Below are 128,422 nucleotides of genomic sequence, written 5' to 3'. Positions count from 1 at the left end.
ACCGGGTACCGGGCCCAGCCAGGATGCCCGGGTTCTATCCCTGGTTCTCAAAGGGGGAATGGGTCTAGTGGGCTAGAGAGCAGGGGAGCTGGGTGCTATCCCTGGCTCAGGTGGGGAAAGGCAGGGGGTGAATGAGGTGATGTTCACAGCTCTTTCCCTGGGCAGGTACAACCTGTGCCATCGCTACGCCCAGTTGGGGAGCCAGAGACTTGGGTACGGGACCTACAAGGAGCCGGTCATCTATGTGTATCAGTAAATTCCCCCCAAAGCACCCCTCAGTGTCAGGTCCCCATGTCCCTTTCCCCACCCCCTTGAGCCAGCCAGTCCCCCTGCTTGGAGTCTGGATTGGATCTGGCATCCCCCTACAAAGGAAAGGCCCCGTGTCCTATTTCCCCCCACACACACACACACACACACACTCCCGAGCCAACCAGTCTGCCTCCCTGCCCTGGGGCCGGATCGGAGCTAGCACCCGTGGAAACATCATGCTCTGGGCTGGCTGTGACCCTGCTCTCCTGGAAGGTCAGACATGATGTCAGTCACCAATTGGTGCCAGTTTGGGTATGAGGAGGCTGGAGAAACTGGGGATTTTGCCAGGGGGCTCTTTGGGGGTGGGGGGTGCAGCAAGGGAAACAGATCCAGCCACCCAGCTGTCCAAGGCAGCTCTCCTGGGAGAGGGACAACAGTGCTGCCAGCCCGATGGGGAGGGAATGTAACCTAGACATCCAGGACAGCTCCACAGGGGCTCTGTAGCTCTTGGGGAAGGGGGGAGGGAATGGGACCCAGACATCTGGGATGACTCCTTTAGGGGCTCTGCAGCTCCCAGCCCCTGGGAGTAGGGGTGGTAGGGAATGGGACCCATGTGTCCAGGCTCCTGTCTCTCTCTGTGTCCCCACAGAACATGATGGTGCTGAGGGACTCGAATGGGGGTGGGGCCTGCATCCCAACGGATGTGCAGAGATCCTGGTTTCCCCTGGCTGATCAGGGATGGTGCTGACACCATGATAAGAGTCCTGACCCACTGCAGCTATAACAGGTAGCTGGGGGCCAGCACGGGGACGGGGCGCAGTCCCAGGGGAGGACTGGAGGAGTGAGCACAGGGCGGGGAGGAGTGGGGGGTCTCAGCCTGGGAGGTGGAGAGAGCTGGTTCCCAGCCCTGGGTGGGGGAGGGCAGAGAAGTGGATCAGAGCACATCAATGTGGGGAGAACTGACTCCAAGCCGGAGGAGGGGCTCCCCAGGGTGGGTGGGGATCCCAGCATGAAGGGTGGAAGAGGAGTGCAGTGGTCTCAGGCCCCCGCAGTTTATAGGTTAATCCATCTGGGCAGGTATTGCAGGGAGTTGTGGGGTCTCTACCCCCAAAGCAAATGACAGGAGCAGATCTCCAGCCCAGCAGATCCCCCCGCCCAGCCAGTCTGCTCCCCCGGTGTACACAGATGGGTACGGAAGACTAGGAGTTTGGGTTCAAGAAGGCAGGAGAGGCTTGTCAGATTAATCTAAATTGACTCTCTAATCATGATATCCACTCAGTCCACACCTAATCTTCTGTCTTTCTCTCTTGCGCTCTTTCTAGCAACTCTAAAGACAAAATGGACAAGACCACAGAAGCACCAAAGAAATGGCAGGAAAAGAGAAGGGAAGAAAAAGCCCCGGAGAAAGGATGGAGACACACTGCGTGCATGCCCCTGCTCCCCTGTAATGAGGGCTCGGGTCTTAAACACTTGTTTCAGTGGGTTTAAGCTCCCTAGAAGTGCCATGTAGAAGGACCTCCCTGTAATAGTGATCAAGGTCCTTCGCCTCCAAACAAATGATTTGGGTATCCATTACATATCTGTAGCTCAAGGGCCACACTTAAATATGGGCTCAGGTCTCTGTCTGTTTCACACCTTTGGGACCTAGTCTTTTAAATGCCCTGTGTGATTGATCTCTCCATGCAACAAGGGTTCAGTCCGTTCCCCCCCCCCCCCCCCCCCCCTGAGATGGAGTAGCATCCCACTGAGCTGGAGAGGGAGGGACCACTCTCTGATCCCTGGTGGGCGGAGCCAGGCTGGCTCACCCCTCCTGCAGGAAGCTAAGGCACGGGACAGGAAGTATAAAAGGCGGAGCCAGGGAAGGTAGTAGATGTCTTCAGAGTGCTCTTGAGTCTGAAGCGGCACTGTACCCTGTCTGAGGATGAGACTGACCCAGGAGAAGAGTTGCTGCTTGCTGTATATCTTGAGAAGCTAGAGGCTGATCCTGAACTGCAGGTACCTTATAGTAGGAGAGTAGGAAGTAGTCCAGGGATAGCTGACTATAGTTCAGTTCTGTGACTACCTGAATGCTGGTCAGTGTGATTTGGTTGACTCCCTGCTGAGCCAGCTGTAGAACCCATGGTTGGGGTCCTGGGCTGGGACCTGGTGGAGTAGGGTGGGCCTGGGTCCCTCTATGCTCTGCTGCTAACTCCACCTTGGGGTGGCAGCCCTTAGACTCAGAAGCCTGAGTCTTCTGCTGGAGTCAGTGTGGTAAATATTAGACTGCTTGTTTGTTTGCTCTACCCTGCTTAAGGGTCTGGGCTCCTTGAGACTGTTGGGTGACCAGACAGCAAGTGTGAAAAATCAGGATGGTGTGAGGGGTAGTAGTCCTGATTTTTGGGTCTCTTGCTTACATAGGCTCCTGTCTCTCTAAAATGGGGACATCTGGTCACCCTACTGGTGATTAATATTTAGAAATGTCTATCTCAGGCTTTCATACAGGACCTCACTCGATGCACTTTTGTAGTACATAAGGCTGTACTTGAATTGCAGGCTAACTGTCAAAAAATTCTCTGAATTGTAGAGAAGTCACGAGAAATTATGGAAAAGTAATATTGCACCATGTCTTGGGTAACAAAGTCCATTATTGCTTTGCCACAATTGAGTAGCCACCCAGGGCTCCCACTCAAAATTGTGCTGGATGCAATACTGTGGATTCAACAATGTTAGGCAAGTTAAGGTCTTAATAGTATAGTAATACTGTCTTCTCCCCACTCTCCAGGTCAGTGGCTCTCAACCTTTCTAGACTACTGGACCCCTTTCAGGAGTCTGACTTGTCTTGCATAACCCCAAGTTTCACCTCACTTGCTTACAAAATCAGTGTGTGATTCATTCTGGTCCTTGGCTGGAATCTGCTCCTCCAGCTCATGTGGTACAAGTGACCGTTCCTGTCCTTCCAGGAGAAGCTGGAGAGGACAGTTACTCCAACCACACATTGACTGGCACCTGGCTGTGATCAGTGGGTCAGGTGACTGCTCTCGGAGCAGGATCCATTGTCACCTGTGAAGAGAAGGGCAGAAAGCCATTCTAATATGGTCAGTGCAACACACTACTACTACTGGTGAAAATGGGGGCATAGGGAGCTTTACAGATTGGGTAAGGGTCAGGCAGAAAGGGGTTCAGTATGTAGTGGGAATGGGGGTGGAAGACTACTAGTACCAGATCTCATGTTTGTCCCTTACACCCATTCATCCTGCCAATTGACACTGGTATGGAAGAAGGAGCTAAAGACCAGCATTTGAGTTTATAGAGTAAGACAAAACAGGTGGCCTACACTCCACTTTTCTGCTCCTACCCCTGCTCTTCTCAGATGCAACAAGCATAAACCTTTCTCAGCTGAGGATCTGGCACTTTGCCTTTTGATGTAACTAGGTAAGATTTTTACTGAGTAACTTTATTTGTAAAAGCCATTTTCATGAGTGGTGTGGCTCAATGCTGTTGGCTGTAAAAGCTGGGAACTCAACTTTGGGTGAATTAATTTTCACCTTATTTTATAGAATTTCAGACAGAACTAGTGTCACTGATAACATCTGGACACAAATGTCTTCCAGCCATTAACAGACAAGATGGAACTGGTAAATGGACCCAAGTTACCATGTTAGTCGTGACCTCATCTGATCCCTTAATCTGGTGCTCTAGTCCTGTCCTTTAGTTTCAAGTCCAGTGTCTTCTCCAGTTTGGGTCCATGTTCACTTAGGTCTTGTATAATTTAATGCACAAAGGTAATCTTTATCCAATTGTCTTTAATACATCAACCCTTTGGGTTTTAGGTAACTTGTACATTATAAACAATATTTCTCAAACTAGGGAAATGGAACCTAGATGGAGCTACCATAAGATGGGTGCATAACAGGTTGGAAAATTGATACCTACTCTCCAGAAACAGTGGTTCAGTCAGGCTGGAAGGGCATAACAAGTGGGGCCCTGCAGGGATCGGTTCTGTTCAATATCTTCATCAATGATTTAGATAATAAAGTTCCTAGATGATACCAAGCTGGGAGGGGTTGCAAGTGCTTTGGAGGATAGGATTAAAATTCAAAATGTGTCCAAACTGGAGAAATGGGATGAGATTCAATAAGGACAAATGCAAAGTACTCCAATTAGGAAGGAACAATCAGTTGCACACATTCAAAATGGGAAATGACTGCCTAGGAAGGAGTACTGCGGAAAGGGAGCTGGGGGTCACAGTGGCTCACAAGCTAAATGAGTCAACAGTGTAACTCTGTTGCAAAAAAGCAAACCTCATTCTGGGATGTATTAGCAGGAGTGCAAGCAAGACATAAGATGTAAGTCTTCCACTCTACTCTGCACTGATTAGGCCTCAGCTGGAATATTATGTCCTGTTCTGGATTCCACATTTCAGGAACAATGTGGACAAATTGGAGGAAGTCCCGAAAAGAGAAACAAATGATGAAAGGTCTAGAAAACATGACATATGAGGGAAGATCAGGAAAAAAATGGGTTTCTTTAGTCTGGAAAAGAAACTACTAAGAGGGGACATAACTTTTCAAAAGCTATGCATCTGACGAAGTGGGCATTCACCCACGAAAGCTTATGCTCCAATACATCTGTTAGTCTTAAAGGTGCCACAGGACTCTCTATTGCTTTTTACAGATCCAGACTAACATGGCTACCCCTCTGATACATACTTTTTCAAGTACATAAAAGGTTGCTATGAGGAGAGAGGGAAAAATTGTGTTTACCTCTGCAGATGGGGGGGAGGCATAGCTCAGTGGTTTGAGCATTGGCCTGCTAAACCCAGGCGTGTGAGTTCAATCCTTGAGGGGGCCATTTAGGGATCGGGGCAAAAATCTGCTTGGGGCTTGGTCCTGCTTTGAACAGGGGGTTGGACTAGATGACCTCCTGAGGTCCCTTTTTTTTAAACAAAGTAGCTGATGGCACAGATTTGTGTTATTGTATTACTGTTGGTCTGTCAATGTGCTGTAAGTTCTGAGGTAAAGAACACAAACACCAAAAAGTCCTTTTTCTTGGGAAGATTGAGAGCAAGGAGGCATAAAATGACATGACAAACTGAAAAACCAGCAGGGGAAGGGGGGGAAAGCGCACAGTTTGGGTAACTGAAGCATGCACATGCATAATCATAGAATCTATGATTCTATAGACATGGTAGATAAGAATTTTAATTTCATTAAAACAAAATAGGTTTTTCCTCAGAGCATTTTAGAAGAAAATTTTATCTAAAGATACATTATAGTTCAAATCTCCTCATGGAATAGAGATTATAGTCTCGTACTATAGAATTTATATATGCATGTAACATTTAAGAAACATTTTGTAAATGAGTTCCAATAGTTCATGGATTAGGGACTCAATTTATGGGGTTCCACAGTCTTCTGTATAGACTATTTAGGTTAATTTTTCTATCTACCCAATGGGGCTCAGTCTAGAAGATGCCATCAGAGATGCTTTAGTCTTGCAGTTCTCAAACTGGATTTGTCTCCAGAGGTAACATGCTTAACAGCAAAAATCTTTTTAAATAAAAAATAGAGGTGAGAAATAACAGACCTCAACTCTGTCCCTCTGCAAATTTGTGTACACTGAGTCAATCCCTTAACTCTCTAAAAGTGCAAAGTTTCAAAAAGTTCAACGAATAGAAGATTGTTGGGGGCAGCATAGATCTGGACAAGGAGAAGAAGTCTGGAGATAAATGAGAAGCAAGGGACATGATTTTTTTTTTGTTTAAAATTTGTTTTAACTAAAACAATGTAAATGTCTGTCTGGTGGTCTCCTAATACAGCATGGCAAGAAATTCCTCCAAATATTGATAGTTCATCTCCCAATGACTTCAATTTCCTTTGGTAAATGAAATAACCAACCAATCACTCACTTTCTGATACAGCTGTAAAACTAATCTGAAAAGTTTTCAAAATCACTCTTTTAAAAAATGTATAGTGTTCATCTTTTAAAAATGAAACCTACATCTAGCTGAGTTGTGAAGAATATGTATTAAGGTTATAACCAGCAAGAATGCACTTCTACGTAGAAAACCATGATTAAATAGTCTTCCTGACTTGTGATTTAAATCACATCCACCCTGATAGGACAAGAAGCAATGGGCTTAAATTGCAGCAAGGGTGGCTTAGGTTATACATAAGGAAAAACTTCCTAACTGTCAGGGTGGCTAAGCACTGGAATAAATAACCTAGGGAGGTTGTGGAATCTCCATCATTGGGGATTTTTAAGAGCAGGTTGGACAAACACCTGTCAGGGATGGTCTAGATAATATTTAGTCCTGCCTTGTGTGCAGGGGACTGATCTAGATGACCTCTCAAGGTCTTTTCCAGTTCTGATTCTATGATTATGCATGTGCATGCTTCAATTAACCAAATTGTGGTCTTTTTTTTTCCCCTTTCCCTGCTGGTTTTTCAGTTTGTCGTGTCATTTTGTCTCCTTGCCCTCAATCTTCCCAGGAAAAAGGACTTCTTGGTGTTTGTGTTCTTTACCTCAGAACTTACAGCACATTGACAGACCAACAGTAACACAAATATGAGCCATCAGCTACTTGGTTTAAAAAAAAAAAACTGGTAAAACTACACTTACACAAGCAAGGCATTGGCTCATGTGTTCTATACTGATTCACTGTCTAATTACAAATCTTTAAAATATAGCTGACAATGCTTTTAATTTTACTATTTAGCAATCCTTCATTTTTAGCTAAGTACACGTTATCATTTGTCTACTTGGGCAGAAGAGTTTGGCGATCACACTAGCTTTCTTTAATGTCAACATTTATCTTTAAACATGGGGCTTTTCATTCAAAGTCCAGTTTCTTTGTGAATCATTACCAAGAAACTTCATTATAAATTTTCCTGTGGATACATTTTTGTGGGGTGTCAATTTTAGGGCCTTGATACTGAGTTGCTTTTAATGGTACCCCAACAATAGTGCCAATAGGGTTTTTTGTTTGAATGGTCTCTTTAGGTATTTATAGCTCACTCATCACCATCCGTGGTAGCTGTTCACCTCAACAGCCATGTGTTACAAATCATTAAGGGATTTAACCAGCTGGAGTTCTTGAGCTGTGCCAGAAACATTAATGGGACTCTTGTGCCTGTCTTGTGGCCTAAACTCCACAACAAACCATGCAGATAAAGGTTTTAGTGCCTGGAAAAAATACATGATGCATGACTTTAAAATGGGCAAAGTAGGATTCTAGTTGCTTCCAACATTAACAGACCCTGCCTAATGACTTTCCTTGTGGCTTATGATGGGTGGGGAACCTTTTTCTATCAGGGGGCCATTGACCCACATTAAAAATCAGACATGGGCTGCCCATAACTGGGGTAGCAGGTGGGCAGAGGCTCAGGGCTTCCCCTAAGCTCTGGGGTGGGGCCTGTGACATTCTATACCTTGGAATACTCTGTAACCCCCATATTTTTCTTGTAATTGTGATATTGTATTTAATGCAGGCCATGTGAGGTATCAGGGGAAGGCTATGATCTGCTGAAAGTACACTTTTTCTATCTAAATGTGTATATCATTAATGCATATGAAGTTGAGAATGTGTTGTATGGTTGTCACTAAAATATGCTGTGGGTTTGGGAAGCACAGATGCTAGCTCCCCAGGGACAATGAAGGTAACCAGCATCTGGGTGGCTGCTGAACAGAATCACCAGCCATTGTCCAGCAAGGAAACTACAATTCAGTGACTCACCTGAATAAGGCCACACGAGGGGGATTGCTCACCTTTGCCTGGGGACTCAGCAATGCCCACCAGACATGCCTGGACTTGTGTTCTCCAAGCACATGACCTAAGGGTATAAAACAGAACATGGGGGGGGGAGGAGGGAGGGGGCATGCTTGACCTTTTTCCTGCTCCCACCTATGCTGCAAGCAACAAAGACACCCAGAAGACTCCAACAGAGAAGACTAGCCCAGGTTTAAGGGACAAACCTGTGTATTCAGGATTGTGATATCCGGTGGGTTGAGAAACTGCTTAATCTAGATGTTGCCCAGCCTAATAGGGTTGAGTTTGGACTGCATGCTTAGAATGGCTGCCAAAATAAATTGACTTTTTGCCTCTCTCTAAAAAAGAGATTTTAATAGTCAAACTTCTGTATGTATATCTTTACCAGTGAGTCTGCTTGAAGTGTAGAGTAAATCTGCTCAGGCTTGCAAAGGCTGGTGTCACCACTTTCCATTGGTGTGGTGAACCAATTAATTTGCACTATTCACACTTTTGCAGCCCTGAAGATGTAGTCCTGAGGTTCAAGGCTGGGATCTGGGGGGATTTGGCTAGTGCTTCACTCTGATTCATGAGGGGCTTTAGGAGCATTCATACAACTGAGCTGGGTATGGGGCTCCATGTACAGTTGTGCTGAGGGATAACAACAGCACCTGCAGGGGTTTGCTTCTTGACATTCGCAAAGCACTGAGACGGCCCAGGCACAGCAGTCCTAGGCTGCACCCAGGGAATCCTATCGCAGGGGTGTAGAATGAAGTGAGGATCTGGCTGGGGGTGCAGGCTCTGGGGGTGGGGATGAGGGGTTTGAGGTCCAGTAGGAAGTTGGGGTGCAGAGGGTATGGGAGGGAGTTCTGACCTGGGGCAGAATTCAGGGTGCAGTCTCTGGCCACACAGAACTTACCTCAGGCAGCTCCTGGTTGGCAGGGCTGAGGCAGACAGGCTCCCTGGCTGTGCACGGCTCCCAGAAGCACCTGGCATGTCCCTCTCCTAGGCAGAGGCACCAGGTGGCTCTGCATGGTGCACGCTGCCTGTGCCTGCAGGCACTGCCCCACAGCTCCCATTGGCCATGGTTTCTGGCCAATGGGAGCTGCAGAGCCAGTGCTGGGGGTGGGGGCAGCATGCAGAGCTTCCCTGATTGCCCCTGCTCCTTCGGGCTGCAGGGACATCTGGTAGCTGCATGGAGCTGACTAGACTTTTAATGGCCTGGCAACCCTAGTTTCTCTCACCCTGCCCCCACAGCAGGGCAAGTTGGTGCTCATGGCTCCAGCCATGGGGGGGGCGATAGAGGCTGCTGGCCTGCAGTGCAGGAGCTTGCCTTGGGCTGGATGAAATGAAGCAGCGGGCCAGATCTGGCCCACAGGTTGTATGTTCCCCCAGCCCTGGTTTATGAAACTGACACAAGCATAGGCTATTTCAAATAATACTCTAAGCCAATGAGACTTTTTGTTTTGAGGACCTGAGGTGTGCTATAGTAGAGGGAGAATAAACCACACTTAGCATGGTAAATATCTCAAATGTACAGAAGGTCTTAAATAAAATACAGTTGTTGAACCAGGTTAAAATGTGCTACCACTCAACTTGATAGCAATTATGTAAGTTCTGTGGAACTTGTCTGCACAAGGAGGTTTTTGCTCCACCTAAATGCCCAGAGGGCTGTCCTTCCTCACTCAAAATTTCATTGAACAATGTTTGAATGACCCCATCTATGGTTGGCCTATCATCTGATATGTGCTGAGCACATCCAGGGAATATCTCGTTTGTATCAGTACCTGTTTCTTGCCAAAGTCACTCTCCAGTGGAAAGAAGCATTCTCTGCACAGCTGGGACCGCTTTCCAACAGAGGCTGAGACATGGAAACTTCTGGAAAAGCAAGCAGGGCACACTTATAAATACTGTATAGAGTTTCAATCAAATTTCTAAAAAATAGTAAGTATTCTCTCTTTGCTCAAAGATCAAAGAGCTGGCTTTTTGTTATAACATTCCATTTTCTAGGCAGGTTGTCTCTGTCCTTTACTTATAAGCTACACCCCTAGCTAGAAAAATCCCATTCTTCAAATATTTTTAACCTGCACATGGCTATAGGTAAATAGGAGGCCTAGCTATTGCATTGCATTTTTTTTTTTTTTCCCCCATCTCTTCCTCAGCCTAGAGTAGGGTTGACTGAGGCATGAAGGGCTCAGTTCAGTTAGGAGTGTGAACTTATTTGGGATTTCTAGGGTCTTGTATAATATTTTAAATTACAATAAATAGGTATCTGTAGCCAAGAGTACATGAATTCTGGATATCCAGAGGGGTAGTAGGGAGGAGTGGGCTATAGCACGGGGTGGCTGCCATTGGAGTCTGGGACAAGCTAGTGGGTGGGAGCTGAACAGTGGGGAGGTTCTGGGGTTTTGAAACTGGTTGTAGGGAGAGAAACTCATAGGTGGGTGAGGAAAGAGCTCTCGGGCTTACTTGTGTAGAGGAAAATGGGGGGCAGGTCCCTGGGTCAGTGCTATAGCATGAACAAAAGCTTTCTAGTTCCAGTTGAACAGAGCCCTTATATTGTTTTTGAAAATATTTCTTTTATCCAGTGCAATTACACTTGACTGCATACCTGAAATAAATTATTTGAAAGCTGTGGCTACTGTATAATAGCTTTCACATAATCTGCAACCTGGAGCAAAAGACAGTGATGTATCATACAACTGAGAGCAGATAAAATGCAGTGTTCTTGTCAATCATTTCTTTGTAAATAGTACAAATCTCATTGAGCTGGATGTCTTGTGATCCTGGGCCAGCTGTTTTTAGCATTGCAAAACTATTTCAAATCCATGAGTCTCTTGCCCATATAGGACTGAAAAGTTCAATACAATTTTCCATATCTCTTCCATGCCCAATGCCAAAATTGATTCACTTTTAAAAACTAGAACGGCTTTGGTAGCAGTTTTCCTCACCATTTCTCTCAATTGGTCTCTTACTCTACCTGCTCTACTTTTACTATTTGCCCCTTGGATGCTTTATCTCTTAATCCCTTTTTATTTCTAGTCTCTAGCAATGCAATAAGGTTCAAGTTGAAAAATTGCACTAAATTTCTGAGGGTATTCTCAATCAGACCAACCATTCTTGCCCATACCCTATTTCTGTCTGTGTAGATTTTTTTTTTTTTTTTTTTTTTTTTTTTTTTAGCTGCAGTAACAGAAGCTAGACTTTGGTCTTCAAATATGGGTTTGAAGCAGTAGCTACAATTTCTTTTTAAATCCTTGAAGCAAGTAGATTCCAAGCCTCCTCCTACTTTCAGTGCAAATGGAATCATTCAAAACCCATTTCCAGGAATACAAACATTAAAACTGACCAATTCTCAGAAGCATTCTGTGGTTTGGCTTGGAGGACTATTAGCTGTAATGTTGACTCTTGAGGGCATGGGTTTAAAACTCTATCAGTATTTTTCAGTTTTATCGCTTATTTCTCACCAGTCTCCAGAAGGCAGGCAGTCTGCTCTGCTACCACTGTAGCTGGTATCTTTGAATCTTCATACTAGGCAGGAAGAAGACCATGTCTTCCATGGCAATGCCCTGTGAAGCAAAATGAGTGGAAGTAGCATAATACATAGGGCTACCATATGTCTGGATTTCCCCGGACATGTCCGGCTTTTCAGTCTATGAATAGCCAACCGGGGAGGGACTTCTAAAAATGTCCAGGATTTCCCCCCGGTCAGCTATTTATAGACAGAAAAGCAGCGGCCAAGCGCCACTCAGCATACAAAACCCCTTCCCTGCTCTCCCCTAGCCCCTGCAGCCTTACCATGCCATCCGGCCCCGCAGTTGTCTTCCTCCTCCTTCCCTCCCCCAAACTCTCTGCCCCTCCCCCTCCCCTGCTTTCCGTGAATCAGATCTTCGCAGGAAGTCTGAAAAGAAGCAGGGGCAGGTGGGCAGCAGCAGCAGGTAAGCTGGGGGGGTGGGGGAGGAGAGCTCCGGGGAGGTGTGGCTCAGCCCGGGCAGCTTCTGGCCGGGCAGCACCCACCCCAGTTCCAGCCAAGCACCTCCAGCCCCAGCCGCTCCAGCCTGGCCCAGCTTGGGCCCCACGGCGCTGGCCCCGGTTCCAGCCAAGTGGCACCGGCCGAGCACCCCCAGCCCTAGCTGCTCCGGCTTGGGCCCCAGGGCAGCAACCCCAATTCCGGCTGAGTGCGTTGGCCCAACCCCGGCCGAGCACCTCCAGCCCGGCCCCAAGCCCCGCGACCCCGGCCAGAGCGCAGCCCGATTCCTGGGCTCTTTAAAGCCAGCCCTAGTCAGGGGATGGGGGTGTGGGGGCGGGTGGAGGTTCTGAGGGGGCAGTCAGGGGGTGGGAAGTGGGAGGGAGTGGATGGGAACAGGGCAGGGCAGGGGTGGGGCTAGAGGTCTTCTTTTTTTGTTTTTGTTTTTAAGATTCCTGGTTGCCTAAATGTTTAAAAAAATCCCTATCCCTTCACCAGCCTCTGACCAGAGGCTATCACTGATGGATATTTGAGCAGTTGCTGGATGCTTTGTTTATGCACTCTCTAGGAACTTTACCAAAACACACACATCCCTATCCTTATTTTACAGATCGGGGAAACTGAGGATAGGGTGGTGAGTGACTTAACATGAACATGATTTTTCTTACCCATTCTGAGAAGGTAGATCATGCATGTCATATTCTACTGATAAGCTACTGGGTGGTTTGTTTTTGGTTTTTATTTTTATTTTTGTTTTCTTTCTTTTTAAAGGGTGGAAGTTGAAGGACTCTCTCCCTAAACTGGTGTCGGATTACATGAACAAGAAGTGTAACCGAGATGCATTAATAACCCACGCTTTGCCTTTTGATAAAATCAATGAAGGGTTCGAACTGCTGTGGGCAGGGAAAGGTGAGATTTTATTTATTCATCTAAATGATCATTTCCTGAGTCAGTCTGATGTAGGAATTTCCAGAGATTCTGCCACTTCTTGACCAGTTTTTGTAGAACATTAAAGGCCATACTGGCTCAGACCAAAGGTCCATCTAGCCCAGTATCCAGTCTTCTGACAGTGGTCATTGCCAGGTGCCCCAGAGGGAATGAACAGAACAGGTAATCAAGTGATCCATCCCATTCCCAGGTTCTGGCCTGTCATAGATAAGAGATGGATTCAAAATGGAAACTGATCCAGACCCCTTTTTTCCCCACATTCTCAAAATGTTTGTATCTGTAGCTTGTCTATCTGTATAAGGATTTTAAACAAGAATCCTGAAACTTGAAGAAACCCAAGATTAAGATCTGAACCTCATGACTGAGGTTCAATCTGTCATATAAAAGGTGTAAATAGAAAGACAGTGGCCTGTCACTGAGAATTCTGAGTGCTTGGAAACTGAATCAGGAGCCTAAATACTTAATTTAGGTCAAGGTTCTCAAACTGGGGGTCAGGACCCCTCAGGGGGTTGTGAGGTTATGGGGGGGGGGGGTCACGAGCTGTCAGCTTCCACTCCAAATGCCACTTTTGCCTCAAGCATTTATAGCTATGTTAAATACATAGTGTTTTTAATTCATAAGGGGGGTCACACTCTCAGGCTTGCTATGTGAAAGGGGTCACCACTACAAAAGTTTGAGAACCACTGATTTAGGTGCCTAACTTTAGGCACTTAAGTCTGAAATGTTGGCAATAACGTACACACAAAGATTTAGGAGACATTATCCTTATTCTCTGGACAAGGGTTACGTCTGTCTCTGCGGTCAGTTTACATGTTGCATAGCCAATAGAATGGAATTGTGAAAATAACTGAAGGAGAATGGGCTTGTTGTTGTAATAAACATCCAATGTCTACATATGGACCATTGTTCTTTCTGGATATAGAGCATTATTTATGTGTACCAAAGTCCATCTTGATGTGCATGGAGCATTGCTTGGCAAACATGTTAATTCTTCCTTTTTTTGTTTTTGTTTCAGTATTCTCAGCATTCTGTTTTAAGCCGCTGAGCGATGAGAAGTGGGGTCTGAGCAGCACAGCACTGCTCCTCCAGAATCACCTGTCTGACTCCTTCCCCTTACTCAAAATTTTTATTAGGGTGTTGGTTTTACAGTCTTTGCTTCTAGAGCTGTATAAATTGGGTCTATCTGAACCTGGAAATACCTGAATAGATTTAGGAATTCTTTCTGTTTCGGACTAAGAATTCAAACCTCTGCCCATAGCTTTGAGGTGTGTGAAAGAGCAGAGCATGTAGGAGGGAAGGTATCCTAGAGAGGTCTGCTTCCACATTATTCAGAATTAAACTAAATTAACCATTCCCATCAATTACACTAGCTCTCTCAGCTAATCTAGTCTAGCCTCTGCCTCAAGACGGGGCCTGTAACCTACCCTGTCAACCTCCTTTCTTCTTTCGGCTTAGAAGGTGTTGTCCGCCAGCAGGCTTAGCAACTCCAGGGATCCTTTCCCTGACTCAGCCTCCTAAGAAGTGAGCTATCATGGGGTTGAAAGCAGCTTGGGTCCGGCCCACGGATGCTGGCTGAGGGCCTGGGGAATTAGCTCCAGGACTGAGCACTCACTTTCATGTGAGTGGCCGCATGAGCGAGGCCTACATTCTCCAGCCTGCTCTGTAGCAGCAGGGGCAACCAGCCCTCTTTTGTTGCTCTGGTCTGCTTTGCTCAAGACCCCAGAGCCCTCTCTGTGCCATCCTGGCACAGGGCAGGTCACACAAAAGCAGGGGGGGAGAGAATTAGCTCAGGCAGTAAAGAGCTTGCTTTACATGTGAGAAGTAGGTGGATTGATGCCTGTACTCTCCACAGGGTGGGATGAGGACTTCCTCTACTCCCTGCAAAGCAGCTAGCCTACTTGCTTCCCTCTTTTTTGCCCCCTCTCCCCAGAGCAGTCAGCAAAAACCAAAAAGCCACCCTTCTGAGGCCTGCAGTCACCAAGTGACCACCATGGGGAATCAAACCTACAACATTGGCATTATTGGTACCAAACTCTAGCCAGCACACAGGAAACATGCTTCCCCCTGGATGTTTTGGAAAGAAGCAACAGTCTGCTAAGAGAACTTTGTGGCCAATCTCATGATATGGGTGGGGTGGGGCTAGTCTCCAGTCAGGGGTCTGAAGTCACTACAGGATAAATGTAGAGGCAGTCTGGTAACATAGGGTCACTGAGAGCAGGACTTGTGGTCATGCAGAGGTCAAACAGGAACAGTGTAGAGGCAGAGAAGTCACAAGTTGACAGAGAAAAGGGCTGATGGTAGTGGGAGATCATGCACAGGTCCCTGAGGACCAGAGCAGAGGCAATAGAGTCACAGAGAGCAGCACTGGTCCTACTGGGGGTCATGTAGAGGTCAATTAGAATCAATTTGGAACCAGAGGGATCAAAGACACAGAGCTGAGGACTGGGTAGTGGGGGCTAATACACAGATCAATGAAAATCAACTTGGAGGCAGTGGGGTCACCCAAGGTCACAGAACAGGGATGGTTGTACTTGAGGTCATGCAGACGTTAATGAGGATCAATTTTGGAGGAAGATGGGTCACAAGGTCAGAGGACTGGTGGTACTGATTGATCAGGCACAGGTCAATTAGCATCAGTTTGGAGGTTGAGGGGGTCACATGGAGTCAGAGACTAGCCTTGGTGGTACTGAAGGTTCATGCACAGGTCAATTAGGATCAATATCAAGGCACAGAGGAAACAGGGTCACAGAGAGAAGGGGTGGTGGTAGTGAGGGGACGTGCACAGGTGAATTAGGATCACTTTGGAGGCAGAGGCATCACACAAGGTCACAGAAAGCAGGACTGCAGGTAGTAGCAATTCCTGGATCAGATTTGGAGGTCATGGGGTCACATGTGGTCCTAGAGAACAGGGATGCTAGCAGTAGATGGTCATGAAGAGGTCGATGAGGACCAATTTGTAGGCAGAGGGGTCACAGAGACCAGGGCCTGTGATACTGGTGGGGTCCCTTTCATCAACAGAAGTCGGTCCAATAAAATATTTCTCTCACCACTGTTGTCATCTTTTGTCCAAGTTCAGGCATGCTCAGAGCATTGCTATCAGATTGGGCCCTAACAGGTAGATAAATAGGGGAATGACTAGTTTGCAAACCCCACTAGGGCTTAGGCATGAATTAGGCACTGAGCTGCCAGGCAATGTCAGAATTTAGGCAGCTGTGTGTGCCTAGCTGCCAAAATTTAGGTGCCTCAGATTAACAGTGGAAACTTAGATGCCTACAAGGTTAGACAGCAGCTCAACAAGGGTTTTGTGAAAGCCAGTGGCATCTAAATATTGCATTTAGGAACCTAACTGCCACTTTGGGTGCCTATATCCCCCTTTTCAATCCCACCCTGAGTGGGCAAGGAGGGACATGGGGTAGTGCAGGAGACAGGATACTGATAAGGGGGAGGAGAATGGAAAGGGATTGAATTCCCACTCCTGGGCATTAGGAAATAGATAATCGATACCATTTTGTGTACCTAGCAACTATTTAAGGTTGAATTTTTGATCCTAAACTGTTCACTTACAAATGAGGGGCACATAACTTTACTCTGAAGTCTCAGAAATCATAAGGCAAATGAGAAACGGTGTGATTTATTTCTGTGGTATCATGATTTTTAAGCCAATCACATTTTTAGTCTCATGATTTTTGGCAGATTGGGGTTGGCAATATTGGGCAGCTGATGAGTCATAAATTAACTATCTTGACCCTAATAAATCAGTTTGGATGTTGATGAGATTTCAGTCTCTCTCCTGAAGGTTATGGGGAGGGTGCCTTGATTTGTCTTCATTGCATTCTGTGATGGAAATCTTTTATTCACTTATTTTGTTCAAGGGCCGTTCTCTTCCAATACTTAAATTGCTGAAACTCATCACTACAAGCCTGTAACAGCCAGCAATATTGCAGGGGGAAAAACTTCTAATAAAAACCCCTGTTAGATGGGAGCAGAAGCAGCTAAAGCAGGGACCTTTGGAAACCTTTCTACAGTTTTGACTGGACTTTCTATACCCTGTGCTGACTGGCTGTTTGCTTCATTCCTCCATCTCCCTCAGAGGCTGTTCACCTCAGCGTCACTCCTCTTACCTCTCTCCCTTCACTGTAGAATATTCCCCCACTGCCTAAACCCACCCCACACACCAAAAAATGGTGGAACCATCACATTGTTCACTCTGCTTGTGTGTTGTATCCCTTCCTCCACCACAGACTGTGAGCTCTTTGGGACAGAGACTGTTTTTGTTATGTTTGTACAGCACCCAGCACAATAGGGTCCTGGCCCCTGACGAGGGGTCCTACATACCACAGTTATACAAACAATACTAATAGCGTATCTCTCTGTGGAAGCCTTCTTTAGGTGGAGAAATAGTTGCCAGTTGGGTCCAAATAATGAGTAAGAAATGGGAGGCTTTTGTGTGGGGTGGTACTTTTGGAGGAGTTGGGTTCTTTACTTTTGCAAAATCCTGTTTCAAACAGGGTGTTCATGTGAAGAGTTTTTGGAGAGTACAATCTCAGAGGCAGCATTGTTATCTATTGGCTTATCTTGTAACTCCTACCAGATATTATGCTTCTTCCTAAACTCCTTGGGACTAGTCAGGGTGGTAAGCATTATGCACTGTAGTGATTGTAAAATCAGTCCCTATGTGTCTTAAACTTTGTGTACAAAATAATTATTTTCAGGTGAGAGAACAGCTCACAACACATTCACAATACCTAGTATGAAAATGCAGCAGCTAGCTGGCTATTAGTTTACTATAATTACAGCCCCAACCAATGAAACTGTTTTTCTTGCTCCAAGTAAAATGAAGGGGGTTGGGGGGGAGAAAAAGGTTACCAGAGAGATAAATATGCTCTTGATTACCCAGCCTCTTTTATCATGTTGCACTACTAATAAAATATCTGAAGTACTTTAAGCAAATAAAATACAAATGATTGTAACATTTGGTGTGTATTAATTGCTATTTATGTAATACCTGTAATTGGAAGGCTAGGCATGTGGCATAGAATTGGTCAACTTGCACATGGTTAAGGACAGCATGCTATGCCACCTTTGTCTGTCTCGTTCCCCTAGGCTGTGTCAAGCCCCAGCCCAACTTAGAGCATGCTCAGGATGGGGGCTGTTACATCAGCCAGTGATCCTAGACACACTTTGGCCACTCCCCGTAAACCCTGCCCATGATCAGTTTACCACACTCTCTCACCTCTGCAATCTTTGGGTGATGTAGTGGAGGGCCATTCTCAACCAGGCTAAGTTATAGCAGCCCTGAGGCTGCTAGAAGGCGTGCTAGCAGCTGAATCAGCCCCAAGCAGCCCTAGGGATGGGGAAAGCACCGAAGTGATAGTTTTCCTGTCCAGAAGGTATTGATGTGCTGATATGCTCATAATCCATGGGAGTACAGCTTCCTGCACAAAGTTTTAAACAAGAACTATAAACAGCTATTACAAAAATCACCAGAATTAAGATTGCAGTGTGAGAACAATGGGATGTACGCGTTCCATGGAAGGATGATTTGCAATCCATTAGAATATCATCCTGCTGGGCAAGAATATTTGTAAAGCTGACTTCAAGTGAGGTCTGAGACGATGCAGCGTAAGGATGTTCTCTGTGCCATGAGGTTCAAAAGCCTGAGCACAGGATCCAGAATAAGGCCCATGGGTGCCTCCCAACGGTGTGATATACATAACCTTGATGAGAAAATATATTTACGGAGCCCTGATCAGAGCATTGCTGTATCTTTACAAAATAGACAACTGTTACTGTCTATCAGCGCCACTTCAGCACTTTCCAAAAATAAATCCAAAGAGTGAACGTGCAATGTTACTGCCACAGATGTAGCCATTGCAAAACTATTCATGGTAAAGAGGAGTGGGTAAAGTGTGAAGGAAATGGGACTATGTGAGTGAAGCCTGGTCTATAACCTTCAATGTTGCTGCTCTGAAAACTCTTAATGTTTCTCTACCTTAAGTACAGTTTATATTAATAGAATGTAAGATAGCTTTGATAATCAGAGGTAAAGTAAAATGATTGTTAATGCCCTAATCCTTTGCCAGTAAAAAACCCAGAATATTTTAAGAAATGCTGAGAGAATGAAATATGGAGAAGTGAAAATGTGAGAAGAAAAAGATTTCAATAGTTCATATTAGGTCATTGATCACATCCAGAACATATAGGGGACTTGAGGAACTTAGCTCATTTGCACCCTTTAACCAGTACCCCAAAGGAGGTGGGGCTGAAATGACATCTGTGGAGTCATCTGTTAAATGCTATGTTTTCTGTATTTTTAAAGCAGATCTGGTGACATATATTATTACAGAATGATCAGTAAGAGAGGGGATTTTCCAAAATGGCCAAAGGTCACACTCACCCACCTCAATCCAGATTGGAGTGGGGTATGAGACTTATGATCCCCTTATTTAATCAGAATATCTCCAGGGAGGTATCACAGGGAACAAGCTAGAATCACAATATGGACTTGCATGGCCCAGCGGAAGAGGGGGAATAGTACCTATAAAAATGTGCTTGTGGGGGGGGGAAAGGAGCTAATTAATTTTTGGGGGGGGGTGTCAGTGCTTGGGAGGGGTGTGGGCTTGACTGCCATGCAATGTACTTATGAATGACAGGATGAACAATGAATTGGGTGGTGAGAATTACAGTATGGGTTCATATAAGGAAGTTATTGAATTAACTGTACCTAACTGAACAGAAGAATAGTGTTTGCTTAGTAATGTATAATTGCTGCTGATCATGTTTTTAGCTTTATCTCAAATCATGATTGTATGATGTGATGCAGTGATACCAATAAACTTTCTTAATGACATAAAAGGGTTTTTGTAAATGTGCTAAAACGATCCAATAGTCACCCGTTGCTAGGCAGGCCAGGTGCCATTACAACACCCCCAAACAAGTAACAGAAGAAAATTTCCAAAACAAAAGTGGGGGAAATAGTGCAACCCCCCTACCGCTGCATGTCGCCTGGCCCCACGTTCTCCCTTCCCTGTTTTCTGCACATTTGGTTCTTGGGAAGGAGGATGGAGGATAAAAGTGGCAGAGTTTTTAATTAACAAACTGAACATTTTAGATTCTGCATATTGGGCCAAATCCCGAGGCCAGGTTATTTAGTTTTGAGGGGCACAGCAGCAGTCTGAGTAAGTTCTCTGCACTTTGGGAATGATGAATAAAGTTGGTGGAGGGGTAATACACCCACTCTCTGGGCTGGAATCTCTCTGCTAAAGTGACTAAGGTGAGCCAATTGTGGTGATGGATTTTGTACCATGGAGACTTATCCTCCAGGACTCACACTAAGAACAACAGCTCATTTCACATAGACCAGTAGCTGTCCATTTACATAAGTTGCTCACACCCCAGCTGGGATAGATTCAGATCAGTGGAAATGAGGTATTGACTCTCTGATTCTCTGAGCCACCTAATCTCTTTGGATAAAGTAGTTTATAATAAAGCATTTCGTTAAAGCACTTTTTTCTCTCAGTACCTATTCCATTTCATTTCATCTCCATATTTTCTCATGAATACATACATGCTTTAATTATTAAACATCTCACTCTGGTACTATTCCACAGGGACAAGCTGCAGCCATCAGTCGCTAATGCCAAGATTTGCCTCTCTTGTGCTTACCCTGCCTCACTCCCAGTGTTGAAGCCTATTCTGTGCTGTACTGATCAGGCCCGAAGACAGGATCTTTAACTTGGATTGTGGAATTTATTCATGGCCTTCTCTTACTGTATGTCAATACACTTTTTTTTTTTTAAAAGCAATGAGATCTGCTTCCTTAAGATAGATATACAGCTAGAGGAAATTGTTAAATATAATATATGTGTAAATACAGTACTTTCCCCCAAAAAATGAATACTTAAAGAAAACTAAAATATGCTACAGCAAAAAGCCCGGCTGTTGATACAATGTTTTTGCTTGGCCACGTTTTGATGATCAGATTGACTGTGTCCATATATCTTTTAAGCCAATGTCGACATGTCAGTTGCACAACAGTACTGTCTAGTTTTATTTCTTTTTTTTAATGGTCAACAGCCAATTTTATGCTTCAACAGAGCCTCACTATGCATGGAGCTGCCCTGTGCTCTAATGAACTATCTACAGTCACTTCTACAGAGCAATGTCTGGAGAAGAACACATAGTTAAACATGCAGGGGATCACACTTATCCCAGGTCTCCTCAGACGCATTCATTTGTTGCCTATATCTGGCCCACCTTTTACCCTTCAGTTAGAGGAGTAGGAATGTGGGTGGTGCTTCTCAGTGCAGTAACTCTGACTTTTGTCTACCTTCACTCACCCTGATGCTGAGGCTCAATGACTATCATATGTATTGCGTAAGGACTAACAAGACCAAGAGCAGCATGTGTTTTTAAGTATCTATTTCACTTATATTTTTATATAGCACCAATCACCATGGTATCTAAGACTTGAAATGAATTCAGGCAGAATCAGAGATTCACATCAGAAACTCTTGAGCTCAGAAATATCAGAGTATTTTCCTGGTGCACTATGATCCACTGAATGGTCAACACTATTTTATTAATGTATCATTTTCTTATACAACGCCTGATTCTGGTTTCAGTTATACTGATGTAAAATGGGAATAATTTCACTGAAGTTAATGGCGTTACACTATAGTCAAAATGGTGAGAGATCAGAATCAGGCCCATAATACTTAATCCCACGTTCCCCCTTTTCTGTAATTTTTTAAACAATATATGGAAGAGCGCATTAAAAAGGCAATTGCTTATTGTTAATGTGATGATAATGCAGAAGGCATATTGTTCAGCTAGGATACCTATTCTGGGAAACATTACCTGTAACTATGAGAAGAATGACAAAGAACATTTTCTAAAATGTATTTCCTGCATAGATATTTAGCTTCTACTTCAGATAAAGCAAGTCACAGTTATTACGATGGACAGTGCATAAGGACATGTTGAAATAAGACTGTATTTGAAAGTCATAAGGAAATTCATGGAAAGTACAAAGCTATACTGCATGTGGGACCAGCTGTGTAAGAGAGACAGTAAGGATTAAAAGGGTGGGGATTCTGCAAGGCACTGTGCTTCCCTCAGTACCGCCGCCTAAACAGGCCCACTTGGGGAACCAAATGCAGAGACAGAGCAACCCACCCACAACGAAACTAACGAACATGCATCTCCTAAAAAGCAAGAGTGCCATTTAAGGCATTACAGAACACTGCTCTACAGCCAAAATGCTTCTGAAATAAATGTAGTCAAATTTTACTAATTCTGGGTCACTGAGAACAAAAATGATGCTTAAAATTGTTGATTGGCTCTAGTTTTCAAGATATGCTATTGGGTCAGTATATACAACCCTTGACTTGGGAATGGCGGAGGATAAGTGAGTTATAAAGGGAAGGGATCTCAATTTAAACCAGAAATGACTAAAATACATCTTTGACTGGATCTAGGAATAAATCTATGACTGGGTTTGGACAGTACTTGCTTTTTAGGCAAAACAATGAATGATGCAATCTGAAGCTGGTATTGCGTCATACATGATATGAATTGCATCATGTTATTCCTAGAAGTCATGGATGATGCAATCATAACGAAGCTTACATCACTCTGCTGAACAAATTGCCCTATATCAGCTCTAGAAATCATACAGTGTCGTGCTCTCTTATTTGTCAGTGTTTGATTTTGCAAAGGGACATATTTCTGTTTAGCCAAAGTGAGCAGAGATGCCTCGTACTTGTGTGAACAGTGCAGATAACTTCTGCTATGTTTGTGGTGAAGTGACTTTTGCATCACAAAAGCGCCTTATAACTACTATGGTTAAGAAAGCCTATCACCTTTATTTTGGCTGCAAAATTGGAGATCAGGACAAGAGGTGGGCCCCACACATATGCTGCAACTCTTGTGCAACAAATCTTCGCCAGTGGTTGAACAGGAAAAGGAAATCTATGCCTTTTGCAGTGCCAATGATTTGGAGAGAGCCAACAGATTATACCAGCAATTGTTACTTCTGCATGGTGCCTCCACTTGGGAAAGGTGTGTCAAAGAAGAAAAAGTGGACTGTGCATTATCCAAACATTCCATCAGTTATATGCCCAGTATCCCATGGAGAAGGACTGCCGGTTCCTGATGCACCAGAATCATTCTCACTTGAGTCAGACGAGGAAGAGGAAGAGGATGAAACTTCTGGTCCTGAACCATCAATGTCACAGGACCCACATTTTCTCCCATCCTCCTCCTCTGAACCACACTTCATAACACAAGGTGAACTGAATGACCTAGTCAGGGATTTGGAACTACCCAAGAGTAAGGCAGAGCTGTTGGGCTCCAGACTACAGCAGTGGAATCTCCTGGTAGGTGATGTTAGGGTTTCCATGTTCCGTGACCGTCAAAAGGATCTTGTCCCTTTCTTCTTCATGGAAGGTGATCTTGTAGCCTGCAACAACATCGATGGTGTGATGGCAGCCCTCAACATCATTCACGATCCAGATGAATGGAGACTGTTCATTGATTCATCGAAGATGAGTCTTAAAGCTGTTTTACTGCATAATGGCAATGTTTTGCCATCAATTCCAGTTGGTCATGCAGTCCATATGAAGGAAACCTATGACAACATGAAACAACTTTTGAGGTACATAAACTATGACCAACATCAGTGGCAGCTTTGTGGCGATTTGAAGGTTGTTGCTCTCTTGCTTGGTCTGCAGACTGGATACACAAAGTACTGCTGTTTTCTCTGCGAATGGGATAGTCGTGCAAGAGATTCCCACTATATCAAGAAAGATTGGCCACTCCGACAGTCATTGAAGCCTGGGAGGAAAAGTGTTCAGCATCCACCACTTGTTGAATCAAGGAAGATTTTGTTACCACCCTTACACATCAAGCTGGGTCTGATGAAGAACTTTGTCAAGGCCATTGACAAAACACAAGCAGCTTTCAAGTACCTCCGTGGAAAATTTCCAAGGTTAAGTGAAGCTAAGTTAAAGGAAGGTGTCTTTATTAGTCCTCAGATTCGTGAACTTCTTCGAGATGATGCATTTGACCGTGCACTGCGTGGCAAGGAAAAGACGGCATGGAAAGCCTTCCAGTTAGTGGCAATACATTTTCTCGGAAACAACAAGGCAGACAACTACAGGTTGTTGGTGGAAAACCTCCTCAAGGCATACAAAAGCCTTGGTTGCAACATGTCACTAAAGATAAATTTTTTGCACTCTCATCTAGATTTTTTTCCACCGAACTGCGGAGCAGTGAGCGACGAGCACGGCGAGCGATTTCACCAGGACATTGAAACAATGGAGAAACGCTATCAGGGCAAATGGAGCCCATCAATGCTTGCAGACTATTGCTGGACAGTGACAAGAGATGCTCCATTTAATGAATACAAGAGACAAGCCAAGAAGCGCCGAGTAGACACTGAATAGGACTAAATTATGTATATAATAGTTTTTTGCCTTTTGTTTCATAATACATTTTATTTATATAACCCTTTTGCTGATTTTTAAAGTGTTCCATAAACAGGACAGGTGAAATATTATCATGTAAAGCAACCATAAACACATGAAAAGACCTAGGTTTACAATTTATGATTAAAACTCTACTATCTACACAATATACATAGACATAAAATGTAAACACTTAAATATCTTAGAAACAGTAGCCAATCAATTGTTTTAATTGTCATATTTGAATTCAGCACATCAAAATACATAATAAATAGCACATTTTATCTCTGAAGCAGACGACTTCTCAAAAATTGTAGGCCAGTGTAATCAATTTTTCCCTGCAGTGACCTAAAACACTTAACAACAAACTCATCCATATCCAAAAAAAGGGTGGCATTTTGCACATGTAACTCAGACAGAATTCTTCTAGAATTAGAGACAGTAACTCTGATTAAGTTCACTATTCCACTGCCCTAAAAAGACCCATGCAGGAGGACACCTGTGCACAATGGGGTTCTGTACAGACAGAGGGCTCCTGCCCCAGGGTTTTCTTTACTGGACTGGGACCCATAATTTTATTTTTGCTTTGCCTTTACTTCTGAGTATAAAAGGTGGACTTCCCAGTGACATGCTTTTTTTCTCCTTATTTCCTTTCCCCTCCATTAAGTTTTACAACTGTGAGATTAACATTTTACAATGGTAAAGAGAAAGAGAAGCCTAGCAACCAGCAAGTAAGTCAGCAGAGATGCATTGTAGGTAGTTTTTCTGTGAGCAATCATAGCAGTTTTCTTTTTATGAATAATCCCATTGCACCTACAAGTTTACTGCAAATGTGTTTCTTTAAGGTAATATTGTTTAAAGATGAATAAAGCCACAATGAAAAGGGAAAATCCTGAGAAAACAGTAAAAAAAGCTATTTGGGTTTTATGTCAGGCAATCAACACCAAAATTAACTTCTGAAGGACAGGGGCAACAACTATTATAAGGGTTGCTGAGCGGCAGGTAGTTTACAGAATTGAACCTGTGCCCATGCTGTCTTACAGTTTGTTTCCTGGTGACCTAGGGTAAGAGCAGTTTGTGACCAGCTGTGGTCTAATAGTTCTTTCGTGGATCTGGGACAGAGATTCCTCTAACTTGTAGAAAAATCAGGGTGGTAGCTTAACTTGCTATATTGTAGTGCACCCAGGAGGATTTTTATTTTAAAAAATACAAGGAATATAATATTGCATTAGAGATAAACCCAAGCCATTGTTCTGGATCTGGATTCTAGTTTACAGCTAAAAAACTTCTCTCGTTAATGGTCTGAAACCTATCAACCTGAATATTGCCCGTTTGAATTTGGATCTGGATTTCATATCCCAGAGTTCTGGAGTGTTCAGCTCTGGATGCTTGATACTGCCTGTTTTGGAGATAGGAAGTCACAGACTCTGCACTTGGGCTGGATTACACAGTGCGGGTGACAGGATATCATACTGTATTTTAAACTTCTGGTTAGGGACTCTACATTACCTTTCAGGGTAGGTGTAGGATTTTTGTTGTTGTTATGGAACTATTTAAAGGTGCTCTCTGTACTTGGCTTGAATTTTCATTCGTTTCCTTTTAATTCTACTGTGGGATAGTTTTCTCCCAGAAAACAGAGCAACAAATATTATTAATTAGTATAATTTATTTCTTTTATAATACACTTAGAGGTTCCAACTAAGATCAGGCTCCCATTTGTGTTAGGTGCTTTACATGAATCTAATAAGCACACCCACTATTGCAGTAACTTTGAAATACAAGATGAGAAATGTATACTGAAACCATGGTACACGGTGAATTTGTTAAACCTTGCAGTGTATGGTTGCTATGTAGTTAGGAGAGTTTACTCTATTATGTATGTTGCAGACTTCACAGATGTCATTTCCAACCTATTCTTATATTTCCTGCTAAATATTATATCAGAGATGTATTTGAAATCATTTTTCCATGATACAATGGTATCAGTTTTCTCATTATTTGCCACTTTCGGCAAGGTTTATTGTCTCTATTAGTTCTAGATATGAAGGGACAAATGTGAAGTCACACTAGTTAATGACAGATAAGCAGATCATCTTAAAAACAGTCCTTACTATAAAAGATTGACTGCAGTTTGATTGTAAGCAATTGTTTTCAATTTACTGTATGAAATAAACCTAGCAACATATTCTGCATGAATGCAAAAGCAAGAGATAAAGAAAGAAAGAAGAAAAAAGACAGAACCAGAAGCAATGAGCTGAGAATAGGTGCCCTCCTATTAAGCCAGAATAAACTTTATTCTGATTATAAATCTGGCCCCAACCCTCCTCTCATTGAAGTTAATAGCAAAATGGAGCCCTTAATTAATAAAGTAAAACTTACCCATCCTCCCATCCAGGAACTTGGAGTACTGTACAACATTATTAAAATATTTGTCTCCAGGTGTATCTGGGTAATAAATAATCCTTTGCTCTTTTAGAGCATCTTCCATCTAAGAATCTCAAAATGCTTTACAAAAACTAATTAAATAAGTCCCACAAGGCATCTCTTTGAGGTTGATCTGTAGGTAGGTAAATATTATTAGCTCCTCTAATTGAACAGTTGAGAACCTGAAATTCAGAGTTATTTATGCTTGACCAAAGTCACACAGGAAGTGTGCAGCTGAGCCTGGAATAGCATCCAGCTCTTCTGGCGCCCAGTCTTCTGTCTTAACAGCAGACCATCCTGCCTCCCCAAGAACTCACTTAGGGTTGAATCCTACAGCTACTGAGCAGTACTGTGGTCCTGATCCAGTAAGACTTACTTAACTTCAGTAAGACTCCTCATGTACTTAAAGTTAAAGTTAAGCACACGAGTAAGCGTTTTGCTGTATCAAGACCAGACGCCCAGCCTCTTGTGGGATCAAGCCTCTATTGGTTTAGTTGTTAGGAAATAGTGACTATGTAAGAACATGGAAAAATGGTGTCCATGCTGCTGACAGAGATTGCCTATCAGAACTACTTAACACCCATTCTTACAGAGTAATTCTCACAACTTGCTGGAAGAAATCATTTTTACAATATACAATATCATCTGATGATATGAAGGGACCACAGGGCAGACACCAGCATATGGCATGGAAAAGAATCAGTTACTGACTGCTCATAACAGTTGTTCTCCAGTTGTGTTGCATATGTCCATTACACTAGGTGAGCTGTACCCTAGAGGCATCCCTCGTGCTCCAAGCTGAGAATATGAAGGGTGGAGACATCCCACCCATCCTTCAGTTCCTTCATACCCGAATCTTAGATGACAGACTCCCATGTGCTGGGGACGAAAGACAGGTCATGTAATGCAGCGGTTCTCAACCAAGGGTACGTGTTCGCTTGGGGATACGCAGAGGTCTTCCAGGGGATACATCAACTCATCTAGATATTTGCCTAGTTTTACAACAGGCTACATAAAAAGCACTAGCAAAGTCAGTACAAACTAAAATTTCATACAATGTCTTGTTTATACTGCTCTGTAGACTATACAGTGAAATATAAGTACAATGTTTATATTCCAATTGGATTATTTTATAATTATATGGTAAAAACGAGAAGGTAAGCAATTTTTCAGTAATAGTGTGCTGTGACACTTTTGTAGTTTATATCTGATTTTGTAAACAAGTAGTTTTTTATGTGAGGTGAAACTTGGGGCACACAAGGCAAATCAGATTCCTGAAAGGGGCACAGTAAAATGGAAAGGTTGGGAGCCATTGGTGTAATGGACTTACGCAACACATTTTGAAGAACAGCTGTTACAAGAAATGAGTAATCGTTTTTTCTTCTTCTTCGAGGGACTGCATATGTCCATTATATTAGGTGACTCCTTAGCTGCTTTCAATGGAGGTGGAGCTAGGAGCCTCATCAGAGAGTAGGGTTGCCAACTTTCTACTCGCACAAAACTGAACACCCTTGCCCCACCCCTCCTCCGAGGCCATGCCCCTGCCCTTCCCCTTCTCTGAGGCTCCGCCCCTTCTCTGAGGCCCCGGCCCCTGCTCACTCCATCCCCTTTCCTCTGTTGCTTGCTCTCCGCACCCTCACTCACTCGCTCATTTTCACTGGACAGGGGCAGGGGGTTGGGGTGCAGCAAGGAGTGAGGGCTCCAGCTGGGGATGTGGGCTCTGGGGTGGGGCCAGAAATGAGGAGTTCAGGGTTTGGGAGGGGGCTCCGGGCTGAGGCAGTGGGTTGGGATGCAGGAGGGGATGAGGACTCCAGCCGGGGATGCGGGCTCTGGGATGGGGCCAGGGATGAAGGATTTGCAGTGCAGGAGGGGGCTCCGGGCTGGAGCCGAACGGTTCAAAGTATGGGAGGGAGCTCTGGGCTCAGGCAGGGGGTTGGGGTGCTGGGTGGGTGAGTTGGGTGAGGCTGGGGTTGCGGGCTCTGGTGTGGGACCGGGGATGAGGGATTTGAGGTGCAGGAGGGTGCTCCGGGATGGGACTGAGGGGTTCGAAGGGCGGGCGGTGGATCAGGGCAGGGGTTGGGGCGCGGGAGGGGGTCAAGGGTGCAGGCTTACTTCAGGCAGCTCCCGGAAGCAGCGGTATGTCCCTTCTCCAGTTCCTACACGGAGGCATGGCCAAGCGGCTCTGCACGCTGCCCTGTCCACAGGCATCCCTGCATCTCCCACTGGCTTCGGGTCCTAGCCAATGGGAGCTGCAGAGCCGGCGCTTGGGGCTGGGGCAGCATGCGGAGCCCCCTGGCTGCCCCTACTCGTAGGAGCCGGAGGGGGGACATGCCGCTGCTTCCGGGAGCCGTGCAGCGCCACGGCAGGCAGGGAGCCTGCCTTAGCCCCGCTGCGCCACCGACCGGACTTTTAAAGGCCTGGTTAGCGATGATGACCGGAGCCACCAGGATCCCTTTTTGACCGGGTGTTCTGATTGAAAACTGGACACCTGGCAACCCTATCAGAGAGGGACTGCAGGTCTGCTTTCCCCATACTCACATCTTCCCTTGATGCAGTAGTAACTGAAAGAAAAGAGGCCTAAGGGACTCAAATAAGTACCACTAACCAGAGCTAGGCTTACAACTAGCTAGAAAGGCAAGTTCACAGAAGGAACGAGCTGAAGCACAGTATGTGCTCACCACCAACCATGGACAGTAGGAAGGAACTGAAGAATGGGCAGGGGCAGCTCTGCCCTTTATAGCCTTGCTTGGGAGCATGAGGGACATCAGGGCATGGCATGGCTGCCCCTACATGTACTGCTGGGGAGAACTCACTGATGCACAAGGTGTGGATGCACCTAGTGTAATGGACAGATGCAACTGCTCAGAGAAGAAGAGACACATACATCAGTAGGGCCACTTTCACCTTACCCGTTTTCAGACCCTTATTTCATCTTGCAGAAGCCATTGTGATCTGTCTTTCTGCTGTCTAATATCACTTAAGTTTTGTTTTTGCTCGATAAGGATTCTATTCCTGCTTTCCTTGTGCACCCCAAACTTTCACTGAGGGCCATTAGAATCTGAGGTGTGCAATAAAAAGCAGGATTGGGACCCTTGTTTGGGAAAAAGAAAGCCTAAGTGGTATTAAGTACAGTATCTCCTCACTTAAAGTCGTCCCGCTTAACATTGTTTCGTTGTTACGTTGTTGATCAATTAGGGAACATACTCATTTAAAGTTGTGCAATGCTCCACTCTTACGTTGTTTGGCTGTCTGCTTTCTCCACAGCTAGCAGGCTCCCTACGCCCTGCTCCCCCAGCGCCTCCCGGCTGCCAGCAGACCCCCCGGATCAGTGCCTTCCCCCTCCTCCCCTCGCCTCCTGCCCACGGCAATCAGCTCCACCTCCCTCCCCTGCCTCCCGAATGCCGCAAGCCAGCTGATTGCCCTGGGCAGGAGGCAGGGAGGGAGGAAGGGGGAGCCTGCGCCGAGTCCTCACTCCTCCCGCCTCCCTCCTGCCTCCTAAACGCCACAAGCCAGCTGATTGCCCTGGGCAGGAGGGAGGGGGGAGGAGCGAAGACTCGCGCACATCCCTCCTCCCTTCCCTGCCTCCTGCCGGTGGCAATCAGCTGGCTTGCGGTGTTTTGGAGGCAGGAGGGTGGGGGGAGGAGTGAGGACTCAGCGCGCAGGCTCCCCCCTCCCTCCTCTGCCTCCCGAATGCCACAAGCCAGCTGATTGCATGGGCAGGAGGGGGCGGGAGGAGCGAGAACTCAATGCGCCTCCCCCCTCCCTCCCCTGCCTCCCGAACGTGGCAATCAGCTGGCTTGCGGCGTTTAGAAGGGAGGGGAGGGATGGGGGAGGAGCCAGGATGCAGCATGCAAAGTAAATGGGGAGGAGGTGGGGGGGAGAAGAGGCGGGTCAAGGGTGGGGGCTTGGGGGAAGGGGTGGAGTAGGCAGGCTGAGGGTTAAGCCCCCCGCCCCTGGTGCTTGCAGAGTAGGGGAAGCTGCCCTGGAACCTACCCCCCCCCCCTTTACATTCTTTCTTATGGGGAAATTGGATTTGCTTAACATCGTTTCACTTAAAGTCACATTTTTCAGGAACATAATACAACGTTAAGTGAGGAGTTACTGTAACATTTAAGTCAATATGAGTTTTGAGCATGCCAAAAAAAAAAAAAACAACCCACAGGTTAGTGGACAAAGGAAGCAGTTGGTATAAACTGCTTCCTTATGCGCTAGAATGAGGCCCTGATTTGGCTGAAACCTCTCGAGCATACTGCATTATTGGTAAATAAATAATTATTAATAATACAGAACAGAGGGGACTATGCTTTCTACCTAGAAACTGCTTGGAACATTTCCCATTATTAATAGTTTTCTCAACACAGGTTTCTCCTGAGAAACACAAACTGTGTAGAATTATATAAAATCATGACAGGTGTGGAAAAAGTAAATACGTGTTATTTGCTCCTTCTCATAACACAAGAACTAGGGGTCACCAAATGAAATTAATAGGCAGCAGGTTTAAACCAAACAAAAAGAAGTATTTCTTCACACAACGCACAGTCAACCTGTGGAACTCTTTGCCAGAGGATGTTGTGAAGGCCAAGACTATAATAGGATTCAAAAAAAGAATTAGATAAGTTCATGGAGGATAGGTCCAACAATGGCTATTAGCCAGAATGGGCAGGGATAGTGTCCCTAGCCTCTGTTTGCCAAAAGCTGGGAATGGGTGACAGGGAATGGATCACTTGATGATTACCTGTTCTGTTCATTCCCTCTGTGCCACCTGGCATTGGCCACTGTCAAAAGACAGGATACTGGGCTAGATGGACCTTTGGTCTGACCAATATGGCCGTTCTTATGTTATGTTCTGTGATGTTGTGACCCAGCTCCAATTACTAACCAACTCTTTGAACATTATAGGGATTTTTAAAAAGTCAAACATTTCTTTGACATTAATCTGCAATGTCCAACATACTGTGAGAAGCCTTCAAGGCAATGATTAATGTACCACATACCACTTTTTGCTTCTGATTCACTATAGTAAGACAAACATAACATAATCATAATATTAAAAAAACAAGTTTCACAATAGAAAAGCCAAGGTATGATCTGCTTATCGCCAATTGTACACAAGACAGAACAAAAAAATAAGCTTCAGTGGAGAGATTCTGAAGGCTGTTGCTCAAAGCAAAACAAAGGAGCTATGGATGGAGAGATAAGAATAGCCAATTACATGCCTGATTATGACAAGAGAAACAGCACATGCTACTTCAGTAATAAAAACAAAAAGGTGATATAATGCAGATATGCCATTAAATAAATAAATAAATCCCTTTACACCTGAAGACCTAGTCCATTCACACTTTTCCAATACTATCCTCAAAATATAAATCTTTCTCATGTAGTCTTAGCACACACTGCCAAGAGATGCACAAAAACATCAAATCTTTTTGAAAATTAAAAATTTCCCCAGAAATCTTACTGAAAATGAAATTTTGCAAGTCAACAAGCCTTCCAGCCTAGCAAAATCACTAGAGCAGACAGTTTATCAGCAGGTTTGTTACAACCTATGTGCACAATAGATAAACCAGCCTTTACTGCAAATGCTTAATTATGTTCAAAGCAAATTAGCACTCTCTTTGTTCCAGAACCTGACTTCTATTTCTGTACTAACAAACCCAAATAAGGACCTCACAAATTAACTCATTTAGGTTCATAATATTACCACAGAACAGACAAAAACATTTTAATAAGACTATTCAAGGCACACACAAAAGGGCATGCACATCTTTATAAATCTGGCCCCTAAGGCTAAAGGAGGCAATGTATTTGCAGGGCTAGAGCAAGGGATGAAGCCAAGACTCCCAAATTCTTTCACTGGCTCTAATACAAGCTTTCTATATGACCTTGGCAAAGTCACTTAACATTCTTGTTTCCCCCTCCACCACTATCTGGAAAATGGGTATAATACTACTAAAAGACTGTAGCCTAACCCCAAGCTGTATTTAAACCCAATTATCACTGTCTACATAATAGAGGGACAAGGTGGGTGAGGTAATACATTTTACTGGACCAACTTCTGTTGGCGAAAGAGACAAGACTTTGAACTACACAGAGCTCTTCTTCACCAACTCTCTAATATTGTGTAACCAACACATCTACAACAATACATTCTACATATGAGCAAAGGTGAAAGTAAGCCAGTACACCCCGGTACGCAAGAGCCTGTATGCCGTACCAGACCAGCTTCCCCAGGAGGCAATTTAAAAGGCCCCAGGCCCTTTAAATTGCTGCCAGAGCCCCGCTGCAGGAGCCTCCGGGTAGTGGACGGAACCCCCCAGGGCTCCAGCGACGATTTAAAGGGCCCGGGGCTTTGGATGCTGCTACCGCCCCAGGCCCTTTAAATCTCTGTGAGCTCCGGCAGTGGGGCTCAGACGGTGATTTAAAGGGCCCGGGGCAACAGTGGCGGCTGGAGACCCGGGCCCTTTAAATGGCCCCCGAACCCCGGGGCCCCCAGCCGCCTCTGCAGCTGGTAGCACCAGCAGTGATTTAAAGGGTCCGGGCTCTAAAGGACCTGCCCCTTCTGGTTGAGGCCCCACCCCTTCCGGTTGAGGCCCCACCCCCTGCTCAGGACTCCAGAGTACGGGTAAGTCCTTTAAGTTACTTTCACCCCTGCATATGAGACTGTGACAAACTAACTAGCATCCCTTTATTAATTATAATATTACTGTATATATTATTTGTATTATAGATCAGGATGCCATTGTGTTAGGTGCTGCACATACATAGAATAAAAGTAAAAGTCCCACAGAAAGAGACAGACCTGCCTGAAGAGCTTACTTTGCATTGTTACTTCCTGAATTTGAAAGACCTTTACAAATGCTAAAAAGAGTGTTTTGTAAAGAGCTTTGAGATTCTCTGCTGAAAGGAGCTAAACAAATGCAGAGTATTATCATCAATAATAAAAGGTTACCACTAAATTTGTCGAAGTCCAAAATGTAGGTTTTGGCCGTTAGAACTTCTTGGTGTATAAATTTCAAGGCTACAGGATTCAGCCCTGCTCACATAAACTTCAAAGAGAATAGGATTGAGCCCAGACTCTCTTTCAATAAAGTCTGTACTGGGTAAATAAATCTGACTCTCTAAGTGTAACATTAATCAAATCAATCCAGGTGAAAAGTTAAAATCTGTGTGGAAATTTCAGTAAAATTTGTATTGCTGGCGCTATATACAGTACAGATGATAGAGACTAAAAGAAACAATTCAAATTATTGAATTTAAGGTTAGGTGTATAACTTCACTTTACTAGTACAGCTCCCACTGGTATTACATATTCAAGAAATTCAATGAATTGTGAATAAGGGATTCTTTTAACACTGGACATCTGCATAATGACTACTTTTTGGAACGTTAATAAGAGATCAGTTCAGAATTATTTATAAGAGTGGATCTACTGTATTAAAACGCAGTCTCCCAGAGCTTCACGTTACTTTTAACTTATTTTTAGCACAGTTTTGCTTTCACCAGCTGCAAAGTAAAGCACCAGTATATTTCTCTCTTCGATCTTGTTGCCAAGCACTCTTCCCTTTCACCAACTGCACATATATACCAAGAGGAGGCTTTCCCTTACGGATTGATCCTGCTCCCTTCAAAGTCAACATATAATACCAAATATATCTGTCCTGCCATCACCAGGCAAGTCAACAGAGTCCAAGCCAAGTGAAGATGTATCTCTGTTCCTGTTGCTTAGTATTTGATATGCAGCATGAACAGCACCTTTATTATTTTGCTAGGCCATAGAAACATGTATGGGATTAATAGAAGTTCATTGGTAGTTTACCATGGAGTTAGAAACAGTTGCTTTTGTGAACTAGAATATTTAATATTTCTCATCTCCGGCAAACAAAAGGTTGAATAAATCATGGGAAGTACAGGGAAGGAAGTACAGAAAGGGGAGGAGACGAGTATTGAAAGGGGAGGAGTGCTGAGGTAGGAGGGGACAGGAGAGTGGAATGAGGGAAATGCTAGCTACTATTTAAGGCAGTGTAGGCTGCTCCCTGGACAGACAGACTTTTGTGGGCTGTACCTGTGGAGCTGGTAGCACTGCTGATCTGAGCACGACTCTTTGAGCCCAGACTCCTTCCTGAGAGAGACTCCAGAGGGGAGGAAGATGAGCACTGTGGGCAAAGTAAGACAATGGTATACACTTGTTTGGTGCTGATTTCCAATCCTCCTATTTGATTGCATAGCATGGGTACATCTGCTCAGAGTGCTGTGCAGGTACCACATGGTGCACTCTTCCTTTGCAGCAGTGACAAGGGTGGCTCATGTCTCCTGCTCGGGGCACTGTAGAGCACAGTAAGTGGAGAGTAAAGTAAGGGATGCTGCAGTCCTGGTGTTCCCTTGATTTCACTGGGGATTTGAGGGGAAGACAGATCACACAATTGGGATGGAGAGTAGCAGGGTCAGGCTGAGAGCAATACTCCTGGGCTGCAACGTAGGGAATGTGCACCACTGTGCAGAGAAGCTGTTTCTGAAATTAAGATGCACAGAAAAGGGTTTTTATTAAATCTAACCTTAAAAAATTGGACTAGGACAAAATGTGGCAAATCAGAGAATGGAGCACATTCCTGGTACATGTGCTGCCCCGACATATGCCATGGTTTGACTTTTATTCCCTGTTATTTTGTTGTACTGCGTACTTGGTCAGAAGTATAACTGTTTCCCTGGAATGTTAGTATGGCTTATAGTATATGAATGTTACAGATCTAGGGCTAAGTGCAGCATGGGGCCCAGTCCTTCAGTCTTTATTTTAGTATTATTTATTATTACTTGGTTAGCGTTAACAATATACTCTGCAAAACAGAGTGGTGTACAGCCTCAAGTTTGTTAGAAATCTGTTTGTTGCTCCTAAGGAAGGAGTGGGGCAAACATGGCTTGGAACAGCTCTTAGGGGCCATTACATCAGTGGAATTGCTGAAATGCAAAGCACTGCAGAAGATAGGGGCCAGTGCATGCATAAGAGAAAACTTCCTTTGATTTAAATGCAAGCAGGGTTAGGTCCTGACAGTTACACCTAATAAATTATTTTGCAAGGCACTCTCTTTCCATTAACTCTGTCCAAGTTCATATTTCTCCAATAAACTTTACATTTCAGTAAAAATATAATACTAATAGGGAGAGTTATGATGAAATACTGGATGATGGCAACAAGAAAAAAATAACAGGACAACAATGGTTGCTAATTGATTGCAAGATTCCATTCCTGACAGTTATAAATATCTAGTTACATTGGAAGCCAAGAGGAATTCATTTCAACAAACTGTGCTTGAGGCTGTTCCACAGTAAACCAGAACCCTAACTTAAACAGTTGTTAGAAGTAAAATTGAATTAGGACTGCAGTTGAGTTAATGTTAATTGTTCTATTAACTGAACAATTGTTCAGTCAGATTGTTAGATTATTCCTCTGAAACACCTCGGTAGCTATGTCTACAAAGCAGCTGAAGTTCTGCAATCCAGAAAATATTGTTTTAATTTAGCTGTATATTTGAGTCCCATATCTGTTTTTTAAATTACATTTTAAGATTTAAAGGATGAAAGCTAAATTGAAAGCCTCAGACTCCTAATTTCCATCAAACCTAATAGAATCTGGATTAAAATTCTATATGAAAAGTTGATCATACAGAGATAAATATAGTCTGTCTTTTTAAAGTATTAACATAGCCCCTCATAACCACAGTATCTGAAGTCCAGATCCACAAAGGGACATAGGCACCTAAACCCCAGATTTAGGCTCCACTGCAATCCACAAACGCTCCTAGGGTGCTACTTAACTCTGTAGGTGCCTAAACTCACTCAGCACCTACACTTGCTATAAAAGTTCCCTAGGCACTTAAGTTTCTACCTCCAGGCATCTGCACTATACTATGCTGTGAGGGGATCCAAAAGCTGGATCTCACATGCCTTAGCTTGCTGGGACGTGGCACAGTTTAAACATTGTCCCTGACTTTGGATCTCCTGGCATCCACTCCTGGCGCAGATCTCGTATCTGACATCCCTCTAGGCAGTAGGGACCCTGCAGTCCAACTGCTTAGGCCCAGAAACTAGTGTATTCTCCCTCAAGCCTCCCCAGCAGCTCTTGCACATTCCCCAGGATCCCACCCAAGGGGTGAGCTTTCTGGTTTACAGCTTACCTCCTTAAGGGTACATGACAATGAAAGCCCACAGACACACAGACAGGTTTTGCAGAGGATTCTAAACACCATTACTCTTTACTTCACCTGAGAGATACACCATTCTATACAAAGTACTAAACAAACCTATATGTATTTCCCCTGCCTCTGTTTCCCCACCACTCTGGACAATTCTTTGGGCAAAGTCCAGAGTCCTCTATAGAGTCCAGGTTCCTTTCTCTGTCCCCCCTCCCCCTGCATATGGACTCTCTTCTCTTCTCTTCTCTCTCTGCCTCTAAAATGGCAGCTGCGGGACTCTCTTTTTATAACCTCCAGCCTCCTTTGGCAGGTGACCACAGAACCCTATCAGGTGACATCATTGCCAAGTGACCTCTCCCTCTGCAAATCTGTCCTCATGGACAGGAACCAGCCTTATGTCTCACCTGAATAAGTGATCATTTAAGATCTAAAGACTGACCTTGTGGTCCCTGGTCTGGTAAGTACGTGCTACAGCCCTGTCAGCAAATGATCCACCGAGAGGCATTCCATGATACAACAGTTTCATAATAGCAAGCAGAATTCATCAGCTGCACATAGACAGAGTCCCCAAATTGTCACACACTACACCTTGTGCTTTCAGTGCAAAGCGAGTGAAAAGTGGAAATAAAATGCTACCTTTCTGACCTGGTAGCATTTTTACAAGACTTTGCACACTAATTGTTCTGATGTCAATTACTACACAAGGTGCAGGGCAACCGTCAATCAAGCCAATAGGCTGAAATTCACACCCCTGTGCGGAAGGCCAGCACAAGGTCTACCCAACCACTTAAATCTCAGCTAAAACCTAATCCCAACTCTGGACTGTTCCTCAGCACAGCTGTAACCCTAACCCTGTAGGCCTGTGCTGGTCCTCTGCACAGGGATGAATTTCACCCATATAGTTGGATTTTGCAATGGGTTTTAGTAAGTCAGTCACAGTTCACTCAATTTTTTTTAAATTCTCAGTCATTTAAAATGATGCCAGTTGGCAGCTCTGATTTCTATGCTTCTTAGCTGGCTAAAAGAAAAAAAAAAGTAAAATGTCATTTACAAAAAGTGCACACATTGACTCAAACACGGTGTCTTTTCTCAGCTATTTTTGAGGACACAACTACCCAATTCAGGCTGCTCTAGTTAGAATAGTATCTGGATACTGTCACTAGAAATCCTTCTTTCTAAACATCAATTCATAACTTAAACAAATTAACTTGGAATACAGGGTCTCAGCCAAAAGTAATAACTCTAAACAGCTAAGGGGTAGATTATTGAATATTTCTAGTTGTACAAGTCTTAAAAATAGAAGCCAAGACTGCCTTATAATATTTGTCAAAAGAACAGACTGAATATCACCTTCCCTTCCCAGTGCAGGATTACTCTTGGCATCTTGGCAGAGCAGCCTTAAAACTGACAACCAGATACAAGTGGATTCTGCTGATGCAGGTGAACCCCCAGGACATGTAGGGCTTGCTCTTGCATAGGGGGTATGTCAGGGCGTGGCCTGGAGAAGGACTGGAGGCATGGCTAGAGCGTACTGTGCTCCAGATAACCCTAGCTGCAGAGTGGCTCCTGCCTTTCATTCATTCAGCTATTTTTGTGTTTTGTATTTAACTTCCTTCTTGCCAATTATCAGTAGCCAAAGTAACATGCTTTGTATATCTATGCCATATTCAGTGGCGCACTGCACTTTCACTAAAGTCTTCACAAGCAGGATTCTATAGGTTTCCATGATTCTGGTTCAGCTCAGATAACCGGCCCTGTCCTGTTGTTCTTACTCATTCAAGACCTTTTGTCTGTGTCAGGACTGAAAGATCAGGAGCGATAACAGCTTCAGTAACTTATAAAGTTATTGTCATACTATAGGCCAAGAGGTTACTAAAATCACAGTAATGAACACATGTGTTAGATGCTTACAATACTATAGATTTCTTTCTAAAAACCTATTACCACAGACCCTGCTCTGTTTGATTATAACAGCTGCTCCCGGTATTATGGGTGCAGCAAAGCAGCTCCTTATTAGCACCAGTGTTCAAAATCCCAAGGAAAATGATGAGCTATTTTTCACATAATTTATCTGTATGTATTATAGTTCTTCAAAGATTCAGATTTGCCCTCATTAGCCTGTGGCTCCGTGTTTGGAGATTCTTAAAATGCTTAAGCTTTAAGGAGGAATTAAATTGTTGAACACATTTCAAACAACGTAAGAGTTATTAGAAGGCCATATTCCTCTATTCTTTACTCTGGCAAAGCTCACTTCATGTCCATCAGTGGCCGCTTGGCCTCAGCAAGGAATGAGAGACACACATGCTGTCCTACCATGGGAGGAGTGGGGGGAGGAAAGAGTACTCAAGCTGCTGTGACTTTGAACGTTTTGGATTTCAGTCAGATCCCTCCAGAGGGAGGCATTTATGACACTGTGGAGAGGAAAAGAGGAAAAGAGACAGGGCTGGAAATACCAGCAGACTCAATGGATCTACAGAGACCTTTGAACAGAACCAGCAATTTGAGTTCCCTTTCCCTTCCCCAGGCAACATGACTTCCTTTTGGAGCTGTGCTGCTATTGGTTCTGCTCCCTCTCCAAGTGGTTAGAGGGTACAAAAGAGAATTAATTCTTCTTTATTCAGCAGTTATTTCCCCATGGAAATCCACATGTCCTGAGAGGTGCACATTGCACAGAGTGGCTACTCCTGGCTTCACCTCAGGCCACAGAGGCCTGACTGTACATGAAGTTCATACAGAAGAGCTGCCATGATCAATAGGGGCTGCGGCGTAGCATGACACTGATCCTGCTCTCCCCCATCACCTACATGATGCACACAATTCAGGGTTGTTATGCTCTATTTTGCCTCTCTTCATCTAGTATCACATAGAAAAGGGGAGTGGATGGCCCTATTGCATTTGGGTCACAGTATTTATGATACTTCTGTATCAGAGTAGTGAGACTTAATGCATCTACAATGTAAATAAAATGGGATGGAAACATAAAGGGCAGATTAATAAAGATTGGAACATTATTGTCTTTCTAAACAATGCAGATTATTTTGTATCTGAATTCCAAATTTGTCATAGACCTCAACTTCAAGCTGATTTTATATGGTATAGATCCCAATTCTGATTTCAGTTACACCAGCCTTTCTTCTGGGGACCATCATTCATAGAGTCCAAGGCCAGGAGGGACCATTCTGATGGTATAACACAGGCCAGAGAACGTCCCCAAAATAATTCCTAGAGCAGATCTTTTAGAAAAACATCCAATCTTGATTTTAAAATGGTCAGTGATGAAGAATCCACCATGATGTTTGGTAGATTGTTCCAATGGTTAATTACTCTTATAGTTAAAAAATTATGCCTTATTTCGAGTTTGAATTTGTGTAGCTTCAACTTCCAGCCATTGGATCATGTTCTACCTTTCAGTGCTAGACCAAAGAATCCATTCTTAAATATTTGTTCCCCCTGTAAACAAGTCGCCCCTTAATCGTCTCTTTGTTAAGATAAATAGATGGAGCTCTTTGAGCTATCACTATAACACATTTTTTCCAATCTCTAGTCATTTATCATTTTTGTGGCTCTTCTCTGAACCCTCTCTAGCAACATCCTTCTTTAACTGTGGGCACCAGAACTGGACACAGTATTCCAGCAGTGGTCACATCAGTGCCAAATATGCAAGTAAAATAACCTCTCTAATCCTACTCAAGAGTCCCCTATTTATGCATCCCAGGATCATATTAGCTCTTTTGGCCACCCTGTCACAGGGGGAGCTCATGTTCAGCTGATTATCCATCACGACACCCAAATCTTTTTCAGTCACTGTTTCCCAGGTTAGAGTCCCCCCATCCTGTAAGTATGGCCTACATTCTTCATTCCTACTTGTATACATTTACATTTAGCCATATTAAACTGAATATTGTTTGCTTGGGTCCAGTTTACCAAGTGATCCAGATCGCTCTGAATCAGTGACCTGTCCTCTTCATTATTTAACACTCCCCCAATTTTTTGTGTTACCTGCAAACTGTATTAGTGATGATTTTATGTTTTCTTCCAGGTCATTCATAAAAATGTTAAATAATGTTGGATTAAGAAGCAATCCTTGTGAGATGCCACTGGAAACACACCTACACAATGATGATTCCCCATTTACAATTTGAAAATGATCAGTTAGCCAGTTTTTAATCCATGTAATGTGTGCCATGTTCATTTTATATCGTTCTGTTTTTTTTTAAATTAAAATGTCATGTAGTACCAAGTCAAACATCTTACAGAAGTCTATCTCGTTGACACTATTATCTTTATCAACCAAATGTATATGTTTACCCAAAAGAAATATCAAGTTAGTTTGAAAGGATCTATTTTCCATAAACACATGTTGATTGCATTAATTACATTATCCTCCTTTAATTCTTGATTAATCAAGTCCTGTAGCAGATGCTCAGGATTGATGTCAGGCTATAATTACCCAGATCACCCCTTTTACCCTTTTTAAAAACTGGCAGAACATTAGCTTTCTTCCAGTCTTCTGGGACTTCCCCAGAACTCCAAGACTTACTGAAAATCAACATTAATGGTCCAGCGAGCTCCTCAGCCAACTCTTCTAAAACTCTTGGACCTGCTGATTTAAAAATGTCTAGCTTTGGTAGCTTTTGTTTAACTTCCTCTATAGATAATAGAGGAATGGAAAGAATGCCATCATCACCATATGATGAGAATATATCATTTGTTTGTTTCCCAAATGCAGAACTGAAATATTTATTGAACACTTTTTCCTTTTCTGCATTATTATTGATAATTCTACCATTTCCATCTAGTAAAGGACCAATACCATGGTCAGGATTCTTTTTGTTCCTACTATATTTTAAAAGCTCCTTATTGTCCTTAACTCTGTTAGCCATAGATTTCTCCTGGTCTCCCCTTGCTTCCCTTATCAATTTTCTACAATTCCTAACTTCTGATTTATATTCATCACTATCAGCCTCCCTTTTCTTCCATTTGCTATACATTTTTATTATTTTTTATTTTTCATTTATTTAAATTAAATTATTCTTGATTCACCCCAGGATGAATGAGACCAGGATCTTGCTCTTCATTTTTCAACATGCAGTGTAGAGAGTGCAATAAAGTAAAATCTTTAAATCTGAAATGTACTTACTCCTTTCCAAGGTTATTAAATGCAAGGCAGCCATTGCCTGGGAAGCAGGCAACCCCTTTTCTATTGAGGAGGTTGAAGTCGCCCCACCCAAAGAACAGGAAATTCGAGTTAAGGTAAGTGATCTAGATTGACACTGGTGTAAAACTAGAGTAGCAGAGCAGTGAAGGCTATTACATTTGAAAGAAGCAGTTAAGATTCACCAATATATCCTGGCTGTGCAAAGCAGTCATAAACATAAACGTAAACAGCTTAAAAGCCCATTTATGATGGGTTGACAGCTGCTTTGTGTGGCTGAAGTGGGGCAAAGCAGCCAGAGTGCACTGTGTTCCCTAAATCATGATAATCAGATTTAATTCACTCTGTGTGTTGCTTCTCAACAACAATAAAAAGGAAGAGAATGGTCGTACATTTGGGGCTTGTTTGTCTCCAAATGAGGGCATTTGGAGGGCATTCAAATGTTTATTTTCTACTGTACATGTTGACAATGGTTGGGTCGTGCAAAACCACAATGCTAATGAAATTCCAGTGCTTGGGACTATCCAGGCAATAGCTCAAATTTCCCATCAAACTTGGTGGTATTGCAATGGTAAGAGCAGCTCTCTAATTTGATTCAAGTCACAGTTGTAATTCTCCATTATCAACCTACAGTGTGAATGTAAAGGTGTTACTGCCTTGCAGATTGTTGCCACGGGGGTGTGCCGTAGTGATGCTCATGCTGTAAGCCCCAGTTTTAAAGAGGGTCTTTTTCCAGTCATCCTGGGCCATGAAGGAGCAGGAATTGTGGAGAGCACTGGACCAGGAGTGACTAAATTTAAACCAGGTACTGAGATATTAGCTATACCATTGCCGTGTCAGGGCCTTATTCGCCATTCGCACACAAGGGCTATATGTTGGTGATGCACTGTTGAAGTCAATGATTTATACTGGTATAAACTGCTGAAACCAGTGAAGAACCAGGCCTTCTACCAGGGTAGAAGTTTAAACCTCAGTGGTTATACACTGTGGAGGATAAAATGCCAGAAGACATGGCGCTAGTAAATTTGTTTTAAAAGAGTGCATATAAACTGAACTCCTCCTACACGCCCCCCTACATGTGATCGGGGATATGATTACTCTCTGTAAATACATTGCGGAGGAGGAAGGTAAAAACACCAGCAAAGATGAAGAGCTATTTAAGCTGAAGGACAATGCTGGCACAAGAACAAATAGGTATAAACCAGCCTTGAACAAATTCAAGCTGGACATTAGAAGTTTTCTAACTATCAGAGGGCTGAAGTTATGAAACAGCTTCCCAATAGGAGTTGTGGGGCAAACAACTTAATTAGTTTTAACAAACAGAGCTGGACAAATTTATGAGTGGGACTGCATGACAAGGTTGCTTGTGATGATGGGGGCAAGGTTCAGCAGCCTGATTGTCCTTCCATTTTGTCTTACATTCCTAAAATCTCATGCTTTAGGACTCATCCCTTTGGGTCAGGAAGGGATTTCCCCCTCCCAGTTTATTCGGAGGGATGGGAGTATCTCCTTATTCTAAAACAGCAGAGATGGCCACAGGTGGATAGGGTGGGCTAGTACAAGTTGCCAGTGGCATTGGGATTTCTTTATTTTTGCCTTCCTCTACAGCATAGGGGGCAGGTCACTTACTGGAATCATCTGGGTATATCTCACTTAATCAGTTCCTAGCTATTGCAGAGGCCTCAGACACTGATGCACTTCAGTCCCTCCAATTCTCTGCTTGTAGCACATAATAGTTTAGTTTCCGGAGGGCTGTAATATTTTAGTCTAATTTTGGTTGTTGGGTTTAGTACAGGGGTGAGCAAACTTTTTGGCTCAAGGGCCACATCTGGGAATAAAAACTGTATGGCGGGGCATGAATACTCAGAAAATTGGGGTTGGAGTGCAGGAGGGGGTGAGGGCTCTGGTTGGGGGTGCGGACTCCGGGGTGAGTCCAGAAATGAGGTGTTCAGGGTGTCGGAGAGGGCTCTGGGCTGGGGCAGGGGAGTGGGGTGCAGGTGGGGGTGAGAGCTCTGGGCTCGGGATGAGGGGTTTGGGGTGCAGGAGGGTGCTCTGAGCTAGGACCGAGGGGTTCGAAGGGCGGGAGGGTGATCAGGGTTGGAGCAGGGGATTGGGGCTCAGGGGTGCAGGCTCCGTGCGGCGCTTACCTCAAGCGACTCCCAAAAGCAGTGGCATGTCCCTTCTCCAGCTCCTACGCAGAGGCGCGGCCAGGCGGCTCTGCACGCTACCCCATCCGCAGGCGCTGCCCCTGCAGCTCCCATTGGCTGTGGTTCCCAGGGCAGCGCTTGGGGTGGGGCAGTGTACAAAGTGGAGGCTCCTGGCTGCCCCTACATGTAGGAGCCAGAGGGGGGCCATGCCGCTGCTTCCAGAAGCTGAGTGGAGCGGCCCCCAACCCTGCCCCCCGGCTAGAGCTCGAGGGCCAGATTAAAATGGCTGGTGGGCTGAATCCGGCCCACGGTCCGTAGTTTGCCCACCCCTGGTTTAGTAGGTGGGTCTGGGTGTTGTTGGTGGGCTGTTATATACAAGAGGTCAGGCTAGGTAATCTGGTGCTCCTTTCTGGCTTTGAGCTCTAGGAGTCTGTGACAAGCAGTAACTCTGATGTAGCTAATGGAGATACAATTACAGTTGTTTAGGATTTGAGAAGGAAAGACCACAAAGCAATTCACATGGCTCCTGCTGGAGATATGTCCCCTTCAGTTATTGTACACAGAAAGAACAGAAAAATATCTGCAGAGTAGACTAGAAATAGAAACTTATGCTGCCTGGCCAAAGAACTCTCGGTGTATTTAGATTGAACAAACTGGCCTTCACTACTCCCGTTGCTGAAACACCCAAGCTCTATCCTTTTCTTCCCCCTGCCCATATTTTTTTGCTGGTTGAAGTCACTGATCCAGAATCTTCTCCACTCACAAGTTGGAAGAACAGCTTCTGAAACTGATGCCCTTGGGGATGGTTGGCAACAAGTAATTGATGAGTGTCACCAGGGCTGTCACTACTCCCTAGATCCAAAGCTAATCCTGCCACGCCCAGTCTCAGGCAAGGAGGTTTTTTCTTTAAAGAGAGGTTAACAAACAAACACAACACAGTCCTAACTCAGCTCTTAGTCCCAGGCTTCAGGGCCCCAGCCTCTCTCCGCTCTGCTCCCTCCCAGAGCAGCAGCTACAGGGCTGCGTCCCTGGCTCTAGGACTAGGGTAACCAGATAGCAAGTGTGAAAAATCGGAACAGGGATGGGGGATAATAAACACTTATATAAGACAAAGCCCCAAATATCAGGACTGTCCCTATAAAATCGGGACATCTGGTCACCCTATTAGGGACCCAGCCACAGTAGCTAGCTCAGGGGTGGGCAAACTACAGGCCACAGGCCAAATCCGGCCCCTCAGGGCTTTGGATCAGGCCCGCAGGATTGCCCCCTGTGGCGCCGCGGGCCACGCACCACTCTCAGCAGTGGCCGGCCCAATGTCTCTGCTGCCCCCGGACCCTTGCCGCTAGGCACTGCTCCCCGCAGCTCCCATTGGCCGGGAACGGGGAACTGCGGCCAATGGGAGCTTCGGGGGAGGTCCCGGAGGCACAGCAAGGGCAGCACACGCGGAGCCCTCCGCCACCCTCCCCCAGGGGCCGCAGCGCTTCCTGGAGCGGCGCAGGGCTGGGGCTGGGGACAGGGCAGGCATGCAGGGAGCCTGCCCTGGCCCCAGTGCATGCCTCTGCCATCCTGGAGCCCGAACCCCTCCTGCACCCCACCTCCCAACTCCCTACCCTAAACCCCCTGCCTGCACCGTGCACCCCTCCTGCACCCCAACCCCCTGCCCTGAGCCCCCTGCTGCACCCTGCACCCCAATCCTCTGAGCCCCCTCCTGCAGTCTGCACCCCTCCTGCACTCCGCACCCCTCCTGCACCGCAATCCCCTGCCCTCAGTTCCCTCATACACCCCACACCCCTCCTCTGCTCCAATCCCTTGCCCTGAGCCCCTTCCTGCACACCACACCCGGCACTCCCACCCCCTGCCCTGCATACAATTTCCCCACCAGATGTGGCCCTCGGGCCAAAAAGTTTGCCTACCCCTGAGCTAGCTCCACTCCAGTACAGCTTCCTCCTTAGGGCTCTGCCTATCTCAATTCTTCCTTCTCCCTGCTGCCTATTAGCAGCCCTTAATAGGCCCAGCGGTAGCCCAGACCTCTTTAATTATCTTCATTGGACTTACCGACTCCAGTCCAGGGCATTGGTCTCACTCTATCCACAGAGACCAGCTAACCTGTGACAATGAGCAAAGCAGGTGGCTCTTCCCTCTCTCATCTGATGATCAGCTATTGTAATGCTATCAGGTTCCCATTCCCCTCTATAACCTCTGGGGCATTTTTTGGTGTTGTTTTTGGTGTGGGAGGTTGTTTTGTTTTTACACAACTGCACTGTGATGCAACCTTCTCTTTTCTGGTTTGCTGCATCACCACTCTGAGTTCATCCAAAATGTGGCTGCTAAAATCATCTTCTTTGCCCGCTGATCTAAACATCTCACCCTCCCTTTTACTTCCTCCACTGTTTCCCATGTGCCTAACAACCAGAATTTAAACTTCTTGTGCTCACCTTTAAGGCTCTACCCAACTCAGTTCTGGCTTTCATCTATATCATCCCTTGCCTCTCTCTGATTATGCCAGTCTCTGTGCCCTGTCACTGTCCAACTCCCAGCTCTGTGCCTTCCCCCATGTTGCCCAAAATACATGGAATGCCCTTTTCACTGCAGCACACCAAGCCACCACCTCCTCACTCAAGTCCTTCCTAACTGCTCACAAGAAGTATGCACTGGAAATCAATTAATAACTAATAATAAAACTCACTCCCTTCTGTGGGTTGCCCAGTGCATCCTGTTTCCTCTGTATATACTCTCCAGGACAGTATCTGTCAGCTGTCCTACCATCACAAGGTCAGTCGATACAGTCCCAGCCTGGAAGAGATGTAGAGCTGTTCCTGTGTCTAGTGTGTGAGCGGGAATATAACAACATCTGGATTATCATTCTGCTAGGCTAAGTCACAGAGTCACAAACTGAGTGGAAAATAGACATTCAATGTAATATGGAGTAAGTAATGTTGTTAGAAACAGTCAGTCATGTGAGCTAAAATATTGAATGGAATATTTAACATCGCAAGCAAACCAGAGGTTGAGTAACTAACAGAGAATTATCAGAGGGTAGCCGTGTTAGTCTGTATCCACAAAAACAATGAGGAGCAGAGAATTAGACATATGTAGGGCCTACAGAAGTTCCAAGAATGGAGAATTTGTAGGGCTGGGCCAATGAGACATTAAAAAAAAACAGCAAATTTGGTAATAACTTTAAACCAACAATATCTAATAAATATTGATTTTTCTAGGTGACAAGGTTATCCCACTCTACGTCCCTCAGTGTGGCCAATGCAAGTTCTGCTTGAGTCCAAAGACCAACCTTTGTGAAAAGATCAGGTAGGAATTGCAAATATTTTACCTTGCAGGGAGCAGTAGGAGCTGCTTTTCCATTGGGCCACAGCTGGGGAGGGGCTGAGAGGCAATCATGGAGGCAGTTACAGTTCCATGATTCTCTGGGCAGCTTCATCCTGGGGACTGCTCTAACCTTCATGAGCTGGGATAGGCCATCCACCACCTGGCAGTAGCTGGAGCACCACATGCTCTAGCCATGCCTTATCCCTCCTGCCCCTAACATGTCTCTTACACTGGGGTGAGAATGATGGTATAGGAGCCAGCTACACTTCTTTATGGGTCTCCCGCCATACAGGGAAAGACGCTGCAGGGAAATGCGGGGGCTTTCCTCTCCCTTTTTGTGCCAAGATGAGTCAGGTCAGAGAACACTTCACTTTCTAGTCATCTTGCTTGCCAGACACTTAGAAAGTGTAATGAATAAAATATTTGTCTTTGCCAGCTTTTAAATCCAAATAATAGCCATAGGAAATTTATTCTCAAGTATCTAGTTAAAATATGTGACTGCTGGGAGCCAGGTAGCACACTAATAAAGCAGAACATCTGGAGACCCCAGTTAAAATCCTTGCTCAGGACAGACATGAAAATGAGTTTGATGGTTGGTCTCCTCCTAAACCAGGGGTGGGCAAACTATGGCCCGGAGGCCACATCTGGTCCTTCAGATGTTTTAATTCAGCCCTCGAGCTCCTGCCGGGGAGCAGAGTCAGGGGTTGGCCCCGCTTCGCATGGCTCCCGGAAGCAGCAGCATGTCCCCACTCCGGTTCCTACACGTAGGGGCAGCCAAGGGGCTCTGCATGCTGCCCCCACCCCAAGCACAACCCTGAAGCTCCCATTAGTCGGGAACCACGGTCAATGGGAGCTTCAGGGGCGGCACCTGCGGACAGGGCAACGCACAGAGCCGCCTGGCTATACCTCTGCGTAGGAGCCGGAGGGGAGACATGCCGCTGTTTCCAGGAGCTGCTTGAGGTAAGCGCTGCCCGGAGCCTGCACCCCTGTCCCCCTCCTGGGCCCTAATCCCCTGCCCCAGCCCTCCGAAACCCTCAGTCCCAGCCCAGAGCACCCTTCTGCACCCCTAACCCCTCCTCCCCAGCCCCACCCAAGAGCCTGCACCCCGAGCTGGAGCCCGCACCCCCCATCCCAACCGCCTGCCTCAGCCCGAAGCCCCCTCCTGCATCCTGAACTCTTCATTTCTGACCCTACCCCAGAGCCCACTCCCCAAGCTGGAGCCCTCACCCCCTCCCACACCCCAACCCCCAATTTCATGAGCATTCATGGCCCGCCATACAATTTCCATACCCAGATGTGGCCCTTGGGCCAAAAAGTTTGTCCACTCCTGGCCTAAACTCTACTGTTCACATTCCACAAAGACCAACTCACCATTTGGCAAAATTGACAAACTTTGTTCAAGTGCAGTAGCAGAAGGACGGTGAGTCAGAGTAGGGGGACACTGACAGCAGGGGACAGTGAAGTATAAATTCCGTTTTTTTTGTTGTTGTCTCCCTAGCAAAATTAAAACACCTATTTCTGATCAAGACCTGATGCCCGATGGTACCAGCAGGTTCACCTGCAAAGGGAAGCAGATTTACCACTTCATGGGGACTAGCACCTTCTCTGAATACACTGTTGTAGCAGAAACCTCTCTTGTCAAAATTGATGCTGCTGCTCCCCTGGATAAAGTCTGTCTGATCGGCTGTGGATTTTCCACAGGTTATGGGGCTTCCCTCAATACTGCCAAGGTGAGCTAATTAAGGCTCAACTACTCACTGTAATAACATGAATAGTCCCTTTGATTAGGGACATGATTGTAATGAATTCAGTAGGTTTACTCACATGAAAAAGTGAGCAGTATTGTCTCTAAAGGTTAATTTTAAAAAAAGAATATGCTCTTCTGGAACATTAGTCTTAACCATTTTATATTATATAGTATATATAATGCATGTATAATGTAAAATAATTTAAAAAAAAGTTTTACATAGTGTATTGTTACTGTATTTTTATACAGTTTTATATATTTTAAAAATCTTTAGTACAGTTCTAGTTTTAAAAACAAAACCGTACTTGGCAGTTTACATATAACCTCAGTTTCAAGTTTCCACATTTCTGGTGTTAATTAATAGTAATGAACACTAAGCCAACATACCAAGTTCCATTTGAGAGGTGTGGTCTGGGTGAGTCATGAATTGAAGGTCTTGATATCAAACACACAAAAAGTGGATCATTTCTTATATTTTTCAAACAATAAAAAGGATATGGCCCCATCCAACCTGGGCATTTGATGTGGTTTATTGACATGAGCCGGAGATCACAGACAAACATTTAGAAAGCTCCTTTTGTCTCCAGAGTTCTAAAGCCATTCCCTAACCTTTCTTCTTATTGCAGGTGGAACCTGGGTCTACTTGTGCTGTCTTTGGCTTGGGAGGAGTCGGCCTGTCAGCTGTCATGGGCTGTAAAGCTGCTGGAGCTTCTCGGATCTTGGCAATTGACATCAACAAAGATAAATTTTCATTGGCAAAAGAGTTAGGAGCCACCGACTGCCTCAATCCTCAGGATTTCAAGAAGCCCATTCAGGAGGTTATAACTGAAATCAGCAACGGTGGTGTCGATTTTGCAATTGAATGCATCGGTAATGTTGCTGTCATGGTACGTGTCATGTTCTTCTGCACCAGATATGGACTGGTCACAGAGCTTGCTTATGCACACCAGATGTGTTCACCATAAGATCCTTTACTGCTCTGCCAGGTATGGCTAAGGTTAGCTTTAAATAAGGTATTTTACACACAGTGCCACCTAATGACTGAACCGTATAACACAGTTTAGCGTTCCACTACAGTATGTATATTTTGGTCTAGGTCTGTGCTCTGATACAGCAGTAATAGGTGTGATAAGAACACTTAGATGGGATAAACAGTCGGATATATTGAGATTTTTGTTTTTATTAAAACAGACAGTAATCATTCATTACAATTAAATACCCTCCAAGTGTTCTGTTCTAAAGATCCTCCCAATAACTGTCTCCCCCAATGGCTCTTCTTCCCAATATGGTACACTCCTGACATGGAACTTACAAGAATAAAGATGCTAATATTAAATTTCTATGGGTTGTACAGTGCCTTTACAGCGGTTACTGAAGGGTGCACTTCCTAGCTGCAACTTCCTGAGGTGTTGCTTCTGAGGCAAGCAAAATGTCCCAGGGAGCTCACAAGGCACCTGTTGTTGCTGCACACTTTAATGGAGAACGGGAAACCAGCTCCTTTTCGGGGATGGATTCTTAGCATGGCTTTTGCTGTCAGAATTCCCCTCTTCTTTCAAACCTGAAGAACAAGGAACAAGATTGTTCCTGGCCCCTGCACAGAGACACAAGAAGGTCCTTGTGCCCTCTTCCTCACTCCCTGGTACCTAGCTCTGTGCAGGTTTGTGATCTAGCAACATGCCTTCATCTGGCCACTGCATCACATGGAAAGCCAAAGGCAACCTCACCTATTCCCACTAAATGCCAACTCAGACACTGCCCATCCTGCTGTTTGGGAAAGAGAACCATATAAGCAAGCCATTACATAAAGCATTTCCATTCAGCATCTTCTCCAGTGCTCACTAGCTTCCCCAATCAACAAGGACTCCAGATCAGGCAGCAAATCTGTAACCTCAAAGTTCGATTTCCAGCCCTCAATAACACAGACTGAACGTAAGTTCTCCTCACCTTTATATGCTGCCCCCAACGGGGTGCATACAAAGTTATCCTATACACACTTTTGGAATTGTATAGATTCATATGGTGCCATTTCACAAGCCAGAAACATTTCTTTTTGAAGCTATTACATTACTCAATCTTTTTAATTATTTAGTAATTACTAACTTCTTACATCCTACTTAACCCATACAGACTGGTACCAAGTATACCACAGAGCTGCAACATTTATCCTATCTCCCAACAGAATTTTGGATTCATGAGTTAAGAAATCATGGGATAGCCTCTATAAACCAAATTACTGTGTCACACGAAATATTATCATTTACAAGAATATGATTCCAGTGCCAAATTCTGGTTCTGTTCAACCCAATGAGCGTACTGTCATGGTCTTTATTAGAATCAGGATTTGACTTTTAATGCAAATGAAATAAGACTGAACTACTAAAACAAGCATAATTACAGTAAAATATCATAGTCTTTAAGACAGGTGATCATGGTATTGTTCAGGTAAGACTAAACACAGTACTGACTTTTTGGAGGGCATAGAGTTCATGCAATCTTTCTGCATAATTATGTTAAGTCGATCTTACTTGTTTTGCAAATTTTCAGAACACCTTTATGTCTAGTTGAATTGCAGTTGTGGGGAGAGGGATCTTTTCATTTTAAGCACCTTCGAACACATTTATTGCCATGATGAAAACTACCATTTTTCCTGTTCTTTGTTTTCTGGAAATTAGCCAGTTTCTGATCCGTAACAGTAATTTACCTCTTACCCCAGGGCTAGTATCTCAGTCCTCACTCCAACTCCCATTAAAGTCCATGGAAGTTTAGTGAACTATGAACTGAGTAAGGGCCTAAAGTCTGACCCCACAAGCAGTAATGAATTCATCTTCTGCCCTTTAAATCTGAGTTTGCTTTGTCTTTCAGAAAGCTGCCCTGGAGTGCACCACGGTGGGCTGGGGAACTTGTACGATTGTTGGAGTGGCTCTGGGTGGACAATCAATCCCGGTTTCTCCAATGCAGCTGATAATGGGAAAGAAAATAAATGCCACTTTCTTTGGAGGTCAGTTTTCCCACATAGTTTACCCAAAAGGAAGTGGGATATCCATCTCATCTGAGATCTAAGATATATTTCCCAAAACATGATGGCCATTGTTTTGCCATCACATTTGGCAAAATATAAACAAACAAAACTATCTACCATCCAATTCAAGAAAATTAATCCAAAATTGCACAATCTTGCCCCCTTTTCAGACAGCATTCTTGGAAGTCAAGCTGTTTGCCATCTTCTATTTTTATAGGAAAAACAGAATGTTTCCATACAAGAGAGTAACCATAGCAGTGAGACATTTCACAAGGGGAGAATGGGGAGAGGTATCTGGAGCTGCTGAAGCCTTTGAAATTTAGCAATTCCAAAAATTGCAAGTCCAAGATCTAGTATATTCACCCTACCTTTTTATATAGCTGTGAATCACTGTAATTATGTTCATCAGAAAAGACTGGAATTATTGGTCCGCAGGGAGCACTTCACCCCTGAGCTTCAACCACTACATTAGCTCCCTACTGAACCGTGGATCAAATTCAAGTTCATGGCCCTACCCTTCAAAAACTTCCACAAGCAGATCTATCTGACAAACTGCATCCTCCTCCACCACAAAGATAACTGTGCTCCTCAAAACAAAAAAAGCTATCGGAGTCAAACCTCACGAGGAAGGGAGACCGAGCTCTCTCAGCAGCCAGCCCAGGATTTTGGAACTCAATTCCTGAAAGGGTCAGGATGATCATGGATCACTGCTTTCAGCTTCCAAAGGCACAAGCCCATCTCTACACCCTACCTGTCTTCAGCAATAATAACAATTAACACAACAAGCCAAGTAACCAACACAATTTAACTTTCAGTGTCATAGGAGGGGAGAGAGAACCATAAGACAAAGAATCACAGGAGTAATTCACCATGGCAGAAGTCCAGCACAAGGGCTATTCACCACTCACACCCCCAAAGCAAAGCTTAAGTGGGATTGAACTGGTGCACAGGCCTCATGCTGGCCCTCTGCACAGTGGTAAATGTCACCCACTTGATTACTTGGTTATGGTCTTCTAAGGCTCAGATGCCACAATGATGAACATGGTATAAATATGTACATCAGGAGTCTAAATGGCTATTAAATAAGATATACCCCAAAATCAGTTAAGGATATTATTTATATTGTTGTACATACAAATATTATCAAACTTGTAGATCTTCAAAAACAAATTACTATTCTAAATTATACAACTAGTTTTAAAAGTGGTGGCTCGCTTCCTAACAGATTAGAGAGACCAGGCTCTCCATTCTGTGAAATGAAGTATGTGAATGACCCCTCCTGAGTTGATGACATTTTGCCTACAATTTTGTTTTTCTGTGCCAAATCCTCATTGACTTCAATGGCCATTCCACATATGGAATGAGAGTAAGCTATGACTCTAAATGCTTTTTTAATGACTGACAGCTCCATAAACTACAACCTTGTATACTTCATGGTTTAAGCAAGAGAGAGTCTTAAATAATTGTTCTGAACTTAAATTAATTTACATGTATATTCTCCTACCTGAAAACTGTTGTGCCACTTGATAATTCTAGAAGTAACTGGAGAGAACAGGGGTAGTTTAAAAAACCTCACAGGAAAAAATATTCAAGTTGAGCGCTGATTTAATGACCACGCCGCTGTTACTTTCCTCTCCTCATAGAAAATACAGGTGACTTTTTTCATGGCCTAGGCTTTGCCAGGGAATACCAGCAGATCCAGGATGCCAGCTGCCGCCCATAGTGGAAAGTGCAATGAGAAGGATGGGTTGAGATGACATAGGCTGCCTGCATCCTCAGTCCCCACAGGGAACCTGGAGGCAGCCAGCACAGCCCAGAAATTGTGATGGGCCTGCTTAGGAGAGGATATAACAAGTGTGCCTAGGACATGCGCTGATCCAGAATATCTCTTGGGCAGCCTTTGGGGAGAGAGGTACCATCCGTAGAGTCCCTGCCATAAATTAATCCTGACCTCTCCCAGTGGAACTCAAGGGGAGAATCACAGTGCAAATATCTCCTCCTGGAAGTCAATCTTCCCAAAGACACAGTTGCAGGAGGGTGCAGTTTGCACTCCCTCCTGGGCCAGAGGAGGCAAATCAACTCCACTTAAGAATGACTTTGGTCTTTTCAATGAAGTGCTGACCACACATGTACTTCCCTGACTAATTTTCTGTTGTTATTCCTGAACCAAAATTATCTTTTTTATGACCAAGTTATGTAAATACAGCCTGTTTGATTTGGGGTGTTACATGCTTTGTTGCAGGTTGGAAGAGTGTAGATTCTATACCAAAGCTGGTGTCTGATTATATGGCAAAGAAATTCAGTTTGGATGCCTTGGTGACATACACTCTGCCATTCGACAAAATCAATGATGCTTTTGATCTTATGTATGAGGGGAAGAGGTAGGTTGTTATCAAGAAATTAAATCAGCCTTATCTTTGCTGATATAGCACCTTCAAAACAAAACATCATTAAAAAACCCAGCAAAAGCCTTATTCCTGCTGCTCACTTAGCGAGGCACAACTGATAGGGTGATCAGATAGTGTTTTCAAGGGGCTCCCTTAAACAGTTTCCTAGTCAGCCCAATGTATCAGGCAGGGGTTCATGTGCTTCCATAGAGGAGGGTAGAGGGACTGGGAAATCTACATTTAAATAAAATACTTTCTTATAAACAAAACAAAAAAAGGAGGTATCAACACTGAGCAAACCAACCTTTTTTTTTTTTTTTTAAGCTTTTAAGTTACGCTTTTGCTGGAAATATTTATACTTTATTCCTGAGATATATACTGAGTATACTGATAGCATAGCACTGCGTTCAACTTGTGCAATTTGAAGGGTGCATGTGAGGGGACATTTTAGAGGCGCCATGGCCACTGCCATCTGGGCCAATCTGGCCTATTGCAAAAGCCAAAATTTGTCTTGCCAAGTATTTTAGTGACATTCCACCACAGGATTATGTTACTTGTGGCATGGACAGGTTTAGCAAAGAGGAGGTGACTCTATCCAAGGCAGGGAAACTAGCCCAAATTCCCCTTTGCTGTGGGGACAATTTTAAGAGGGACCCCAAACATCCCCTGCACCCCATCACAGCAGCAACCTCTGAATCCTAGCACTTCACCTTCCCAGCACAAGAATAGTTTTGCTAAGTCGGTCAACAACTGACAGAGGTGGGAATGGCTGAGTGTTTAAACAGAAGGAGTCACGTAAGGTAAAAAGTGAGCATTGTCCATATGCAGATGTTATGCACAAATGTTAAATAAAAAGTTACAAATAAACAACGCTAATAAATTTTTCTATTTTCTGTTTGCAGCAACAGAACCGTCTTGGTTTTCTAAGGATTCAACTTAGATTTTTGCAGACTCCCATATGAATTTAAGCCTTATCCTCAGGCTGCCTCACTGCTTAATGACTCAATTATCTTTTCTTTACATATTCAGGAAAGTACCTATGTTCAGTACATGATAATATGGAATAGGTAAAAAGTAAAGGTCACAATAGACAGTAGCTGTAAACACACAGACATAAGTGTTGTGGAAGTGTACGATACCAATACATAATATTTATACATGGATGTGTAAACAGTGGGTCACTTTAGTGTAACATGCTTTTTTGCTAACACTGCTGTTATTTTTGATTTGTATACAGTATCTAATCTAATATTAATGAAATAATTAACTATATAAAATGTGTTCTTTAGTTTTTATGCCAAGAGTTTTCATTCCATTCCATTTCTGTTGGCATCGTCTTGCAGAAAATTACAAACAGCCTCAAAGTGACTAAGGGTTAGATCCACAAAGGAACTGAGCGTTGTAAAGCCTAACTTGCCACCCAGTGGTATCCTCAGCCCTGAGTTAGGCATATAGATTCTCTATACAATGCATGGGGAGAGTTAGGTACCTAAGAAAGGGATTCACAGAAGCCAGCACGATAAGTGAGTGGGGAACTGCTTAAGGTAGCCAGTAAGAAATGCTGAGAAGAAGGGAGTGGCCTAAGCCCTGCTCCTTCAGGGAACTTAGGCACCTAACGCCACTACTAGGCATTCACATTCATGAACCTTCTGGAATTGGATGCCTAAGCCAGGCCAGCCCTTTCTCCCAAAGGGAAAAAAACAGAATGAGAGACAGAGATACCCACTCTATCATAACCAATAACCCAGCAGTTAGGGCACTCACCTGAGATGTGGGAGGACTTGAGCATGGGTCTCCCCTATCACAGGAGAGTGCCGTAACCACTGCGCTATTAGGCATTCTGGGATAGAGCACTCAATCTCTCCTGTGGAAGTGGTGGAGGGGACAGGAGTCAGAGAAGCAGATACCCGAGACCAGGAAGGGAGAGAGCCGGCAGCTGCTGGGAACAGGGAATCAGGCTGCTGCTGGAAACAGGAGGGTGGTGCGTGTAGTTACCATCTCCAAAATTACTGCATGGGTGCAGGAGCTCTTTGCATCATCACAAGAGCTCCTGCAGTTGTGGGGGGGCACAATCATGTGTCTCAGGATAAAGGCATGAGACTCGTCAATACTGTGTCTATGTGGGAAAGCTATGACAGTATAAGTTAAGGTGTGCATTTAAACCACTGTGTTATATCAATATAAACCCGTGTAGACACTTTTATTCCAATGTAAGAGGGCTATTTTTGGTTTAGCTTGTATCACTTGGGAAGCTGTGCAAACAAAACCAAAAAAGCCACTCTTATCCTGGAATAAGAGTGTCTACACAGGGTTTATACTGGTATTACTATATTGGTTTAACTATACCAGTTTAATGATAAAACTTCCCTGTTTAGGCAAGCCCCCAGTGAAAGTTACAGAGGAAATATCCAGGACCTCACTTTTATGACAAACATTTAAATAACATCAATAGCACTGATCCTGCAAACTCTATGTACATTCTTAACTGTCCACCAATGCAGGGCCACTGGAACTACTGGTGTTGGAGATACGGCATCCCTCCCGGCTCCAATAATAGGAACTGAATGCAGAGCTTCCATCATGTTTACAGTTTTGTTAGCTTTCAATATTCCCACTATAAAACTTGCTCCAGCACCCATGCCCCTGTACCGATACTGTTGAATTATTCAGGGCAACTGATTTATTCAATTCACATTTAAGCATGTGCATATGTTCTTTAGGACCAGGGCCTAAAATATTAACTAGCACATTAACATCTCACTTCTGTGTTATAAATAAATGAATTCTAATCTCCATACTATTGAGTATTACTGTCGAGTTTTGCAAATTTGACTGAATAACCAATTTTGTTTTATTTATCTGCATGTCATAAAAGTAACAACTATCTAAAACTAGGTAAAAATAAATATTACTATTACAAACACCAGTCTTTGTCACTGGACTTTATCACTAAATTTTACAATTATTATTTTTTTTAAAACATTAAAGTTTTAAGAATTCTGTAAGTGCTCCTGTGAGGAAACATTATGCAATTAAGTCACACAAGTTATTACAGTGACATCTACTGCTCATTTTATTTTCTCTTTGGTACAATTTGTTATTGTTTAATTTTCTTAAGATGCAGGACTAATTTGATTTTTTCATATTACAAACACACGGCAATTTGTTTCCAGTAGACTTATCCGATTACTAGCATCTCCTGGGTCTCTGTGTGTAAAAAAAAAAAAAAAAATGAAACTTCCTAATCCTCTCTTTCTGAGCCAATAGGAGTTTTGCTAACCTTTCATCAACTACAAGTTGCTCTTACAGTACATCATATTGACCACTGATTGGTCAGGGCCTTGGATAAAACACAGGTTGTCAATATATAATGGTAGAGTTCCCCAGATCATATTCCGTTTCTAAAATTTCTTTGGTTTCTGGGTTGAACAAAAATCATATTTAAGGCCTATCAAAGACTTTAAGATATATATGAATTAATCTCCATTGGGAAGAAAAGTATGGCTTCAATTCAAGTGGGGTATGATTTTGTTGCCTATAACCTTATAGTGTGGTCTTTGAATTTCTCCCTGGATGGTTAGTGTTTCACTCGGGTAATGTACCCAAAATTGACCTGAGAAAGACCAACCTTTTCTGAGTTTCTTTAAAAAACAAAAAAACAAAAAAACAAAAAAAACACCAAAATTCTAATGCAAAAAGTTAATGTAGGAGGAGTTGAAATGATAATTCAGGCATTCCTGGCTCCTAGCCCAGTTCATTGCGGTACATCACATGGCTTCTCCCATTCAAATACAGGCCCCAGTTATACAAGTAGTCCCTTATATGAGGATGGCTGCGTTCACACATAGGCTCACTGAAGTCTGAGGGGCTTCACAAGGGTCCACTTGCTTGGAACAACTTGCTGGATCAGAATCACAGTTGGTAAAAAGTACAAAGTCTCTAACTATTCATCTCCCCTCCCATTCCCCCTCCTCCCCAAAAACTCATTTTCTAAGGAAGGAGTAATTGTTGGTAATACCATATAGGAATAATGGAGAGTCTGGTATTCGCCTTTTGGTGTAGCATGAAGCCTGATTATGTACCTTGCTGTACCATGTACCTTGGGAGCTGAGGATTATCTGATGCTCCTTGCCTGCCCCCAACAGACAAATTGTAAGTGTTTTTCAATTCCAGCTCTAACCAGACAGAACTTACTAAGGCTACGTCTTCACTACCCACCTGAATCGGTGGGTAGAAATCGATCTCTCGGGGATCGAATTATCGTGTCTCGGGACGCAACAATCGATCCCCGAATCGATGCTTGTACTCTACCAGCGCAGGTAGGAGTAAGCGCCGTCGAGGGGGGAGCCGCAGAGGTGGATTTGCCACCGTCCTCACAGCGGGGTAATTCGGCTCGGATACGTCAAATTCAGCTACGCTATTCGCGTAGCTGAATTTGCGTATCTTAAATCGACCCTCCCCCTCCCCCCTCCTGTAGTGAAGACGTAGCCTAAGATACAGAACCAGACCTTAAGAAAGCTGAGTCTGAAGGCCCAATAAGAAATGTGAAGTAGGGCCATCTCACTTTAAAGGGAGTGGCATATGGCCAGGCATATTATGGCTATACAATTCTGCCTCCTCCCCTTTCCCCCCCCAAAAAATACTAAAGACTAGCCTGATCCTGGAAATTTTTGTTCAAGGTGGACAGAAACAGCTGTTCTGATAGGTATGTTGGGATAAATTACATAGTCTGGGGGATCCTGCCTACCCAGGAAATTCATAAGATCTGTCCAAGATCTATAACCAATTTGATACTGACATGGGTCTGACGAAGTGGGTATTCACCCACGAAAGCTTATGCTCCAATACATCTGTTAGTCTTAAAGGTGTCAGAGGACTCTCTGTTGCTTGATACTTTCAGTTACTTTAGGACAGTGGTGTTCACAGAGGTCTTGGAAGGACAGCTTGATATAAATACCCATATATCTAGTACTGCATTTTGCTAGTTAGAAAAGAAATCAGAATAGCGAGAGTAGAGTGTCACAGAGTATATGGAGGGGAGGGACAAGAGTGGGGAATCCTCTCCTTATCTAATGTTAATTACATAGCCCAGTAAGTCTCTATATGAGGTAATAATTTGCAGTATATACATACCATATATTTAAAAAATAAAAGAACACCTCAGCTATACCCCATGGCCTTGCAGGCATATAAGCACTCATTCTCGTAGAGATCATGGGAATAAAAACAATCTTGAAGAGAGATTTAAATAAGGAAGGGTAGGGTTCTCTTTGACCAGTTTAGGATAGGCATTACATGAATGAAATAATACCTGAGTGGGGAGCAGTTGTGATGTCACAAAAAAGGGACTATGGCTTTATGCAGGGGAATAATGAAAATCTATGTAATGCAAAAACATGCTTGTAACACAATATCATGAGACAATCTCAAAATAGTGTGAAAATGTCAGGAACACTCAATCATGTGACCACACAAATGATGACACACGGAAACACCATGATGATATGTAGAACCCTCGGCTCCCCCTTACTGCACCAACTCTGAAGAACAAAATAATGTTGCAACATAATGATGTAAAATTCACAATGGATGGCAACCATGACGGAACTTCCAAGTAACAGCAACTTATTTTCATGCAAATAACCTTGGCAATAAACAGGAAAGAGAAATACATATGTCTCTCAATGTAACTTTTTTTTTTAAAAAGTCAACATGAGACACTAGTGAATCTTGATCGGAGGGTATCAAGAATGAGATTGGGGGGGCATAAAGACAAGACTGGCAGATGTTTCTGTCCACTCCCACTGCAGGAACAGTGCTCTGTTGTTATTATTATTAGCTATGCATTTCAAGACAGGTATCCTACTAGCCACTCTCTCCCACAACACAGGTCCCGGTAGGTGCAGGAGGGCTCTGCATGGAGCACCCTGTAGGGGCGGGGCCAGCTTGTAGTACTGTATCTGACGCCGCACCAATATTGTTACTAGTGCAGCAGGTAATTTTATGTCCAAGTTTTCCAATGTTCCGCAGACCCTTCCCCCTATGGAAAAGACTGGAAGTTCTTCCTCAAGAACAGTCACCATGTCTTATGAACACCTCTCGCTTGTACGCAGAGCGCCATGAGAACACCCTGGGCGCGTTTCCCCGGTCGTTGCTTGTAGATGTAGGTGTGTTTTGCTATATCTGATGCATAACTGCGCAATAACAACAGCCACACTGCCCAGGGACAAACGGGGGTAGGGGTGGGACACTAGTGGGGGGTCACGTTTTCCCTCCTTCCCCGGGAAACTTTTTAGCGTCCAGACAGTCCTGCTGACGTTTCAAACACAGCGAGACTTTGTGGGGCCCATGTATTTGCATTGCAGACTCCCCTGCCCTTGACGCTTCTTACCGGGCTCCACCGCTCTGGGGCAACCGCTGCAAGCAAACCAGCAGCCCAGCGCCTCGCCGGCGGAGCGATGCTTCAGTCATCGCCCTAAGGGGGAGTGGCAGCCTGTCGCCCGGCCCTGAAGAGGCGGCTCCAGCGGCAGCGAGCGAGCGCGCATGCACCGGCTCGGGCGGCCCCTTTGAGGAGCACGCTTGGCGGGGCTCTGCGGGAGGACCGGCTGCGGGGGCCCATGGCGAGCGGGGTAAGGCGCATGGAACGTTCCCCGGGAGGGGAGGAACGCGAGCGCTTCCCGCGGCCGCGCTCCCGGGCAGAGGGGGGCTCGAGCTGGCGGCGAAGGGGGCTGCTGGGCAGGCAGCGCGGAGGGAGGCTGCCGTGCAGGAGGGCCGCGTCCTAGCTCGCTAGCTGGGCTGCCGGGGCGCTCCCAAGCGACCGCAGTGCTCTTCTGATCCGCACTCCCAGCAGGCGACCTGCTGGAGCTGGGGTTTGCGAGGCCCTTGGGGCTGCTCACGCTGGAGTTGCCCGGAGTTTTAGAGCAAGCAGGTGTTTTCCTTAAATCACAGTACAGGAAGCGGGACATGGAGGGTGTTCTTCCATAGTGTCCATCGCATGAGATTAACTTGTACTGTTGCTTTTTCTTAAGCTTTGCGATGCAAGCACACAGCATCGTTTAGAGTACACCATGGAATTTATTATCTATCACTTCTGTTGTGGTAGCGGGCAAAGACCCCAGTTGGGAACACGGGTGTTAAGTGTTGTATACAATGTCATGGTCCTGTCCCAAAGAGCTTATGACCTGGAGTCCTAGTGAGTTCAATAGAATTGCACACATGCATAATGTTATTCATGTATGTGTCTGCAGGAGTGTGGGCCTAAGATGACAAGTAGCCTGGCACAGATAAGATCAGGGAGACCTATCCATGCATTCTTGACTCCAAAGAAGAACTATGATAATTATAAATGTGTTTGCCCCAAAGGGGGAAATATTTATACATCAATCTGGAAGGCTGGGTACATAATTAGTTGGGAAACTTGTTACTATCATCTGCCTGTTTGACCCTTTGTGGTTGCTGTGAAAAAGATTGGTATATCAATCTCTCCCTCAGGGGTTCTCAAAAGTCATTGCACTGAGACCCTCTTCTGACAACAAAAGTTATTACAGGACCCCAGGAATAGAGACTGAAGCCTGAGCCTGCACAAACCCTGCTCTGTGGATGAGGGTGCCAAAGCTGAAGCCCAAAGGCTTCTGCCCCAGGTGGTGGGGTTTGAGCTTCCGCCCCAGGCCTCAGCAAGTCTAAGCCAGCCCTGGCGACTCCATTAAAACGGGATCACAACCCACTTTGGGGTCCTGGACCACAGTTTGAGAACTGCTGCTCTACAGCTATAAGATCAGCAGATACTGTTCACCCAGTGACAATGAGTTGGCCATTTCACGTAACTATTTCAAAATCTCTTGAGAGTCTAACTCTACACACTGCTTTCTTCCCCTCAACTGCATCCTACATCACCAGTCTGTCTGAGTAGGTAAAATAATTAAATGATTGCCCAGACCGTGAAAGCTTGTCTTACCAGCTGTTCCAAAATAAGATGCAACTTCTACAACTGTTCTAGTGGGCTCAGCTGTAATGGCATAAACAGAAAATGATTGTGCGTTTTGGAGGGCTAGCTTGATTGAATTAATAAAGATACTGTTTTGATGCTAATATCTGTAATAAAGAGCAAGAAAAATACAGCAAATAATCTTTTTCAAATGTTGTCTTCAGAGCCTCTCAATGAAGCAACAGAAAATTAAATTTCAGCCTAATAATTTCTTAACAAAACTTTGATACCCTAATTTCAGTTCTTAATATTCCGGGGGCTTGGATAAACATTAACTGGATAAACATTATTTCAGTCTCCTCTATAAAGGCTACACTTTTAGACTGAACAGCATGTTGTAGACTGAGAGGTACTTGGAATGAGCCTTCTGCAACATCTTGTCATATCTGTTGAGTTGTCATATCCTTTTTTTGCTTTTTATTTTTAGAGGTATTTATGCAGGGAAAACTAGGAACTTTTACCTTTATTTTTTTTATTGTAAATTTAAGATGTGTAATGTTTGTTCATTGAATGTTCACAGCCAACTATTAAGGTCTACATCTATTCTATAACTTTTATTTTTTAAGCCATCTCTTTATTTAAATAACCCATTCACATTTTGAAAACATTTACTCTTAAATGCTCACATTTAATTTGAGAGAATGAATCAGTTTTCATATTGTGGAAAAGGGCTTAATTGAAAACTCCCAAGTTATTTACTGGTTGACAATTCCTCTTGTACTTTGATCCCTAGAAATTGACTAGATTTCCTGGCAAACTTTCAGGAGTTTAGTCACAATTCCCCAAGAGCAAAGCAGTGTAACTTGTTGGTTTCTATGCAGCTGCTTTCCCAAAGTTAATATATCACATTTATTATATGCATACAGACAATAATGCAGAACAAACTAGCCTGAAGTTTGTGGAAAAGGGCTGGGAAAGAAGTAACAAAGGCCTTTTATGCTTGGGGGAAGTTGATTGTTATGGCTATTCCAGTATAAGGTAACTATTTTGGAATAGCTCCCCCATGTTGGCACTCAGTTTTGGAATAATTACTCCGTTCACAAAGCAATAGTTATAGCTATGCCAGTCAATTTCCCTGTGCAGACAAAGCCTTAAATTCAGCTTCAAAGTTCATTAGAACAGGCCTCTGTGTTCTGTGGCAAGCTATTGCATGTAGCATTTCACTGAAAAAGATGCTGCCTTGTGTGGTTAAAAAGGAATACTACCAGCATAAGATTTTTCCATAGCTCCTCAGACAATTGAACTGAAGCTCATCAGACTTGTAAAAAGGGAAATCTAAGAGCAGTTCAGATCCTCATTCTCACAGGACCCAACTCTGCGCTTGGTTGCATGGATGTAACTCCTGCTGACTTCCTCAGCTGGAAGTGCATCCATGTAACTGGAGGCAGAATTGGAGCTATTGATTAAAAAAAAAGTTGCTTTTTCAAGAATCTAAGTTCTGTTTATCTTTAAAATGTTTCTACCCTACTTGATTGAAAAAGTGAGCTTCCCCAGATAAATAAATGCAGTGTAGTCTTAGGGTGAAATTCATCCATGATGCTGAAGCCTGCACAGAGTCTTGGTTGTGAGCAGTTCTGCTGGCAGAGTGGTCACACAGAAGTAAGTATCTGTGCATCCCCTATGCATTGCATAAAAGTTCTCTGTGCTGGCCACATGTAGTCTGCTGCAGAAAGCCACAATGGGAGCAGGCTGGGTGGGGGGCAACAGTTTGACCTCTGTGTTAATCCAAACTCTTTATGTGAGACAAATGGCTTAACTGAATTTTCCAAGTTTTGAAATCTTGATTATGTGTACTGCTGGCACTAGCTACAGAAAAACACCATGTGCCTCACATAAATGCTGATTGTTTATTTTAAAATGTCCCTAGCTTTATCTAACATTTTTCATATGACTCTTTTCCCCCCTTCCCCATTACCACAACATACTGTCTTCAAAGTACTAAAATAACACTTTTTTAAGTCTTGGTGGTTCTTGCTTAAGTTCCTGAAAGCAAATGTAGGGTGACTGTCCCTTTGTTCTAAAGTCATTGGGAGTTGAGGGTAGGATCTGACCTATAACTTCGTATCTGGGATTATTTCCAAAAATTAGTAGCCTTTCTTTTGTTTTTCCCTCCAGTGCACAAGAATTATTATAAATGAACAGTGCAATAACTCTGCTCTTCTTTCTCATTTAGGTTATTAAATGCAAGGCCGCTGTTGCCTGGGAGGCAGGTAAACCACTCTCTATAGAAGAGGTAGAGGTTGCACCACCAAAAGCACATGAAGTCCGTATTAAGGTAACTTAAGCAAATGTTTATGGCCTGCTTTACGGTTTGTACTTTGGGAGACCAAATAATAAAGCTGAATAATTTGTTTGCCCTTGTAGAAAAAAATGTTGAATTTACAGTGTTTGTGTTATCTGTTTGTTTGAAACCTAGGTAAGACTCTAAAGAAAATGATGGTGTCTGGTTTTTGGGATGGCATAAAATGAAATGGCTGCTGGTCTGAGGCCTAACATTTATTTTGGTCTTGGGCCAAAGCCTAAAAATCACTGCTATTCTGAGGGATCAGTAGCAATTTCAATCCGTCTGAGCGAGAAACGTGTGCTTTATCCCAATGGAAACCTGACCTCATTTATTTATTTATTTTAATTTTTCAAACTGTATGTGACATTCAGTGCTAGTCCTTTCAGTTCATAATTTATCAGACCTCAAACTCATCACTGTGATTAGCATCTTGCACACTCCAGATCTTCACTTCTGATTCTAACAAGACTTTTAATAGGCAGTATCTCCCAAACTAATATATAGGATGCAACCTCCATGCAAAGAGTCCACATGAGGTCCTGTGTGCTACTTAACACTTCTATTAAGAACTTACGTTGGATTTATGTGGTGCTTATAATGTTATATGGACCCTCTATACAGGGTGATTTCTTTCTCCCCCCCCCCCCCCCACCCTCCGTTTAAGATTGATCCCATTTGAAATCTGGGGTACCACATTGTTTTCAAATCGCATAGAGCACTGGCTTTAGCAGATCTTGAGCCAGCAGCCGCCAATTTTACGTCCGTGCTGAAGGGATGAGAGTCAAGCAGAGATCAAAGCAATGTGATTATTTTTTCAGGTCCAATATATCTTGAGTTGCTGGAGCTAAAAACACTTTGGTTAAACTACTACAAAAGTCTTCAGAATCAGTGAATTCACCCTAGCACTAGTCTTGGATTACTGAGCAGGAAAAATATTTCAATACCAGTTATCTCTTTTTACATTCTCCTTCATTACCTCCAGAATATTTCAGATTATTATAATATTCCTTTAGGTTGTTGCCACTGCTGTCTGTCACACAGATGCCTATACGCTGAGTGGTGCTGATCCTGAGGGGTGTTTCCCAGTGATCTTGGGTCACGAAGGAGCAGGAATTGTGGAGAGTGTTGGGGAAGGAGTAACTAAATTAAAACCAGGTAGGAAAACATTTGGCTCTTCACAAGCGCTTTTTCTACTTTCTTTGGAAATCTTGCTTCACGAGAATAAATTGCTCCAACTTGTCCATTGAAAAGCAGAATTAGCGAGCTGCCGTGATGTTTTTGTTGGGCTATACCTGCCTAAAATTTTCCTTCATGCGGGTGGTCCAATACTAGTCTAACTAATGTGCTCTTGGTTTACTATTCAGAAGAGAGTAGTTTACAGGATTATGATGTAATATTGTATGGAGAAACTATTTGTGTTCTAAAAGTGTCAGTTGTTTTTAACCAATTGAACAATTAGAGATAACAGCTGTCTAGATATTCTGTTTTTTCCATATAGGTTTTACATCTTTGTTCCTATTTGTTCTTGTTTAACTTTAGATGGAAATTGATTGATTGTTTACTCAGACATGAGATGAATCAGGGTTTTTTTTATACACAGCACTTTACAAAACCTGTACTTTGTCATTCTATATTTGTAAGTGTATTGGAGACTTCAAATCCACAAATAAGACTGCATGAATGATTGCCCCCATTAAAATGTCATGGTATTGACCATGTTAACATTTGACCACATACCAAATGTGTGTATGTTTCTTTCATATTATCCTTTCAGCCTTTAAACAGCTAGTCATGTGAAATGTTTCTCTCATTATGTTCTCTAGGTGACACAGTCATCCCACTGTACATCCCACAATGTGGAGAATGCAAGTTCTGTTTTAACCCTAAAACCAATCTCTGCCAAAAGATAAGGTTGATGCACTTTTTTTCTTGATATACACAGAACAATAATTGTTCCATGTAGCTCACTTATGTAACAAAATTTAACTGAATTTGTATCAAATTGTTTTGACTTCATGTACCATCTGATTAAATGCAGAGCAAGGTCACGTAGTTGGAAAGATGTATGTTTTAGGTTTGTTATGCAATACCCATTTTTTTTTCTCCCTTTTTTCAAGGCTTGGTAGTCATTTGTTTTGTTTTTTGTTTTTGTTTTTTTTTGGTGTTTTTTTTTTTGGTTTTTGTTTTTTGTTTTTTTTTTTGGTCTCCTTTTCTGGTCTTACTTAAATTCACTTCTTTGTGTGTGGCTGTGATACTGTGCTATGAATACTATCATTTGTCAAGGTATCTAGTAACAGAGGATGTATTCAAAATTCTGTTTGATTCAAGTGGTAGCTTATCATAGAAAATTATTGCCCTTTGAATGAAGAAAGAATGACTCGCTGTGGTCAATATGTTCAACCCAAGGAACAGTAGTTCTCCCTTTATAAACAAGAATCAGTCTGTTTTCTACCCTTCAAAATGTCTTTGTCCTAAAATGAGATGCACTTCAGTTAGCCTTTGCTAAGTTGTTGCATGTTTAGATCTCAGTCATGTAAACCAGTGGCTCTCAAGCTTCCCAGACCACTATACCCCTTTCAGGAGTCAGATTTATCTTGTGTACCTCCAAGTTTCACCTCACTTAAAAATTACTTGCATACAAAATCAGACATAAAAATAAGTGTCACAGCACAACCCTATTACTGAAAAATTGCTCACTTTCTCATTTTTAACATAATTATAAAATAAATCAATTGGAATATAAATATTGTACTTACATTTCAGTATATCATTTATAGAGCAGTATAAACAAGTCATTGTATGAAATTTTAGTATGTACAGACTTCGCTAGTGCTTTTTGTGTAGCCTGTTGTAAAACTAGGTAAATATCTAGATGAGTTGATGTACCCCCTGCAAAACCTCTGCATGCCATTTTAGCAGACCCAGATTAAATCGCAAGTAAACACTAGCATGATCTCCTAGTTTCCATTCATGCATACCACAAAACCACTGTCCACTAAGATGGGATTGGCAGAGGCTGCTCAGAAGAGACTTGGGATATGTCTATACTGCAATCACAGGATGTGATGTGTTGGGTTTTTTTTGTTTGTTTTTTGTTTTTTTAGTTCATGTAAACGTAGCCAAGCTAGCTTGATTAAGGCCAACTAGGGAACCAGTAGCACTGAAGCCACGGCAGTACATGCGTCTGGGCAAGTAAACAAGCCTGCTCAGAACCCTGAGTAGTTACTTGAGTGGCTACCCCACGCTGGAGCCTGTGCTGCCTCAGCGTCACTGCTCGGATACCCAAAGTAGCTAGAGTAAAGCTAGTTCAGGTATGACTGCACAAATTGCAAATGATACCCCACCATTGCAGCATAGGCATACCCTGGGACTAAAAGAACAGAGGATACAGTGGGGCAGGAGTGGGGTGTGTTGGAAAGAGCAGTTATGGTTTATTGGGATTGTGTGGTTTGCTGAATGTCTGGGTCAGAGTGCTGTTAGGTCCTGCTTCATCAAAGCGCAGTGGGACTTAAATGAATTCTTAAGAACTTTGATGAATTGAGGCTTTGGCGCGTGATCCAAAGGCTGTTAAAGCCAGTAGAAAGATTGCAACAGGCCTGTAGTCTCTAACTTTCATGAACTCAAGCTTTACTTAAATGTCTTCAAAATTTTGACTCTACGGGTAATCATGTAGCTAAATCTCCATGCACTGCTCAGAAACTGTACCACTTGATGGAAATTAAGTCACTTCCTAGACTCTCTCCTATCACTTTCTGTGACACCGCATTAAATATGATTTGTTGTATTGTTTTTTCAGAGTTACCCAAGGAAAAGGACTGATGCCCGATGCTACTAGCAGGTTCACCTGCAAAGGAAAGCAAATTTACCACTTCATGGGGACTAGCACCTTCTCTGAATACACTGTTGTGGCTGACATCTCTGTGGCTAAAATTGATGCTGCTGCTCCTCTGGATAAAGTTTGCCTATTGGGCTGTGGAATTTCAACAGGCTATGGCGCTGCCATCAACACTGCCAAGGTATGGCGCCTTGCTGCTCACTCTCTCTTCCACGTAACTGTGGCTAATGACGTTAAACTGGAAATAAAAGTACTGCCATGAAAATCTGTTAAGGCTGGGCTTGGAGAAAGTAAGACCAGAGGAACAGTCATTGAGTGGGAGAAGGGACATGTGCTCACCACTTCCTTTCTTCCTCTTCCACTACCAAATTTGACAGAGAGCCAGACCTAGTAGGAAACAGGAAGATTGACCTGGGCTTCCCACCTGTTTAGCCTCAGCAGACACAGTCAGATCAAAAACCCTGTTCCTCCTCCTCCTCCTCCTCCTCCTCCCAGCTCTCTTTGTGCAGAGTGGGGTAGAGAAAGCATTTCTTGATGGAGGCAAGTGGATGTGAACAGGAGCCACCTTGAACTGTGCAGGGATTTGTTTGTGGATGGATATTATGGGTCAGTTGGGGTTACCTTATAGTAAGGACAGACTTGTACATATTGACAAGGTTGACAATGTTGCAATGATCTCTGGTTCCACCTGTTCTCATGCCACCATCCCATTACGTGTCAAGTTCTCCCTCTTTGTTTGGGGGTGGAGGGAGGAACCTTCCCACGGTTCTAGTGGAGACCCTGAGCCACTGCCCACCTTTTGGGCAAGGAGTAAACTTAGCCCATTATAGCCCTTCAAAAACAATTCATAGACAAGAAAAATCTCTGGCTTACTTCCCTACCTCTGCACGATAATGACTCTCAACTTTGGATTTTTATTCTTTATTTTTCTTAATATTTAAATAATCTGTATTTTGTCACACACATGGAAGGATGTGTTTTCTCTTTCCTCTCTCCTGATCTGATTTCTCTTGCTTTGTTAGGTGGAACCTGGTTCTACCTGTGCTGTCTTTGGATTGGGAGGAGTTGGGCTGGCAGTTATTATGGGCTGTAAAGTGGCTGGAGCTTCCCGGATCATCGGCGTTGATCTCAACAAAGATAAATTTGCCAAAGCTAAAGAGTTTGGAGCCACTGAGTGCATCAACCCTCAGGACTTCAAGAAACCCATACAGGAGGTGCTGGTTGAGCTTACTGATGGTGGAGTGGACTACTCTTTTGAGTGCATTGGGAATGTTGGTGTCATGGTAAGCATGCACATGGTAGTACGGAAAGGGAAGTTTAACTATGACTTGGGACAGTTAATTACCTTAAGAGAAAGACAAGCCCCTTTCTGTTTACAAGGGAGCATTCTATCATCTTTCTTTTCTATCGAGAGTAGCCTGGTACTACTTATACAGTAGACTAAAAGGGTCTATTTCAACCAATCCCAATTATAAAATGAAAGACAAGTTACTGCTTAGGTGGAAAACAGCTCCTTTATGTTCTAAAAATGGAAAAAAATTAGTCATGCAAACGCTGACAGTGCTGAAAAATAAAATATCAGCAAATACACTCTGATTTCATATTTTCATCCCACATGACAAACTAAATACCTTAATTACAATATTGCTAGGAAGTAACGCTAGATGGAAAATAATTCTTTCAGTAACAGCATAGATCAGATTGTTCCTTCGAAGTACAATCCAGCATCCATTGAAATAGGCTCCATTTGACTCCAGGTGGGAGTTGAGACTGCACCGTGTTTTAAAAACAAACCAAAAAAAAGTGTGGGACAAGGTGTGGGAATATTGGCCATTTTACCAGTTAAATTATATATACACTTGTCAAAAAAAAAATTCTTAACTAGGTACAGCATCACTGACTTACTCTCAATATTAAAAAAAAAAAAAAAAAATGGTGAAATCTGTCAGGCTACATAGCATCAATATATAATAGGTGCTTCTTACCAGTGATTAGCTTTATTTTTTTCTGTCTAAAGAGGGCTGCCTTGGAATCCTGTCACAAAGGCTGGGGAGTGAGTGTGATAGTTGGAGTAGCTGCTGCTGGGCAGGAGATCTCTACCCGTCCCTTCCAACTAGTAACAGGTCGCACGTGGAAAGGGACTGCGTTTGGAGGTAACTTTCTGGCATACTGATGATCTCTCTTATCTACTAAAAAAAGAGGGGAAAAGTACAGTCTTCCTCTGTATTTATGTGAGAAACTGGTTCCTATTAAGTCCTTCTTAGTGAATGTGATGGAGTGAACTACCATCTGGCTTTTCAAATATAACCTCTTATAAATAATTGTCCCGCCCCAGACAAGCTGTAAATGATCAGCCTTCTGTTGCACATTATGAATTTAAAATGCAAGTAGCAGCCATAATGGGAAAATTTCTCCTGGGCAGTTCTATGGCTGTATCATGGTTGAGGTGCAAATAATCACTTGAAGACTTGAGCAATAACAAGAAAAACAGCTCATCTGGGAAATGGGGAATAATGTAAACATGTTTGTAAGTAACTGCACTGTTAATCACTGAGCAAATGGAATCATTGAGCTCTGTTGTGAGGATGCATAGGTTGTGGTGCGTGGTTTTAAGACCGTAAAAGGGGGGATCCTTTAAGAAGAAACTGTTTAGACGTAAGTCAGGAATGAAAAGCTTCTGGAGTCTTCGCAAAGCACCACTTTTATGTAACTCTCTTCCACGCAATACAAAGCTGTGCTGTGGTCTCATTCTAAAATACACAAATGCAAAACAGGAAGAGGGCTCAGAGCCAGTTTTCTGAGGTGATCTAAGCTAGACATTGAACACAGGTCCCTGCAGTGAAAAGTAATGCACTTCACAAATGAGGACCTCAATTTTGACTGGTCATTTTAGATGTACTCGTGCATTCTTTACTCCAGTGCTATTCTACAGCCAGCTGGGTATGGATATTATGACATGATCCCAGGATCGATCTCGTACAAAGAAAACTGAGCTTTAATGACTAATACTATTGGGGGGAGGGCAAGGTTGATACATTTTATTTCCTACCTCTGCCCTAGGATGGTTTTGAATTTACTGGGTAAAAAAAGTTTGTTTTGGGTTTTTTTCAGGTTGGAAGAGTGTAGAGAGTGTACCAAAGCTGGTGGCTGAATACATGTCAAAAAAGATCAAAGTTGATGAATTTGTGACACACACTCTGCCTTTTGACAAAATTAATGAAGCTTTTGAACTGATGCATGCAGGAAAGAGGTAAGTTTAAATGTCTTATATCCGTAACATTGAATAGCTCAATAAGAGTTTGTAGGGCACTGCTATGTTCCTCCTTCCCCTACCCATGCATCCCCTTTGTGTTTCAGATATGCTGTGTGAATTGCTATGCAGTAAGTGTGTTCATGCACAACTAGAGCAACTCATTGCTCAGTCTCTGTTCCTAGCTTAATGCTGCAACATCAACCTCTATTTTGGGTGGGGACAGGTGAAAGGCAAGGAAAATTACAATGGTTGGTGTTTGAGCAGAGGAGGAAACAAACCATAAACTGGAAAAAGAGAGAACTAAAGCCATAAAGGACAAAAATAAAAAAAGCTAACTTCAAGCACCAGAATAAAAGTAGAGACCGAGAAGGAAACAACAAAAGAAAGTACTTAATTCAGAACAATTAGCATTTTAGATTACACTAGAACCTCAGAGTTACAAACTGACCAATCAACCACATTCCTCATTTGGAACTGGAAGTACACAATCAGACAGCAGCTGACCAAAGATGACACAAAATCGCAACTACAGTACAGCACTGTTAAACGTAAACTACTACAAAAATAAAGGGAAAGCAGCATTTTTCTTCTGAATAATAATTTCAAAGCTGTATTAAGTCAATGTTCAGTTGTAAACTTCTGAAAGCAAAATTTTGTTCATTACGAATAACCTCCATGCCAGTGTTCATAACTCTGAGAGTCTACTGTACTTCATTAAATAGTAGATTTAAATTTTATGTTCCTCAATGTATTTTAAATAATTGGCTGATTGTTAATATTGAATCTAACCTAGCTATCATCTGGTAGTAAGCTGTTAATGTCCAGTTTACATTTATTAACATGCTGGAGTTGTTCTGTCTTTTATCTTGTTCACCAATGGATTTTTTTTCCCCCTAACATGTGACTGGAGGCAGAACTAAAGAACCTTCAGTCACTGGCTGTGACTTAACTCTGCCCATGTTATCTTACCCGGAGTTTCTTCTCGGCTCAGGTAAATGGCAAGATTGTGCTGCCGTTTGCAAAGCAAGCTTCAGCTATAGCAATAAGTAAATTCAAGACACTTTTCCTCAGGAAAGGTGAACTGAGGCTGTCATTTAGCTTGGTGCAAGCCTGAAGGAAAAAACATGAACATTATTTATAGATTGTGAATCCGCGCAAGAGCAATTCTGCCACCTGGTGAATACCAAATGACACATCACAAAAGCATAATACAGTCCAGGATCTGTTCCAGTCATAGTATATCCCTGGCAACCTTTGTGAAAGGGATGGTCTGGTTCTCTCCCTGTAAAGCAAAGACTGGATCTACTCATGGATGTTATATAACATTTCTCTTTGCACGTAAAGGAGAAGAGAGCCTGTCCATAGACACAATGGCAGAATCCACAGCTGTGACTTAGAGCCTAAGAAGGTTTAACTCAAAGGAAAAGGCAACATCCAGTTTCAGTCTTAGAAATAGCATTAAGTTTTGTTCTCCAAGCTGATGAGTTCCATGCCTGTAAGTCAAAGGCCAAACTACTGGGAATTCATCAGGATAGTAAGTGAGCGCTTTAAATCCAACTCCTAATTGAGTTTCTAAACAATCTGTATGAAATAGCTATCTTCCCCCTAGAAATAAAAGCAGGATTAATAAATGGTCCAGGTCACCTACCTATTAAGAGCATGGATAAATGGAGAAGGGAAAAATCAATTGGTGGACATGATAGGAATCAGACACAAACACGTTTTTTTTACTAGTAATTAAATTTTATATTCTCTAACACTGACAACTGCAGACACTGCATTGCCTGCACATATCCAATTAACTTGTAGGAAAGGAGACTTAAAACGTATCCGATTTATAACTATTTAGTGCACTTCTGTGCTCCCATGTAAGCACCCTCTCTGAAATTTAAATAAAGAGCTGTTTTAAATTCAGGCTGGGGAAGAAGAAAATGCATTTAAAGCCATCCATTTGACTCAGTTGACAAACGGTCACAAATACTGAAAATTGACTTTAGAACTTTGTATAGGTTTTTTATAAATATTCTCAAATCTAAATTTAGTGTGGAAGAACATACTCACACCTTTTGAAGTGAGCGTTTAAAGAGTATAATGTAGGGAACTGAAGACATTAACGAACATGACTGACCGGTTTCTCAACTTACCAGATAACTCAGATTAAAAAAAGGAAATATTAATTTGAGAGAGGATGGGAGGCTTGCTCTTAGATGAGAGGTAGGATTAAGTAACATTTCAAAAACAGTGGTGAAAGTCTTACTGATACCTATTGTCGTATTTTTTTCTTTTGTTGAAGCATTCGAAGTGTCCTGAAATTTTAAGGATCCCGAAGATGGAACCTGCCAGTCTTCTAGTTAATGGAGCTTTTTGAAGATGTGTAGGATCAGCTGGAGAGAAAATTCAGTTGTGATGGGAAAATCATCTGCTTTAGGATCATAGTTTCTATTAAATCATAGGTAACCTGATCTCAGACTAATGATAAATACTAAATCCAGTTATGAAACTAATGCTGGTTGTGGTCATGAAAACGTTTTATTCTATACTAGTCACTCCTGATTTCTGACAGTGCCTAAATCTTTAAAGCTGCGGGATAGTTTTTTTGTAAACACCACCTAGAAACTTTCACTCCTCAGTCATTGTGTTTTCTCTACTTCTAAAAAGTTATTAGATGGACTACGTAACACCTAAAGGTCTGTGGATTGCAGATGTGTACAGAGAAACTCTACCCCCATGCAAAATGGGGTGGGGAGAAGACCCAGTTGTATCTGCAACAGCTTCCTAATCCTCATGAGCAGTAAAAGTTAAATATTGCAGTTAAGTTCTCACATTGCAGAGAACCCCATGGATGGAGTATTTTATACCATTGTGTAAGGTTTTTTTCAACCACAGCCATTAGATTCTTATCAGGGGAAGCTTAGTTTCTGCAGATTATTGGGCTGCCAGTGAACTACTGCACTTCAGGCTGAAGCTGACCTTATCCTTCATAGTACAGTCTAAGGAGATAACCTCCGAGTAAACTCCTCTCCTGATTTAACTGCTGTAGAACCCAGAGGCATGGGAGAAGGTGATTTAAATCAAGGCCCAACACCCAGCCAACCTGTTGCCACTACTGTAAATAGCCCTAATTCAAAAACAAACTTGTCTAAGACTTACCCTTTATTTTGAAAAAACCTTAAAACTAGTCAAAGGTTTCCGTGACATTGTTACAGTCTGAGGCCCAAAGCCACAGCTGTGTGGGCTGTGATTTATCTGCTCTTACTGAAAGTGAGGTGAGGAAAGTGCCCTCCTTGCAACAATAATGTTGAAGGAAAACTCAGCACTGTGTAGAAAGTGATATTGGGAATTCACTTTCTTCCTCCTAGCCAATAAACTGCTGTCCTAGCATGACTGTATGGGGCAATCTGTAGTAAATCTGACCAACTCTAAGGGCTGGCCTAACATGAACATCCCATGGTAACTTCACAAGAATCTTTCTGGTTGTTCCACTCCTGCTTCATTTCCCATTTGGCTAATTACAGGCTACTGGGCCGGGCATATGCCTTCTGTTCCTGTGCTGTAGTGTTACAGTTCACCAACTGTCAGCAGATCAGCAGTAAATAAATTATGGTGGAGGCCTTGTAGCAGATAGTGTAGGATTTCCATTATACTATCATTCCATACACCTGGTTATAGATCCATATGTTGCAATTTAGTCCAGTGTTTAAAGCTGGTTTCACACTGACAAAAGTTTTAGAAGGAACTACCTGATTCACTTATAAGTAGGCTGCAGTTCTGGTAGGCTTAAAGCTTTCTCTGGTCTTGCATCTATACCATTCTAAGGAAAAATTAAAGTAGGGACTGAAGAGGCCCACTGGAACCATCCCAAGCAGGATTTCTTAACCTGCAACTTCAAAGTCAATCAGCTATCAGTCCCTGTTAAGTCACAGCATCCATAACTTCCAGGATGCCCTGCCTTTATTACCATGCAAACATCATGGTATGAGTAAGTAACGTGTGACAGGTGAGAACTACACACCCCCATTGTTAGAAAAATGAGATAAAAGGATTTAATTGTAATTGTACCTTTATAAGTATCTGGCTTAGTTAGTAAAAAGCCAGCTTCTGTAATACCTGAACAATTACTGATAGGCACCTCTACCCCCACAAAATAAATAAAGGCCTAAAAGCTCTATAGTTAAGTTCTCACCTAATATGTTGACCATTCAATTAAATAGAGTAATTTTTTTGAGGAAGCATCTGCTGAAGAATTACACAGATAAAGAAGGGATAGATCATCAAAAGGTTTTCTCCTAATAGTGCTGATGAGGGACTAACTCTACTCATGAAATGTAGCATGTGGAAGATTTACTAAATTTTAAGAACTTTATGGGATAAATCTAACTCCATTTAGGAGCAATACAAGCCTGTAGGTCAAGTCATTTTGATGGCAGTTATTTAAAGGATGGAGAGTTCACCCTGCTTCTTTCCTCCCCTCTTCCCCTTCTAGTCATTCTGGTGTCTGTTTGGTTTCATACAATGCATTGTTCTTCAGCATTAATTATAACAATCTGTCTCCTGGAAAATATCCACGAGTCAGCAAAAACTGCTTAAATTTCCATGTAGCATTTAGCAGTTTCCCTAAAATCTTTTATAAGATCTAACCTATTTCTAGAATTTGGAAGACAAAGAAATATAGTATGCATTTGTAAACAAAACTACAATTTGACATGTCTAGAAACTGAAGAAAAAAAATAGTAAGAGAAAAACCAAACAGAGCTGGACTTCAGACTGATTTGCTATCTGGTAAATAAACTAGGAGACTGTCTAAACAAAGTTAATTTAAATTTAGACCTTCTTATATAATAAACATTAATTCAGAGAAAACTGAAATGCTGTTGTAATTGTAGCTTACCTGCAGAATGCACAGTATGAGGGACTGTCTATATTAAAGTTGCATTGGTCTGTTTAGTTATCCTGGTGCAAATACTTAACATAGATGTGTATTAAACCATGCTTGTAGCAGTTTAGCACATCGTTAAATTAATGGAATTTATCTACACTGGTTTAAGTGCATCTGTGGTAGGAATTTGGACAGGTTCAAACAAATTTGCATATGTCCATGCCTCAGAGATGCTATGTCGATTTTTATATTATGAAAATACAGGTTCCATTAAAAGAAGCTACAACTCTTAATTTATATGCCAAAGTCAAGACTTCCTGTCATGCATGCAAACACAAAAAAGGCAAGACAATTGTACCCACGCAGGTGACTGGCATGGTGGGCAAATCTCCATGATAGTCATCCCAACTTTTAATCTCCTTAATACATTACATACATGGCACTGAACACAGGTAATTTCACTCAAGTATTGCAGTCTGTTTAGTTAAAATCTACACGCGCACGCACACACGTGAACCATTTCAGGTAATTGTTTACTGTATCATTAAAAATAATAAAGGTAATGAAAATGTTATCACAATGATACTCTTACAGCAATAAAGGTTTGAGGCACTGTGGGAAGAGAAGACATTTTCTGGCAAGTTTCATGTTTTGTTGTGACCACGATGGGTCCAGTTTTGTGAAGCATTAACTGCCCTTGAGTTTAATTGGAGCCAAGGAGAGGTCAGGACACTCAGTACCTTCAAAGACCAGGCTCCCTATGTGACAAGAAGTCAGACACGTAGTAAAATGTGCACTTTATGCCCATGATTTTATTATTTGATTTGTCTTCATTGGTTTAATTTTTTCTGGCACTACAGTGTTGTAAGGAAGACAGACACTAGGTCTGTAACTGTGGGTGAAATAATTTTCATTACTGATTCAGAAAAGAAAAAAATCTCAGCAGAGACACTACAATTTGAGAAGGGTGGGGGGCAGAGGCTAATCAATTCCCATAGTCCTGGAGATGGTTGCTTTCAGATCAGAAGGGTGACAGACTAGTCAAGAAGCTTGGGGAAAATTGCACTACTGCTGCCCACGTTGTATCTGGTCTGAGGGCAGAGCACTTCAGTTTCCAGGCCTGTCAGCCTGACACCTTTCAAGAGCACAAAATTCACTTAAAAACTGTCTTAAAATTCAAGAAAACAACTTATACAGCAGCAGTAGTATCTAAGACATTTCCTCTTCACTCAAACGTGAGCATTCTTTTGAAATAGTTTTGAAATTCATCTTGCTGTAATGTCTTTCACTTTGCAATCCCCATCCCCTATCATCTCTAGGGGAGAGGCCCCTCAGTAAAAAACACACAGGAGCTTGTAAATCATTTTTTTTCTTGGTTAGTTGGCTCATTCCTTTCCCTGTCAAGTATGAAATAGCAGTTTCACAGTGAACTTTTGGAGCACCGAACTCTGCCAACCACTGCTCTTCAGAAAAGGCAGCTCTTCGCAGGAAGCAATTCTAGTAATTTTACAGCAAGAAATCAGCACTAACCATTTCCAGCAAGAGAGATGTCTATGGTCTCAATTACAGCAGAGCCAACTGACAAAGAGATGGGACAGAACTAAATTTGAATTTAGATGAGTTTTGGCAACATGTGCCTCTTTTTAAGTACCTATTCCCCCTCTCTGGTTATAAACAAAGCCCATTGTTTGCAGAAGTAGCTAAGCAGGTTTTTGGAATGAGAAACACTTAAAATCCCAGGTGCCATTCATACACAGACAAAAGTCAGGCACACTGAAGAAGTGAGAAGAGACTTGATGCCCAACACGTCAAGTTCCCAGTGGGAAAGTAACCTGCACTTTCTAGCTAATACCATGCATGTGACAGAAACAACTGCAGGTCTGATTGAAAGAAAGGTGCTAAATGGGCAACTGAAGAAAAACAAAAATAAAAAAAAAATACAGTACAAGTGTTGTGGGTAGGAGGGAAGCAGAAAATATTTTAAATACTTCTCTCCTTTTTTCAGATGTTGGGTCAGGTTCTTCAAGATATATACCAAATGCTGTATTTCTCTCTTATCTACAGTCAATGAGAACAAAACAAATGATAAAATCCCCCTCTGTTCTGTACTCTTAATAAAATGCATAGTACAGAGACAAAAGATATCATTCAGATCTGTCAGCTCAGTCTAAACTAATACTGGGACATGAAGTGAGGACGAACACTGTCCAACCGCCGAGTTAAGATTTCACAGCCAGTATCTGTGATCAGAAGAGTGTGCTCAAACTGCGCAGACCGCTTTCCATCTCTTGTCACTGCAGTCCAGCCATCAGGCCAGGTTTCGTCTTGCCACCCACCTAATAAGATAATTATTTAAAGATTAAAACAAAGTATGGACAATATTAATTCTTAAATGTGTCCCTTCTAAATAGGATATACGCGGTGACTGTTATAAATATGAATGTGTATTACACATTGAATCAATTCGTCAGAAGCCTTTTAAAACTTCCAGTTTTGGGCATAATAATCTAGTTGGCTTCTATCACTGCCATACCATGCCTGCTGTTAATAATACACAGCAAAACATATGAAAGACAACAAATGCAGATGGATCTTCAAAGTCAATTTTCTTCACTTCCGTCATTACACTCTTTTAGAGCTTATTAAGATTGTCAGCCTCATCCTGTGATGGCAGCAGACTTACCGTGGCAGTGAGAGTCCCTAAATTGGGGGTATAAAGTTGACTGGCAAGAGGCAAAATTTTGGAGTCCAAGTTAGATCACAGTGTCTCTTCTCTAGCTAGCCAAGTTCAATACCACATTTAAAGACAATTAAATGGTATTTAAAAAAAAAATCAAATGCATTAGGAAACTTCCTTCCCTCTGCCCATTAATTCACCTCTGCTTTCCCCCCCAATACAGGTCACACACTCCACCTTCTTATGAATTCTCCCTACTCAGCCTCACTTTTCCTCACCAGTGAAAACGCACACACCTGCCCTACCTTTGGGAGATTCTCTCTCATTTCCCTCACTCCTCCTCCCAATGAGGAATCTCTACTCCTCCCATCCAGGACTGCCCCCATCCTGTTCCCTGGAGCAGGGGGAATGGAAATACACCTATTTCCCAGAACCTGCTCCTGCAGGACTCAGCAACAGTAGAACACAGGGAATGAAGGTATGGATGCTGCTGGGCTCCGTGTCAGCAGGGGCCAGGGAAGGAGTAAGGAAGGAAAAAAGGGAGAAGGAGCCCAGCTCCTGTAGGATTTTGTAGAGAAATGAGCCTTGGTGGGGAGAATTGGGGGAGGGGGAAGGGGAGAGGGAGGGACAGGGCTAGAAAGGTGCCTCTTCAGAACCCTGGCCTATAAGGGGTTATGGCATCCCCACTGGCTGCACGAAGCTTCACTGCTAGGATAGCGGAGGGGAAAGGAGCAGTGTCCTATGTCCAGTCCAGAAAGGGGTTCCCTCAGCAGCTCTAAGCTAGCTCCCTCCCAGCCCCTCCGAACCGCCACAGCCAGGCAGCTGCAGGTAGGAACCCTTTGTAAATTACAAAGGTAGCTGCAGGATGAAAGAAAAGGCCCTCAGAGCTGGATATGGCCCATTGGCCATATGTTTGACACCCCTAGTTTAGAGGAAGTGCCATAACAACAAATGAAACCCTAGCAAAACCCACATCCTCGCTCTATTTACTTAGCCCCCTTTCGAACTCCTGGCCACTTACCTTCACAGATCATTGGTTCAATTGTAAACACATGACCAGACTTCATCACACCAACAGCCTTATTTTCTGAAATGAAATTAGAATGCGAATTATGGTTGAACACATCTTCCAAGAGTGAAGGACAGAAGGTGTATGGCAGGCTCTATCCTTTTAATGCAGTGTATGCCTGAACTAGGACAGGTGAGGGGAAAAGTCAGAACAGCACTGCAGAGCAACCCACTTTCTTCCAGGTTATACTTCTATCTTCTTCCCCTCCTTTTCTTCTCAAACTAGTATAAATTTTTTGTTATACTTCTATTTCAGGAAAAGTGCTTGCAATTAACTCCTGTCTTTTCTAAACCTCAGTTTTCACTCCATGAAAGTGATGAGCAAACTTAATGTAGACACTCGTACAGAATTTTTTTTTTAAATGGTGAAAAAGCACAAGTGGCAGTCTGAATAAAAAGCATATAGTATAATTGTTTAAAATAAAAATTCAAAAGACGATTTTAAAATGTTAATTTGTTTCCATCATTGATACTCCTCCGAGCAATGTCATATACAAAAGTCAAGAGGGGATGAGATTCAGATAATCTTGCTGTCCAGAGGAGACATGGCAACAAACAGTTCTTTTGTGTTTACTTTGGCAAGTAAAGAGTCATTCTGTTACTTACTATTTTCGCATTACATTTTATTTAGCTAAGGTGTTAGCAGAGGTTTTCAAAGCAGTATAGGGATTTAGGTATATTAATAAAGTTTGAATAGAGAATGTATCAATTTTAGTGGAAGTGTTATGTCTAAGTCACCTACATAGCTTTGAAAAATCTCAACCATTATGTCTTCAGACTGATTTACTGAATACAGTACAGTATATCTTTCTTACACTTAAAGAGGCTTCCCTGTATCCTGATCATGTGCTGCTGTTGCATGCTACAAACAATTACGCTAAGCCTTCACCCCTTTTGTCTCTGTACCAGTTTCATCCTCCTCCTGTAGATTTTTCCTCTAATCTTGTTCAGCAGAGTTTGTGGACTAAATTGAGTGGTTTTGGTGGGGTTCCCCCCCCCCTTAAAAAAAAAATCTATTTGAGTTTAGCCAGAAACTCCACTCTTTTCTCATTAACAGTTCTGCTTTGGATCTTTCCTTTTTGCTTCTGTCACTCATCCAAGCCTAAGGAAAATAATGCCTTTCCCTTCACAAAATGAAGCTTGCTTATTGTCCCCATCAAAAAAATGTCCATTGTCGCAAATAACCAGAAAGAATTTGGGGGGGGGGGGAGAGCGGGGGGTTGGTATAAGATGCCTCCTTTTCAACAGAGACTGGGTATTCACAGAGTTTTACAGGACAAAACTAAAACAAAAGGGAAGTACTACTTTTCCACCATACTATCAGATGATCTCTTTTTTCACTCCCATTAAAGCTGACATGTTAAGAAGGGCCTGAGCAAGAGCCAGTGACTTCTATGTTATCATCCATGACAACAACACAACCATCTGTGTGTGATACAGAGCTTGTCAAGAGTAGGAAGCTGAAGGATTTTTGGCAGCTATGGGAGAGAAGGCGTCATGTCAGGGGAGCTCTAGCAGCTAGAATGGACTGGAGCTGCTTGTCATTGGAGAATTGGTTGGTTTAAGTGGTTGGTTTTGCTTCCCTCCCTCAATTCCCCACTGGTCTTTCAAGTTCTCCCTCTTCCCTACTTTCACTCCCCATTTTACCCCTGCTGTGACTGCAAACCTCTGGCTGCTGCACTGTCATCTTCCAAACTGAGTCCAGCTGTGCTAGCCTCAGACATCCCTTCTCCTCACTGAACTTTGGTACACACTGGTGTGCAGTGAGATCTGTGCTGTTCCAAATCCCAGAGCACGCCACATCACACAGTAATTCAAGTGGAGATAAAGGGATCCAAAACCGATACAGCTACCACAGCAGCCCAAACTTGATGATCATGGCTCTAGGTCACCAAGGAGTAAGTGGGGTACTGGTTACAGCAATTGCTATTCACCATTGGGAATGGAATTCAAAGTTTCAACTCAACCCCATCCATTCCAAATAGCCAGCACTAAGAAAACTGACTAACTGAATCAACAAAATTGTGACTGGTCATGTGGTAAGCTGTCACTCATCCACCACAGCTAGGGTCCATTCCCCACCCCCAGAGTAGATGCACATTGGCTCAACTTGTTCATAGCATACTCTAAATGCAACATTCAAGAAATCACTCTGTAAATACAAAAATCCAAAGTGACAGGCTGTCAAGCCATGTGCACAACTTTAGTATGGGAGGAACAAAAGTTCATCATGTTTATTCATCACTAGCCATGCACTAGCAGATAACTGAACAATACTCACTGGCATAATGTGGCACATTGGGAGCAGTATGGAAAAGCTTATGGATCCCATGCCCACAGTAGCTCCGAACAACTGAAAATCCATTTGCTTGGGCGTGTTTCTGAATAATATTTCCCAGCTCTCTATATCGAACACCAGGTTTTACTGCAAGATAAGACATGCACCATTTTAAAAAGAGCCCTCCCCTCCTTCAATACATTTTACCATCTACAAAGGTTGCCACCGGCATCTCGCTATAGGATAAAATTCCAGGATTTCCACTCTGTCTAGGCATCACTCTGAAGCCTAGAATGTCAGGTGAGTCAGTGTGAAGTGACAGAAACAGCTACAAGCATGGTGTAGGGCTGTTTTTGTTTAGAATATGACCAGGTTCAATCATCACTGGGCTTCATGGTCTGTTACCGTCCAATTTTTAAGTTCTCAGCCATTTTTGGCTTTTTTTACACATGACTTTATGAATTATACCAGTGTGACAACACAGGCTTTCAGCTACCAGTAGCTATACAATAGCGATAGCCGGTATGTCCATCTGCCTTTGTGCATAGCCTCTTGCACCATAGACCATTAAATATAATTCAACAGAAGCTCAGTGTGCAAATGAGCTGAGTCTGACAAGTTGGGAGAGGAGACCAAAGGCGGCCTTGTCTTCCATTATCTCTGTCTCACACAGAGGAAGACAAATGAGAGATAAAGAGGGAAATACCTCCTTCACCAAAAAATGAATTTTTCTTAAATACAAGCTCCTGTCTTAAAGGAACATAGTTGAAATCAACTAGATTTCAAAGAAAGAGTTCAAACTCGTTTGAGACACTACACCTGCCCCTGAGTTCCCCTGAAAATTTTTGTGGGCTTAGCAATCACATTTTCCTATTTAAAAAAAAAAAAAAAAAAATCTCTCTGTATTGTTGCTAGGTAAAAGACCCACACAAACAAGAGAAACCAATTGTACACGTAGTGCTGTCAGGTACACAAAATAAACACAATGAAAAAACAGTGAAGAAACGTGTCTCTCTCTAATCTCATTTTAGATGTTAGTTGTAACAGTCACAGGTAAAAACATTCATTCAGGAGTACGAATTTAAACTTGACTCTGTCTCTTTAGCAGTCCACATGAGGCAGAAAGTTAAGCAAACAAAATGGTTTGGAATAATTATTTTGAGCATTTTTAAAAGGGAGATTCAATATATATTTCTCAGAGAACAAATTTAACTAGAACTCTATCCTGCTAACTCTCTGTGTGTGGAAGCCATGCTAAACCCATCTGGAGGCCCATCACCGAGACAGCTTACAGGTGCATGCTCCCAATTAGTAAATTCATAGCACTATCAAGTTATAAAACCAATTTTCTTCACTTTTCAAATGGTGCTTTTTGTTAAAGCACCATTTGAAAAGTGAAGAAAATGACTTGATAAATATTTTTTTTTTGTTTTTGGAATTTTAAAAAAGTTACTCCTTCCTGGTTTCCCAAAACATCCTATGCGCTCTATCTTTTTTCTAGACTGTGAGCAACTCAGGTCACGTACTCTTATTTATCTTGCAGAGAATCAAATACATATTTGCATGTAACAAACAACAGTGTCATATATGGATCAGTTAATCAAATAGAGATTATTACAGCTTTTCCATGGCAATACTCATTGCAAATAAATGTTGCAACAACTATCAATAGAAACTAAAATACAGCACTTTAAGAGTGACTCTGCATTGTACACTATAAGCATATTCTACTAGCAACATGCATTAAGTATGGTTCTGTAACAGTAGTAATTCCTAAGTATTAGTTCAAACATGAGAGTTCTAATATTAAAAACCAATATAGCATTACACCTTAGGCTTCAGCAATGGTACTTACCTGCATCGATTGCTTGCATTAGGCACTCATAAGTTGTCTGAACTAGTTTCCTTGCACCCTCATCAACTTCCCCAACGTAAAATGTCTCATTCAGATCCCCATGATAACCATTGCGATATATAGTGATATCCACTGCAAAGAACATCAAAGAGAAAACGTCTCACTTCTTGGCCCTTGTTTTGCACAATAGTAATAAAATACGAAGTACTGTTGCAATGCTAGAGTTACATGCCCAAGTGCTCCGAAATAAGAACATTCCAAAACTCCAGTAACACTGACTTGGCCACACTGTCCATATTATAGATTTCATGGTATGAATTAATAAAAGTGTTATGTAGTTAAATTGTTCATATTAATAAAGGCAGAAGGAAAATATATAAGTGCAATACTGCCATAGCAAGCTTATTTCTGAGTGCCTGATTTAACAACCTTAAATGTTGCTGAAACAATTTTTTTGTTTAATTTAAATGGAGGAGGGCGGTATTCAACATATGCACCTTAGAACAGGGGTGGGAAAACCTTTTGGCCTGAGGGCCACATTGGGGTTCCAAAACTGTATGGAGGGCTGGGTAGGGAAGGCTGTGACTCCCCAACCAGCCTGGTCCCAGCGCCCTATCCGCCCCCTGCCACTCCCCCCCCCGACTCCCCCCCCCAGAACCCCTGCCCCACCCACCCCCCCCCCGTTCCTTGTCCCCTGCCCACCCCCTCCCGGGACCTCCTGCCCCTAACCGCCCCCCCCAGAACCTCTGCCCCATCCAACCGCCTCCTGCTCCCTGTCCCCTGACTGCCCCCGGGGACCCTCTGCCCCTTATCCAACCCCACCGCTCCCTGCTCCCTTACATGCTGCTCAGAGCAGCATGTCTGGCCACCACACCACCGCGGTGCCCAACAGGAGTTCATAGCCCCACTGCCCAGAGCGCTGGCAGCATGGCGTGCTGTGGCTGCAGGGGAGGAAGGACAGCGGCGGAGGGTCTGGGGACTAGCCTCCCTGGCCAGGAGCTCAAGGCCTGGGCAGGATGGTCCCGCAGGCCCTGTAGTTTGCCCACCTCTGCCTTAGAATCTCTTGTATCTCTGCCAGACTCCAAAATTTAAGTAGCTGTGCAATATCCCAACCTTTTAGCTCATTGTAAGTAATTTCAACTATGCAAGCTCAGTACATAATTTTTTAACTGTCACCTCTTTGTTAAATCAAACCCCATTTATTTCCAAATGAAAACAGGCAATAGTCCTTAATGAGCACTAAAAGCATGTCTTCCCTGCAAAGCATAAGTAAAAATACCCATGACCAGCTTGAATCTAGCAAGCATGGATAACAACAGTAGTGAAGATGTGATAGCACAGGCTTTAACACAGGCTAGCAACCTGATCAGACCCAGGAGGCTACCCTAAGTTCAAGCCTGTGCTGTCACATCTTTACTACTATTGTTACACGTGCTACTTAGATTCAAGCTAGTCATAGGTCTGCCTACCTGTGCTACAATCATAACTTTACTTGCAATGAAGACATACTCTAAATCCATGCCAAGTCACAAAGTTCAGTTATTTTTGCTGTAGTCCTGTCCAAGACAGTGTGAATGGAAAATTTATTTGAATGGGAAAAGTTTATACTAAAAAAAGTTTACTAACATTTAAATTTTGACATAGACAGACCACGGAAGTTTTCAGCCCCAAATGGGGAATGTTTCAGAAAGTTATGATCGTGTGAAAAGAGTTATGTATGAGAATTATTTTGCAACAGTGATTATGGCAGGTATCTGTGAAGAACAGGAGGATGAACTGCAATAATGTATGAATACTGTATGGGATCTGACTATGGCTATATGACAACTATATTGATGACTGGAATGTTTACTAGGTGCATATGTTGGTTTAGTTTAATTGCAGGGTTGTGGGAAACTAACTGGACCGTATCACAATAGATCCACGTAATCAACCTCTCAGTAAACTTTTTGGGAGTCATTAAACCAACGCCTGAGCTTTTAGCTGCAAAGATGTTACTTCTAGGTGTCAGACAAGTTATAGACCAGTTTTCCCCGTGCTGGGAGCCAACAGATCAAAAGGACTTTAAACAGTAAAAAAAAGTCACACTCTGTCCAGAGGGGGAAGACAGTTGTCAAGGAGCTGTTCCCTGGTAACAGACTGACACACACATGCCCTTGGAGGTCTGGAGAAGTCAGGCCTTCCTAAACTTCCACAGGGATGGTAAGCTTTAGGAAAGACAGACATGTATGTAGTCCTTTTAGTGTTTTAAAACCCCATTTCTTTTATGTTATGTTTTATTCCTACTACTAAGATTGAACAATACTTTGATTTAAGAAAGCTGTTTTGGATCACTGTATTTACTACAGATCACAGCTCCCAAAGGGAAGAGTTGCAGGTGCCAAATCCAATCGGGCCTTCTGGCGAAGCACAGTTGATCCACACAAGGCTAAAGCCTGGGACCTGAGTGGAAGAATTCCACCCCAAGAAAGGGGTAGGCATGAGGCCTGATACTAGGGGGCTGTACTCAGAAACCAGAGAAAGGAGACAGAGATACAGCTAGCCCTGTCACCGTGACAGTATCCACCAAATATCATTGTACATTTATGTTATGCTCTTCCACCCAAAAGGATCCCAAATTGCTTTACAAACAAAATTAAATAGAAACTCAGGCCCCCCATATAGAAAACATCTGGGCATGCACTTAACCATAAACATACAAGTAGTCCCATGTGAGAACTGGAGGTGAAAAGGACTACGAACAAGAGTGAAACTGGCTTCATTTATTTTCATTGTCAAAGCTAAGAGAAAATGCAAAAAGTAAAAGTTAAAAAATTACTTGTAAAGTACTCCATCCAGTCAAAAGATTCAAGGGCCCAGAACACCACAATCAAAAATAATACTGCACTTAGACTGCAAGCTCCTCTGGGAAAGGACTTGCCATTTTGTGTCTCTATAAAAACCCTGAGCCACAAGGATGCTATACAGTAGACCTAACATGATAATAAATATGATCAAAAACCATCCTACTAACAATTTATCCCAAACTAATCAAGGATAATAATTTCTACCATTAAAACAGTCAATGTACCATCATTTTGTTCTGTGTTTGTACAGTGCCTAGCACAATAGGTTTCTGATCCATGACTGGGGCTCCTGGGCAATAAATAAATAAATAAATATACTATGATAATTAAAAAGCTGTTAAAATTGGTCTTTTGTCCAACTCTAATTAGTTGGAATTTTACTCAATCCATGAATTTGGATATGTAGTTGCTAAATGTAACAAAAAAGCTAACTAATGAGTAAAGAAAAATAAAACATGCTTGAAGAAATAACTTCCAACCATGATGCACCATCCTAAATCAAAACTTTGCCCCACTGAGAGTTTCAACTGTAAAGATTAGATGCAAGCAGAGCTGTTGAAAGGTTTGACTTTTACATCACCTACCATTAACAATATCACCCTCTTGCAATGGCCGCCTGTCAGGAATTCCATGGCAGATCACTTCATTCACTGACGTACAGCATGACTTAGGGAAATTATAATAATTCAGCGGGGAAGGATAGCAGTTCCTTGCAATGCAGGCCTAAAACAGATTTAGAAAATATATACATATTATACTTTAGATTAGCAAAGATATTCGTAAAGGAGAACAGATTTGCAGTATGACTGATATTTTAAATTCTCTCTGTATTAGCAGCGATGCTTGAAAATATTTCCTCAAATGCTTTCCCCTGCCCCCCCAATTTGTTTAGACTCCTGACATGCTCTCTCTCAGTTTAATTTGTTTATTTTTATTTTTTGCATTTCCTCTCAATATTGACAGTATGAAACAAGCTTCATTTATTTTCTTTTGTTTATAGCCATTTTCACTTCCAGTTATCAATGCTGCAATATTTGGCTTGTTAAATATCTTGTGGGAATATTTATTTGTTTAAAAGCTAACTATTTTGGAGTGGGTGCTTTTTTAAACAATGGAAATATTTTGGCTAGTCTACAACTTCATAAAATTTCATTTTTACAAAAAGTAAAGGCTGAACACAATTTAAGTTGGCACCATGCCTTTAAAACTTTTTTTGTTTTAATTATATAACTTCTTTGTCTTTCTGTAACAGTTTAAAAGTTCTATACAGACACAGACACACAAAGGCCTGGTCTACACTAAGAAGTTAGGTCCAAGGAAGCCACAGTAAGTCGACCTGTTAATGTATGCGTCTACACTACCAGGTCCTTTATGCCGACCTAAGACACCTCAACTTCTGTAATCCACCTCTGGGAGAGGATAGCACTAAGTTCGATTTTCATGGGTCGACTGCGAGGTAGTGCAGATGCAGCGTTGTGTAATTCAACTTAATTGGCCCCCAGGTGGTGTCCTGCAATGCTCATCTGTGAGCCCTCTGGAGATCATTCTCAACTCTGCTGCACTGCAGCCAGGTACACAGTAAACAGCTCCTCCCATGCTAAAGCCCCAGGAATTTTTGATTTCCCATTTCCTGTTTGCTCAACATTGGAAGCATGCCAGCGTGAGCACAGCTGATCATGGAGACTACACGCCCCAAACGCACTCCAGCCTGGTCTGCACAGGAGGTGGTGGATCTCATCGCTGTGTGGGGAGAAGAGTCATGCAGTCCGATCCAGCAGAAGAAACACTGACATCTACACAATGATTGCTTGAGGAATGGGGGGAGAAGGGCTACACGAGGGACACACAGCAGTGCCGAGTGAAAATAAAAACTTCGCCAAGCGTACCAGAAGGCAAGGGAGGCGAACAGTCGTTCTGGTGCTGAACCCCACAACATGCCAGTTCTACAACGAACTGCATGCGATTCTCGGGGGTGACCCTACTAGCACCCCCACAAGCAACGTGGACACCTCACCAGTGAGAGTGTCTAGGGACAAGGAGGATGATATGGTGGATGAGGAAGAGGAGGAGGATGGGAGATAAGTGAGCAGTGGATCCATTCTCCCCGAGAGCCAGGAAATATTTTTAACCCTGGAGCCTTGTGGGTTGCAGGACATCACAGTGGCCGACCGTGATGCCGGGGAAGGCACCTCTGGTGAGTATATAGTTACAATCAAAGTTCAGTTAAACTTTAGCGGGCACACACATTCAGTGATATTGCATGTTTACTGTGAAGAAAAAGTGAGATGCTGTGGTTCTCTGCTTACAAGAGGGAGCTCTAGCTATGCATAGGGTCACCCCTGGAAAAGACTGTTTATGTAGACTGGGATATCCATGAAGGATTCCCAGGCTATCTCTAGGAAACTTTCATGGAGGTACTCTGTAATCCTTTGCAGAAGGTTTCTGGCTAGGGCAGTCTTATTTCTTCCACCATGGTAGGACACTTTCCCATGCAACTCCTGAATTAATTCTGCTGACATCATGGTGGTACACAGCTTAGCAGCAGAAGGACCTAGTCTATACCCAGACACCTGCAGCATCTCCTTCCTTTCCGCCTCGGTTACCCTCAGGAGACTGATATCATATAGGGTCACCTAGGAAAGTTCTCATTAAAAGTGCTCTTACAAGGGGGAGGGGGAGGGCATGTAGACCCACCCACCCCTACATTCCAGATCACCAAACCAAGTTGCCGCTAATGTGCCTTTACTGTGCTCGGCCTGGATCAGCAAGTAGTTTAAAGTGGCTGATATGGGACTGGTGCCCCACATGAGAGATTCTGCAATTTGGGAGTGAAAAAGTTTCCCCCTCTCCCTCCCCCCCTTTGTAAACAGCTTCCCATGGTGCTTTGGGAAAGGGCCATTGTTCGACTAGCTATGTCTGCTCCCAACATGAGCCTGCCATAAACTTCATTAAAAGTGCGGTCATCCATGAGCGGGGGGAGGGGGGGGGGGGGGGGGCCACTACGCACCATGTCTGGAGCAGCAAAATGGCAGTGAATGGTTACGGATTCTGATTATGTTATGGCTTGCACCTAGAGTAATAAGTTTGGGGGGGTTTTTTGTTGTTTTTTTTTTAAATGGAAATGGCCTTGCTATGAAAACATTTTATTAATGTACAATGGCTCCTTTATTTTTCCCCCATGACTGACAGCTGGAAATGTGTCTTTCGGCATGTCATCAACACCTGAAAGCAGACTTTCGCTGATTAGGAGGAGGAGAAAGAATGCGGAGGACATGTTCACCGAGATAATGAACACCTCTGGGACAGCTGACGCAGAGCTGAGAGCGTGGAGGATTTCACTGTCTGAGAAGTTAGACATGGACATGGAGAGCAGGAAAGCTTCCAATGACTGAGAGCGTGCAGCACAGGATGAGATGCTTCAGATGATGAGGGACCAAGCAGACATGTTGAGGCGTCTGGTTGAACTGCAGGAACAGAAGCAGGAGGGTAGAGTCCATCTGCAGACCCTGGTGGACAGGCAGCCAGCATCACCTGGCACAGAATCACCCTCCCCAACACGTTCCATGACACATGGGAGAAAGTCCATTATCCCTTTCACTTAACTCAGGGGGAGGGTACAAGGAACAGAAGGTGCCCATTCACAGACCTTTGATGGCCTGGAATGTGGTGTTATGTTACACAGTTGAAAATGTTTCTCCCATTCCAACTTTACAACCCCTTTTCCCCAAGGTTACCATTTTTTCCTCTGTTCTCCCTCTTTACTTATGTTTGTTAAATAAAGTAAATGGATTCAAGAAATAATTGTTCTTTATTGAGTAGAAGCACTGGGCTTGGGCAGGGGAGGGGAGGTTGGCTTTACAGGGACAGTGACACAAGCCAGGTGAAGGTTTGAAAAAGCACAATGCAGACAAGCAGCTCAAATTACTGTGACTCATTACTGAAACAGCTTTTCAAAGCCTCGTGGATATGCAGCGCCCCTTGCTTTGCTCTTCTTATTGCCCTGGTGTCTGGCTGCTCAAAAATGGCTCCCAGGCGATCTGTCTCAACTGCCCACCCCTGTGGAAAAGTTTCCCCCTTTTTTCCTCCACAGATATCATGGAGCACACAGCAGGCAGCTATAACCATGAGGATGTTCTCCTCACTAAGGTCCAACCTTGTTAATAGACTTCTCCAGCGCCCCTTCAAACGACCAAAGGCACATTCAACCACCAGTCAGCACTTCCTGAGCCTATAGTTGAACCACTCCTTACTGCTGTCCAGACGGCTGGCGTATGGTGTCATGATCCATGGGAGCAAGGGGTAGGTGGGGTCCCCCAGGATAACTATAGACATTTCAACATTGTCAATGTTCATTTTGTGGTCTGGAAAGAAAGTCCCGGATTGCAGCTTTTTGAACAGACAGGAATTCCTAAAGATAAGCGTGTCATGAACCTTTCTCAACCATTCTATGTTGATGTCGATGAATTGCAACCTGTGATCCACCAGCACTTGCAACACCATTGAAAAGTATCCCTTTCGATCTATGTACTCTTTGGCAAGGTGGTCTGGTGCCAAGATGGGGATATCTATCGCCCCACCACAATTAGGGAACCCCATCGCGGCAAAACCATCCACTATGTCCTGCGCATTTCCCAGACTCACTACTCTTCATAGCAGAAGTTGCTTAATGTCCCTGCACACTTGGAGCACAGGGACTCCCACAGTTGGTTTACCTACTCCAAATTGATTCCCCACTGACTGGTAACTGTCTGGCGTTGCAAACTTCCAAATAAATAGCGATCGCTGCTCGCTTCTCCACTGTCAGAGCAGCTCTCATTTTTGTGTTGCTGAACTGCAGGGCAGGGGAAAGCTCTGCACAAAGTTCCTGGAAGGTGGCCTTCTGCATTCAAAAGTTCTACAGCCACTGCTTGTCATCTCATACCTGCAAAACGATGCAGTCCCAACAGTCAGTGCTAGTTTCACGGGACCAGAAACGGTACTCAGAGTGCAGCTGCTCTGTGACTGCCAGCAGCAACTGTGAATTGTTTTTTTCAATGGCTTGCAGCAGGGCTGCTTGCAGAACACCACTATGTTCCAGGTAGTGGACCCTACTTCGGCTCTGGAAATACTGCAGAAGGCACGTGTTTGAGATGCTCACAGCAAGAGTGCACAACTGAGCAGGCTCCATGCTTCTGGGGTTATGGCACACGCGTGGCAGTTTTAAGGAATGAAAACCACTGTTTTGTTTGCCATTGATATGAGGGAGGAAGCACAGTGCATCATGGGATGCCAATGCAATGTTCCCATTCTCCCCGCAACAATATTTTGGTCCCATGAGGAATTGCACAAACTTTCCAAAACACACTGTGACAAGTTGCACTTTGGGATAGCTTCTCATGATGCACTGCTAGTGAGAATGCACTCCATCAAGACAATGAGCATGGTGTGGCCACGCACAACCGACTTAATTAAAGGGGGGGAGGGATAGCTCAGTGGTTTGAGCATTGGCCTACTAAACCCAGGGTTGGGAATTCAATTCTTGAGGGGGCCAATTAGGGATCTGGGGCAAAAATCTGTCTGGGGATTGGTCCTGCTTTGAGCGGGAGCTTGGACTAGATGACCTCCTGAGGTCCCTTCCAACCCTGATATTCTATGATTTGGAGGTTTGAGGTCGAATTAGATAAAGTCAACTTAATTTTGTAGTGTAGACAAGCACAAAGTAACTCTGGAAAAATAAAATTGCTCCTAAAACAGTTATTAACATTATTCACTGCTACCAGTCTGTTTTATGCAAGGCTTGCCAGCCACTAATTTTTTTGGCCCCTAACAATTTACATGCTGGCTGCTCCTACTGAAAATCTTAAGAGTAAGTTAGTTTCATTCCTGTTAAACCATATTAAACATGAATCTTCAGGAGGGCTCAGCATCCTCCACTCCTCTCAGCAGTTGTTCCCTCTTGCTCTTGGCCCAGCTGCCCTGAATGCAGATAGCAAAGTAGCTAACATAAGGCTCCTCCACCTCAGCTATTTGCACCTGACATTACAAGATCTGCAGGAACTGCTGCACTCGTTGTACACTCCACAGTAACCCTGTCCCCAATATAAACAAATTCCTAACTGGACTTTATGAAAACCACAAAATCAAAATAAATTAGAACAACTTAAGCCCCCATCCAGCAAAGCACTTACTAGACTCTTGCTGGATTTGGGTCTTCAGCTGCCATGTACAATTCAGGCAAATTGTTCCAGAGCAGGGGAGGCTAGTGGGTCAACATGAGCTATATTCATGGATTCTGCATAACAGCCAGCTCCATCCCCATTCTCTTAAACTCCCCAGTGTGATTCCTGGCAGGGGACCTTTGGAGCCTCTACTTTTGGGTGGGGTTCAGGGTTTTAAATGTAATTTTCTTGCTATGTAAATATTGTAATGTCTATTACCTAGTAGCTTTAAACTGAGAGGGTGTGAGTTTTTTTTAAGCTGGAAATTGAAGGTAGTTTGGAAATACAGAAAATCAGATAGACATTTTGGCAGGAACACACACCACACAGTCCTACCAAACAGAAGGGATAAAAGACCACGTAACAAATCCTAAAGTATGTTAAAGTAGCCTTACTAGATGGACGGCATGATCTATTTCTTCAGTAGTTATGCCTGGTTTCACCATCATGGCAGCAACATCCAACACTTCTCTAGCAAGCTGTAAGTGAGAGATCACAAACTACTTATTTAAAAATATACACAGCCTGAGTCACTAGAACACTAAGTAACCCCCAAGAGGGGAGCAGTCAATCTCTTGTGGATATAACTAGGATGCTAGGGAAGTTGTGCTAGGATGAAAGGGAAAATTAGGACTTTTGGAAATCAATGGGACTTGTACTTCTAAATCACTCAGACACCTTTGAAAAGTCCACTTACTGTTTATAATTAATTGAACATAGAATCCTGCCAAGTGAAATAAACCACTTAATTAAACCTGGAAGTTATCATCAAGAAACTAATTACAACTAGAAAGTTCTTATTCAACAGATCTACTTATTTTGGAGGCTGCTAGTCCCGTTAGCACCACCATCAACAACTATTGGGGGGGAGGGGGTGGAATTCTGGTCTCACTTATACATTATCAACAGAATTATTGGCTAAGTTCCCATATTTTGTTCCCAGGGAAATAACCCACTTCCTTCCCTGATAAACCAAGGAACAAACCACACCCATGTACTTATTCGCGACACTGATACTGACTTGGACTCTTTATACATTCAATGGGTGGTGTACCCAAGCCCACTTATCCACTGACGCTCTAAAAACTACCACACCCCAAGCTGGGTCTATGCTGCTTAGGTGATATGTATGCATCTCGTGATCCTTGTAACCGATACCTGTAATCCCTCATAACTCATGCCAGACCACAAATGTGCAGTACCTTCCCTCTTAACTTGTGTATATTTAATTTTAAACATTATCTTTGTTACTGGATATATCACAGCCAGAAAGTAGCCAGATTGACTTTCAGATCTCAGATTGATTTTGCAGTGGTGACAGGTAGAAAAATTATCTTTTCACTTGCAAATAAGCAAATTTGATCTGGAGTTGCTGGGAGAGAAACAGAGGCAGACGCATGCCAATTTTAGTCAGTCACTTTTCAGAGTATAACTGCACTTTCAAAGTTCATACCCTTAAGGTGAATTGTCATAAACTAGTAAAATCATGAGTTCTCTAGATTTATGGAGAGCATACACATTCTGTAAAACAAACTCACCCTACACACTAATCGCATTCCTTCTATATCTTCAGATGAGAGGATTTTTATTTGAGAAGTTCCTTTAAGTGCCTGTTCTGATTCAGACATACCTTAAAAAAAAAATTGGATTATATTTAGGGTCAAATTTTACACACACACACACACACACACACACACACACACACACCCCTCTCCCTCTTAAAGTACTTAAGGTAATAAAAATGTACCTCTTTTCAACAAACACACTGACAATAAACTCACCAGTCAAGGCAACATTAACATCTGACCAAACTCAATTCACATGCCTTCCCACACAAACTCCCCAGGTCCTCACCTCCACACCAAACTCTCATCCATTTCCAGCATACAATCACCCATAATGCCCACAGCCAATTACTCAAAGTCTTGCTCAAACATACAATTTTAACTCCAACATCAGATGTTCTAAGGAAACAGACGTTTCTGTCTATTGGTAAAATATAGTAATATTGCAAAGGGTGGAGCTAAGGCTATATGTTTGCATGTGATTGAAGAACTGGTTACAAAGTAGTTGAATGAATAATTTTCTACAGGAGGCAGAGAACATTACAAAGGCTTGTGAAAGTAGCTAACATTGTAACATTGGTGTAAAAATTGCTGTACCCGTCCGATGGAAAAGTGTTCAACTTATTCCCATTGTGGCTTTGTGCAACATCACCATTCTATAATTTCAGTTAAAAATAAATAATGACTATCAAAATCAATACTTTGTATTATTTTGATATTTAGTTTAATAACAAATAATTTAAGTTTGTCTAAGGTTTAAAAATGAATTCTGAGTAACATTTTTCTTTATTGTCTAACATTAACTTATTAACATTTCCCAATGTAAAAAAGAAGAACCACCAAATTGGTTTTGAAGACTCTTTCTCTCCCTAAGTAAGAGCCTGGCACTAAAATGCCAAGTGTCTTCTCCAATGATTGGTGTTGAAAAAAACAAGTCAAGCAAAAATATCTATAGACCATTTTCCAGTACATTTGCAACAGGGATCCTTATGTCACTGGGAATAGTTTTATGGAATTAGTCATGTGAGTCAACTTTTGAAATAATCCTTGTTACATGTACTTTGTTATTCAAAAAGGCACAGACCTAGTGCTGTATTTTGAGAACAGAGTTCCAAATGCACCTGTGGATGACAACTCACTACAAGTTCTGGAGTATCTATGAAACACATGCAACCTTATTGCTCAAAAGGATTTTGTCATGAAAGGTCTGTTAAAGACAAATTCCTCTCTCCCATTACTTCACTATAAGAAGTTTTAAGAATACGTGCAGCCTAAATTAACAGAAGTAAACATTTTAAATTGTGATGCATTTCAAATTACCTAGTGGGTGATCAGCATAATCTGGTCTCTGAATATAACTTGGCACAGGCCTCGTTGGCATCTAAGTGAATCACAGTCAAAGCTAGTTAGATTGTAAAAGCACTTATAGTCATAAAAACAAGCAAAGACCCATACATAAAACTTAATACAATTAAACCTGGCAAATCCTACTCATTGATTATCCCCAAGCCCTATAGTTTACACACACACACAAATCTCTCTCTCCACTCATTTTTCAGCAAAGATTTAGCGGTAAAGCCAAATCTTCCGAAGTCTATTACTACATCCTCATTGCTTTTAATACTATACAACCTTTAGTAGCCTTCATAAAAAAAAAAAAAAAAAAAAAAAAAAAAATCACACTTCACATGTGGATTTTGGGATGTGTTATCCCTGCTGTTTCAGTGTTTGTTCACTTACTCCAACTTGCAAAATTCACTAACTGCAGATGGATCCTCCAGTTATTAGTACGAATTAGTGAGATTTTACTATTTTGTTTAAATAACATCCCATTTCTTATCACTCTTTAGTGGGGTTTCACTCCATTCAATTTTCCAGCAGCAAGTGCCCAAGAAGGCAAGGATCTGAATAAATGCGCAGGATCTGGGATGGGATCAGGCCCAACTGGGCTGTTCTATCTATCTGCAGTATATTGAGAAAAATATCAGGAGGATACTTTGGTGATGCAGGCTACACTACAAGTAAATTAGATAGACAGCTGCACAAATAAAATGCTGCTAGGCCACCACACCTGGATATAAACTGTAATGTATTTTAGAGTATTTGTTTCTTCTGTCCTTTCCATAGTTTAGGCTCCAATCCTGCATAGACTTAGGCCTTGCCTACCCACAATTTTTCACCAGTTTAACTAAAGGTGTGTTTTTAAAGGATTTAGTAAAACCAGCACAAAATCCTGGGTAGACCATCTTATTTCAGTTTAAGAATGGCCTATATAAATTAAGTGTAAATTGATTCATTACCAGTTTAAGCTAAACCAAAATAAGCCACTCAAACCAAAAGTATGAGTGCCTACGCAACGTTTTGTTTCACTAAACCAGTTTTTAAACTGATTAAAATTAAGCCAGTGTATCTTTCTCATGTAGACCCACCATTACACTCAAGCATAACTTCACACACCATGAGTACTCCCATCGACTTAGATGAGACTACTCACTGCATAAAGTCAAACACGTATACAAGTTTTTGCAAGATCAGGAGCTTAATTTTTTAATGCTTTGTAGCCAAGAGAACAGTGTGCTGTTGGCAGCAATACTGCTACAGGAGCAAACAGCTCGGATACATCATAAATCCATAACTTTCAATGGGATTTAGATGCATAAGTTTGACAATCTACCCCAATATAGTTTCACAAATTTCCAACAAACTTAAGTTTTGTTTATTTGAGAATTTTTTAATTATTCTCCTTCCTCCCCTTACTCTCTTGCAGTGGGACTAATTTCCAGCCTCTAATATTATTTTAACTTATGCATTCCTTATGATTTACTCCTTCCTGTTTTTCATCATAAAATGTCCCATACCAGACATCCATGAATGGAAAGGTCATACTAAGTAGTCTTAAAAAATTTATCTCACACACACACACACACAAAACCATTTTCTCTGAATGACTCAATTGCCAAGGACTTTCCCTTCTCAGACTTCATTGCTGAAAGCATCTGAAAAAAAAAAATCAGATATTATTTCTGCCACTTGTAATAGATAACGTAGCCACTTACTAGGGGATAATGTGGCCTGAGTTTACCAGAATATCGATAACCAGCCCAGGGATCTGTGTTAATGTCACCTTCCACAGTCCAAGATGAAACTTCACGTTTAGCTTTTTCATCTTCTGCAAAATAAAAAATAAAACTAAATTTCAGGATATTGGGACAAATTAACCACCTATTCCAAAAATAGGGATAGTATGAAAGGTGACCTGAAAAGAAAAATAAATCTTGATTTGAACCCTTTTTTTTTTTTTTTTTTTGCTTCTTTACAATATTCACAAAGGAAGTCTGAAAGTATATTTGTTTGTTTTCAAGTTTATTTTCCCCATTTGTTTTTTTCCATTAGAAATGTAGGTCTTGTCTGTTTTTACTCTAAGGAAAATGCAAGGATTTATAGGACAATGATATTGGAGACACCAAGCAAGTGAAACCTAATTATTGAAGGAAAGTGATTTTCATTCAGATTCCCCAATATTCTGTTCTGTTTGTTTTTATTAACTCTTGGGAGAAAATACATCTCTGGTCCTTCAATTAAGGCAGTGGTTCTCAAACTTTAGCAAGCCGAGGACCCCCATTTTTATTTAAAAATTTTCACGGATCCCCAACCCCACCACTTGGCCCCAGACCCCGCCCCACTCCACCGCTTCCACAGTGGCATAGCCAGCATAGGATATTTGGGTGGGCAATTACAGGGGGGGCTGGGAAGGCAGCCTTCCCACACCCCTGCAGCCAGGCTTGTGGGGGGCCATGGATGGACCTTCTGGCCAGAGGCTCCCCAGGGCCCCGGGCACGCACCCAGCTCTGGAAGGAAACGCTGCTCTCCAGCGCGTATGGCTCCCGGCTCCCTTCCAGGTCGTACCACCCCATGTTGGGCCTGGTTCCCCCCTACCACTTTTTTATTACCTCCTCTACTGCTACCGGCCACCCGCTCATTCACCCTCCTCCTAGTGGCGGATTAGCTACTAGGCCAACCCGGGGCCCCGGAAAAATGGGCACTCTCGTGCCCCAACCTGGTCTACCTGCCTGGCCTTCCTGCCAAGGAGCAGGGTGGGAGTGCGGGGGCTTGCCCCACACCATCGGCACTCCAGTCTGAGAGCGGGGTTAGGGCGCGGGGCCTGGGCGCGGGGCCTTGCCCCACTCCACCTGGCCCTGGAAGGAGCACCGGGCGGGCAGAGCGGGACAAGCACATGGGCCAGATAACAGCCAGGACTGGGGTGTGGGCCTGGATGCTAAGTGGGTTGGCCATGGCCCACCTAGGCCCACTCATGGCTACAGCCCTGCCCCACTCCCACCCCTCCTCTTTCCCACCTCTTTCCGCCCCCTCCCCAAAGCACGCCTGGCCCCCGCTCCTCCCCCTTCCTCTCAGGCCCTCCTGCACGCCACTGAACAGCTGTTCTGCAGCGTGCAGGAGGGCCTGGGATGGAGGGGGAGGAGTTGATCAGCAGGGCCAGCAGCCCCGGACATGACTCGCGGACCCTCTGGAGTACCCTTGTGGACCCCCAGGGGTCTGCAGATCTCACTTTCAGAAACGCTGGGTTACGAGATTCTTGTTTTGTAGCTGATTTAAAAGTTTCCTTCTTACAGAAAGAGAAGGGACTGGCGAGAGGCCATCCATCCCTCCATGCCCTTCAAAGTAGTGCAGTAAGTTTCTTCCTTCATGCGTAACCTCAAGCTAATGCAAGATAGTTGTGTATCAGTCTTCCAAGAGTGTTGGAGGAGATGACTGGAGTATTAGAGTACCATAGAGAGAGAAGAGAATTTACTCAGGGGGTAAAGGAGTAGCCTTGCTGCATCATCTTTAACTAGCAACGTGATTACTTGTTTCTGCTTTCCCATTTTGAGATCTCAGGAGTATGAGAACAGACTGCCATGGCAATCCCAATGAGTGCCACTGGACTCCTTGTTGTTTTTGTGGATACAGACTAACACGGCTACCCCCTGGTACTTGACACCAATGATGTAAGTTCATCAGAGTCTGCACGTCTAGTGTTTGAGCATCTACCTAAATGATGGCTGATAAACACAAGGAGTTTTGTTCTTTAAGTGAATCCCGCATGGGACAATTAAAAAAGAAAAAAACAGTTTTCAGGTTTGCATTTTCTGAAAAGCTTTAATAAAGTGGTATTTAGATTTGAATTATCTTGAATTATCCGTTAGAACTCAGTAGTTAGTGGCATTGGGGGAAGGGGAACTGGAAGAGTCAGGACCAGTGGAGAACTGCTCAGGTGCTCTCAGGTCTTTATGCTACTGTAAAGTGAGTAGCTTTACACTGAGCCGTCAAAACTGTCACTGACAAGTGGGCAGGAACACTGTGGGAATGCACTGGGAGGATTAATTGCACCACTGCATCTAAAATACTTGCATTTCTTGTCTGTACTGCCATTGCAATGGTGCAAAGTGACCCAATACTGAATGCTACAGTGGCAAGAGTTGCCTGGGGAGAGTCTAAACTACAAAAATTCATTAGTGTTTTTCTGTGATGTTCCCAAACAATAAAAAACACACATGACATTTTATTCTGGGAACAAGAGTCTTACCAAGCTTAAGGTAGGTAAGGTGGGGGTTGGGAGGAAAGATGTCAAGAGTTTGGCTTCTATCCCTCTGACTTATTTTTAATGCTGATTCCCCTTTCATCTATTTCTTTGTTGTTGGGTATTTTTCTTCTCCACCTTCTTCTAAATGTCGGACTTTTATGAGTAATGCATCCAGTCAGCGCAAATGGATTATAACAGCCAAAGTAGAATGATTTGAATATATGAAGTATTGTTATTGAGAGAGAACCACGCAGGCATGTAAATTAGACACCCACAATCAGAGTTCAAGGAACTTCATACACACAAACAACTCTACAGTTGCGGAACATATAAATGAGTTTACACTAGGGAAACTTTGCCAGCCTTTTCCTGCACCAGTGCTACCGACAGCGGAACCTGTAGTGTAGGCCGAGTGCATGCGTTCCTACTACTGTGCCACCTACTAAAAATTGTAATCTGGTTTCACAACAGCTTCCACCACTGGTAGTGCTGATGTAAGAAGATGTTACAGAGCTTGTCTACGTACATAAGCACTAAATGTCCAGCACAGCTGTACTCTGATTGGCTGTCTGGGACGTTTCAATTTTAGAATAACCAGGCATCAGAAACACAAAATGCAAAAAGTCTGGCAATGTCTCACTGCTATAACTTGTTCTCCTTTCTCTGTTCACAGTTTAGCTCTCAGCAATATTTTAGTCATACATGGGTGTGGCATGAATAGAAATAAAGAGATTTATATGCCAAAACCCTTTAGTTTTACCTAGATCTATAGTAATAGCTTAGAGCCTAAGCTGAATCTCCGATGTGCAGTGCACGCTGCCAGGTATCTCAGAAAAATCCACAAGGATGCTTATGCATGGATGCACATTAGTGTAGATGCAGAGTACATTGTATAACTTAGGACAGAATATAGCCCTTATTTTGCATTTTGAAACTAGACTGAAATAAACAAACACTTGCAATAGCATGAATAGTTGATCTTCATATACAAATTCAAAACTGAATAAAGTCTGGATAAGAAGCTTACTTACTTGCTTTCTTGTGTAGTAACTTGTGAGTGGCCCAGCTTCCCTTAAAACATTCCTGAAAGTGAAAATAATATAAAAATCACCATTGTCTGGAATAGAACGTGACCGCCACAAAACGGATGACAAACTATATTAAACAAGGATTCTATTACCTACATTAGCAACACTCAAGAAAACTGCTTTAACTGCCAGTGTTAAGACTGGAAAATACTGTATTCAACAGGTTTATAATGCAAAAGGGAGGGAACCGAGCCAAACAGCTGCAACCATTCCATTACAGCAACTTGATTTCCTCTCATCTCCTGGATATTGTCCCACTATTACTTTTCTGTGTAACCAAGCGCTATAGTTGCAACAAGGATGATGTTGTATCGCGCAGTTCATAGAATCACAAGAGTCAGAGGTGAAAAGGCTCATTCAATCATCCAGTCCACCTCCCTGCCAATGCATGATGGGTACTTACCGCATTTCGTAGTGTTTCAAGTAGAAAAGGAGGTGTGCAGGAGAGGTTCTCCAGCATAGGAAGTGATTCGCAATATGAAAATATTTGAAAACCAGGCCTGGGACCACGATGGTCCCCTCCCTGGGCTGTTGGGGCAGGATAATTCCTCTTGCAGCATGCATTCTGCTTGCCTCTGTTGGGGTACCTCTGTAGGGGCAGCAACGGGGTTCAACTGGCATGATGTGCGCACAAATGAAAAATATATGAGTATGTGTGTGCGTGCATGCACTAGACCAGGGGTTGGCAACCTTTTAGAAGTGGTGTGCCGAGTCTTCATTTATTCACTCTGATTTAAGGTTTCACATGCCAGTAATACATTTTAATGTTTTTAGAAGGTCTCTTTCTGTAAGTCTATAATATATAACTAAACTATTGTTGTATGTAAAGTAAATAAGGTTTTTAAAATGTTTAAGAAGCTTCATTTAAAATTAAATTAAAATGCAGAGCCCCCCGGACCAGTGGCCAGGACCGGGTAGTGTGAGTGTCACTGAAAATCAGCTTGCGTGCCACCTTCGGCACACGTGCAATAGGTTGTCTACCTCTGCACTAGACAGAGAGACTAGAAATAGGAAAGGGAGAAAAATGAATGGCGATAATGAGCCTGAATGTAAAGCATGTAAAAAATGTGTGTAAATGGGAGGATGCGTATGGGGAGAAGAGAGAAAATGTAGATGGAAAGATGAGTGAATAGAGGACTAAAAGCAAAGGAATAAATCAGCACTGAATGGGTGGGGGGTGGTACAGTGAATGGTGGAGAAAAAGAAAATGGATAAGAGTTGAAGGAGAGAAGCGGAGGATAAGGAAAGGATTTGGGGGCAAGCAATAGGTTAAAGTAAAAAACTGTGAGGGAAGAAGAGATTAAAATAGAAGGGTGGATGAATAAGGTGCTGAAAAGGAACCCCCTTCTCTCGCTGGCAGGCCAACATACGCCATTTCTAAATGGGGCTGGTACTTGGGAGGAAGACAGCATGAAAGCTGAAATCTAAATTAATCCCTGTTAAAACTGCAGATGGATTTCTGAGAGTAGGGAAAGAGGTGGATTTGACAGCAATGGGTTGTGTGTGATTTTCTACACGCACACAGGCCTTGTCTCCACTTGCGACAGCATGTACCCTACATGTAAGCTACATGCCACAGTGAAAAACAAACTCCCCTCACGATGCAGTATGTTGTCTACACAAAGTAGTAAAAGGCTCAGGGGGGGAGGAGGGAAGGGAGGCAGTGGGTGAAGTTCCTGCAGTTCCCTGCGGTGGAAAAAGTCTTCAGCAGTGCGGAGCTACTGGAGCCTTTCCCCGCTGCCTCCCCCCTACCAGAGCCTTTCCCTGCCAGTGGAGCCTTTCAGCGTGGCAGGGATAGGCCCCAGCAACAGGGAGGCAGTGGGACACTACATTGCTGAAAGTAGCAGCGTAGGCATGGGAGGCACTGCTTGGGTGCGTAGAGAGCCATGTGAAGTATATACCCTAAGGTTCTGGCATGTTTTTACTCACCTAAGCAATGTCTCGCTATGTACACTGCTATTCATACCCATGTTAGGGGGCGTGCAGTGTACATACTCTACATGCCACCTTAAGTGTAGACATAGCCACACACACAACATGCATAATATATACATACATGCATGCATGCACACAGTATCACACAATGCCTTTCAAGATGTTCATTCAGTCACACTTCGATGAGTTGCCTAAAGCGTATGGCCAGGGTGCCTGACTTTTCCAGGCCAGCCTTCGGTGAAAGTCACTGACTTTCCCCACTGTGCTAAGCATCACACATCTCTAAACAGCAAGTCTTGAGAGTCTTCCTCCATATATCTGAAAGCCTAATTACAAATGGTGTTCTATTCTTAGCTCTAAAACTTTCTGTTCTTGTAGATGAAAGTCTTATTCACATGAACATTTTTTGGTTGTATTTAATCACATTAACTGTTTGGAAGAGGGCAATTTCACATTAACTGTTTGGAAGAGGATAATTCCACTGATTTACACCAACAGCTGAAGTTTCCGAGAAACAATAAGCACTTTTTTCCTTTATAAGGAAAACCTAGTGCTACTGATGAATCATCATAATTTTAAACTGCTAGCCATAGCCAGCAATTTATTAAAACCAATGTGTGCATATACTCAACCCCTGACTGCTACAACAGGTCTGAAAACTACAGAGTGCAATTTAACATTAAAATGAACGAACACACACACACACGCGACCCAATTAGCATCTCTCTTCCCGGGGTGGTGAAGTGTGGGGGCCTGGGGGAGGAGATGAGACACGACACATGGACTCACACATTTTTTTAAAAAGTGTAGCTATGTTTGAAAACAATGATTGGCTTCAATGGGAAAAGTTATCTAATCAATTTTAAAAAGTTAAAAGCCATTTGAAGAACCATTTTCCATGACTCGTCCTGACAATTTTTGTGTTTTACAGTCATATGAACCTATTTTTTTCAAATGTATTTCTCTCCTCTATTGCTGTATGAGAGCGCCGCATAAAGGGGAAAACTGCCTTGTAGAGGAAACAGTGCAAATTACTACATACAAAATAAACTGAAAAACTAAGGGGAAAACTGTCCTCAACTCTTGGCTATTGTTATCTCAGATGTAACTTGAAACAGCAGCAGAAAAACAGAACTGTAATTTTAATTCGATGTTGTCCCTTTCAAATTCACACATTTATTTTGGCTTCAAAACACTACAAACTATTACAGTCCTTCTGTACCTAGACAGGAGCTCAACCTGATGCTCACTAGGAGCAATGTGTTCAACTTAACTTGAATCCAAAAGAGTAACCAAATACAATCAATATTAAACCTGTGAGATTATTTCCCTTTCAGAGACCGTTTCTGTCAATCGATCCAATTGGCTTCTACCTTAGGGAGCCAGCTCAATACCTGCTGATTGAAATGTTGATATAGGTACGCACTGGCGCATCGCTTTGCTGCCAACAGCATTTTCTGGCACACGTGTACTACAAATGATGGTTAAATGTTATGTTACGTATAATCAGTAAACAGAGTGTGTAAGAAAAGCTGTAAAACAGACAATTCTACAACATATTCACTCTCCTGCTCTTCACACAGCAAATGTCAGGTTCGCTCTTGCTGCAGCAGTCATTCAGAATACTTCTAGCTATTATACTTGAATGGTCCCCATTACCATGGCACCCGAGAACCTCCATCTTTTGTAGATTTATCCTCACAACAAATCTGTGAGGTAGAGAAGCACTAGTATCTCAACTTTACGCACGAGGAACTGAGGCATGGGGATACTAAGTGATGTGCCCAGGGTCACACAGGTAGGATGTGGTGGAGCAGAGATTTAAAACTGGGTCACCAGCATCCTAAATTCTGGACCATACTTCTTCTCACAATCTTTATAAGAAACACCCACACCTCCTTTTAAATATTTACAAAATCATTTCTTGCAGTCTGAGACTTGAATTCAATCAAAAAGAATGCAAGTCATAGGAGGGGATTAAGGCTACACTAGAAATGCTGCAGCTGTGCCATTTTAGCGCTGTAATGTAGACACTTACTACAGTGATGCAAGAACCCCTTCCATCGCTGTAGTAAATCCACCTCTCCAAAAGGCAGTAATTAGGCTGATGAAAGAATTTTTCCATCCACCTACTGCTGTCTACACTGGAGCTTAGGTCAGCTAATTATAAGAATATAAGAACAGCCATACTGGGTCACACCAAAGGTCCATCTAGCCCAGTATCAAGTCTTCCGATAGAGGCCAATGCCAGATGCCCTAGCTGGAATGACAAGAACAGGTAATAAAGTGATCCATTCCCTATCACTCATTCCCAGCTTCTGGCAAACAGAGGCTAGGGACACCATCCCTGCCCATACTGGCTAACAGCCATTGATGGACCTATCCTCCATGAACTTATCTAGTTCTTTTCTGAACCCTGTTAGAGTGGAATCACATCATAGGCACATTTAACTTACGCAATTTTAACTATACGCGCTCGGCAAAAAACAAACAAAAAAAGAGAAAAATAATTTAAATACTGTACCTGTAGTGCGGGCAATTCCACCCGCCATTCCACTCAATGAGCGTTTGATTATACGCGATTTTCACCTTACACGGTGACTTCAGAACCTAACCCCCGCATAAGATGCGACTCCCCTGTATAGTCTTGACCTTCACAACAGCCTCTGGCAAGGAGTTCCACAGGATGACTGTGCATTGTGTGAAGAAATATTTCCTTTTATTTGTTTTAAACCTGCTGCCTATTAATTTCATTTAGCGACCCCTAGTTCTTGTGTTATGAGAAGGAGTAAATAACACTTCCTTATTTACTTTCTCTACACCAGTCATGATTTTATAGACCTCTATCATATACCCTCATTACTCATCTCTTTTCCAAGCTGGAAAGTCCCCATCTTATTAATCTCTCCTCACATGGAAGCTGGTCCATACCCCTAATCATTTTTGTTGCCCTTTTCTGAACCTTTTCTAATTCCAATATATCTTTTTTGAGATGGGGCGACCACATCTGCACCAAGTATTCAAGATGTGGGTTTACCATGGATTTATATGAGGCGAGATGATACATTCTGTGTTATTAGCTATGCCTTTCTTAATGATTCCCAACATTCTGTTCACTTTTTGACTGCTGCTGCACACTGAGTGGATGTTTTCAGAGAACTAGCCACAATGACTCCAAGATCTCTTTCTTGTGTAGTAACAGCTAATTTAGACCCCATCATTTTATATGTATAGTTGGGATTATGTTTTCCAAAAATTGGTGTCACATTTATCAACATTTAATTTCATCTGCCATTTTGTTGCCCAGTCACCCGGTTTTGTGAGATCTTTTTGTAGCTCTTCACGGTCTGCTTGAGACTATCTTGTGTAGATTTGCATCAGATGCAAATTTTGCCACCTCGCTGTTTACCCTTTTTTCCAGATCATTTATGAATATGTTAAATAGGACCGGGCCCAGTACAGACCCCTGGGGGACACCACTATTTACCTCTCTCCATTCTGAAAATGAACCATTTATTCCTACACTTTGTTTCCTATCTTTTAACCAGTTACCAATCCATGAGAGGACCTTCCTTCTTATCCCATGACATCTTACTTTGCTTAAGAGCATTTGGTGAGGGGCCTTGTCAAAGGCTTTCTGAAAATCTAAATACACTATATCCACTGGATCCCCATTGTCCACATGCTTGTTGACGCCCTCCAAGAATTCTAGTAGATTGGTGAAACATGATTTCCCTTTACAAAAACCATGTTGACTCTTCCCCCAACAAATGATGTTCATCTATGAATCTGACAAATCTGTTCTTTACTATAGTTTCAACCAGTTTGCCCAGTATTGAAGTCAGGCTTACCGGCATGTAATTGCTGGGATTACCTCTGGAGCCCTTTTTAAAAATTGGCGTCATATTAGCTATCCTTCAGTCATTTGGTACAGAAGCTGATTTAAATGATAGGTTACAAACTACAATTAGTAGTTCTGCAATTTCACATTTTGAGTTCCTTCAGAACTCTTGGGTGAATACCATCTGGTCCTGGTGACTTATTACTGTTTAGTTTATCAATTTGTTCCAAAACCTCCTCTAATGACACCTCAATCTGGGACAGTTCCTCAGATTTGTCACCTAAAAAGAATGGCTTAGGTTTGGGAATTTCCCTCACATCCTCAGCCGTGAAGCTCAATGCAAAGAATTCATTTAGTTTCTCCGCAATGGCCTTATCGTCCTTGAGTGCTCCTTTAGCATCTCGATCGTCCAGTGGCCAGGCTTCCTGCTTCTGATATACCGTATTTTCCGGCGTATAAGACGACTGGGCGTATAAGACGACCCCCCAACTTTTCCAGTTAAAATATAGAGTTTGGGATATACTCGCCGTATAAGACTACCCCTCTTCCAATGCACACCAAATAAAAATTAAAAAAACATCAGATTTGATTTCAATATGGTAATTTTAATTCAAATGCTTATGACATGCAGGTACTTAGCAGGAAAACTGTCACTTATAAACATAAGGCTGTTTGTCATCAAACATGTAAACATAAAACAGTGCAAGTGGATTAAACTTTTCCTAATTCACTCTAAAGCTGAAAGGAAGGATAAGACAATAAACACATGGGAGCTGCCATGCTGTTTGTTTTCTAAACTGTCAACCAAACTGGAACTGATGATGATAGGAGGAAGATAACAAACAAGAGAGAGAGAGCAAGTGCCGGGCAAGTCCCTGGCGAGTTAGCAACGCCCATCATAACTGCAAGCTACGGTATTTTTACAGGGTTTGCTGGCGTGACAGTTTCCCTTTAAAAGCCTTCAAAATCCTCCTGTTCGTCATCTGATATCATAAGTACATCAATGACATCTTGTGATACATTTGTGAGGCAGTCATCGTATGGATCGAATTCCGTATCAGATGGTGTGGTCTCAGCTTCGGCTTCCTCTTCATCTTGCCACAAGTAGTCGTCCTCCATACCATCTAATGAATTTGATATGCCACACTTCTTGAAAGACTTGATTACTGTTTCTGCATCAATATCATTCCAGGCTTTTATGACAAACTTGCACAAAACATCCAACTGTGGAGCACGCATGTTTCCTCCTTTTGTGAATGACTTTTCGCCGCTAACCATCCATTCACTCCACTGTTCTCGAATGCGATCTTTAAATGGCTTGTTTAGGCACACATCCAGTGGCTGTACCAACGATGTCAATCCTGCAGGAATAACTGCCACATCTGTGTTTAGTCTTGCAAGCCTTTGCTTGGTGCTGGGAGTTAAATGAGCCCTGAACATATCCCACACCAGTAGACTACGTTTTTGAATAAGTCCACCTGGTCGCCTGCTCCATACATTATCAAGCCATAGCTTTACCCCTTCTTCATCCACATGTACAAAACAACCAACAGGGAACTTGAGTTTCGGCATTGTTTTTCTTTTAAAAATAATCATTGGTCTCAGTTTGCCGCCATCAGCTGTGCATCCTAGTACCACTGTAAAACTGGACTTCTCATGTCCTGTTGTTTTAATTAAAATTGTTTTTTCACCTTTTTGATGGACAGTTTTATTTCCAAACATATCAAAATTCATTGGAGTTTCATCCATATTGCCAATACTACTGAACGCATAGCCATGTTTAGTGCGCTGTTTTATTATGTATCGATGGAAACTATTTACTTTGCTATCAAGATCTGCAGGTAATTTTTGGGCAATTTTCGTCTTTTGCCTCAGTACCATATTATGCCTTTCCATGAATCTAGTACACCAGGATACAGTGGCCTTAAATCTGTTGCTGTGATCTGGGTTAGATTTGGCCCACTGAAGTGCAAACAAACGTATTTTATTTCGTGTCACTGCATAACCATTTTGGCGATGCTCATTCACCATGTCTGCTACATGTTTTTCGAGTTCTGGCCAATGTGGGGTGCCTCTTCTTAATGCACACTTACCCCTTGGCATACTCTTTAATGCTTTTTCATTTGCTTTCCAGTCCCGAACCATCTTTTCTGTTACTCCATATTGTCTTGCAGCAGCGCAGTTATGTTCCATGGCAAAGTTTACAACTTTAAGTTTGAAACTGGCTTCATATTTCTTTCTTCTTGCTGGTGGAGCCATGATGGGGTTTTGACTGTTGGACATTTGTATACTGTACTGTATGTACTGGTGTTGTACTGTATGAACAGGTACAGATACTGGTGCTGTACTGTATGTGGGACCCAGTATACAATAACCAGCCAATCACGGCAAGCGATGTACCTTAACGGCGATTGGCTGGTTGTTGTATACAAAGCCTGCTTGGATTGGTCAGCATTGCATCCCCTTCCTGTCAGTTCTTTCTCTGCTTCCACACAGCTCTCCCTGCCTGCCCAGCCCTCCCTGTCTCCAAGACAATCAGAGCAGTAGACAAACACGCCTCTTTCACCCGTCTGGCCCGCCCTTGTATCCTATTACCTCCTTCTCTGCCTCTCAGATCTCGCACATGCTCGCCAGGAGCGAGATCTGAGAAAGTAAAAACAGTAGTTTCCAGGCAAGCTTATCTCGGCTAATAGGAAATAAACATAGGCTTGGCATAGCACATTAGGGCTTTGCTATGAGGAAGAAAATCTGTTTGAACAGGGAAGCATGTCTGATGCACACTTTTTTTGCAAGTGTTGTAGCTGTGTGGACCCCAGGCTATTAGCGAGGTAGTATCTTTCATTGGACCAACAGGGTGTAAGAGACAAGTTTTGGCGCATACGCAGGGCGCTTCTTTAGCTCTGGGTTTATTCCCAGAATCATTTATTCCCGGCCCTGGCTGCGCGCTCTCATCCATTAAAAGGCGGGATTCCCGCCTCTCTGCTCTAATTTAGCGCAGCGCTTCCCTGGGGCCACCCTGCGGCACTTCCCATAAGACTCCCAGCCCTGTGCTTCCGCAGAGCTGTAACAGTCGGCTCCAAATCAAGCCAGTCCGCCTCTTGGTTACCTACAAGCAGAGCCAGCCGCTCGGGCTGCCCTGCCCAGGACGTGCACCAGAAGAGGCGCGCTGGCTACTTAGGAGCCCTGGAAGCGAGCGGGCTGTGCTGCACAAGCTCTGGCCATGGGCTTGGACTTCAGTAACGTGCCCGGCTAATTCCCCCCCGCCCCGCGCTTCGCCGCAGGGTCGGTGCCGTGCCAGCCTGCACATTACACACAGACAAGAGCAGCCCCCCCCCCCCATGGTGCGGTGTCCGGTGCGATTGGGCACGTGGCAGTGCCCTCCCTCCCCCCATGTGGGGCTGGTTCGCAGCCCTCTGGGCCCCGCGGGCTGGGGCTGCAGGGGACCCGGCTTGCCTGGCTTCCCGCACAACACGGCGTCCGGCGCACTGGCTCGGCAGCTGATAGGGCTCAGCGCTGTCTCTGGAGCCGGGACTGTGTTCGCTCAGCGTGTCAAGCGAGGCTTGCTGAGGGCTCGCTTTGATAAGCGGAGATCAAAGGCGCCGGGGACCCCAGGTCTTAATCAGCTGAGCCTCGATGGTCCCCGGCTCGCTCACTCTCTCTGTCCGGGAGCCGTCACCCCTTGGGGCAAGATGCCCTCCCGCCCCCCGCTGTTCGCCCCGATCCGCCCCTGGCCTGCTCCCGTGCGGATCGTGGCTCCCTTTCCCCGTAGGGATCCCCCCGCCCGGGCACTCCGCGGCAGCCGCAGCTGGTTCCCACGCTCCTGTCAGGGCGGGAGGGAGCGGAGGCAGCCGCAGCAGCCCGGGAGACATACCGGTATGTGGTGCCGCAGATTCAGCTCGGAGGTTTCAGCACCCGGCGTACAAGACGACCCCCGATTTCGGAGAAGATTTTCCTGGGTTAAAATGTCGTCTTATACGCCGGAAAATACGGTACTTAAAATTGTTTTTGCTATTACTTTTTGAATCTTTGGCTAACTGTTCTTCAAATTCTTTTTTGGCCATCCTAATTATATTTTAACACTTCACTTGCCAGAGTTTATGCTCCTTTCTATTTTCCTCACTAGGATTTAACGTCTACTTTTTAAAGGATGCCTTTTTGCCTCTCACTGCATTGACAGAGTTAAATTAAAAGCATTAAAAAAAGAGAATGGGACAAGCACTATCTCCAGCTCATTTTCTTGCAAATATTCTCACTACTCGGTACCAGGGTCAAATCTTAACTGCTGAAGAAGAGGAGTTGGCTATGACGTGGACATCCAGCAATCATCCCTCCAGAATGCCAACTATAATAAACTTCAGAGCTAAAGGTAAACCATTCAAGAAATATATGTTTGCTGATGATGTTTAAAAGAAAGTCACATCAGTGAATTGGTGGAAGTCACTTAAGCACTTGGATTCAGAGACAGTTGAAGTGATAATCTCACTTTTAACAGCAGTGGCTTCTTCTGCCTATGTAGAAATAATATCTTCTTCCTTTGGACTAATTCATTCCAAATTGAGAAATTGTTTGGGACCTGAAAAAGCAGGAAAGCTTGTTTTCCCTTTCCAGATTATGAACAAATGGGAAAATGAAGGTGAAGACAACTGAGTTAGCTGCAGAAGCCAATATTTTAAGTTTCTCATGTTGACCTGGCTGACATAGTTGATTTAATATATATATTTTTTTTTTTACAAAATATTTCATTTAACTATTTTAGTTAAACAATTTTAACAAAAAACAAGCCTGATTTTAAAAAACTTGAATGTTTAACTAAATTCAAATATTCGTATGCTTGTTTTGTTAAAATATTATATATTTGCCATTGGAAAAAAGAAGTCCAGAATATATAATGATGTTGTTTTAATTAAATAAAACAATTTAAACGTCTATCTGGTGATGTTCTCCTCCTAATATAGCATGGCAAGAAAATCCTCCAAATATTAATGATTAACCTGTTGAATTGGAGACCGTTCACCTCCCAATGACTTCAAAAATATCTGCTTCAATTACTTTTGGTAGATGAAATAACCAGACATTCTCTGATATAGCTGTAAAACTAATCTGAAAAGTTTTCAAAATAAATCACTTTAAAAATGTATAGTGTGTACCTTCTAAAAATGAAACCTACATCTATCTCTGAGTTGTGAAGAATATGTATTAAGGTTATAACAACAAGAATGCACTTTTATGTAGAAATCCAGGATTAAATCGACTAGTGACGACTAGTGATTTAAATCAATTTGATTTAAATCAGATCCACCCTGCAACTACTTAAATATTGCAGATCAGGAATCCTAGGATCTAACCCAGCCTCGGAGAGGCACGTGTAAGTGTTGTGTAGTGGCTATCGCTAAATAATCTAAGCACATATATTTAGCACATCAATTCAATCTGAAAGGCATTGCGGCTAGTAGCGAAGACTTGGATCTGCCATACAAGAGTCTTAGGTTCTATTCCCAACTCTGCTTGAGGTGACTTGTGCAACCTCCCTGTTGCACAAGTCAAGGAACTGGCCCCGAAATGTATTATCCATTTTTTCCTATTGTGGAGTTGTGTGTTATACTATACTATACCAGTACAATAGTCCAACATTTAAGCTCACATTCCATTTTAAAACTGGATATTTAAGCTGCTCACAATATTCAAAAATTGCCTATGGGACTCACTGCAAAACTGGGGAGGGCTGAGGGCATTTAAGACAGCTTTTAATTATTGACTATGAAACAAACTTTTTTAAATGTACAAATGTGAGAATGAACTTTTTTAAAAAAACATAAAACAGTTTAGCCTTAAAATTTCATACTCTGAAATACATAGTCCTCATACGGTCACAGAATTATAGAAATGTAGGGCTGAAGGAGACCTCAAGAGGTCATCCAGTCTGACCCCACCCTGAAGCAGGATCAAGTATACCTAGACCATCCCTGGTAGATTTTTGTCTAACCTGTTCTTAAAAGCCTCCAATGATGAGAATTCAACAACCTCCCTAGACAATTCATGAGGAGTGTGAGCTTTTAAAAGTTTGAAAACTTTTGGTTTTGAAATAAAATGTGATAAATAAATTAGGAAAAATCACAGGGAACTTAGCTGAATATGTAGTAACTAAATTTCATATGGTTTTTAAATCTAAGTTGTGCTGAGCCTGACCATTACTTAGAAGGAAGCTCTCCACAGGAATAAGAAGTCTATGGAATATGTGTACAGTACTCTTTGTGCACCTATTATTCACATACCTTAAAGCTGTGTTTCTCAAATATGGCCATCATGGCTAGCCACCCGGGTTTTTTCTTGCGGCCACAGCTTCCTGGACGGTGACAGGGGCGGGTAGCAAAGCAGCGGCCCCTCCCCTGGGGCCGCAGTGAGGGATTGGGCCCTGCCCCTCTCTGGAGCCACAAACACCACAGGAACAGACAGCCGCTGTGAGTCCCCCAACTTCCTGGAGGTTGTGGGGCTCAGGCTTCTGGCTTCAACCCTGCGATGGCGGGCAGCAGGCTCAGGCCACGCAGCAGCGCTTTAACCGTGTGGCTTCAGGCCCTGGCTGCTGAGCTTCAGGCTCACCACCCCATCATCCCTGGCCCCTGCTGCCACCCCCTACCCCTCACCCATCCACCCCATCACCCCTGGCTCTCGCTGCCTCGCTACCTACATCCCCATCCAAGGCTTAATTTGTCTCCCAGCTGAGTAAGTCTGCTGTGAAAAGTAATATTTGTATGTTTGTAAATATCACTTTTCACTGCCCCCGCCCCCCCCAGCTAGCTAACGAGTCTGGTGCTGTGAAAAGCGATATTAACAAACATACAAATATCACTTTTCACGGAAGCAGACTTTCTAGCTAGTAAGTCTAAAAAAAAAAAAAAAATAGGCAACCAAGAAAGCAAAAGAAACAACAATAAAGACAAGAACATGCAACCTTGTGTTTCTATTCTGGTTAGGCCCAGTAAAGAACACTGGTCTACAATTTTTGAGAAGTCGTCTGCTTCAGAGATAAAATGTGCTATTTATTATGTATTTTGATGTGCTGAATTCAAATATGACAATTAAAACAACTGACTGGCTACTGTTTCTAAAATATTTAAGTCTTTACATTTTATGTCTATGTATATTGTGTAGATAGTAGAGTTTTAATCATAAATTGTAAACCTAGGTCTTTTCATGTGTTTATGGTTGCTTTACATGATAATATTTCACCAGTCCTGTTTATGGAACACTTTAAAAATCAGCAAAAAAGGGTTATATAAATAAAATTTATTATGAAACCAAAGGCAAAAAACTATTATGTACATAGTTTAGTCCTATTCAGTGTCTACTCGGTGCTTCTTGGCTTGTCTCTTGTATTCGTTAAATGGAGCATCTCTTGTCACTGTCCAGCAATAGTCTGCAAGCATTGATGGGCTCCATTTGCCCTGATAGCGTTTCTCCATTGTTGCAACGTCCTGGTGAAATCGCTCGCCGTGCTCGTCGCTCGCTGCTCCGCAGTTCGGTGGAAAAAAATCTAGATGAGAGTGCAAAAAATTTATCTTTAGTGACATGTTGCAACCAAGGCTTTTGTATGCCTTGAGGAGGTTTTCCACCAACAACCTGTAGTTGTCTGCCTTGTTGTTTCCGAGAAAATTTATTGCCACTAACTGGAAGGCTTTCCATGCCGTCTTTTCCTTGCCACGCAGTGCATGGTCAAATGCATCATCTCGAAGTTCACGAATCTGAGGACCAACTGCCTTTAACTTAGCTTCACTTAACCTTGGAAATTTTCCACGGAGGTACTTGAAAGCTGCTTGTGTTTAGTCAATGGCCTTGACAAAGTTCTTCATCAGACCCAGCTTGATGTGTAAGGGTGGTAACAAAATCTTCCTTGATTCAATAAGTGGTGGATGCTGAACACTTTTCCTCCCAGGCTTCAATGACTGTCGGAGTGGCCAATCTTTCTTGATGTAGTGGGAATCTCTTGCATGACTATCCCATTCGCAGAGAAAACAGCAGTACTTTGTGTATCCAGTCTGCAGACCAAGCAAGAGAGCAACAACCTTCAAATCGCCACAAAGCTGCCACTGATGTTGGTCATAGTTTATGCACCTCAAAAGTTGTTTCATGTTGTCGTAGGTTTCCTTCATATGGACTGCATGACAACTGGAATTGATGGCAAAAATTGCCATTATGCAGTCAAACAGATTTAAGACTCGTCTTCGATGAATCAATGACCAGTCTCCACTCATCTGGATCGTGAACGATGTTGAGGGCTGCCATCACACCATCGATGTTGTTGCAGGCTACAAGATCACCTTCCATGAAGAAGAAAGGGACAAGATCCTTTTGACGGTCACGGAACATGGAAACCCTAACATCACCTACCAGGAGATTCCACTGCTGTAGTCTGGAGCCCAACAGCTCCGCCTTACTCTTGGGTAGTTCCAAATCCCTGACAAGGTTGTTCAGTTCACCTTGTGTTATGAGGTGTGGTTCAGAGGAGGAGGAGGAGGATGGGAGAAAATGTGGGTCCTGTGACATTGATGGTTCAGGACCAGAAGTTTCATCCTCTTCCTCAAGTGAGAAAGATTCTGGTGCATCAGGAACCGGCAGTCCTTCTCCGTGGGGTACTGGGCGTATAAAATGCACAGTCCACTTTTTCTTCTTTGACACGCCTTTCCCAACTGGAGGCACCATGCAGAAGTAACAATTGCTGGTGTGATCTGTTGGCTCTCTTCAAATCATTGGCACTGCAAAAGGCATAGATTTCCTTTTCCTGTTCAACCACTGGCGAAGATTTGTTGCACAAGTGTTGCAGCATATGTGTGGGGCCCACCTCTTGTCCTGATCTCCAATTTTGCAGCCAAAATAAAGGTGATAGGCTTTCTTAACCATAGTGGTTATACTGTGACTTTTGCATCACAAAAGCGCTTCACCACAAACATAGCAGAAGTTATCTGCACTGTTCACACAAGTACGAGGCATCTCTGCTCACTTTGGCTAAACAGAAATATGTCCCTTTGCAAAATCAAGCACTGACAAATAAGAGAGCACGACACTGTATGATTTCTAGAGCTGATATAGGGCAATTTGTTCAGCAGAGTGATGTAAGCTTCGTTATGATTGCATCATCCATGACTTCTAGGAATAACATGATGCAATTCATATCATGTATGACACAATACCAGCTTCAGATTGCATCATTCAGATTGCATCATTCATATTTTGCCTAAAAAGCAAGTACTGTCCAAACCCAGTCATAGATTTATTCATAGATCCAGTCAAAGATGTATTTTAGTCATTTCTGGTTTAAATTGAGATCCCTTCCCTTTATAACTCACTTATCCTCCGCCATTCCCAAGTCAAGGGTCGTATATACTGACCCAATAGCATATCTTGAAAACTAGAGCCAATCAACAATTTTAAGCATCATTTTCGTTCTCAGTGACCCAGAATTAGTAAAGTTTGACTACATTTATTTCAGAAGCATTTTGGCTGTAGAGCAGTGGAATAGAGACAACTGTTCGTTATTAAGTCCAAAAAAATCCCAACCATACATAAATATATTATTGTGATTTGGACACACGTGCCTATTTATTACTTTTTCCTAAAGTATTAAGTATTTTAGGAAAAATTGCCATAGCGGCCACCAGCAAGAGTTGATGGCTGCACTCTGTGGCCACCAAAAAATTTGTTGCGAGAACCCCTGCCTTAAAGAGGCCTTTGCTGCTACTACTACCCAAAAAAACAGATCCTGCTTCAGCTCCATGTATCGACCTCCTGATCTGGGATCTGAGACACCTGTTTCAATTTGCTACTGGAAAGGATTAATCACAAATAAAGCTATCATTCTTTTAGACACAATGAAGAGTAAAAATGCTTTGTACTTTTCTAGCATCTTTCATTCGAAGATCTCAAAATGCTTTATAACTGTAAGTTAACCCTCACAATAACCTTTTGAAAAAGTAATGATAATGTACCTTGACTTTACCCACCATTAAAATGAAGCAATTTTTGGGGTAGAACAGAGTAGCTGGGTAACAAAACAGATGGATATTACCCAACAGTTTAGGACAAGAAGCGAAGAGGAATACCGTATTCAATTGAAATGGGAAGATTAATTTTAGATAGACTAACAGGGCCTAAGACCATGAAACAAAATTCAAGAGAGGGTCAGACAAATTCAGAGTAACCATGTTTAGGGCAAATTTCTAAAACCTCCTCTCTCTGAGAAAGAGAGGAGAAAAGCTTCATTTACAGGAAAAGTGACCTTTACCAGGGAAAGGAGAAATGAAGATGACACCACTAGGGACCTCGCCATCCAGATATAATTTACCTGGAAAGTACACTTAAATACTATGACTATGGGTGCTATAGAAAACCCTAAAGAGATAAAATGTTTAATTTCCTCACTGCTCTGCATTTAAATACTCAGCTTTAATATTGCATAAATTTAACTGTTTGTATTGAATTATATATTACTACTTATATTTTTAGACATTTTCCGTATTGGGTAGTTCTATAAATCAGTACATGGATTTCTATATAAAGACACACGGAATATCCTCTCCAGCCTATGCCAAGAGCAAACAAACTACTCATTAGGAACAATTTTTGAGTGTGGAAATATGTATTGAATATGAATGGATACAGGATCTTCCTAAAGAATTTATTTTCTTCTCTGGAACCTTAGGCCTGTGAATTTTTCACACCCAAGTGATTTACTTAAGCCAACCTAACCCTTGGTGCAATGGAAGAACTCTTCTGTTGACCTAACTACATCCACTCATGGAGATGGGATTTTCCTGTTGCTGTAGTTAATCTTTTTGTTGCTGTAGGCAGCATCTACATTACAAAACTACAACTGTAGTGCAGTACCCGTGCCGCTGTGGCTCCTTGCAAGGTTTCATGGCTTTTAATAGTATCTAGGTTTTCTATACTGTTTTTCATCCACAGCTCTCAAAGCACTGTTCAAAGGAGGTGAGTGTTATTATCCACATTTTACCAATGGGGAAACTGAGGCATGGAGCAGTGAAGTGACTTGCCTAAGGGTTATCCAGCCATTCAGGGGCAGAGTCAAGAACAGAAGCCAGGTCTCCCAAGTCCCAGTCCAGTGCTCTATCATTAGGTCACATTGCTTATCTGTGTCACATGACTGAGCTTTAGAAAATAAGCTGCTGCACTATAATTTTGAGTAACTTTCCTTGTATCTTACAACAGTAGCTGGTATTCAGGTAGAAAAGTAGAAAATAAGAATCCTTTCTACATTTTGCAGACTTGAGAGAGGAAAAAAAAACCCTACAGATACTGCTAGAATTTCTGCACAGATTTTTATTGATTTGGCTATTAACTTACAACATGCTATATTCACCAAGTAATATCTATATACAGTACATACTGAAGATGAATCTGTATTGCCTGTTTTGCATAAGGCAGCAGGTTACAATAGGTAGTGATGGTGGAGCCAATCCCACAAATCCTCTATACACAAAACACTCCTAGGAACAAGAGAATCAGAAATACCATTCCAGGTAGTGAATAAATATGGAATAACCTACCCATTTGGGAAGTTTCTTCCCAACCCCAAGCAGTTAATAGTTGGCTTATACCCTGAAGCAGGAGGATTCATGTGCCTTATAAATAAATGTATCATAATCCTATTTCTCTTATCAATGATACTTTTGACAATTAATTGCACCAGTTAATTATGTACCAAAATATTACTATTTATTCACTGAGGCCAATGGGCAAGGATTCAACTGTTTGTTTTACTATTTATTTTATATTTTTCTAATGATTAACCATGCCTGAATTATAGTTATTTTACCTTAAATCTGCAGAGCCTATAACATTTTTTCCCCCAAGAGCTTGTTTAATTAATGTACCCAGAAAAACAGAAAAGCCATATTTTCAAAGCAATAAGTCCGTGTTACCCTAGGCACAGGAACATTTTAAAAACAATTTGATTATCAGGTTCCATTTTAAAGTATTAAGCACATACTTTAAAAGAGGACACAACAAATATGAGACATTGAGAAAAACTCTTTCATGCTACAATACTCTGTCTACACAAGATTGGAATATTACAAACATATATGGGATAACAGAGGCAGTGATTTACACACACAAAATCTAGACCACAGCATCTAACTTCCTACACAATAACAATGTGATTTCTGTGAAAATAAAAGCGAACACTGACTACCCCCCCCCCCCGCCCCATTCATTCTGAAATGCACTGTGAATCTGACAGAGCAAGCTGAACTGGAAATTAACTTCCAGTTAATTCAGTCCAGCAAAAGAAGGTTGGGGGAGAAGGAAATAAATGACAGAGCTGAAAAGAGATGTAGGGTGCTAAACTGTAGTAGCGAAAGATGCTGAAACAGTTCTCCTTTTGTATTTCGACATGCTTGCATCCAGCCCAGAAACATGGTCCCCAGTCAAGTACCTTCCTACAGGGTCTAATTTTCTGCTGTGAACTTTCCTCTAGGGTCCAAGTACAATCTTTCCCCCACTTCGCCTTTGCAAAAGGGACACGCCATCCAGCCTAAGCCTATAAAAACCAAGTGTGTGTTTCTGCCTGTCCATTGTAAACGCGGATCTCGGGGGAAAGAGTGAAAGGGGGCAAAGTTGGAAGCCTCGCTGCAAGGATCACAGGCCCATCTGCTCCTCACTCTCTCCGAGTCACACACCTGCTCCCGCTCCCCACCTGAAAGCGCCTGCTCACTGCAACCAAAAATCACAGGACTTCGCAGACAAACCAAAACTACGGCAAGCGCCGGAGCAATGCAGGGAGATGCCGGGGTTCCCGCCCGGAGCAGGCTCCCCGCACCCCAATTGGGAGAGCAGCAGCAATGGGAGCCTGGCGGGGGTGTCCGGACAGGAAGCAGAGCCCTGACTGCAGCCGCGTGAGCCTAGGCAGGGAGCACCCCGGGGCAGAGGGCCGCGGCGGGGGCTTACCTGGGAGCAGAAGTAGGAGCCCTGGATGCCCAGTTTGATGCAGGTTGGGCACTGCAGCTTGGCCTCGTGGCTGCACCCAGCCGTTTCACACACCCGGGTCTCCACGGCCGCCATGCTGCTGCTGCTGCCACAGAAGCGACTCAGCCACCGGGAGGGAGGAGCCGACGGGGCCTCTGACTGAAACGGGGGCGGAGCCCAGCCGCGCAAGAGCCGGCACCTCCCCTCGCCTCTCACGTAGGGCCGGGCTGCCGCGACGGGCCCGTGTCGCGCGCGCGGGCAGACGGCTCCGGCTCAAGGGCGTGTCTGGCGCCCTGCCTCGCCCTGTCAGAGCGGCGCAGCGTGCTCAGCTCGGCCGGCCGGCGGCGCTCGGGGGCCTGCGCAGCGCCTCCCGCTCGCCCCAAAGGCCCTCAGCCCTGCCTGTGCACACCGCCCGCGGCGCCTCCGAGCGGCCAGGCTGGGTCAGACCGGCGATCCAATCCGCAGGGCTCGCCGCGCCAGGGGGTGCTGGGTGCCGCGTGCCGCGCGGGCGGTGACAATAACTCTGAGCCCCGACCGACAGTCAGGTCTCCTGGTGTGGGGCTGCTTCTGGGTCCTGTTCTTCCTCCGGCCTAACAGGGAACCAGGGGCGCTGGAACCATTTGTATAGCGGGGGTAGGGTGACCAGATGTCCCGTTTTTAAAGGCACAGTCCCGTTTGAGGGGACTTTTTCTTATATAGGCGCCTATTACCCTCCACCCCCTGTCCCGTTTTTTCACAGTTGCTATCTGGTCACCCTAAGCAGGGGTGCTGAGAGCCATTGACCCAAACTGTAAACCCTGCATATCATGGAAATGGGTTCAAGCTAGTTCCAGCACCTCCATCCATGGGGCCAGTTTTGTTTAATAGCTTTATTAATGATCTGGAGGATGGCGTGGCCTGCACTCTCAGCAAGTTTGCAGATTACACTAAACTGGGAGGTGTGGTAGATACACTAGAGGGTAGGGATCGGATACAGAGGGACCTAGACAAATTAGAGGATTGGGCCAAAAAAAAACCTTATGAGGTTCAACAAGGACAAGTGCAGAGTCCTGCACTTAGGACAGAAGAATCCTATGCACTGCTACAGACTAGGGAACAAATGGCTAGGCAGCAGTTCTGCAGATAAGGACCTAGGGGTCACAGTGGACAAGAAGCTGGATATGAGTCACCAGTGTGCTCTTAAAAAGAACAGGAGTACTTGTGGCACCTTAGAGACTAACAAATTTATTAGAGCATAAGCTTTCGTGGGCTACAACCCACTTCTTCGGATGCATAGTGGGTTGTAGCCCATGAAAGCTTATGCTCTAATAAATTTGTTAGTCTCTAAGGTGCCACAAGTACTCCTGTTCTTTTCAGGATACAGACTAACACGGCTGCTACTCTGAAACCTGTCAGTGTGCTCTTGTTGCCAAGAAGGCTAACAGCATTTTGGGCTGTATAAGTAGGGGCATTGCCAGCAGATTGAGGAACGTGATCGTTCCCCTTTATTCGACATTGGTGAGGCCTCATCTGGAGTAGTGTGTCCAGTTTTAGGCCCCACACTACAAGAAGGATGTGGAAAAATTGGAAAGAGTCCAGCGGAGGGCAACAAAAATGATTAGGGGTCTGGAGCACATGACTTATGAGGAGAGGCTGAAGGAACTGGGATTATTTAGTCTCCAGAAGAGAAGAATGAGGGGGGGATTTGATAGCTGCTTTCAACTACCTGAAGGGGGGTTCCAAAGAGGATGGAGCTCAGTTGTTCTCAGTGCTGGCAGATGACAGAACAAGGAGCAATGGTCTCAAGTTGCAGTGGGGGAGGTCTAGGTTGGATATTAGGAAACACTATTTCACTAGGAGGGTAGTGAAGCACTGGAATGCGTTAGCTAGGGAAGGGGTGGAATCTCCTTCATTGGAGGTTTTTAAGGCCCGGCTTGACAAAGCCCTGGCTGGGATGATTTAGTTGGGAATTGGTCCTGCTTTGAGCAGGGGGTTGGACTAAATGAGGTCCCTTCCAACCGTGATATTCTATGATTCTATGATCCCCTGTTCTCTGACTCACCCTAAGTCTGGGTGCATCCCCATGGCCTCCCACTGGCCTGGCACTCCTATAAAGGGCAGATGGGAAATATGTTCATATCATCTTATCTTGGGCCATGCAGTGTGGGCTCTATGAAAAGATGTTCCAGGGTTCCCTAGCTTTGTTGGAATTGGCCTCGTTGAAACATGGCCAATGGGCATCAGCTAGCTTGCACACAGCACAGTACATGGAGGCAAAAGTGCAGCTAGGACACTGGAGGAAACTCTTGTGAAAAGTTAAATAATCATAGTTGGCACTTTATACAGACTTTTGCATCCACAGATCCCAAAGCCCTTTCCATAAGTTGTACAAAGTGTAATTATTTAATTTTACATGAGAGAGAAACTAAGACATGGGGGCCTTGTCTTCACCATGAAGAAAGTATTATTTGCCATGTGATCTTAATGTCTATGTGCAGCAGAGAGACTATACTTTTATAAGGTTTCATTTGAAAGATCCACTTTTTGTAAACTGCATGCTATTCAATATGACTACTCAGACAGTAAGACATGACACATGGCTGGTGGGAACAAAGGCATTTGCACAATAATTAAACATCCATAGCTGGCCTGGGTGCTCCAAACCCCCTGAAAAGTGTGTCAACATTGCCATCTAGATGCTGACCACCCCTACAGGCCACCAGTTTGTAGCCACCCAGTTTGGCATAGACTTTTAGGGCTATTGTCTTGCAGATATGTGATGCCATTCATAAGACACTGTTGCATTGGGTTATAAAGCAGGGTAATGTGTTCAGGAGACGGACAGCTTTCCATGCAGGGCGTTCCCAAACTGAATTTATACACAGAAAAGAGTATTTCTCCCCTGTGCTCCTAGGGCTGACTGATCACCATAACACGTTTACAAACATAAATGCAGAGTGGACTGGAAAGAGCAATGCTGTAAGAGAATCTTTTGGAACTCAGCTTTGTTTACCATAATGAATAAAGGACAGTTTGCCCCCAGGATCACTTTGGACATTAATGGTGTGGAGATTACTCTAGTTATCCTGGGAGAACTGGCTTATCCTCTGCTTCACTGTTTAATGAAGCCATCCAAAGGCTACTTGGACAGTTTATTGCCTCAGAATGGTAGTGGAGTGTGTATTTGGCCATGTGAAAGGAAGGTGACACTGCTTGTAAAATAGGTTGGAAGCTGTTAGGAAAAAAAATCTTGCCTGAATGTGACATATTAGCAGAGGCATTGAAACGGGGACCCAGGGGCTATGCCCCCCCCCCCGCCCTTTTTTTACCAACCATAAGGTTGAGCGACGGAGGGGGGGGGTAGAGAGAAGTGAGCAGGGGCAGGGTCTTAGGGAGAAGGGGTAGTATGAGGGTACCTCTGACCCCCCCACACACCCACACTTTTAGGGACCTTCTGTCACTCCTGCATACTAGGGAACAATCCAGACTAAAGAGCAGCTGTGTCATCCCTGCCCTGCAGCCTTGGATGCCTTACAATGCCTTGCTGAAGCGGCTTCCACCTGAGCTGCTCACAAACAGCCTTCCAGCATGCTAGCCATGAGTCTGTGTGCAACTGCAGCCTGGTAGCCTCACTTGGATTACACTCTGGTTCTCATCAGCCTTGGTTATACTGCTGGGTGACCCCAACACACTCCCAGTCTTAGATTTCCCCCCAGTAATATATGTCCTGTACTACCCAGTCCTCTCCTGGACAATACAAGTTATATTAAGTCTATTATTTCTTTAAAAGAATAATATGACATCTGATTATTTCAAAAAGAGTTATTCAGATACTAAACACACTGGATTAAATAAAATCTTTGTAGTTAATAAACTTGTTTACTGTTTTAAGTGAGTACAAGCAATGTGCCATAAAAGTCAGAAATGGTCAGAAAAATAAAAGATAAAACACTTCTGGTGCCTTACTTAAACTATCAGAGGGGTAGCCGTGTTAGTCAGGCTCTGTAAAAAGCAACAGTGTCCTGGGGCACCTTTAAGACTAACAGCTGTATTGGAGCATAAGCTTTCGTGGGTGAATGCCCACTTCGTCGGATGCATCCGACGAAGTGGGTATTCACCCACTAAAGCTTATGCTCCAATACATCTGTTAGTCTTAAAGGTGCCCCGGACGCTGTGTTGCTTTTAATAAACTATGTTAAATTCAAAGCAAAATTTTTACCCCATGCTTTCAGCAGTCTTACTGACCAAACTTCTTAGGTCAGGGCCTCTCCCCCAGTCCCTTAGCTGCTTCCTTTGTCCCTTCAGGTATAGTGAATTGAAGGTTGTGGGGGGGTGGGGGAAAGAGAAGAAAGAGTGTCTTCCCCTTTTTATAGTCCTGTCCCCCCTTTGACAAGCATTTCCACCTGGGAGAAAAGTGAGAGGCAGGCTGGGTGGAAGGGCACTCCATGCTGTTTCTTTGCTAAGATGTAGGTTTTTTTGCCCCTGTTCCCTTATCTGCCAAAGAATGGCCACTTAGCAGGTAATGGTCCATCCCTCTTGTTTACACTTGGTTGAGGTGTCAGATTACTGTTGTCTCTGTGGAAGTGGTTTGGCCACTCACTGGCCTTCTCTAGAAACCATGCTTTTAGTCATGATTTCAGCTTATGTTTATAACTTCACAAACAACATCACTACTTGCATTTTGCCATATTATAGGTCAGCAAATTATGAGTTTGTAAATGATACCTCACAAGACATGCCTGGAACAAAATTACAGTAGTGTGTAGGGTGTGAACGTAGGGGTATATTCTGTCACATGCAGCTCTCTCAGTGTGTTTTGCACAATATTTATGAGAGGAGGAGAGATGGACATGGGTGGGAAGCTGAGGTGCAGAGACTTGCTCAGTAGTTTGAGGAGCCAGCAGGTGTCTACTAGAAAAGGGAAACAGCCACAGCAATACTGTCAGGGCTGCTCTGGCTCTGACTTAGTGCTCCTCTACATCCAGCTGTTCTCCCAGGGAGGGGATGGGGGAGGGATTGTGAGTAGTGTGGTCTGTGATGGATGGTAGAAGTGGCATGTCATGGCTCTCCTTATTTTAGTTTCTGTGAGGGTCTTGATAGCTTTGTAAAAGCCTGTGACCTATACAAAATGTAGGGATATTGTGTACAGAATGCATTGACAGCTTTTTATAAATTCATTTTTAAGTGTTTGTATTACTAAACAATGTAACTACCAGAAATAAACATTTGATTAGGTCGATAACAAAACAGCTTTAAAGCAACAGTGCAATGGATGACAGAGCACAACAATGCGGGGACTCCAAGTCACAGACCAGCCTATGCCTTGCCTCTACCTCTTCTTGTTTTGGACCTTCTGGTGTTGAGGGGTGGGACTCAAACTTATCAGGGGCATTGGATGGCTCAAAAGAACTGGGCTTCCAGGTGAAAGTGTTCTCACTGCCCTCAGCTTCTGCCTGGGAATAGAATGGTCTCTGGGAGCACAGCTGCAGGGGTACAGCAGGGAGCAGATGCTGGTGTTCCCAGTATACCCTGTACTGTCAGGGGCTGCAGAACATGGCTTGGTCTAAGGCACAGGATTATCTGTAGGCCCAGTAGCAGCATGCTCGGCAGCAGAGCATTCTGCTTCTATGTTGCCTCCAGGAGTTGCCTCTGCATATCTTGGTCTTTCTCCACAATGTCTTTTGCAATTCTAGTGCTGCCTCTGGAGAGCTCCATTTCTTTTTCCCTCTCCAACCTCAGGCCTAGTCTTCACTTACCGGCTGGTCCGGCGGCACGCCATCGATGTTCTGGGATCGATTTATCGTGTCTGGTTAAGACGCGATAAATCGATCCCGGATCGATCCCGGAAGTGCTCACAGTCGGCGCCGGTACTCCAGCTCGCCGAGAGGAGTACGCGGCGTCGACGGGGGGAGACTTCCTGCCGCGTCTGGACCGCGGTAAGTTCGGACTAAGGTACTTCGAATTCAGCTACGTTATTAACGTAGCTGAATTTGCGTACCTTAGTCTGATTTGGGGACTTAGTGGGGACCAGGCCTCAGATACAACCTCCACCTCTCCATTGGCGTTGGAGTTGTGTGGGGAGGCTACAGTGAGGTCTGCAAACATGTTAACCTGAGGGGGAAGAAACAGAAAACTCAGGTTTCAGAGTAGCAGCCGTGTTAGTCTGTATCCACAAAAAGAAGAACAGGAGTACTTGTGGCACCTTAGAGACTAACAAATTTATTAGAGCATAAGCTTTCGTGGACTACAACCCACTTCTTCGGATGCTGTAGTCCACGAAAGCTTATGCTCTAATAAATTTGTTAGTCTCTAAGGTGCCACAAGTACTCCTGTTCTTCTTTTTGAGAAAACTCAGGATAACTAACTGCTTAGCCTTTGATAGAGGCCCTGTCCTTGAGGGTCTGGCTGCTGCAGGTACCATGGCTGGGGGGAGAAAAAAGAAAAAAAAGTTATTGTTCATATTCCCAGAGAGGTTATGATAGCACTGACGTGTATTTCTGATTTCTCCTCCATGAGATTCATCCCAGTCTTGGGGGAACATCACAGATGGTCTGTACATGAGGAGGCTAGATTGGGAATTTTGTCTGTGCAGTTCATGCTGTTTAGGGTTGCCATGGTGCTTTGGAGGCTGGGAATTATATTCCCAGTTTGGCTTTACAGTTTTGCTGTGCCTTGGAGGTGCTTATAGAGAGTGTTGAAAGAGTTAGCAGGGGACAGCTGGGGACAAGTTGAATAGTAATCCCTTCTACCTCCCCTTTAGGCTGTCCTCAGTGACATTACACTGAGGCAGGTGACTAGGAGGCATAGAATGTCCTTATTCAAAGAGGCAAAGGGTAGTGAGATACACTGAAGTTATTCACCAAGACAGTCCCCTAGAAGTGCTGTAGGAGTGGAAGGGAATTGTGAGCTATATTGGGTGTAGGGGGAATGACTATGCAGTTATCCCACATAATGGCTGGAACAAAACAAAAAACACCTAGCAATTTCTCAGCCTCAAGTATGTCTACGCTACAAGCACTACAGTGGCACAAAGTTCAGCGCTGTAGTGTAGACCAGTGGTTCTCAACCAGGCATCTGGGGCCCTTCAGGGGGGCTGCCAAGCAGGGCTGGCATTAGATTTGCTGGGGCCCAGGGTAGAAAGTCAGAGCCCCACTGCATGGAGTTGAAGCGCAGGGCCCGATGTCCTGCCACACACAGGGCTGGCTCCAGGCACCACCCTCCAAGCATGTGCTTGGGGCGGCACCTGGAGGGGGGCGGCACTCACTTGGGGAGAGCAGGGCCGTGGCCGGGCTCGCCACCTCCCCCCCGGCGCTCCGGCCAGCGAGAGCAGAGCCGCGGCCGGGCTCCACGCTCCCTGCGGCGGGGGGGGGGGCAGGAGGCTTTTTTGCCGCCCTGGCCACATGGTGCTGAAGCCTGAGCAACTTAGCTTTGTGGGATGAACCCAGGCAATTGCCCTGCTTGCTACTCCTTAATGCTAGCCCTAGTTTTTATATGCAAAAAATAGTTGTTGTAGCACAGATGGACCATGACATTTTTATAACATGTTGCAGG

General features: G+C 43.3%; 3 protein-coding genes and 2 long non-coding RNA genes across 5 annotated transcripts; 3 read left to right on the top strand and 2 right to left on the bottom strand.

The window, feature by feature from the left end:
* Positions 1–9,763: 9,763 nt before the first annotated feature.
* Positions 9,764–61,220, bottom strand: LOC117877951. Its single transcript, XR_004645860.1, has 3 exons — positions 61,143–61,220; positions 11,443–11,544; positions 9,764–9,853 (listed from the first exon to the last, which is right to left on the bottom strand). It is a non-coding gene; the product is annotated as an uncharacterized LOC117877951 (long non-coding RNA).
* LOC117877950 lies at positions 9,771–17,862 on the top strand. Its single transcript, XR_004645859.1, has 3 exons — positions 9,771–9,919; positions 12,714–12,851; positions 13,906–17,862. It is a non-coding gene; the product is annotated as an uncharacterized LOC117877950 (long non-coding RNA).
* LOC117877947 (all-trans-retinol dehydrogenase [NAD(+)] ADH4) lies at positions 34,818–57,546 on the top strand. The gene is made up of 9 exons (XM_034771632.1): positions 34,818–34,949; positions 42,124–42,225; positions 42,791–42,932; positions 47,493–47,580; positions 49,097–49,328; positions 49,972–50,232; positions 52,208–52,343; positions 54,607–54,745; positions 55,654–57,546. Exons 1-9 carry the CDS (start codon positions 34,932–34,934, stop codon positions 55,676–55,678), a joined length of 1,143 nt encoding a protein of 380 aa, XP_034627523.1. The 5' UTR covers positions 34,818–34,931; the 3' UTR covers positions 55,679–57,546.
* Positions 61,221–61,226: 6 nt separating the features above from the next.
* On the top strand, positions 61,227–74,458 carry LOC117877948 (alcohol dehydrogenase class-3). The gene is made up of 9 exons (XM_034771633.1): positions 61,227–61,380; positions 64,909–65,010; positions 66,033–66,174; positions 66,843–66,930; positions 68,816–69,035; positions 69,877–70,137; positions 70,872–71,007; positions 71,966–72,104; positions 74,401–74,458. The coding sequence occupies exons 1-9, from the start codon at positions 61,369–61,371 to the stop codon at positions 74,423–74,425; spliced, it is 1,125 nt and encodes a 374-aa protein (XP_034627524.1). The 5' UTR covers positions 61,227–61,368; the 3' UTR covers positions 74,426–74,458.
* Positions 74,459–77,335: 2,877 nt separating this feature from the next.
* METAP1 (methionyl aminopeptidase 1) lies at positions 77,336–121,070 on the bottom strand. The gene is made up of 11 exons (XM_034771634.1): positions 120,875–121,070; positions 102,082–102,133; positions 98,526–98,638; positions 96,790–96,850; positions 95,443–95,534; positions 94,300–94,383; positions 88,292–88,430; positions 84,862–84,993; positions 83,010–83,153; positions 80,682–80,747; positions 77,336–79,319 (listed from the first exon to the last, which is right to left on the bottom strand). The coding sequence occupies exons 1-11, from the start codon at positions 120,986–120,988 to the stop codon at positions 79,156–79,158; spliced, it is 1,161 nt and encodes a 386-aa protein (XP_034627525.1). The 5' UTR covers positions 120,989–121,070; the 3' UTR covers positions 77,336–79,155.
* Positions 121,071–128,422: the final 7,352 nt, after the last annotated feature.

This window comes from Trachemys scripta, chromosome 5 (genome assembly GCF_013100865.1).
Source record: "Trachemys scripta elegans isolate TJP31775 chromosome 5, CAS_Tse_1.0, whole genome shotgun sequence".
NCBI lineage: Eukaryota > Metazoa > Chordata > Testudines > Emydidae > Trachemys > Trachemys scripta.
Note: the sequence above shows the minus strand (reverse complement) of the source record. Positions and strands in the feature narration are given on the sequence as shown.

Coding starts and splice junctions, on each gene's coding strand:
- LOC117877947 (XM_034771632.1), top strand. Junction 42,933..47,492: donor AGTGACTAAATTTAAACCAG/GTACTGAGATAT, acceptor TGATTTTTCTAG/GTGACAAGGTTATCCCACTC. Junction 54,746..55,653: donor CTTATGTATGAGGGGAAGAG/GTAGGTTGTTAT, acceptor TTCTGTTTGCAG/CAACAGAACCGTCTTGGTTT.
- LOC117877948 (XM_034771633.1), top strand. Junction 71,008..71,965: donor GAAAGGGACTGCGTTTGGAG/GTAACTTTCTGG, acceptor GGTTTTTTTCAG/GTTGGAAGAGTGTAGAGAGT. Junction 72,105..74,400: donor CTGATGCATGCAGGAAAGAG/GTAAGTTTAAAT, acceptor CTTTTGTTGAAG/CATTCGAAGTGTCCTGAAAT.
- METAP1 (XM_034771634.1), bottom strand. CDS start 120,988: ATGGCGGCCGTGGAGACCCGGGTGTGTGAAACGGCTGGGTGCAGCCAC. Junction 95,535..96,789: donor TTATGCTGATCACCCACTAG/GTAATTTGAAAT, acceptor TTTTTTTTTAAG/GTATGTCTGAATCAGAACAG. Junction 84,994..88,291: donor AGAGGGTGATATTGTTAATG/GTAGGTGATGTA, acceptor TGTTCTTTGCAG/TGGATATCACTATATATCGC.